The sequence below is a fragment of the Thalia democratica genome, chromosome 9 (assembly GCF_965202585.1).
Source record: "Thalia democratica chromosome 9, ktThaDemo2.hap1.1, whole genome shotgun sequence".
NCBI classification, from domain to species: Eukaryota; Metazoa; Chordata; class Thaliacea; order Salpida; family Salpidae; genus Thalia; species Thalia democratica.
Window position 1 is genome coordinate 23,755,894 of NC_139173.1, and position 144,179 is coordinate 23,900,072.

The 144,179-nt window shown below is 27.1% G+C and overlaps 4 protein-coding genes across 4 annotated transcripts in view; 3 read left to right on the forward strand and 1 right to left on the reverse strand.

Annotated features, from left to right (window-relative positions):
* The first annotated feature begins 3,091 nt into the window (after positions 1-3,091).
* LOC145844941 (spermatocyte protein spe-26-like) lies at positions 3,092-4,291 on the forward strand. The gene has a single exon (XM_082952359.1). The coding sequence runs from the start codon at positions 3,092-3,094 to the stop codon at positions 4,289-4,291; it is 1,200 nt and encodes a 399-aa protein (XP_082808485.1).
* A 13,610-nt stretch (positions 4,292-17,901) lies between these two features.
* Positions 17,902-58,681, forward strand: LOC145843868 (uncharacterized). The gene is made up of 20 exons (XM_082951125.1): positions 17,902-18,043; positions 18,425-18,530; positions 20,818-20,941; positions 21,767-21,804; positions 21,874-21,945; positions 23,468-23,510; positions 24,053-24,149; positions 25,688-25,771; positions 26,288-26,343; positions 27,020-27,696; positions 33,854-34,111; positions 36,314-36,369; positions 36,842-36,896; positions 37,118-37,191; positions 46,371-46,579; positions 50,035-50,185; positions 50,343-50,436; positions 53,732-53,911; positions 54,814-54,946; positions 55,172-58,681. Exons 1-20 carry the CDS (start codon positions 18,033-18,035, stop codon positions 55,300-55,302), a joined length of 2,649 nt encoding a protein of 882 aa, XP_082807251.1. The 5' UTR covers positions 17,902-18,032; the 3' UTR covers positions 55,303-58,681.
* Positions 58,682-68,099: 9,418 nt separating this feature from the next.
* LOC145843990 (calmodulin-binding transcription activator 2-like) lies at positions 68,100-98,305 on the forward strand. Its single transcript, XM_082951293.1, has 27 exons — positions 68,100-68,321; positions 70,466-70,589; positions 70,649-70,735; positions 70,967-71,114; positions 71,546-71,586; positions 71,733-71,830; positions 73,728-74,011; positions 74,350-74,550; positions 74,882-75,024; positions 76,013-76,067; positions 76,309-76,391; positions 76,824-76,947; positions 77,590-77,721; positions 80,233-80,364; positions 81,215-81,318; positions 82,405-82,496; positions 87,032-87,107; positions 88,589-88,752; positions 90,004-90,068; positions 90,530-90,615; positions 90,974-91,040; positions 91,602-91,742; positions 92,422-92,600; positions 93,974-94,042; positions 95,519-95,685; positions 96,751-96,828; positions 97,812-98,305. Exons 1-27 carry the CDS (start codon positions 68,143-68,145, stop codon positions 97,831-97,833), a joined length of 3,141 nt encoding a protein of 1,046 aa, XP_082807419.1. The 5' UTR covers positions 68,100-68,142; the 3' UTR covers positions 97,834-98,305.
* A 44,793-nt stretch (positions 98,306-143,098) lies between these two features.
* Positions 143,099-144,179, reverse strand: part of LOC145844942 (uncharacterized) — a 13,184-nt gene continuing 12,103 nt past the window's right edge. Inside the window, exons 13-15 of the mRNA XM_082952360.1 lie at positions 144,094-144,179; positions 143,881-143,965; positions 143,099-143,496 (exon numbers count right to left, since the gene is read on the reverse strand). The exon at positions 144,094-144,179 is cut by the window's right edge and continues 3 nt beyond it. Of these exons, the coding sequence (XP_082808486.1) occupies positions 143,099-143,496; positions 143,881-143,965; positions 144,094-144,179 (569 nt within the window). The remainder of the gene's footprint in view (positions 143,497-143,880; positions 143,966-144,093) is intronic.

Here is a 144,179-nt window from a genome sequence, read left to right on the forward strand (position 1 = left end):
CCTTTTAATTGTAAAACTGATTAAGGATTTAAGAATATTTAAAAAAATCAAGTATAGTTTAATTTTTAAAGTAATTTGTTCATAATTTTTTTTTCAAGTGAAGATTTGAAAGGAAATGGTATTAATTTTTTCAGGTAATGCAAATATTATGATAAGTAACTTACTTTGTAAAATAGTTGCTAGTTCTTTTAGAAATCATAGTTGAACTAAACTAACAGTTTACCAATTAAATGCTAGATTTTGATAATTTAGATATTATTATAATGTACTATAAAAGTTTTGTATTAAATTAGAATTCTTATTTATTTATATTTAATGTTTTTTTTTTGTTTCTTAAATGAAATACTTTAGACATTCTTATTTATAAAAAGTTTAAAAATACTTATAAAAAATTAAAATTCTTGCCTAAACTTTAGTAACAAATACAAATGTTGAAATGAAATTTTTTTTAAGTATAATAAAGTTTTGAACAAAATGTTGAAATGTCATTATACAAATAACATGGTGAGTATTTAATAAACTAAAAGAGCTTGAGAATCTGATTTAATACAACCCATATGAATTTAAAAACTAAATGAACCCCCTTTTTTTTTAATAAGTTTACATAAAGCTAATGATTTTTAAGATCGATTTCCTGAAGTTAAATATTCAAAAACAAAAAAGGAAATTTTTTTTAATAAACTCAATTAATAAGTTGTTTTGTCAAGAACTACACCTATCTTAAATTAAATTCTTGTGAAACTGTAATAATTTTTGAAATGTGAATATTGAAATAACAACATATAAAAGTCTGATGACACTTCAATACAGTCAGTTGTGGCCTGTAGAGAATTAAGGTTGTCACAAACTCAGAATACTCAAGTGAGGACAACCTGATTTTGTTTTTAAACTTTAGTATAAATTATAATTCATGTTAGTTTGTTATTTTTCTACTAAGGATCACTCAGACCAGTATGGTAAATTAAATTAAGTTTTAACTTGTTAGAGAATTTTTTTAAGTAGTGCATATTTTACTCAGCTCATACTTTTTATATTTGATAGTTTAGAATAGCAACACCTTAGCTTTTGTTGTATGTTTTCCTGCATGAGTAATTTTTTTTAAAGCAATTAAGCAACACTATTAAAGTGCAGTTTACTGTTTTGTTTTATGTTTGACAAGTTCTTAATTTGTTTTACCTCAGCACAACTGAAAAAGCCAAAATGTTCCTCCTGAATATTATAATAAAACAAACATATGGGAATGCAAAAGTTTATAGATTAGTTCAGCATTTAAGTATTTTAAGTGTTAAAATTAATTTTAAAATATTTTATTTTGAAATGCTTAGTTTGGTAAGTTTATAAATCTTCTTGACTACTTACAAAATTAGTTTTTCGGAAAAAAAATACTATAATAAATGTTTTGCAATGGCAACGTATTTTGTAAAAATTAAATTAACTTAATTTCAATCACAATTTAGAATTTTTTTTGTTTTTAGGTACTTTAAATTTTTCCTTTGATAGATTTAAAACCAACCCTGTTTTTTTTTGTAATTTTTTAAATAGTTGTCCTAAGATAAGTCCATTGACTAAAAGTACTTCAATAGTCTTCTTCAAAATTTGAGTTCCCACATGATTTTAACGTAGAATATTTCAATTTTAATCATATCAAGAATATATAAAAACAACATATATTTCATCCAACCAACTAGTTACACAATTATGTATAGTAAATTAATTTATAAATTATATCTAACAGCAGTTTAAAAAACAATAATGAGCACAAATTTTGTCAAAAACAAGGAAAGTATGTCTTTAAAAAGTTATCTGAAAACTGAAAAGTTTATGAATTCGTGTAAACAGTCAGTAATAAAAGAAGCTTGCCAAAAGTATAAGGATACTGACTTACCAGGTTCGATTTTATTTGAATTTTTACTTTTTTTTAATTAAAAAAGTATGTAAAAACAACGTATGCATTTTTCTTATTTGTAGTTTTAAATTAGGGCTTCTAATTTTCCTGGTCTTGTATAAGTTTCATATGCTCAATAAATATTTAAGCGATCTAAACTAGTTTGTTATTGTTAAAAATTAATAAAATTCGACAATTATTTTTATTTTAAATTTAAGTAATATATTTAAGTTTGTTATGATATGATTTTTAGTTAAAATATATATATTTTTACTAAATACATATGATGCCGTTCTGTTTTGCTAATTAAAATGCAAACATTTCTTATAGAAATAGTTTAATGTTACTTTTAAGATAAATGTAGTATTATGTGTAAGAAATATTCAAACAGTTTAGTTTTTTTTTCTTAATAGTTTATACTTTTCGAAGTAGTATTATGATTTTTTAAAATTAAGTATGCATGTTTTAGAGTTTTAAGAAAATTACCTTTTAGATTTTATCGACAAAGCACTACAGTTTGTAGTTTATATTTATTTATACAGAGTAGTTCATTAATTATTTATCAGTAATTTAAAATTGATATTGCAGATATAAGTACTAGGAGTGGCAAAAAGCTTAGTTTTACAAGTAAAATTGATGATAAAAAATTTTAAAGCATGTACAATTTATTAATTTTAAACGTATTTTTAAGACAAAAAATACTGTTTACATATGTTTCGAACTGTAATGTTTTTCCTTTAAGTCTTTTTCACATTTGAAACATTATTGAAAACAAAACTTATGTTTGTACTTTCTTATTGAAAACTTCAAATTACATTTAACCAGGATTTTGATTATAAAAACTTTATGTGTATTTTTTACATAGTTTACTTATGACTAAATAAGCAAGATAGATTTGTAGAAAACAATATTTCTTATTTTTGAATAATGAAAAATAAAATCACAGCATCAGGAATTGAGCAACTAGATGAAACCCAGTTAATAACGACATTGAAAGCCAACAACATTTTGTTGCTTGACAACCTAGACAACAAATATTTTAACCAAATCAAAAACAAAGTCAATCTTCAAAATGTTGTAACGTTTTACCAAATATCCAGTTATTTCAATTTTACCGACCTCGCTAAACCGACTAGACGCTACATTGAACGTTGCTTTACATTAGTTTATGAAAATTGTAACTTTTTAGAGCTTGATTTTACTCTAATGGCAAAAGTTATTTCCAGTTCTGAATTGCGTATTGATTCTGAGCTGGAAGTAATAAATGCAGTTGAGGCATGGGTAAGCTACGAATTCAGAGAAAGAAACAAATTTGGAAGTAGACTTTTATCGAAAGTTCGCCTTCATTTGTTATCAGAAAGCGCTTTGGAAAGTCTTTTAAACGGAAAGTTGTCTATCAAAAAAAACTTTGGTTGCTTTTCAATGCTAACAAAAGCTTTACGTGACAAGAAAAGCACCCGCCAAAACAAGCTAGGTAATTCAAGTCTAAGTCGATACTGCAGTCAAAGTGCGTTTGGTGTGGTACTGAGCGGTGGCTTTCTAGGTGACGATTGGTTTTCTTACCATACCGCCATGTTTGATGGCGAAAGCTTAAAGCTCACAAAAGACCTTGCTCCGATGAAAGTTTGCAGAGCTTTGCACGACTTAGTCTATTGCAGAGGATCTATTTTCGTGTTTGGCGGGTGTTGCGAAGCAAAATATATCAAAAACATTGAAAAGTATTCCTTAGCGAATAACACTTGGGAAAATGTAGGCCGCATGTATAAAGATATAACAAAATTTTGTGCGTGCGCTTTCATGGATCAAATTTACATTATTGGGGGCGAGATTGAGTACAATTTTTACGAGTACATTTATGATGAAGATTATTATACAGACTTGTGTATGGAATTCGATACGAAAGATTACAAATGGATCAAACGTGCAAGGATGAACAAGATAAGATTAAATGCAGCTTCTACAGTTTTTGAAGGTAAAGTTGTTGTTTCCGGTGGAATTACTAGGGAAAGAAAAAATACTGTTGAGGCTTACGACCACGTTGATGATTCATGGACGCCAATGCCAAGCATGATTGAAGGAAGAAGTGGTCATAGTTCAGTGGCTATGAGGAATAAATTATTTGTCATTGGATGTGGAGAAGAAAACATAAAAGCATCATGTGAAGTTTTTGATTCTGACGGTAAAAAGTTTGTTGCTTTAAAAAAACCGCCAAGTTCACTTACGAGCAGGTTAAAAGTCATCGTTAGCACGTTCTTGATTGGAAGCAAGCTTGTGACGCTTCACAATGACGACCTGACGGCAGTTTTTTACGACGTTGAAAAAAATGAATGGTGTGAAGAGAAATTTGAACGGAGTAAAAATGAATATTATTATGGTTGCGCTATTGCTCCTCAGTTGAAATTTTAAGTAGATGCGACTGTATCTTATTTTAGAGTTGCCAAAAAAACTGGAATTTAGAACAAACATTGCTATAAAACCTTGAATTTTTAAAAACTTTTACATTTTAAGTAGCAAAATTTAGATTTTAAACAAAATATCTATCGTATTTATAAAATAATTTTTGACATCATCAATGTTTTTTATTAACAGATATATTTTCAATGACGTTATACAACACAGTCTTTTACATTAAACTTAGTTTTCAACTAATTATATATGCTAAAACATGTAATTTTAAAAGCCTGGAAGAAATCTTGAAGATCCTGAGAAAATTTTCTAAAACTATTTGGCAACCCTGTTGTTTATGAACTTATTTTCTATAAAGCTTCCTTAGTAATTTTTTTTAAAGAGTTTAAAAAAATGGTACTTACGTTTAGTTACTCATATTTTCAAAATAACTAAACTCATGCAGTATTTTTTACAAGCCTAACTAAACAGCTATAATTTCTAAAGTTTTTCTAGCTTCGCATAACAACAACTTAATAAACAAAAAAAGAATTTAGATTGTAAGATTAAAAGATTTTTTATTTTTTACAACGTTTTTTCAAAAAAACTACTCTTTATGCATAGAGATTTGATCATAATACTTTTGTAGTTCATCCTTAGAATAGTCAAACTTTAATTAATAATACTTTTTTTTTTGAGTTTTGTTGCAGAAGTTGCTGTAATCTTCGCCATGTACTATATTTAATCTATATTATCAGGGAATATCCTTTGAAACGTCAAAATTTGTCTCTAAAGATGGTAAAATTTTGATTGTTTGATTAGAACATTGATAAAAAACTTACAAAAATGAACTTTTGAGTATAATCGCTATAACCTTTAATTAGTTTTATGGCATTTTGGTACAAAAATTAAAATATCAGCTACGACTAAAGTTTATTTAAAACGAATTTTGAAAAATTCTTGATCGGTATAAGTTTTTTAGAATACTTATGTATAACTTTCGTTGGTATTTTTTGTTAACTTTAGTCTTTTTGGCAAACAAAATATATTTAGCTAAGCTTGAATGGTATACCATGCGTTGTTTTAAAACAAAAAATGTCTTAGACGTTTTTAATGGCGAAATTGTTTAAGCTTTAAGTGTTACTTATTCTTAAAATAAATATAATTCTATGAATTTAAAAACTCCTTCTAAATTTGAAAATGTTAAGTAATTAAAATTTACAAAACTGTTTTATATGAAATAGTTTTTACATACTTGTTATATTTCATCAATAAAAGAAGTTCTTAAGGGATTAGTAAAGTATAGTATTAATACAACAATCGAAACAAAACTTATCTTTTATTTACATAAACTACAAAAGCACGAAGATACATTATAATTGCATCACGCTTTACTAAAAATACAGTTAAACACACATGAAAACATTAGTTTTTAAGTCTAACGTGTTTGAAGCACATTATTTTATCACACCAATTATTGCTGAATGCTCTGGCGAATGCTCATAACTTTCAAAGTGTTGTTTTTTATATTAAAAGCAAAAAAAAACTTCCTTTTTTTACGTATTAATTGAAAAGAAATTAACTCCTTCGAATTAACAAAAAATGTTGTTTAGGGAAACAAAAATGGTTTGATAAAGCTTATCATTGATTTTATTGTTACAAAAAATTACATATTTATTCACACGCTTTAAAATTATAAAATTAAATGTTTATTTCTTTACACTATTTGAATTTATTTTTTCAAACTAGTGAATAAAGCCTGGTTGAAAACATTTCTAATCCTTACAATCCTTTTTAACTCTAAACTTTACACATAAGTCAAAAGCGCGGATCAAAAAGTAAGAAATAAAACATATTATATCAAAAATTACATAATATACAACATTTAAGATAAAATAAATCATAAAAACTAAAAGTAAATTTCGAAATATTCTATAGTTCTTAATCAGCGGGCCGAAGTCTTTTTTTAAGTGTGAGTGAGTACTTTCACAGTTTTGAATATTATGGGTTTAATGGTTTCTCAAAGTCAGCCAAAGTTCTCCATGCCGTCCAGTAATTCCGCGTATAACTCGCAGATTTTTTTGTCCGATTTCTTCTTTCTGTTCACGTCTTGTTCTTTGAATCTTTCCACGTAGCTTCTATAAGTCCATAATTCGCTCACCTTCACAAACTTAAGACGTCGGGCGCGAAAAACCTGCAATTAGTTTCACACTTGCTGACTCAGCAAAGTTTTAGTTTTTTTATCAGTACCCTTACCCACCTTACTGGAACATATGACAAATAAGTCAAAAAAAAATTAGTAGCTTAAATAAAAGATGAAACAATTTTTATTGATATGCAAGCCTGCAAATCTAATTCAATTTAAAACATAACCAGTATAAGCACCTTTTAAACCAGGGTTCGCAACTATCAAAGATGTTTGAAAAACACTTTTCGGACCAAGTTTATATATTATTTTAATAAGATAGGTATTATTACCTATAACAACAAAAAAAAAGTTTAACCAAAATTACAATAATTTAATTTTTTAAATTGAGAATAAGCCATTAGCTTTAGTTTTCCATTCCTGTTAAAAGATAAGGTATATTTTGTTAATAGCAATAAATATGTAACGAAATATTTAAACAAAATTTTTTTTATTACTTTACAACAGTTTGTCATTTAAAATAAATTGAAAATTCATTAATGAGTTTTTAAATAATTTAATTGTTATTACCATACTCTCAAACTACCTAAACCATTCTCATAGTACTTTAACTTAAATCAGGCTAAATGCTGTAAAAAGCTGGCTTTTTTAAAAGTGGCAACGTGTAAATGAAAAAATGTTTTTTATTGAAATATAAAGAAAAGTTTTTGTTCTACAATTTTTAATTAAAAGTTTCATTAGGTAAAAATTTCTGTTAATTTTTTTAAAACATTGATATAGCAAAAACTTAAAACTTTATAGTTGCTTAAATTTTTGAATCTTTAAAAAGTTATCAGTAAAAGTAAGCTGTTTTTTTTTTTTTTTTTTGTTAAGTGAAAAATGCTTTTAAAATTAATAAGAAGCTTTAATAAACAATTATTTATTTTTTACTAATTCAATATAAAAATATTTTTTTTTAAACTCTGATAGCTCAAGAAAGCTTAGCTTAAAATTTATTTAATAAATTTTGGATGACTCAGGCTTGTTTGCTTTAATTCTTTTGTAAAACTCAAGATAGTCTTGTTATTTTTCCTAAACCTAAGGCTAGCTTAGTTTTTTTAATAAATTATATTTACTTATCATCTTAATCTAAGTTCGTAAATAGTATGTTATATAGCGTTATTAGTTAAACTTAGCATATAAGCTTTACATAAATTTTAAAAGTTTAGTTAATTTTATTACTTTTCCTTTTTTGAATAATGTACACAATTGATTAAAGTCTTTCAAGCTAATTCCAGACTGCAAACAACAAGTAAGACAGAAAAAAAACATTAAAAGCAGTTTACAATTGTACAAAGTAGTATTTGTTAATAAATGTAAGAAAACAGAATTGCACGTAGAATGTATATTTGCGAAAGGTAAACTGTATTTACATTTTAGGTTAAGAACCCAATTTTTCTTTAGCTTACAACCTATTTTTTAACTTTTTTACCAAGTTAGAAGAAACTGTTAAATAATTCAAAAAAAAAAACATAAAATGTACAGAAATCCTTTTTTATCTTGCTTAAAACCGTTGTTAAAAAAGTTGTTTTTGAGGTGACATAAGCTTCTTTTAAACATTTTAATTATTTTAGTACTTTAAACAAGCTCACTAAAACTTAATCAACGATAACATTTAAAACAGTTTTATAACAAACTGTTTGTAAACTTAAATTAAATTTTAGTTTAAAACTTTTATAAAAGCATTCAATTTAAAGCATTTTTAAGTTAGGTAACTTTTTAATGTTTTTATAACTAGCATATTATTTGAAAGATAAGATAATTTTTTTTTAAGGAAAATAAAGTTTACTTAAACTTTTTTAGTGATTTTAGGGTAGAACTTTACAAGTTTATTTAAATATTTTTTTCTTTAATTCTCGCAAGATAAATTAGCAGTGAAATGTTTAAAAGAAATATTTTAAATATATAAATATATTGTACAGATAAAAAAGATATGCGAAATTGCCATTTTATAAAAAATATAATGAAGAAGCTCTTACCGAGCATTTTGAAGCTATATGTTTAGTTTTATACAGCCAATTTTTTTTTTTTTTTTTTTAATGGTAGAAAAACATCAGAAGAAACCCACTCTCCCCTCTACAACGATAAACGTTTTCTGAAGGTCATGCAAGTGAGTTTCAGCTCATCACGTGTTATTCCACCTGCCTTATCTTTTAAATTTACTAAGAAAAAAAAATTACTTTTTAATTAAAAATAAAACTAAATCTGTCTAAAAACAAAAAAAACAAAAATGTTTAACTAACCAAAAATAAAAAACTAATCCTAACCCTTTATTCAAAAAAAAACAAAACCCTTGGTGACACGCCATTTGGCAAACACTCACAAGGCTAAAATCTCAACATCAAAAACCACAAAGTGTGGGAAAACGATGAAGCTCAAATCCCCAAGTAAGTATCCACTGGCGCTACAACAAAGAGTCTTTCTTTTTAACAAAAAAATATTGCTAAAAGCCATTTTGTAAACACCATTATAAAATTTCAAATATTATAAAATGTGGTTTATTTACTAAGCTTGTAGCTTAAAGAGGCTTACCCTTCATAAATGATACATATTTCACTCAGTTTCCAATTCTGATTAAGTATTTCTAAAGCCTAAGTTCGTAACTAACTTTAGTGTAGATATAAAGCTAAAGTTGTAATGATTTACCTATGTAAATAAAATAATTTTATTTCCCACTCAAACTTTTGTGAAAAAGCTAAACAACTTTTATTGTAGTAGAATGATGTCTTTTTGGGCTTAGATTTTGAATTATAGGTCAATGTTTTGACTTTTTTATTTTTGTACAAACTTAAGTTGTTGATAAATTGCAAATAACTGCTTAGCCTTAGTTAATAAAATATCTTGATATACCTATTAAAACTCACTGAAGAATAGTATTACAAATTTCAATTAAGTTAAAACAAGTACTTAAGTAGTAATCAGTATGAAAAGTTTTATCCTTATAAATGTTCTAAGATTTACATGACACTTAAGCAAGTTTTGTATTTAGTATTCAAATTTAGGTAGAACACTTTTATATCAATTTCTAATAAATTATTTGTTTAAACCTAATTAAAATTTGTAATTAATCTCTTAAATGTGCTTAATTAATCATTATAAAAGTTTTGATAATCTAAGCATTAATTCTTATTTTATTAACAAATAAAGTTTGCACACTTTTAAGTTAGTCAGAATATTGACCTATAGTAACTTATGTTTGAAAACTTAACCTAGAAAGACTTAGTCCAAAAAACAGCAATAAGTAAATATATGTTTAGAAAAAAAAATTAATTGTAAGTATACCTACCAATTACAGTAACTTAAGCAGTATCTATAAAACCTCTAGATCTTTGACCCTGTTATCTTCTTGTTAATATTTATATAACTTTTAAAAATTAATCAATCCTTATTATAGTTATATATACAGTTAATATCTCTAAATTGATATTCAAAACATCTTTATAACATTTTGACTGAAGAATACTTATGCAGTTGCCTGTTTAAATCTAAATATTTTTAAATTCATTTAATTGCTGACTAGTCTTTCTATTTTATACTGCAAAGAGTTAAAGATGATTTTAGGATTCTATTTTTAAATCGGTTTCTCTTTGGGCTTCATGATTTTTAGTGCAATTTTTAGTAATTTAAAATGTTTGTAAACTCCAAAATGCATAAAAAAGAATCAAAGTAAAATATTAATTTTATGTTTTTACATTAAAAAACATGTATGCAAAGTTTTAGTTACATAAAGATTTATAATTTTCAAATTCAATAGGTAATAATTTATATTTAGCTTATACTTTGTAGCCTAGGTAAATAAAGCCAAGAGAACTATTATTTGAAAACAAATAATAATTAAAAATTGAAAAACTTAGAAAAAAATAATTTTGAATAAAAGTGGTTTGTACAATACTGTACTCGACGTGATCTTTCCAAATCTATAAAAAGATTATTAAATAAGTTTTGATCTCCTAAAGTAGTGGTAAGAGAAACCTTTTTTGCTAACAATCAAACATTGCTTGATATTCAGCCTAGTAAATTAATACCGTGGTCCTTTAAGAGTTTGATGTTGATGCTGAATTTATTCAGTTCATTTACAATGGTTTAAAAAATAATTCAACTTAACACTATAACTAAGACACGGTTTGGCTATTTCAAAAACTTATAGATTATATTTTGTTATCTTTTCAGATATCAGAGATGAACATAGTATTTTATAAAATATAGTTATATGATTTAAGGGCGTAGGGGGCTGCAACAATATTTTTACTAAAACTAACATTGGCTCATATATGAATGTTTTTATAAACTACAAGCCAGTTTTTATAGAATATGGACATTTTATTAACTTTTGAAGTATAGATGTCTCAGTAAAAAGTTTACAATACAAACATATGGACTGCAATTTTTTTGTTGTCCTTTTTCTTGGAAATTTAAAAGTTAACCAAACAATTTTTTTTCCTAATTTTATGAGCTAGAGGCCTCAAACTTTCAGAAAACATTCCTTTTATAGTTAAAAAGACTTTTAAATGTTGGGTTTAAAGAAAATTAAAAAAAAAGTCTTATATATAAAAAAAGGTGTTTTTTGTAAATTTATTTTTATTAATTAAGAAATTCCTGAATTAATATTATTTGAGTATTAGTTATGGACTTACTGTGAAAATTTAAAGAAAATTGGTTTAAAAATGAAAAATAAAATAGATTTTTAAAGAAATATTGTTTTTGCAACTTTTTATCAATTTAAAATTCTTCATTAAATATATTTTAATATTCTTATTGACTTATTGGTGAAAATTTAAAGAAGATTGACTTAAAAATACAGGAGAAAATAGGTTTTTAGTGAAAAATTTTTTTTTTGCTATTTTGTGCCTTTTATCTGGAACCTGTTGAGGTCACTGACTTTGATTGGTTATATCTTGAAGATTGTTTTGAATTTTATTAAGTGGTAAAAAGTATCTGGTAATTGAGATTAAACTTAACAAAGTAAGATCAACTTGTAAAATTAAAGCCACATCCCCCATGCCCTTAAATTTTTGATTTGATTAATCCAAAAACTTGGTCCCTGAGTGGTAGTTAGAATGTTGTCATCATTATTCCAAAGAAGAGTGAGACTGATGATATTCTTTGGATGAACTTCACCAAGTTCTGAAGCAAATTAGTCCATTTTAAATTACTTTTTTCAAGTTATTACTTTATTAAAGTGATCTTTCAAGGTTCTCTTTTGTCAAAGCCATTTTTTTAATAATCAAATGTTTATTTATTTGTTTTAGAAATCAATTTTTTAAAACTTTACACAAAACCTGTCAAAATAATTTTTCCGTAACCAGCTGGTAAAATAGTACATTTTCAAAATAAATATTTGAACTTTGTCATATATTTAATGTATGTAAAATTTTGGTCAGTTTCTTTATCTAATTTTTGTTTTATTATATTGATTTAAACACAACTTGTTTTTTAAAAACCATGTATACTTTTAAACTAGAGGTAAAAACTTCTTCTGTTTCTAAATCAAATTACTCCAAAATTAAATTATTTTAGGTATTAATAACTATATAAATTTTTAAGACACTGAATAAAGTTCTACATAAAAACTTAGAAAGATAAAAATTAATGTTAAGTGCAAAAATTAGTTTGAAAATGTGCTGCATTACTTGTTGCTAATGAATAATGTTTAAGACAAGTTTTGTATGTAGTTTAATAAGCTTATTTTTGTAACGAAAAAGGGTATAAATGTTACTTAAAAACCAACTGTGATAAAATAAAAACCATTAGAAATATATATATATATATAAATCTTTAAGTTGCCTTAAACTATCACTAGTGATTTTTTAACCACAATGTTTGCTACAGTACCATAATTTTATTCTACCTGTAAAAAATGTTACAAAACAAATGATACTGTATAGCATTTAAAAGAAAGTGTCTATTTATTTATACTGTTAAGTTCTTCCTGTTTTAAACTAGTAAACTTTTTTTCATTTTAGTAATATATCAAAATCAAAAATTCTTTAATTTATATGATTTAAAGTAATTTAAACTAGGAAAATATTAATTATTTTTTCAATGTTTGTTCTTATTAGTATAAGCCAACAAAAACATTGTAAGATACTATATGTACTTGTGACTATTTTAGTTGAATTTTATAAATTAAAAAAGCTTGGTAAATTTGAGTATAATGTGTTGCCAAAATTGTTTTACTATTTCTTATAAAAGGTAAGGGTGGTGACCTCAAAAGTTTTGAAGCAACTTAAAAGTATCAAACATACAACTGTCTATCAAATTAAATTTTTCATTGTAAAAGTTTTAAAAGTTACATATAAAGTTGAAAAAAGCTGCCTGAATAAATAAAAAAATATTTATTCAGTTATTTAAAGTTGACAAGACAATACAAGTTAGGACAATTCAAGTTCTGACAACTCAAATTAAAAAAATGTATAACAGGCTTTATCACAAAAAGTAACAATAGTTTTTAAAAAAATAGAAAAAAGGGGTTGTAGATCAATTAACAAGATTATTATAGTAAAAGTAATTGGAAAAAAATATTTATTAAAATATAGTTTTATAAATTACTAGAAGCTACTGTACCTTTAAACTTATTTTAGCCATATATCAAAAAATATTTTAAATTTTTCAAAAAAAAAAAGACTGAGTATTAAATAGAATTAAATTAGCATTTTTTTATTTTTTTCAGTTTTATTTTACCCTTAAAACATTTAAAAAAAATTCAAATTTTCCAAAATCAAATTGTTGTGCACCCTGTATTAAGAATTAGTAATGTTCACTTGATGTTGATTCATCTCAAATCATTCCTGGTAATAAATAGATCTAAATTTCTGTTTGCAGCAGTTAGTTGTAGTAATTGTGCATCAAAATAGTTATCTTTTCTCTTTGTATTGAAGAGTTGGTAAACACTTGGTCAAAAATAAGGAAATGCATTAAAAACTAAACACTTTTTCATAAAACTGTAGTTTATAGCAATGAACTCTGATGTGAAAATTATTTTCTACACAACTTATTTTATTAAAGTTTATACACAGTGTCACTAGTACGAGTTTTCAATTTTTGATTGTTGGGAATGTAAAAAAAAACATCAAAATCTTAAGGCTTCGTTTATCTATTAAAGTAGTTTTACTTTCACTATTTGAAGATAACATTGTTTAAAATCTTGTTTTGTATGTTGATATACTTCGTATTTTGTAGTAACAAGATTTTTAAAATAATAGTTTTGTGTTGTTAGTTTCAGCTTATTTGTTTTAACTGTTATTTTTACAGTTAGAATAAAAATGTTCTTAAATATAAAAATTATTATTTGTTAGTTTTTTTAACCGCTTTTCAACTTTGTTTTATAAATCTATCCTTTATGTTATGAAAAAAAAACCTTCTTGTATTAATAGTTTCTGGTGTTAATTTGTTAATCGTAAATTGTTTTTTTAGTCATGCTAAAAACTTTCTTTTTAGTTTTGAGGTCAACTATTCAATTTAATTTGGTAATTTTTTCTATGTAGAGAAAGTAAAGCCTTATAAGTACCTTATAAGGTGATTACCCAACAAGTTTAAAATGTGCAATACATACTATGATAAATTTAGCTCACTTGTGTTCTGTTTACAAACTTGATCAAATAAGTTTCTAACATAATTTTTCTTTGTACTTATTGTAAAATATTGTTAAAATTATTTTAACTAAAATAATATTGTATGATCTGAAAATTTATAAAAATGAAAAAAGTGAATAAAAATGTTAACTATAGTTACTAATTAATATAATTATAATATAACGTTAGTTCTTAAATGTCTTACATACTTTTTTTACTACTTTGTAGTCTTATGATAATTTGTATTTTAAATAATCTAATTAAGAACCAGTTCATTAAAATAAGTTTAGTTTATATTATTATACATCTTAATTTTAATTGCTTTTAATACGCAGTAATTTTGTTAAAACATGGTTTTAAGAAATAAAAAACTGACTAAGTTCTATATTAGTATTAGTAAAATAAATGTTTTATTTCTTGTACTAAAAGGTTTAAAAAATAATTAGTTTAAAAACTACAATTACAAATACAAATCAATTTTTTTATAATTTTTTTTTCATCGGCTAAGGTTTTTTGACATTTATTAAATATAAAAGTAAAAATATTTTAAAGGTTTTATATTTTAAAAGTATATTTATTACTCTAAAGTCACAGGGTTATAAAATTTTAAAGTTCTTGGTGTTTTGAGAATAACTTTACAAGTTTTAAGGTAAATCCAACTACATAATAATTTTTGTGAAGTGTCTATTGTTGCAACTTAATTTACTAAAAAAAGTTTTGTACACAATTAGTTTGAACATAAGTGTTATAAATCTGCTATGTTTTTATAAAAATCAAAATAGTTAACAATTAAGTTTTATTACGAAAAACATGTAATTTAAGTTTTAACTTTTATTTCCGAAAGGAAAATGTTTAAGCATTAAAAACTAAATTCTAGTAGTCAGATATTCTTTTGAAGTACTGTCATTATTCATACACTACATAAAAATATAATTGTTTATATTGACTGCAATTTTTTTATTGAAAATCCTTAAGTTTTTATCATGTTTATAAAGATTTAAAAAATTTACAATAAATCATTTAATTCTTTAGTTCAAATATTTATTTAAAAGCTTATTTTTTCTTATTAGAATGAAAACCTAATTATTTTATTGCCAAAAATTTTCACTACTTCTTTCTATTAGCTCTAATATTTTATCCGCATATAATATGTATGAATCTACGGATTATTGCAAACTGAATTAGTGTTAAGCTTTGAATTTTTATAAGATGTCTTACATTTATTTCGCTAGGTAGCAGTAGTTAGTTCCAATTCAATTTTCAACCAGGATTTCCAACTAAGAATGTAACTTTAGGCAATTCTATTAATGATTTTAGTTTTTGTTTATGTAGAAAATAAATGAATTGTTTTGTAGTTAATTTATTAGAAGTTTAGAAAAAGAGTTTGGATGTTATTGTTGTGATAGCTGTTTTTATTATGTTTGATATTTAAATAAATTTTAATAACTTGGTTGATTAGCTGTAAAAACTTAAAACAACTTTAAGGTTTCTAAATTGTTTTATGTAAAAAATTTAAAAAAATTAACAACTTTCTTCTCAAGTTTATAAGTTGTGTTTATGTTTATACTGTTTTAAGTTGAGTTTTTTTAACCTAATAAGTTCTGTTTACTTTTTAAAGAATTAGTTCAAATCTTAAAAAAGTCTTCAGTTATTGATTTATATTTAATTCAATCAAAAACATATTAGTTTTAAGCAACTATACAAATAAAAAGTCCTCATGCAAGTTTTTTGACAAATTATTTTCACTTTGAAAGTTGATTGGTTTAAAGGTTTTGTTACAAGTATATGAATGGACTAATAAATGTTTTTGTAAAAGCAAGGATAAAGTTTTGGTTGATAATATTACTAATTCAAAGTGTCAATGTATTTATATAAAATTGTTGTTTTAGTTCATGATAAGTAATTTAACATGTTTTTGCCATGTTAATATGCTTAATTCTGTTTAAGTGAGCTAAGTTTGCTATTGATTGTTATTTATATTTCAACTGAGAACTTTCAAAAATGTTTTTGCTGATTTTGTTAGCCCTTTACATCTAGTTGGATATTAGCATAATTCAATTATTATTGTTAAGTAAAACTTAATTTTAGCTAACTTAAAATACTTTACTTTAAAATTGTTTTCATAAAAGTTCATGATTGCTGTTACATTTTCATTGTTTTAAATATGTAATGCAACTTTCCAATTACTCAAACTTTGTGTTTTTTGTTTATTACATTCAATGTAGTTTACCCTTTAAACTATTTTATTAAACTTTACTCATAATTAGTTTTTTATAGTGTGTTTAGAAAGAAGAAAAATATTTAAAATTTGTCAAGTTGCTAATTATCTTTTTAAAAAGTTTAACCATTAGACTAGCATTTTGGTAAATCAGATTATCATTATTGCTTAATAATTATGAAGCTAAATCTGTAAAACTTAAATACAAAAGAATTAAATTGAGCAAAAAAAAAAAAGAATTGTTTTATTTTTATTTGATCAAAATATAGTTGTGTAACATAGTTTTTGAATAAATATACTTTATTATTGTTATAACAAGTTGCTATAAAACAGTAATTAGTTTGTAGCATTTATGTTGTATGTTGAATAGTTTTATAGTTACTGTAGAAACAAAGCATGATGGGTGATATTAATCTTGTGTTTAAAAAAATTTGTATATTTCCCTACAGCCGATTTTTTTTTTTCTTTTCAACTTATTTGAACAATTGTTTCAAGTTTTTGTACTTTAATTATATTTTTCAAAGTTAGTCATGTTGTAAATTAAAACTACATAAGTTGCTGCAAGCAATAGCTAGTGATTTTTACCTTGAGTTTTTAAATCAATTTTTAAAACTCGTGTGTTCAAATGGTTGTGTTGTAATACAAAGGTGACAACTAAAAGTGCTAATTAACACAACAGGTAAACAAATATCTATGTAAATCATAAACTTGGTTGATTTGTAATTGACTACTAAACTAAGTTTTTAGCTGCTTAGCAACTAACATCATCAGTCTACATATTTTATTGTAGGCTAACAACTAGTTTGATAAAGAGATATTAGGAAAAATTAACTTAACTTGAATGACTCTACAGTTTTTAATTTAAACTCACTTATGTTAGTTTTTAATGCACCAGACTATTTAAATAGTGGCAACCATGAGTATAGAGTAAGTCTTGAGTTATTAGTGTATAGAGAAGTATTACAATGGTTTACAATTTTGTAAAAAAATTATGAAATTTTAAAATATGTTTTACTAGCTTATAATCTTAAGCTTTACTTTGCTTACTTCATCAATAAATTCATACCAAGGTTATGAATGTCAACTTCTGTTCAACTTACTATCTTAATATTTTGCCATGTTTATTTTAACATTTGTCTATAATTTTATATGTTTAGGATTTTTACTAATTGTATATTTAAGTGTTTGCTTTGTTGAACTTTCATAATTAAGGAGGTAAACTTTTGTAAATAAGATTTTATTTTTTATTTTGAAGTATGTACTATCTTGTCAGTAATCAAAAGTGATTTTTGAACTTAACATCATTATAAAGTGATACAGTTATTAAACCAAATGTTAAAATTATGACCAAGTTGTAAACTAGTTGTTTTTCAATTTTAGTGAATAATAAAATGTTGATATTTTTATTGCTTAAATAAATAAAATAAAAGACATCTGTTTAAAAAATGTGTTTCATGTGCTAAGTGAAATATTATTTTTAATGATCATGTGCCTATTAAAAACATTAATTGTAAAATCATTTTCTTAATGTATCATACAAGTTTTGAACAGTACATTCTTAGACTGTGTGTTTAAGACAGTTTTCAAATCTACACAAACTTGTACAGCTAAAAAGTTTTGTAAAGCAACTTGCTAACAGTCAAATTTCCACAGCTTTCTCATGCCCATGTATAAGTTTATTTTTTTGTAAAGCTAACTTCTCGTCATCAACCATATATACAGTTTATTTTTCTATTCAATCATCGGGCGGCCTCCTCTACAAAACCTTTGAACTTGTTTGTCTCTAGCATGGAACCAAAGTAAATTTTGTTATATTTATAAGTTTTGTAAACAAAAAAGATAATGATCAAGTGCTTTTGAATGAAAGTGTTTAAAGTTCAAATAATTTTTTTTTGTGGATTGCTATTTACAAATTAAGGTTTTTTATCACTGTTCAGTTTTATAGTGTTAATTAGTATGAGCTACTTATAACATTCAATTGTTTCATTTATTATTATTACTTATAAAAGTATGATGTGCATTGTACAAATATATTTGGTTCTAAGTTTACAACCTGACAACAAAAAGTAGTAAAAAAGAATCACACATTAAGTTTCTAAAACATTTTCACACACAAAAGTTGTCACACACGAGCATTTCAAAAACCAGTAGGCATCTTATTCACAATTTAATTTACACAGATTTTCATGTAACAAAGAATCGAAAAAACGGCGCGCTCAACAAGAACGATACAACCAGACCAAGCCTGAAGAAGTGGAAGAAGTTGTGTTTGAAAACTTTGGAGAGGTGAAAAAATATTACTGTTATTTTATAGTGTTTTACTTACTATTATTTAAAGTTGTGTTTGAACGGGTGCACGACTATTCAAATTCGGACAATTCAAATTCGGACAATTCAAATTCCGACAATTCAAATTTTTAATAAAAGATTAAAACGACTAAAAATAAAAAAGTAATGTGTATTTGACTTAAATAAAAAATGCAAATGTAAATCATATTAATATCTACAAGCCATTTTTTTCTTTTTGCAAAACATTAAAAAAAATTTAAGATATGGCTTATATAAAGTAAAAAACATAGTTATTTTTAGTAATTTTAAAATATCTTGAAAAGTATTTTAGATTTTGAAAAAAAGAAAAAAATGGCTTTAGATATTATTAAGATCTACATATGTATTTTTTATTTTTTTCAAATTTATATTACTTATTGAGATATAGCCCTTTTAATATTTTTTTAAGAATTTGAATTGTCGGAATTTGAGTTGTCCAAATTTGAATAGTCATGTAACCGTTTGAACACTTCAGAGTTGTGTAGTGGCGTGGCAAGTTTGTTAAAAATATATAATTTTTATTGGTTTTTTGAAAATCTTATTAAATAAAGAGTGTCTCAATGAGCCTGGTAGTCTTGAATATAATTTCTAACATTTTTATGCTTGTATATAGTTTCTTGTATTGCTCTAGTTAATTTTATGAGATGGCCTTCATGTAAGTAAAGAGAAAAATTAAATAACTTTTCAAAAAAAAGTAAGGTGGTAAGTTTGAAGGCAGTAAATATAAATATAAGATGGGGTTTTCCAAACTTTTTTTCAAGAGGCCCCCTAAACATAAGTTTAAAAGCTATGACCCCCTCCAACAAGATTACTCTTAAAACTACCATTAAAAACACCTCAGACCTTTTTTTGCTCTTCATCATCAACCCCAGAATATCTAGTGTAAGTTTCAAATTATGACCTCAGGGCTCCCCTGAATTTCTCTCATGGCCACTTGGCCCACTTTGGGAATCCCTGATGTAAGACGAGTCTGTGATCCGCTTGAGGTGTATAGTTTGATTGAAAAGTTCAATATAAACTAAATTTTTATTGATCAAATCGAGTTATTAAAGTTAACTAAATAGTTTTCTTTCCATTAACAACCCAGTTGAAGTGTGTTGATTCGTGAACACACAGAAACATATGTTGGTACAATAAAGGAAGATTACTGTACAATTTGTTTTTATTTTAGTTATTAAAGTTATTGAGTTCATTTGAGAGTCTGATATTTTTTTTTCTTAAAAATGCAGCATCTTATGTTAGGATTGAAAACCAAGTTTAAATACTAGACAACGTTTATAAAATTTGAGAAAAAGTTCTTAAATTAAAAAAGTTTTAAATAAAAATATTTTTATTAGTTTAAGTTGTCAACATACTTTGGAAGGTCTGAAGAATAAAAAAAAGTTAGAAAAAAGTTTTAAGTTGCTAGATCTATTTTTGAAGCAGGTCAATCTATTAGTAAATAAAACATACAGAGTGTTAAACCTTTTGTAAATTCATTAAAAACATTTAAAATGTATTTAAAAAATGTATTTGTTTTTGTGAACTTGAGTGTAATGGTTTTAGTTTAAAGCATTTTTCAAGTATAATTTGTTATTAAATGAAGTAATGCGCTTTAACCATATTTTATAACATCAAGACTTGAAAACTTGCTAAACTAAAAAAAAATCCTTAGGTTTGTGAGTAACACATTATCTTTAAAATGATAAATTACATTTGTTACCACAGTTATAAAAAAAGTTTTTCTCAAATATTTGCTGCAAAATAAAAGAAATAGTTAATAAAAACATGTGTGTTTGTTAACTTCTTATCTAGAAAAAAAAACATCTTTTATTTGTAATCACATCATTTAAAATTGTTGTTTACAAATAGATTTACTAAAGCAAGTGCAGCTTAAAAATAGTCTTACTGTGATATTTTATTTGCGGTTGTCATTGCAAAGCTATCTCAAATCCAAAAATAAAGCTGCAGCAAAAAAAAAATCATGATAACAGACAAGTCAGGTTGATTTTCTTAAAATCACGGCGTTTGCCATGCCCAACAAAGTGTTCAAAAATAATCATTATTTGTATATTTGACATATTTGTTAATGAAATATTTATTTTCAGCTTTAACGAACTACAACAAGTGCTTCACACTTAAAAATACTTATATTTATTCAAAAATTATTTTTTCACCATAGTTATTATATAAACATGTTAAAAAATACATTCAAAATAACAGTTGTCTTTACTTTACCAAGTTTGTAACCAAAATTTTTTTTCAGCGCGTGACGGACAAGGACGACGACTTATCGCAGCGACTCAACGACCTCCTCGGTCCGCCAAAGATCGCCGAAAACTACATCATGAGAAACGAAGAGAGCAGGTTCCTCGGCGCCGATCTATCGAGTTTGTTGTTGAATGAATTTTGTTGAATTAAGACAAGTTTGCTTATCGCACATTTTCAAGCATTCAAAAACAAGGTTTTGTTATGACTTGAGAGCCCGTGTTGGGCGAAACACTGAATTTGAAATTGAATAAGCAAAGTTTCTGAAAAGACATGTTCATGGCTACAAAACTGTAATTCTGTACAGTGAAATTAATAATTTCAAAGTAGCACTAATCAGGTTTTTTTTATTGTGACGTTTACACGTTAATTAGATATTTTTCATAAGCAGTTTCAAGCTAAAAATTTTTTTAGTTGCGGGTCAATGTTTTTGCTTGTCGGTTCGTAGGTTTCGATAAGTTTCGATTTATACGGTTTTGCTTGTTTCTTGCAAGAGAAATTTGACTTGTAGTTGGTTATAATAATTTTCGTACTGTAAGATTAATAATATTTTTATTAAGTTAGTTTAAAGAGGAAAGTAAAAAAAAATCTACTTTTTGTCAAAAATTTACTAAAGTTATGTAGTGCCTGTTTTGCGTTCTTACTTAGCAATGAAATATTCAAAGATAGATTGTATCTAAAATGAAATGTTATACAACTCATATAAAAAAATAGCGTTTGAACTTAAAAAGTCGAAATCTGATAAACTACCTTCAAACATATTTTTTGCCAAGGATTTAAAGTAGGGAATTTAAAATTTAAAGTATCACCAAAAGTAAATCTATTTCAAGTTTGAAATTTGTTTCTCACTTTGTCAACATTTACAGAAAAACTTGATATAATAAAGTTTTACTATTTATCTTGCTAAAATTGCTTTTGTTTTATATTTAATCATTGTTTTTTTTCAGCGAAAATTCCTCCCCGGTCCATGGCTGAAATAATGAAAGTAAGAGTTTACCATCATTTCAATTTATCTCACCTGTTTTACAAAATTTTTAACAAATTTTTTTTCCAGCCGATCTTCTCCGTTCTGTCTTACCGGAATCGCGCTCCCCTCTTCCACAGGCACCCCGCACCCGACCACGCTGTTAGTTTCTTGTTGCAAATTGTGTTTGTTAAAAAAAAACTAAATGCTGGTTGTGAAAAATGTAAAAAAGTAAAAAATGAAGTTAAATGCTTTAAAAAGTGTCATAAAATCATTGAATAAATATTTTTTTAAATGTATAGTAATTTAAATAAAATGTAAACGGTTTAATTTTTTTCAACGTTTCTTAACAATTTTCATGTGTATGTTAGTTTAAATAAAAACTAACTGTAGAAAGTTTTGATAATAAAAAAAAGTTCAAAACTTGAAAAACCGTCGAGAACAATTTAATGTTTTTTTACAAATCAATGTCATGAAATCATGTCGCTAAAAGAAAATTAAAACAAAATATATTCCTGCAACCTTTTTGCATTGGTACAATGTATTTAGACAGGGTTGCCACTTTACCTGGAAAAACCTGAATTTTTGACAATTTAGGCAAAAAAACCTGGAATTTTAACAATTTTCACATAATCATTAGTAAAATTTCGATTGGACTAAAAAAATCTATTAAAAAATATAAAAAATTTGTCATCATCAAAAAATTTGTTTATTAAAATACACATTTAAAATAGCTTTACAGTATCTTTTCAATGTTTTTGTACTGCTTAAAACAGTTTCTTACCTCAAACTTAACTATAAACTATAAACAGACCCAAAAATGTGTACTTTTAAAAACCTGAAAGATATTTAGAAAACCTGGAGAAAATTTATGAAAAAATGAGTGGCAACCCTGACTTAGATTAAGAAAAAAAAGTTCAGTTTTATTCTGCACCACAAAAAAGTGTAACTAAACTTCAAAACTCATTAAACGCAATAAACATCGGTGGATGTTAGCTGGTGTGTGAACGGTTCGCATTGATTTTTGCTTTCCGACCAAATCGATCACGCAGTCGGGTCACTTTATATTCAGAAGAAGCTATATATTTTTTTTCACCGAAATCAAAACATGCCCGGAGCGCGTGCTTGATGCATGGCGAGTCGGCAGATTGCTTAAACTTTCTTGTAAACACCAAGATGCTACACACAGCAAGCAGAAACAACACAGAAACACAGCAAGCAGAGCGTTTTTTGCACAAATCCCACGCGCTTTTCTGCAGACTCTCACCCACGCTCACCAGTTGTTTGAAGCGATTCAAGCTTACACGTCGCGAGTTTATTTTTGTCACGTTGGTTTTGCAAAAATCTATTTATAAAAGTTTGAATTTACAAGTTTACAAGGCCTGATAAAACAATTACAAAGTTTTTGTGTGTTCTATACAAAAATAAAACAAGCTTTGCTCATTAATTTAATGTTGACAAGAAGCATATTTGAATAAGCTTGAGTACGTTTTATTTAGGCTTAAACCTATTATTTCTGATCAGAAAGTTTATTGTGCGCACAAAACATATTTTGTCCATATTTAACCAAACCAACTCATGTGTAAAAAATCTATAACTTGGCATTTAATTTTCGTGAATGTAATTTAAAACAGTTTTTGCTGATGTAATTCAAAATATTTTATAACTTTATTTTTATTTTCAGGCTCCAAGTTCTCCATACCAGCCAAAGATCTACAGTTCTCAAGGTATTTTTTCTAAAATTATTAAGTCTTAATCATTTTGTTGCTAAAGTTAGAAAGCAAAGTTTTTATTTACTCTGTCTTGTATTTCCAGTAAAGTTGTCAACTATGTTTTATTTTAAACTTATATTGTATGGAGACTTATTTGAAATAGTATATGCCACTATACTTGTTTTTCAGCGCTGAAAATTTTAAAAGTTGTCTTTATTTTGTAATCTGTGCTTCTAAAGTGCATGAAAATTTTATCAGTTACGTAAACAGTTCAAAAAAAATTAATTAGGTATTGCATTTTTATCCAAGTTATGGAAGTTTATTTAACAAAAAAAAAAACGAAAATAAAACATACATGGATTAAAAAAAAAATTCATACCGAGTTGTTAAATTATGCTCAACTAAATCTAAATGTCTTTTGTGTAAACGCGATTCAAACTAATTACCAGTCCAACTATAAACTGTCATTTTTCATCTGAACGGTATTTTTTGTTTATTCGTTGTGCAACCTGTAAATAATAACAAAAACTTTTCAATTTATTTACGCGTACATGCAGAAAACCCAAAATTCCGACACAAGCCAAAGCATCCTGTCAAACCCGAACGTCCAAAGTCTCCTCCCGCAAACAACCTCGACGACTCGAACAACTTCAGGTTCGAAATTTTTATGTTATTTCGCCTTTGGAAAACTAAGTTTTATTAGTTTAAATTTTTCTATTAAGAATTTTTTTCTAACAAAAAATAAAAGGATAATTTTCAATTTCTTGCTGAAAATTTTGTACACATAATTCAATTAGTTAACTATGAAGAAGCAGTACAAAAGATTAGTTTACGGCTTGCAACGCTAATTGCTTTAATTTCCAAATTGAACAAAATTCGAAACAAACGCACAAAAGCTGACGTTGAAAACTTTACCTTTGCAACTTCGGTGATGAGAAACGTCGTTCGTTACGTATGATAGCGCGTTGTGACGTCACAATCTGCTCAATTATTCGCTCTGCGTCTTGTTTTTATCGATGTTTGGTAATAACAGCAAATTGTCTCGTGCGCACAAAGTTTATCTTCGATTAATTGGGATCAGATTTTATTTTTGAATTGACGATTTTTCAAAATCTAGTATTGTTTTTATATAAATCTTATTTTTTCCCAGTAAAAACTATTTCAATCAACTTAGAAATTTGAATTTTTTTTTTTAATTCTAATTTTTTGTTAAATTTGATTTTATGTTGTTTAATAAAATTTGAAAATAATTATAAAATTGCATCGAAACTTATGTAACGTAATATTTGCTGAAAGGCATAAATACAAACTATCTAATCTACTTTTGACCATCAAAAACTTTTGAGAACATTTTAAAGTTGACTATTAAGATTTTATTGTATTTTATTAGCTCAATAGTTTAACTATGACCTCATTACAACTTATTATTTTTTTATTTTTTAGTATTTTAACTATATTTCCTAGTTGAACTTTAATTTTCCTTTAAGTGTTTTAAAACATTTCCATTATTATTTTTCGTAAACATCTTTACAATTGATTATCTAAAAAAGTACAAAACGTAAATTTAAAAAATCTAAACAATTACCACTTTGGTATTTTGCGTTTGATAACGAAAGAGAAATTAGGGAAACTTTTCAAGAAAATGTTTTTCAATTTAAAAGTGATAGATAACGCTGATGATTTATTTTTAAAAAGGTACAACGCCATTGAAAAAATTTCGTGCTTTTTAAAAATAGCACAGAAGAAACGCTTGGTGACATTTTTGGAAAAATCGAGCTTTTTTTTTTTGCAATTTTTTTAGATGTAATTCATGCACAATGCTCATAATCTGTCTGTTTTCGTCGAAGTCATTTTCGTTTGTTTCTCATTGATTTAACTTAATCCGGCCCGCGTCGTTTGTCTTTTTTGTTCCTTTCATTTCAACTTTGTTAATCGATTGAAAATACTATATAGTAAAATCCATCGTGTTTTGTGTAAAGTTTTATAATCGTGAAAGTGTTTGATTTGCATTGTTGATTAAATTGAGTTGTTTTTCAACTGGGGCTTGAGAACTAGCTTTTAAAAGTTTATTGCAATTTTTTGTAAAAAAACATGTTTTATATCAACCTAAACTTTCTAGAACTCTCATATTATTTTTAATCTAAACAACTGTTGAAACGCTTGTATTTTTTAGCAATTAATAAAAACAACAGCGACAGCGACAACGACCAGCGTTGGGACCAGGGAATGCAGCGGTGGATGGAAAGTTCGGACAAGTTGGAAGGCGCCTCACACACGTTATTATTTATTAATAATATTTCAGTTGAAATTTACCAATAAAGTTTAAAGCTGAGAAGCAGTTTTTTTTTGATAAATTTCTCTAATCTGGTCCATGGTAATTTTCATTTATAAAAATAAAGTTCAGTTATCTAATGTTCGGCCTCAATATTTCTATAAATGTTTTTCCTGGAAATTTCAAATGTCAAAAAATCAACCTTAGAAGCGCCTCGGGCAATTTTCTTTCGTTCGAGAGTTGTGATTAGAAACACAAAATAAACGCTGGTTTTGTTTTAAATATAGCTTCGGTAATATTTCTTTTGTTTTATTTTGACAGTAACAATTGATTCTAACTACTTTTAAAACATATTTGAAATTTGAGTAATTTTTTCTATAAAACAAATAATTCTCTTTTTTAAAATTAACTTTTTTAACTGGTTTTCAAAGAAATATAATTTAGAGCAAAATAGTTATAAATATATAATAGTTGAAATTGAATATTTATAAAATCTTTATATTAAACTTGATTTCTTTAGGTCACCAAATGAAAAACCTTATTCTGCACAATCATCTAACCGCCCAGAAAACACAGGTTTGCAACATGGTTTACTTTTTGTGTATAAAAATTAATATTACCAGCAAATCAATTCTTCTAACTTAAACATTTTGAAGTTTTTAGGAAAAAAATGTATTAGTCGAATATTTGTTTCGCTTCAGTGACATTATTTAACTATAAGTTAGACTTACACTAAAACTGCTCTTTTTCAAACTTTAGTTTTAACTTAAAGTTTAAAAATTGTTCTCCAGAGTTTAAAGTTTAATTTGAATTAGTTCTAATGTTGCACTTTAGTCTTTTGTTGATAAACAACAGACCGCGTCTAAAACACTAAAAGCAGTCTTTTAATGTTGTTTTTTATTAGTAAAGTAAACAAAACGTGCAGTTCGTAACTTTTGTTTTGTTTTTCATGGAAGCTCATAATTTCACAACACTACCAAAATAGAATTTAGCTCAGCGTTCGAAATGCTTTTAAATTCTTTTCGTAGCTCAACGTTTGCTTGTTTATAATTAGCAAAACCACATCTGTACACACAACCATGTACTTGAGGTGAAGCGGTGCTAAATTTTTTTAAACTGAAAAATCATATATTTAAGTACAAGTTTGCAAATTCGTGACTGGCTGCCGCTGCGGACGTGACTTGAATATTTTCAAATAATTTGAACTGAGAATTTTTTTTTTTTAAATGTATAAAAATGTAAAATCCAACAGAAAACCCAGGAAAATACACCGCCGACCCCAACAACAACCCGCAAAAACCCGTCGTCGCCGCCAACCCCTCCTACGACTCCTCGTCCACCGACTCCGACGCCCCCGCCTCCCCTCCACCGCGCCCCGCCAGCCCCCGAGTCCGTCACCAGCGCCCGCCCAAGTTCACCAAAAAGTCCAAGCCGCAAAGGTCGTCGCCGAGCCGCAAGGACTACAAGGAGAAGTGGCAGCGCGAGTCGGAGGCCGTCCCGATTTCCGAGTCGGTCGAGGGCGCGGCGCTGGACGTGGAATCTGTGGAGAACTACCAGCAGGGCCTCCAGCTCAAGTTCAACATCCCCGGAGTCAAGAAGAAGAAGCAGCCGAAGATAGTGGACGCGATCAAGAAGCGCAAGGTGGCCGGCGACGCGCACAAGCCGGCGAAGAAGCCGAAGACGGTAATGCGACACCCGGTGAACGTCATCCTGAACCAGCAGCAGTTCCTGCCGCTCATCGTGACGGTGGCGGTGAGGACGGACTGCGACGGGCTGATGCTGGAGAAGAACAACCGGCAGCGGCACCACTACGCCAAGGGCAAGAAGAAGCTGAAGGTGGCGCAGAAGTACCGCTCGATCGTCGCGAGCAGGGCCAAGCAGGAGGGCCAGCAAGCCACCGACATCATCAAGCGCGCCAGCGTGGTAGAGGTGAGAGTTTGTTTTAAGTATTGTTAATGTTAATATTTATGTTTTGGATAAGTACTGCAGTGCTAAACAATTTGGTTGGGATTGTTGTGCGAAAGTGTTTTGTTGTTTTTATTGTAAGTTTAGGTACAAATCAAAGCCTAAGATCTGTTTTATTGTTCTAATTGCCGTAAGAGGGGGAGGTAAAATACTTTTTTCTTATTCCATTTTTTTTTTGTATTTATTACTAAGCTGAAAATTGCATTTTAATGTTTGTTAGTATTTAAAAAAGGCATTGAGAAACAAGCTATCAAAATTTAAGGGTTTTATAAGTTAAAACGGTTGTTAAAAATTGCAAATGGAAGGCGCAAACTATAAAAGCAGAATCATATTTTCACTAAAAATGTATTTCCTCCTACAATTTTTAAGCAGTGTTTTAAATAATCCCTCAAAAATTTTCTCAATCTAATCTTTTAAATCTTTAGCTCAAAAGCTAGTAGCAATTTTATATACTATAACAACTGACTTAAGCTTCATACTTTCAGGTTTTATTTTAGAGGGCATGTTAGTTATAGTGAATATAAATGGAATTTCCAATGGCCTTAATTTAGTTCTGAGTATAAAAAAGCAGTCAATTTGAAATATTTTATGAGGTTGCACAGTTATCTCTCTAGTTTGAGTGTGGGCTCAAGTTGAAGCCGTTAATCTTATCTCATTTGCCGAGCTGTTTTGTTTATTTTACTTATTAAACACAAATAGACCTTGATAAAGCTACATGAGTCCAACTTTATGTGTTTGTTAATTGCTCTTGTTCTTCGTTTATATGCGTTATAATGACAAATAAGTTTTTAAATTTATTTAAAAGCAACAGATTATTTAGGTAGCATATAAAGAAGCTAACTTAAACACAATAAAAAGTTTTATTATTGAAATTGATAATTTTCTAACTGTAAAGTTACTTTTACGAGGTTTGGTACTTCAGTCTTTCTTAGCTTAAATATGTTTAAAAAAAATGTACTTAAATTTAAAGCTTGCTAATCATCTTCACTATTTACACGAATAAATTATGCAGCTTGTGCAAAGAGTTGTCTTAAGAAAAAAAACGGTTTGTAAAATATTAGTTAGTATATTATGCACAATTTACAACACATGAAATTGAAAGTGGATTATGACTAACATATAAATTAATGCTTTTAAAAGCACACAGCTTAGTGACAGTAACTAGTTTGGTTTAGAAAAAATAAAACAGTGTTTGATATATTCCATATACAACGAACATTAAGTTTTTATGATTAAAGTAAAAATGATTTCACCACCAAATGTTTATTTTAGTTTCTTGTAATTTTATAAATTTTTTGTAAAAATACTTCCTGTCCAATCGTTCATTTTGATAAGTAAAGCAAGTTTAAAGCAAAAGTTTTATTTTTATTTGCTAAATTTTATGAAGAGCTAAAATAAAAGAATGTAAAAATAGCTTATTTATATCATTTTGGTTTACAAAAAATACCGATTTGTATAAACTTTCATTAGATATTAATATATTTATGTTAAACTTTATAAATCAACCTTATAGATTTTTTACTAGATATTTTATGCTAAGTTGTATTAGTTGGAGTATAAATAAAATCAAGTTTTTCATAAATTTTTTATGCTAATAATTATGACAAAGTTGCATTATGACTGTTCAGACATAATGTAAAAGTAAATAAAATTTGAGTAAAGTTTTTATCAACATTTTTACCTTATAAAAACAGTCAATTACTAAAAGTGATACTTGTTTAACCAGCACAACAATTTAAATAGCTATCATTGCACTTTGTTTTTGGCTCCACATTTGTACTTGTAGTTTAAATCAATCAATCTTCTAAAAGTGAACGATTAAGTACAATGAAAAGGATTAAATTCATTTGCTCTACTGGTTGAAAGCATTGTGTTGTAGACTAGCTGTTTGCTTTATATTTTCTTCATAACTGAACAATGCACTTACCTAAAAACAATTAACATTGGTTTTACATAACATTTTACTGCAATTTTTTTTTAATGAAACTATAATCGAATAAATGTTTTATTGATGTTAAGATCAGCACATACTTAGTGAGTTTTATGATAAAAACTAGTTTATATTTGTTTATAAGGCTAAAGTCGAAATGATAAAAAGTAAAATTAAGATAAAAAATAATAATAAAGTTAAGTCAAAAGTTTAACAATTAAAAAGTTAGTTTTAGTTTATTATAAATCATCACGTTTTTGAGTTCATACTTTTTAAAAGCTGTTTCGCAATTTTTCTAGAAAAGCCACACATATGAGTGTTGCGAAAGCTTCCGTTGATTTCATAACCTAGTTGTTAAAAAAAAAAGTTTGTGTTTATTTTTCATCATAAACACTGCTTATAAAGCACTTTTAAAATGAGGGCACTGATTACAGCTTAAAACATATTCCAATCTAAATGTGCAGTTTTGATTTGTAGATTGTTGGCAGTCATTTATTACCAAGCGCGCATCACTAAAATCGCACAAACTCTGAAAATTTTCCTCTCATTTATCCAATCGAATTTCCAACACGCGAGATGAGATTTGTCTCAGAAAATTCCTGGTTAATGTTTTACCTTTTTGCTTCATACACTCACTCACTTGCGGTTTCGCTTCCATCCTTCGCTCTTTTTCGTTGTGCGGTTCGCGAGCAGTTGCTTGCCTGCTCTCCTCATAAAAACATTCTCCACAGCGCACTGAGATATACACTTGTGTTTTGTAAACTAACACCGACATTTTTTTTCACCCGTGATTCCAAATAGTAGCGCGGTTGGAGCTGAAAATTGATTTTTGGTTTTGAAGGGTTGCTCGTTTGAGCGTGGGTTGAAGAAAAACAAAACAGCTCGTGATTAAAAGTAAATTGTTGAAACTTGATATTGTTTTTTTTTTGTTTCAATCAAAGTGCCTGTCGTTTGCAAAAATATCATTTAATTTGAAATGAATCCAAAAATACCTTGAGCGGCTGTCCTTTCCAAATATTCTTTCATCAATTGTCAACTGTTCAGGTTAAAGTTTGCTTGCTCAACACAGACGTTTAAAAAAAAAACAATAAAAACTGCAACTTGGGTTTACAAGTTGTTGGTGATTTCGTTCACGTTTAAGTGACGCGCAAGCTGCTTCAAAATGATAATGGCTTTTGTACGCCATGCTTCTCGATATGTTTCCTGATTTACCAACTCAATTGTTTCAATCAACTCAAATTTCTTATCGGTTTTATCTTTTGTCGAAAATCGTGCTGTTTGCTTTTACACTTAACTCTTTGTTTGAAATGTTTAAAAAAACTAGTTTTCATAACACAACACATAAAAATAGATGTTAACAGCCACAGTGTATGACTAATACACGCACTTAAGCTATTTAAACATTTTGAACTTTTAAATAATTGTTTAAAGTTTTTTTATTAATGAATCAAGTATTTGTTTCATAATCTTCAAATTAACATAAAATTGTTTAAACCTTATCTGAATTATAATTTTTATTATTTTCATGCAAATGATGTATAAAACATGTTTTAATATAAATATTTAAATTAAAAAGTGCAGGAAAACTTTATTTGGTAAAAATACATTAATTAATTAAATTTTTTTCACTTTAATAAATTATGCGGTTTTAATTTTGCTTTGTCATCTAAAACTTCGTATGATCTTAATAAGCACACAGCGAGCACTTTGAAAAAAAAATCAAAAAAACAAACCAACTTTCGGTCTGGCAAAATATCTTTACATTTTTAAGTATTTTCTCAGCATTCTATGAAGCATATTTGAAATAATCCAAACTGCTGAAGGTTTGTTGAACTTGAATAAGTTTATATATATTTCCATGCACAACAGCATACACACACAGAGAATTTACATACTCGAGCTTCTTGTTTGAACAAGTTGTTTGCTTAATTCAAGCTCATGCCTGTTATTTCGCCTTGTTAGTGTCGTGTGTGTGCTCATCGGTTTTATGTGGCTGTGTTTGATTATTTTTTCGAAAACAACGTTTTGAACACTGTGTTGTTTTTCGTGTGTGAGGTTTTGAAACTTTACAGTAACCAAGCAATTAATTAAATATGTTTGTTGTCTAAATAAATAAAATAAATAACTAATGCTAAAAATACTTTGATTTGATTTAATTAATGAAAATGCGAAGTAAGTTTTTTTTAAATTGTTTATAAATTTATGTTAATTTTATACATACATATTTATATAAATGTATGTATATATTAAGATCTCAATCACTTAAAATTTTATAAATAAGTTCAAGTTTTGCTTATGTTTTAAATTAAACTTAGTTTTTATAGTTAGTATACTTATATTGCATATATATTAAACACTATATATATATGTATATATATACTTTTTGAAAACTTTCTATTTGTTGATTACGATGTGAGAAGTTTAATTAAACCAACTTTATGCATTCAAAAAATAAAACATTAAATAATCTTTTTTTGTCATAAAAAACTTATAAGGTTTTTATTTATTTTTAAGGGCTTTTAAAAAGTTAAAAACATTTATGCAAAGTAATTTTTCTTGGTGGTTATTAACGTTTCTTGCAAACCTTTAGTAACATTTACCAAGTAAGTGATTAGTCACAGGCTGACATCATAACTTACAAAAAATATTAAACTTTTAATGCTCAGCTACGTGCGAATTTGGTACGGCCGGCACCTTGTAATTTTCACTAATTAATATTCACCGTAATTGCTGCAGAACTAGTTCTTCGAAACAAGTCACAGTTTGAAACCCGAAACTAATTTGTCATCTGTTCGCTGATGGCTTTCACTTCAACATATTTTGTTTTCATATTTTTGAACTTCATTGCTTTCAAGTTTTTGGTGTTTTTAGCAACTTGTTTATGTTTTTAGATTGAATTTTACAATAAAGCTTTATGAAAACTTTGTTTTGATAAAAATAAATCTGTTGTGTTAAAAATGATTTTTTTCTTTTACCACAATTATCTAAATAGTGGTAAAAAAACTAATAGTAATTATCTTCTTTTATAAGCTAAGCAAAACGTACAGCCTAAAAATTAATAATTAATAATTGAGTTTAAAATGACACGTAAAAAGTAAGATAAAACTTAAACTATGAATTGGTTTTATGGTTTTAAATTTAATCATCCCATGAAACTAATTAGCAAGAAAAGGTTTAAAAGGAGCTCATAGTCGATTAAGCTCATTTGTACTTGAGTTTTCCACAACATTTTTAAAACATTTACGAAAGACTTTTAAAGTATTTTTGTTGTTGAAATTCGAGCGTGGACAATGCAAACTTCGACCACATTTAGAATTGAGCTCTTCACTTTTTGCAATCAATATTTTACTGTTTAAACAAAAAATTATATCACACTGATAACTCTGCTTTAGACGTGTCGGTGGTTTTTGATGAAAAAAAAAGTTTCGTTTCCCATGAAAGAAAACTCGATACTGAGTAAACTCTTCAGTGCGTTGTATATTTCTTTGATTTATGCTTTAAATTCTACATCCTATCTCATTAAAACATATCCTTTTAATATTCTGCTCTTCCCAATTGCATATTTCACTAAATTTATTCTGTTTAAGATTTGAGAGTTCGTCCAGTGTTTAATCTACAAAAGTATTGTTGAAAAAAATAGATACCAGTTTCAAACCACTCAACACGAATTGATATTTGCTAAGATGACAATTGCAGTCGACTGTTGTTGTTGCTTGTGCAAACACTCGCTACTCGATTGCTGTTGTTTTTGAACTTGACTGTTTGTTTCGTTTGCGATCAGTGTTTTTTCTGTAATTGCTAGAAACATTTTTTAAACTGTTTTATAGTGTGTAAATGTGTTTATTGGTAGATTGGTAGGAGACACGTGCGACGGTTCTATCCTTCTTTTTAAAATCTGGTCTTCAGAAATACCAAGTCATTAAAAACTGTTCGTAGTTGTTAATTAAATATAATTAATATGATATTGACGCAACTGTTTTTCTACTTAAATAGTCAATTGACTTACGACGTTTTCTTGTAAAATATGAGCAGCTCTACAAGAGCCTGTAAAATATAAGTGTTCATTAAAAAGCATGCAAAGTTATTTATGTACTTGATATATTTATACCAATAATTTTATTTACAACAAAACATTTTTATTTATTTTTATTTGTTCGATGTATTTCGTATCAATAACAAATAATTCCGCAGGTCTGCCCGGCGAGCACTTCCAGCACGAAACAGAACTCGCTTCAGGACGACAAGCGGCCAGCGTACCAACCGAGCCAAGTTTCGACCAATCATAAGCGGCCGCAGTCGCCCCGCTCCCCCTTCCAGCCAATCAGGGAGCGGCACGGCGGCAAGGAGGGCAAGAAGAGGCCCGGCCAAAAAGACAATCATTGCCCGGAGGCAGAAAGGGAATCCCCCGTTCCCCCGCGGCCCAAGAAGAAAAAGTACCAAACCAACGAGGTCAGTTTTTTTTTTTGAAAGTTATCATTAAATAATTTATGATACTTTTGATTTTTGAACTAAACGGTAAATTTCGTGCTGAACTCATGAAAAAAACTGACATTCGTTTGTTTGGAAATTATAAGATTATTTTTATGAGTTTCAATGAAAGCATCGAGCCAATAACTTATGTTTTCAGACCAGTCGACAGGTTTTATGAGCTCGCGTTGTTTTAATTTTTTTTTCGAGCTGAACTCATGACAAAACTAAATTTGTTTGTTTTAAAATTATTATACAGTTTTTATTAACTCATGACAAAAATTAATGATAGATAAGTGTTTCCTTGAATTCAACTTAAAGCAAATTTTAAATAAGATGAAACTCACGACTTTGAATTAAGTTATTTAATTTTGAAGACCAGTCTTTATTCAAAGCAACGTTTGTTTAATATTAGCTGTTATTATATGAAACTAAAAATACGCTTATTAAAAATCAATTTCAATATATTTCAATGAATAAAAGTTTCAATTAGTTTATAACTAAATAAAGATTTCAAAGTTTTAACATCCAAAACTTAACAATTGATTAATTAATTAATATATTTAATATTATCAGTTAGAAACTATAAATAGGCTCATTTAAAACACCACTTAGTTCAAATGGAATAATATAACTGTGCATGTTAAGTTATTGTGCAAACTTTAGCCTCCTTATGCTGCGTCTGGCAATTTTTACCTCGTTATTATGAAACGATTATGGAATTTTAATTATCTTCCAAATAGCTCACAGCTATGACCAGTGTAAACAGAAATTCTCTGTAAGCTATCTTCTTAACAAATTCGGTTGTGTTTTTTTAGGTTTACTTAACAGTTTTCATATGCCTTTTTTTGAATAACTTGATAATTTTCTTGATTTAGTAACTTAATTAGATCTACTTACATACTTATGTTTACAAAAAAGCATTAGTAAGTAAAATACTAAATGTCTGATTTTTATTTAATTTTCGTGCATCTAACTATAAGTTATAGTAAAGTATATTATACTTAATAGTCTTCAAATTAAATTAAGCTATTTTAAGTATATTGATAAGATTAACTAATTTTTTTATGAGTAGTAATTGAATAACTAAACAATAGCGCACAAATTAAATTTTGAGTTCAATAATTTTCAATAAAAAGTACAACACTTAGTTTCGACTAGTCAATTTAAAAATATTTCCTCTAACTCGCGTCAATTGCCGAACAGGTGAATTTAAATGAATCGTGTGCATTTTAATTGGCCTTCAAAATAATTAGCTAACGCTTTCTTGTTATTTTCATTTTTACCAAACGGGTTTCACTCATAAACTGCTCGAAACTAATTGCGCATTACCATTGAATTAAATTTGAAGTAAAAAATGCTCATTGATGGCAGCTGCCGCATACACAGAACGAGTGCAGCAATAATCAACATGATACTTAAGACTGGTATTTTTTCGATAAACGTTCGTTTAATTGTTTTTAAACAACACAACTTGAAAAGTGTTGGTGTTTTTTTATTTTTCTCGATGTTTTTTTATTTGCAGAGCAAGGCAAATATTTACTTTTTTATTAATAGCCATCTTCTATAAATATCAAGTTTTAGTTAAGCCAATTGAATTAAATTTTGTATTGAAAAAATAATTGTAAAAGAAATATAGATTTTTATGCTAAATGTAAAACATATAATTTTTTAAATTTTAATATACAATTTGTAACAATTAATTTTTAAACAAGTCAAAGTTTGCTGCAGATTAATATTACCAGATTAAAAAGTTATAAAATATTGTAACGCATTGTTATTGTTTTACACATAAGGAAGTATTTATAAAAAGCCTCTCTTGTTAATAAGCTTTTGTTTCAATGCGCTGCTTTTTATGTAACGTTTTGTTGCTGCTCACACAAATGCAGGTTTGATAACAAAGCAGCCGTCATGAGTTGCCTTTTAGTTTTGATTTTGATTGATTTAAGTGTAAAAAAACAGCTAATTGAATGCAGTTTTTTTAATGACTTTAAAAGGGTTTTATATGAAAAAAAGATTACATAAATTTCCATATAAAAGGTACACGTGAACTTAATTATAAATTTAAAATTAAACATGTTACGATTTAGTTAATTAGTATAAATAAGTTTTATTATTATTGTCATCTATAAAAATGTATTTAGTTGCTTACTATAAAAAGCTGACAATTTTTTTCTTTTCCAGGAAGAAAATGTTTTAGTGAGCAACACAAATTCTTTCAAGAAGAAAAACAGACTGCAGTAAGTTTCCATAATTGCTAAAATCTAATTATATTTTGTTTATTCCGTGCAAAAATACTTTAAATTCTCAAAATGTTTAAACATAAAACTGATGTTAAGTCATTTTTAACGTCATAATCCGCTACTAATTGCTCGCTGAAGGTTTGAGTGATACCTGCTAATTGGTTAAGTTAATTCTTCGATTTGTCATTTTATTTTTTAGATTTATTCTTGCATGTTAAAAACTTTAAAAAAAATAAAAGTTGGTAGTCAAATAAGTGGTAATAAATTATGTTAAAAGCAATTTAAACAAAGGTTAGTAAAAATTAAAATTTACATTTTAACCGTTTGAGAAAAGTTACCAAGAGAAAAAGATTCATTAATCGAAACAGTCATTAAACGATTAATTAAATTAATATTTTAATTTTAAGACAATAATATTCTCATCATCACAGGAACTTTGCTTCTTTACAAAAATATCTTATTTTCGCAGGAACGGCTTCGAGGAGGCGGCAGACGAGAGCGTCAGCGGTTGGCAGCAGCAAAAGGTTAGAATCAATGAGATTACCCAACACACACTTCTGTGTGTGTTTAAAGAACTTTTTATAGTCGATCATTAATTATTTAAGCGACGCTTCGAAACTGGTGAACATTTGATGCGGAAGCGCGCGCGCGTGTAATTTAAGAGTTTTCAAGTTTAATTTGCTTTGTTTGTTAATATTTCATCTCAGCCTTTTTGTTCGCCTCTAACCGAAAATTCCTTCCACAGCCGCAGATCTCCTTCCAGTCCGGTCAGTTCAGGAACGACGCTAGGAGCGATTACAACGTTGAAGACGTTATAAGGTTTTTTTTTGATCATTTATTTTTTAATTATAAATAAATTCAGATTTTTGTGCTTTTTTTAGATGCAAACCTTTAAACGTATGAATTTTTAATAACGTAAAATCGTTTCTCACCATTAAATAATTTCCTGCATAATATAGTATATTGTCACTGGTAGTTTTTTCTGTACAACTGTCATAAAATGACTAGATATTTTCTAAAGATATAGATGTTTGATTAGATGTCTCAAGTTTTCTCTTCTGTGCTCAGAAAAGTTCTTGTTTGAATTTTCGAAATGTAGTATATCTTTTATCTGGGAACGAATTATACAAAAAATTGTATTTACTTATATTAGTCTAGTTTATATATTGTGATTGTTAATATTATATATTAGTATATTCTTGAAGATACTTATTTGATAGCCATTAGTAACAACCATTTAATTATTTTCGATACCAGTTAAAACACCAAAAGGTTGCATCAAAGTATTGATTAAATATTTTTTGTATCAATACTGCTTTATAGATTTCTGTATGCATGTTAATAATTAGTAAAACTTATTGTTTTAATAGTTTTTTCTAAATCTTTCTGGCTGCCACAAAAAATTTAAGAACAGTAAAAATATAGTAAAACTAGGATACCTTTTTTTAGATTTAAATTTGGCATGTAAGTTATAACTATGAAAAAAAAATCTTGTGTAAGTTTTTAATACTTACCTGTATTACTCTTTTAAAAATTATTCTAGTAAACTTAAACTCACCCAACAACAAAATTATCACACAGAATGACACTATCAGGGTTGCCACTTTACCTGGAAAAACCTGGAATTTGACAATGTAGGCAAAAAAAAAAAACTGGAATAACCTGGAGTTTTTAACAATTTCAACATCTTAAGTAGTAAAATTCTGATTTGTCACAAAAAATCCATCATACAGATAAACAATTTTTTCATCATCAACTTTTTTTTTATTAAAACCACTTTTAAAGTAGCTTTACAGTATATTTTAAATATTTTTATACTGTTTAACACAGTGTCTTACCTTAAACTTAACTTTAGACTAAAAAATATGTACTTTTAAAAACCTGGATGAAAAAACGAGTGGCAACCCTGTGAAACCAGAGGAGGTTGGCATGCCAACTTCCAAGGGTTTGTTTAGGAGGGTAGGAGGGTCAATGGTGGACTCATGGCTAAGAGGTCTTTGGCTCTGAATGCGAGCACTCTTAGCCCGAGTTTGAATCCTAGTGTCTGGAAGACACTCTGGGTTTGGACTGACCCGTGACATAGTTTAATTTTACTTTAATAAAAATTATTTAATAATATAAAATACAAAATAGTTGAAATAAATTTATATACTAAAAACTTAATAGTAAACCAATTTGTACCAAAATATAAAAAACTTAAAATGAACAAGGTAGTTAAAATTAGACAAAAAATTACAATAAAAACTCAGGTATGAAAAAAATCAATAAAATTTTATAAATTGTTATAAAATTTTATACAATGTTAACAAAATTCAAGAAAATACTTAAATTTGTCTAAAAACAATTTAAGTATCTTACTTATAAAAAAAAGTCAATAAAATTAGTCACTAGCACTCAGGAAAAGTTGATTCTGTTGGAAGACAATAAACTTCACTTCAATTCTTTCCTCAGAACTCAGACCACTCACTCTAACAATGTCCCAAGCTTACAATACTCTTTTACTTGACTGAACTATTGTTATAGCAACAATTTCAAATTTAGCTTTCCGAACAACAAAGTGTTTCCGATTAAAAAATAGAAAATTGGAATAAAATAACGTATCGTTACATTACTTTTCCTCTCTTTTTTTTTTTTTTTTTTTTTTTTTTAACATGCACCTATCTAATGAAGTATTGTTCTCAAAACAGTAAAACATATAAAAACACGCTAGTAAAGATGTGCAGTAACATCCCGCTTTCCTTCCTCACTCTCTTTAAGGAAAGAAAAGAATACATAGGTAACAAAAAACAAAATATGTATAAATAACGTCATACTAAGATTATCGACAAAATAAATAAACCAAAATAACAATCATGGCGACAAAACCCATAAAATCAAATACAGTTACACATAACATTACGGTCATGTAAAATGTCAAACTTCTGAACATAAATCAATAAATTCCATAGAACAGCAATTAATAAAGTTTTCATTTTTTTTGTTGTGTTTTAGGGAATTTTTTCAATGTTTACAGTTGTTGTTAAATTTGCTTGGTTACTGTAAGTTACACAAGCAAGATTTCATTATTTATTTAAACTTCCCAACACAACAAAAGCAAACAAAAAATTAGTTTTTTTATAAAATAAAATTTTAGAATAAATCTCTATTTTTGATATTTTTTTTGTGTGTTAATAAAATAATCATAAAGCCAAAATTTAAGATTTTGTTTCAAAAATTGTCATAAATTTAACAAGCAATAATTGTATTTAATAGTTCAACTTAGATACAAAAAAGTAAGAATAAAAAAAAAAAAAGTAAAAAAAAAAAAAAAATCTTATTATCTTGTTATAAGTTAGCTTATATTTAGATAAACAAATCAACTCAAAAACAAAGCACATTTAAAACACAGAAATTTTTTATCCCAAATTACAAATAACTTGTTTAAAATTTTTTAAAATAATTATAAGGATAAAATAGCTCAAAAAGAAATATTAATAATTTTGGATATTAAATAAAAAAAATAATTGTTACAGTCCAAACCCAAAATAATCCACCATACCATTGACCATGTCCTACTCCTCTGAACTATGGGTCTCTGCATAATTAACTGGCCCATGTGGTCTTAAATTATAACTATTAATACCTTCCAATTCATCAGTAAGATTTAACGGACCAACATAAGCTTTAGTATTTCCAATTGATACTTTCACAACTTGAGAATTTTTTATTATGTACAAAGAATGTTCTGTTGATTTATTTCTTACCACTTCGTATGGTCCTTCATACAACTTATCTAATTTCTTTCTGTTATTCTTTTTCAACCAAACATATCTACAATTAAAAAGGCCTGGCTGATAAAAAGGTGCATCATTTTTAGTTTTTCTGAACTTGCGGCTGATATCTGCCATGGAATTTACAAAGACCGCACATTCAATAGGAGATGGTCTGGTGATTTGATGAATTTCATCAACTTCATCAAAAAGAAGTCGGCCACTTAAATTTAAAGAGCATCCAAATGCATACTGGGCCGGGGTGTAAGGGGAACCTTCAATAAGTGAGTTGTTAATGGTGCAAGTAATTAATGGGAGGTGAAGAGCCCAATTTGTTTTGTCTTCAAGTGAACGAAAAGCCACATTGATTGTTCTATTCTGTCTTTCAACATAACCATTTGTCTGAGGCGTTCTTGAAGAGGTAAACCTTTGCTCAATTCCCAATTGTTTACACGCCTCTTGCAATAAAAAATTTTTAAATTCTTTACCGTTATCTGAAAGAACAACCTGAGGTACTCCATAATGCCCTACCCAGTTTTGTATAAAGGCATCCCTAACAGTTATTGCTGTTTTATCTGGTATGGGAGCTGTTACCAATAACCCAGTTGCTCTATCTTTTATCATTAGAACATATTGATAGTCAACTGACTTATCCAATGGGCCTATAAGGTCTAAATGTAAAAATTGGAAACGTTGCGTGTTATTGGGAAAAAAACCTATGTTTGGCCTGTTATGTCTAGAAACTTTTGTCTGCTGACACGTGGCGCAGTTATTAACCCAGTGACTGATGTCATTCCTTAACTTAGGCCACCAGAAAGTTCTAGCTATGGCTTCAATGGACTTCTCAATACCCAAGTGAAGCCTGTTATGGGCTGCGTTGTACGCAGTCAGACGCAACGACTCAGGCAATATGACACGTTTAATTCCATCTTCTATAAAGAAAGCCATGTTTTCGTTTGTTGTGAACTGGACTTCTTTCTTTAAGAGGCGTGCTTGGTCAATAAGGCCTGGCTCCCTCCTTTGGAAAATTGCAATTGCCTCCCTATCCAAAGTTTTAGGGCTAACAGATTCTACATCTGAGCTTGAAATATCTAAATCATAAACTTCTGGAGTTATTAATTGCTCACTATTATCAAAATCATCTATGTCCAGCTCACTGTCACTAGAATCAGATTCCGAACTACACAAGTAATCCGGATCCTCTTGGTGTGCTCTAACATGCATGGCTGTAATCTGAGGCGGCCTGCTTAGAGCATCTGCAACTGTGTTGTTGGATCCGGCTATGTGTGCTACTTCTGGATCAAACTCTTTTATCAGCATGATGTACCGTTGTTCCATAGGTGACTGATCTTTTAGAGTATTGTTAATGGCCCCAACCAATGCCTTGTTATCCGTCCTTATCAACAACCTCCTGCCAAGAATTCTATATTGAAAGTGTTTCAAGCTTAAATAAAGGGCACGAAGTTCCTTATAAAAAGTTGACCTAACAGTCTTAAGTGGTGGCAATTTCTTTGAAAAAAATGCCAAAGGACGCATCTCCCCATTCTTGCCTTCCTGCTCGAGGACTGCGCCAACATGGGTATCAGATGCATCTGAAAATAGCATAAGTGGTTTGTTATGATCTTCATAAGACAAGGTAGTCGTATGTGCTAAAATAGCCTTTGTGTTTTCAAAGGCTTGAATATGCCTATCTTTAAGGTTTATTTTAGCACGATTAGTAGATTTTGGACCTCCAGATAACTCATTGAGAGGTGCAGTTATTTCGGCAATCTTTGGAACAAAACGATGATAGTAATTCGCAAGACCTAAAAAACGTTTTAGGTCTCTTCGTGTGGTGGGAATAGGGTATTCCCGAATAGCCTCAACCTTTGAGTCTAAGACATTAAGTCCTTCAATGCTAACAGAATGACCTAAAAAATCTAGTTTTGTTTTAGCAAGATTGCATTTTTTTGTATTTAGATATAATCCATTGTCAGACAATATCTTAAAAACTGTCTTCAGATGAGAGATATGATCTTCCTCAGTTTTGGAAAAAATCAATATGTCATCCAGATAAATAAATGTAAAAGTTTGACAAGAAATAAAAATACTTTCCATCATCTGCTGAAATCTGGTAGGGGCATTTTTCAAGCCAAACGTGCAACGTTTTGGAATGAAAACTCCTTTATGCGTGATTATTGCAGCATACTTTTGAGAACTTATTTCTATTGGCAAGCTGTAATAAGCTTCTTTTAGGTCCAGGGTAGAGAAAACAAATGTACCTCCTGGAATGATTTCAGACAGTTCGTCTATACGAGGTAGCGGATAAGATAAAGGACGTGTATGTGAATTTAGAATAGTGTAGTCAATGCAGACACGATAAGTCTTATCTTTCTTGGGTACACAAGTAACTGGAGAAGCACATGTATCCCCACTACCCCGGACTACAGCACCTCTCTCTAATAGATCAAAGAAATGATCTTTAATTACTTCTCTTGTACCACCGCATCTCCTGGCCTTGGTCATTTTAGGACAATAATTATCGACTATTATCTCTAGGGAATGATTGTGCTTTGGTGGTACAGTATAGTCAGGTTTCTTAGTAATTTCTGGAAATTTAGCAAGTAAGGCCTTACATCTTTCTTCTAAAGAATTTTTGCCTGAGTTTATCAGTTCGACACTGTTGATTGATGCAACTACAGGGCTGGGAAAGTCTGAAGCCACAAGGAGTTTTGTCGTCCGGCCTGAAATTGCGGAGCGTAATTGTGACTTGGCTGGCAGTATTTCTAATTCATTCGCTTTTAGAAAATCAAGTCCAATGATACCATAACCCCTTGACTCTGGAGTTATCCAAAAGATATGTGTGAAATTACCTAGTTCACTAACATTAACTTCTATATCTGCACTCCCAACTGGGTGAATTACTGAGTCGCCTATTCCTTGGATACTCTTGCTATTAGGGAGAAAATATTTGTTAATACCATTAGTTAATGACTTCGGTAAAAGTGATATCTCACTTCCAGAATCAATTAAAAATATAACATTTGTATTCAAATCTGCAACAAACTGAAGATTTTGGGGCAAATTATTAGGGTCAACAAAAGAGTTTTTGACCAATTTGAAAGTCCAGCGCAATGGACGCTCGGGAGACTGTTTAACAGTCTCTGTAAGAGGACTTTTAATCCCGCCATCTGATCCTCTCACTGCGACGAAGACGGGAAGTCGTTTTTTGATGGACGTTGAGCTCTAATACCTGCCATTTCACACGTCCCCGGGGCAGCGCATTCATAGGCGTTATTCCCAAACTTTCTATGTCTGTGACAGAGAGTACTTGAAGTCTCGTTGTTGCCTGTATTGTTGTGATTCCTATTATTTTGTCTGCCTTGATACCCATTGACAACAGGGGTATTGTTTTGGTGTGTCCGACCCTGGAAATTATCTCTAGGGTGGCCAATGACTCTAGTATCAGGAATAAAATTACAATCTTGATGGCCAAAATAGTTGTTTGCATTATTTTGGTAGCCAGAGTTTCGGTCTATATGTCTATAGCTATTCATGTGATAGTTAGATTTACTCTTTCTTTGACTTGGTCTATTAACATTGTAATTAATATTCCTTGAAGCCTCTATACTACGTTGGTGATTGGCATCACAAATATCCCTGCAACGACGCTTAAAATTTTCTATATCTAAGCTTAAGACTTCTCTCATTTTACCTTTTAAGTGTTCAGGAGCTAGGTGAATGTATAAAAACTTTCTTAAAGTGTTAGAGTCCTTCATTTCTGCCTCCCACTTCGTGACTTCTAGTTCCAAAGCTTGGCCGTTTAGATTGTTGAAATCAGGTCTAGGCAGAAGAACTCTACCAAGCTGACCATCCCTATTTGACAAGTAATCAATAAGACTCTTGTAACAACGTCTCCCATACTCGACAGTAGTGTAGAAATTTCTTATATCTTTATGTGGCCAGACTGAAGTCAAAATTTGGTAGCGCAATTGAGAGTCAAAAATTTCAAGACTTCGGCACATATCTTCAAAATAGCTTATTTCATCTCTAGGGTTAGCGGTAATATCTATCTTAATAATAGATTTAAGTTCAGAGATCCTATTGCTTAAATTGAATCCCCTATAACCACCCCCTGGCAAGTTAAAGTCAACAATGTTATTGAAATTTGAGTCAGGCTTGGAAGTTGTCCTCATTGAGTTATTATCAATATGATTATATTCACCCCTGGCATTCACTAACCCATTGATTATTTTAGTTCTACTAGGACAGGTCTGCTGTAGAGGATCTCTGCAACTGGCTTGCATGTCAAGCTCAAGGTCATGTGCTTCTTTGTTTATTGACAACAAAGTTTTTTTTCTTTTTTGTAACTTTAACTCTTTGAGACGTTTAGCTTGACGCTCAATTTCTAACTCAACCATCTGTAATTCTTGCTCAGTTGTTGCAGATGCTAAGTTGTCTGAGTTTATGGCTTGACTAATGTCTCGTACCTCACTGGACACTTGGTAGGGTAAACAGACCTTAGTACCTAAGTGGGTAGAATTAGTTGTGTTGTGATACCCACCTATATTATGCATGCTTGAATTAACCTTGATGTCAGGCTGAAACTGGCCCACTATGGCTTGTTGACTGTAATTTTGATTGTGATTTATTTTAGTATTAATATTAATGGTATATGGTATATAATCATTATGGGTATCATGCATGAAGCTAGCCATGGTATGATCTGTGTGAAAATGTTGAGGGTCTTTACAACTTGTGTTAGGGTTGGGTAGGTTGTCTTTTAGTGTCAGATGTGACTTACTTTCCCCTACTATTGTTTGTACATTGTTAATATCATTTTTAGTAAATAACAAATTGTTCTGAGTTGTGATGGCCAAATCTGAATTTGGTGAAAAACATGGATCAATTTGACTGGTATGGTAAGACCCACTTAAACTTATGTTAGGTTGATGTGTATGACTGACCGAAAGGTCGTTATTCTTGTTCTCGAGGACGCCAATGAAACCAGAGGAGGTTGGCATGCCAACTTCCAAGGGTTTGTTTAGGAGGGTAGGAGGGTCAATGGTGGACTCATGGCTAAGAGGTCTTTGGCTCTGAATGCGAGCACTCTTAGCCCGAGTTTGAATCCTAGTGTCTGGAAGACACTCTGGGTTTGGACTGACCCGTGACATAGTTTAATTTTACTTTAATAAAAATTATTTAATAATATAAAATACAAAATAGTTGAAATAAATTTATATACTAAAAACTTAATAGTAAACCAATTTGTAACAAAATATAAAAAACTTAAAATGAACAAGGTAGTTAAAATTAGACAAAAAATTACAATAAAAACTCAGGTATGAAAAAAATCAATAAAATTTTATAAATTGTTATAAAATTTTATACAATGTTAACAAAATTCAAGAAAATACTTAAATTTGTCTAAAAACAATTTAAGTATCTTACTTATAAAAAAAAGTCAATAAAATTAGTCACTAGCACTCAGGAAAAGTTGATTCTGTTGGAAGACAATAAACTTCACTTCAATTCTTTCCTCAGAACTCAGACCACTCACTCTAACAATGTCCCAAGCTTACAATACTCTTTTACTTGACTGAACTATTGTTATAGCAACAATTTCAAATTTAGCTTTCCGAACAACAAAGTGTTTCCGATTAAAAAATAGAAAATTGGAATAAAATAACGTATCGTTACACCTGCACTATCTGCAAAAAAAAATATTAAACACATTTCAAAGTCCCTTTGTGCATCAACAAAGACAAAAGGACATTGTGTTGAAAGTGAAAAGCAGTTTTTCTAAATCTTTCTTTAAAAAAATATTCTAATAAACTTTTATTTACTTTACAACAAAATTGTCGCGTAAAAGGATGTTCTTCAACAAAAAATATAAAAAATTGACACTTAAATAGTCTCCTTCTGTTACACCCACAAAGACAAGGACAGCATGCTAATTAGAAATAAATATTTGTGTTTTTTAAAACTATTTTTCTTGTTTGAAAAAACTGAAAATAAAATTAAACACATTTTAAATTTCCTTTCTACATCAGTAAAGACCAAAGGACATTATGTTAGTTAAAACATGGTTTACCTGGAATTTGACAATTTAGGCAAAAAAAAAAACGTGGAAAACCTGGAATTTGAGAAATTTTGAAAAGCGAAGGACATTGTGCTAAAAGTGAAAAGTACTTTTTCTAAACTAACTTCCTCCAACTAACCCCCGACTCGACGTAAATATTTGTATTTCTAACACTATCTTTCTCGCAGAACTTACGACTCGACGCGGTTCATCAAGGACGCGAGGGACGCGAAGCACCGTGCCGACGGCCTGCAGAAGGTGCTGACGGAGCTGGGCAAGCAGAAGCACCCGGACCACGGCAGGATTTTGCGGGTGGAGGTGGAGAGGGTGTGGAGTTACTTCAACGCGTCGCTCAAGTACTCCATCGGCGGCTACAAGATGGACATCGGGGAGGAAGGTGGGTGTTTGTTACGGTATATTATCAAAATCCACCCAATTTTTATTTTAAATATTTTGTTATTTATTTTATATATTTTTAATTTATTTTTTACTATCACTGTTACCCCTAACCCTTACCCTCGACAGGTAAGCGGTTCTCGAATTTCAATGGGTGGATTTTGAACGTGTCCCATTTTTGTAGATGTTGTATTTGACTGTTTTATTATCAAGTTATATTGATTTAGTAATTCAATATTCGATAAGTTTCCTGTTTAAAAGAAAAAGTGACGATCAAATAGTTTTTCTTTTTGTATTTTTTGTTAATTTATTTGTTTTCGAGAAACGTACTGAAGTAACAGGAAGTTATATATTTACTATAACGGATACAAATATAAAATTTTTATTTTCAATGAAATGAAAAGTGACAGTTTGATGTTTTGAGGCGAGAACGTTATGCAACTCGTTTTGTTTACCCGTGCATATGCAACAACTTCAAGTACATCAAAACTTGTTTACTTTTACAAGTTATACTTATACAACCCTGGGTTTCCAAAATAAGTTAATTTCAAATAGTTTTGTTCAATTTTCTTTTCAGTTAAAAATAAACTTAAGTTTTATGTTGAATTGAGATTTTTTAAGAACGTTGCCTAAATGTTTAAGATATCACAGATATTATTCCAGATAAAGCCAAATTAATACATTTCTCCAAAAGCACCTTAAAAACTTGTTTTTCAAGTAGTATTATAAACTTTATACACTTTTACCACTAATTCAACTGGGTTCAGTTTGAATGTGTAGAATAAATAAACACCAAGTTTTAGTTATGAAAGTAAGTATTGTTTTAAGTCAAATGTCTTTGATTTTTTTCATTAAATATTCATTATTATTTGAACTTTTTTTTGCCTCGCGGCAACTATTAGCAGTTTTGCATATAGTTTTTATTTGTTGTGTATTCAAAATTTATGCAGATTATTTTGTTTTAATTGAGGTTTACAACTTTAAAGCAAACTTAATAGATTAAATTAGTTTAAGTTTACACAAGTAAACTTACTTATTAAAACAACTCAAAATTAAGCAACTCAATTTGAGCGCATGCACTAACAGCACTTAATTACATAATCTGTTTATTGTTTGCTTCTTGAAAAAATGTACATATTTGGTAATGAGTTCTGGTAATTAGCAAAAAATAACAATTACTCTTCGAACTCGCCCAGTCTTACGACAAAATGTTAATCGTTTTGATGTTTTAAATCTTGTTTGCGTGTTGAACAGTTTATGCGGGTTCGAACAAATCGTTAATAAAAGGAGTTAGCGCTGAATTGCGATAAGAATTATTCTCTCTCGCTTTCATACACTTTCCTGTCTTGGCTGAGTGCTTTTCGTTGAGCATTTTTCTCATATTTCTGTTGGCGCATCGCAGCGATTTGATGATCAAACGAGCGTTGATTTTTCGTCGATTGTTTTTGCAGATGTCGTATTAAAAAATAAAAAAAAAACTTGCAATCCGCTTAATGCGTTTTAAAGCTTTTAATCTGTACTTTCGTCAAGTTCAACGGTTTCACCTTGCAAATCGTCATTTATCAAATTTATGACCTTTGTTTATCGGAATACGTAATTTTTGATTTATCGCCCAAAGTTTTATATATTTTTAAAAGTTTACAGACTTGTTTATGGGAAACAGCGTGAAACCAAAACAAACCAAAATTCCTTAAATAGATAAGTTTCGTTGAGTTAGAAACTTTAAAAGATTAATTAATCATTAAAACAAAGCAAAACTAGTTATTTAACTTTTTTCGTTTAAAGTAAGTATGTAAGTGCTTTTAGTTCAAGCGAGTTAAAAACAAGCAATTAAAATTTCCCAACTTGTTTATGGTTTCGGTTAAAACAAACCACTTTATTTTTTCTCACTCATCAGATTATTTATTTTATTTCCATCTTTTACTTGTGATTTTTGTTTACAAAAAAAAAATGGTAATCAATCCGCTAATCAGCGCTTCACTCTCTTGACACGAGATCAAAAACATTAGAGAGCACAAAAGCATTAAGCCTTCAAAAAATGAAACCTCTCAGCTCTTGCGGTTAAAATCAGTTCGTGTAACACAAAAAGCATTAAAAGTGAAACAGAAAAGTTTACCAAACGAGAGAGTGAGAGAGTGGCAATAAGTTGGTGGCAGCGGATTAGCGTTGAGATAAAAAGAAGAAACAAAAAGCGCGAAGTTTCTTGCGTGGAAAGCTGGAGATGGTGTATTTATAAGGTGCCTCGTTGCGAGCATACTCGAGCAGATTGGTCGAGAAGCGAGTGGGCAACGTCGGTGCCATCTGCCTTTGAAATCTCCACTGCAAGACTTCCAATTCCATTTGCAAGACGAACATGAGAGTCGCCCCTTTGTGATTGGACGCTTTGACTTTCTCCCAACCGAGAAGAGCGTCACGCGCGCGTTGAGAAGGAATTAAAAAATTACCTCGCCGTTTCAGTCAAGTTCTTTCATTTTAATCTTTCTACAGTCAATGGTTCAGTTGCTTTTGCTTTTTCTCGCTTCACCCTGATTTGTTTTGACCTTTGAGCTCGGTGGTGTTGTTTTTGTTTACTATTGGATACTTTCGTCTTGCGATCTGTAGACTTTCGCTCGGGTTTAATTACACACGCCGTTCGTAGTTAAAGTTCGTATTTGCGCTCAAATTACCGATAACACGATAAAGTGAACCATTTTAATTGTATTGCAACTTCAATTGTTTTTTATGCCACCAATCCGGCGATGACTAATCCGAGTTGAAGCTCCAATTTTTCCTGCTAATCTGCAACAACAAAAGTTGTTTACTCTTCAAAAGGTGACTGTTTGAACTTTCAAGTTTTTCACAGCAGTTCGGGCCAGACGCGTAATTCAATAATGCAAATGATATTATATTGTTAAACCTTGTGCACTGTTTTTTTATTAAGATGATATAGTGCAACTTAGCATGAAAACTTATAATATTATGATATTATTCTGCCCTTTTTGATATTTCTGACAATTTCAAGTGTTTTTGCCGACAAGCACACTTGACATTTGTACATGAATTGTTTACTTATACTTGATGTACTTTCACTTTATACATTGTCGTGTTTTATAATGTTATAAAAAATTTCCTTAATTTAAATTGCTTATTATGATAAATATGTATATGTTGTTGTTGTAAAACTAATGTTTTAATAGTATATAAACCTAAAATTTAGTCTGTTGTACAAGCTATATCTTATATATTAATATAATAATAATCTTAATATTACATCAGCTAAAACTTTTCTAGCATTTTTTTTGTGTATTGATAATATCAACGTATGTATGCTTAAGACTATCAAGTAAATGAGTAATAAACAGTGCAAATAACGCACAGTTAATTTTTAATTATTAACTGCACTTAAAATTTGCATTGATTTTAAGTTCACTAGTTCAATACATTCATATAAAGTTATTTTCGACTTTATTTCAACAGGCTACGAAAAATACGAAAGCAAAAACACCCTTTCGATCTACAAGTCCACTATTGATATTTTAAATTTCGTCAAAGACTCCATCAAAAAAATTCAAAAAAAATCAATGATTTCAAGTTTAAAAAATCAGCTCAATCGATTATACGTATTTTGGTGAGTTTCTTTTCTCAATTTTTTATTTTTAGCTCTATTTGCGCTAAAACATAAGACTGAAACTATTTTTTCTCACAAAATTTTTATCACCTAATTAGCACTTGTTTTGCTTTGAAAACGCTGTCTCTTTCTGAAAATTCAAAACTTTTTTATTCAGTTTGAAAGCGGTGTCGGTGCTCAGCATGCACGTTTACAAGATTCAGAAGGACTACGGCAGGCACTTGATTGGAAAGATCAAGAACGTTATGAGCGTTAGTTTTTGCATACTTGGAATTACACACACTTTGTATAGAGGTGTTTTAATTATTAGGTGTTGAAATGTTAACTATAATTACAACTAGCTAACCAGTTCTTGTAGTTTTGCACTTCTCTAAAACTTAAGCAACTGTAATTTTTAATTGGTAGTAGTTATTTTATAACTTACATTTCTATTTAAAACTAGTTATGTCTTGGTTGCTTTTCTTATGTAAAGTATTATTCTTAAAATCTCATAAGTTGGTGATTGAACAGCTATGAAGAAAATAAAACTGAAGTTATAATTTAATTTAAAAAGATAGGTAGATCATTGCAAAATTTTATAAATTGTTTAATTTTCATAGATTTGTTTATGAGAAATAGCGTGAAATCAAAACAAATCTAAATTCTTCAAACTGACAAATTTTGTTTTGGTAGAAATTATAAAAATTAAGTTAATGACCTTTTTTACAAGCTTATTAACTATTTATCATTTTTTACCAGCCAAACATGTGTTTTTAGTTGAAACAGGTTAAAAATTATCAATTTTGATTTTGTTTTGGTTAAAAGTTTTTTTTTTTTCTTATTTTAAACCATTTGTTTACTTTTAGCTAAAATAACATTCTGCTTTCCATCTTTTACACGTAAAGTTAAGAAAAATAAAAAAAAAGTGATAAAGATTTACTTGTAGCTTATAACTAAAGAAACTGTTAAAAAGGTTTTTTTAACATGAAAATTTACTTTGGTTTTGTGTCAAGTCAACGTTTTAAAACCTTTAGGCTTCAAAAAGACAACTTAACAGAAATAAGTAATCATACATAATTTATTGATAATTCTTAATAGAGCCAGGCTAGCAGCAGCACAAATGTGCAAGTCGAGTTCACTGCATGTTAAACACGTTCACTAAATCTTTTAAAGCTGCTTCGTCATTTCATACCTTGCTTGCTCGCATTACGTCTGCGTAGTATTTTAAGATCTTTTGTAACTTCGCTTTATATTAAAATCATATTTGCTTTGTAGGTATTATGTGTGTGATAAAAAATTGAATTTTTGTCTAACTTCCGGTCTTTGTTATATCAGAATGAAAAATGCTTAAAAAGCTTTGGGCTTTATTGTTATTTATAATTAGAATAAGTACTTTAAAAACATTTGTAACAGCTTTCGCTTTAACTCTATTAAAATCATATCTGCGCAAAAAAATGTAAGTGTGAGATGAAAAATAGAATTTTTATCTAATTTCCGGCCTTTCTTATATCACAATGAAAAAAGCTCAGTTGAGTAATCGAAAAGCTTTGGATTAGTTGTTACTTATATTTAGAATAACCTATTTGTGTTTTAAATGTATTTAAAAATCTGTTTTAATTTAACTTCATTTGTGTGGTCTTGTCTGCAGAAAACATATGCTTTGTATAAAGCAGGTTTTGTATACTTGAACAAAACTTTTTTGTGGAAAAATAAAAGTAGTTTAAGTTTTGTTTTTTTATTGTATATGATAACAAAGTGTGTATACGTATAAAAGTTGTCCAAAGTTTGTATTAGTTTTCAATAAAACTTATATTAATTCAAGTATATAACTGATTGAGTTTAATCAATTTTTAATTTATAACTTTTAATTTAATATATAACTTACAACAGTAGTTGAACCTAAGAATATTCAATGTTCACACTAAGTTATTACGCAAAACTTTTTAAAGAGACTTACTTGTACTATTATATAACATGCTATTTACAACACTTTGAATTATTTTAAAAGTTATATGCAAATTATGTAAACATTTTGTTATTGATTAACTTGTATATATATATAAAATACACATTAACTGAAATAGCTCCATTGTTAACAATATGTTCTATGCTCACTTTTAATGTGCACTTTGAAAAATAATGGTTTAGAAGGTTGAAAAATTTACATGTTATTATTTTAATTTTATAATAGCATATAATTTATTTGACACCATATTAACTTTGATTAAAGCCTAATAGTTGAGTTGTGAATAAATATAAATTCATAGCAATTGAAATAGCTCCATTTACATGATGTTTTCCCTGCTCACCAATGTGCTTTGCATTTTTCAAAACAGTTTCTTCTCATTTAGAAAATTTACAAAAGTTTCTTTCAGATGTACGTTGAACTTAAAAATTAAGATTTTATCAAGCTCATATATTGATCCATAAAAATAAGTATTAACAAGCCGCTCACTTTCATTTATTTTTTTATAACTTATAACTATTATTAACTTAGTTTTAAGTTTGATCATTATTTTAAAATTATTAGTTTTTACCGACATAAATAAGCTTGAATCTAAACTTTCTTGGAAAAACGATGCAATTAAAGCGTTATGCAACCGTTTTGCCACGAAGTAAAACTTAAATCTTTTTCGCATTTTCCATCATCCTTATCTTTTTACTTAGATGTTCCCACTTTAATGAAATAAAAAGAGTTTCTTTTAAGTTTTACTTATTGCAACTCTTTTTGTTAAGACTGATGTATTTTAAAGTTCTTTAAGTCTATAAGTTAGTTTATACTGTTAAAAAATTATTTTAGTATAAATTACGTAATGAATATTTAGTCATCAAAATTGGACATTGTCAAACAATACAAAACATCTTGTTTATGTCATATTTAATTTAATGTATATAAAAAACAAACTTGAAAGCTTGATCAATCAAAACACTTAATTATGACATAAAATGTTTTGTTTTGTCTAACAATGTCCAACTTTGATGAAAAAATATTACATTACGTACCTAATACAAAATATAATAAGACTTTTACTGTTTTTATCACTTTTTCTGAATAAAAATACAAAAAGTCTGTTAGTTAACAAAAATAACATTTTTAAGAGAATGACAACTTCAGTCTTCACTAACATAAAGTTTAGATTAACTACGCACTTTTTCTTAATTTTACTAAAACACTAACAAAACTAGACTTCTGCTTAAACGTCAGTATTCTAGATAGAATAGCCTGCCGCACAAAATAATAATAAATCATATAAGATAATTAAGTAAAGGACTGGTTCATAGACACCAGCATGGCGTAAAGCCAAAAATAGTCAAAAAAAAAAACTACAAGTTGTAAGGTTATTGACAGGTTTCAGTCTGCCTCACAAACATAAAGTCGAAATTAAGCTAACATATTACGTGGCATGGATATTACTAAAATTTCAATCTAACTCAACTTTAACCTCAGTATTTAAATCTAAAGGGCAAAGACAGCAACGTAGTTGCCGAAGTGTACTGACTAAACAAACATGAGTACAAAAAAACTAGCAACTGCGGACACAAATAAAACCATTTTTTGTTTTACAGAACTCGAAGAGCAACGCGGGCCATATGACGTCACAGTTGGGCGATGAGAAAGTGGCGGACAGCCCCGCCATGCCCATGCTGCCCCAGTCCTCCCCGATGCTCAACCAGCCTGGCCCCAGTCCGGCGGCGGGTAGCACGTGCTCCAGCAACACCAGCGAACACGTGTCCAGCTCCACTCAGGTATTTGAATTTGTAAAATAAGTAATCATCAGAATATTTTGCTTGCTTAAGTGTAAAAGTTTTGGTCTAAGTATTTTGCTTGCTCAAAATTTTTGTTTTTTTTGTATTTGTTCATAAAACAGTTTCAGATATTTTTTGTTGTAGATGTTTTTTTTTTGAAGTAGTCAAACCTGGTTAATAAAAATTTACTTTTAGAGGTTTAGTTGCGTAACAAAACACCTGTTTTTGCGTGACAGTCGGGTCAACGCTAACATTCTGAGTTAATCTGTTTTTTTAAAACACATACTTCTTTCGTTAAATCACCTAATTTCTTCGCGGTGACAATTTTTTCACTCTGAATGTTTTCGTACGTGTGTGTGTACAAAGTTGAATGTTCTTCACGCTCGAGCGAACATGCGCACTCGCTTGTTTGTTTTGTCTCAGGCTTTGCACTTGATATGTTACACATCTAATTACTTTCTTCCTTCTTTATAGTGTGTGGTTTTAATAAAAAACACAAACTTCAGTGTATCTACTTTTACGGAGAAAAGTTGCCATAGTTTGATTTTTTGTCAATCTATAGGTTTCAAATACTATGTTTTTCTATTTTTAAATCTCCATGCATCTAGTATTGATAAGTTAGAGGCAAAAAAATATAAAATTTAGTACTGCAAGACTTAAAAACAATCATTTATAACGGTTATACTTTTGAAAAAAATTTAAATTCACTTCAATTATTAAAATATGGAGTACTTGAATGCTTTATTTTATGCATTTGAGCCAGAAAATTTCTGACACATAATAAAATTATTTTTTCATATTGATAACTTGAGCAATGTAATAACTGTGGAGATAAAAAGTTTAATAAATAAAAATATATTTAGTTGTTTAGTAACACTAAATACTAACTTATTACTTGACAGATAAAGACGGGGTCGCTGCTGGTCCCCGATAAGTTGGACAGGTACCTGGTCGAATACGAGGACGTCAACAAGCACCTGCCGAACGCGATCAACATGTGGCAGGAAGCTACTGAACTGCAGTTTTCAGACCAAGGTTACTTTTGTTTAATTTCTCTATGTGAACAAGTTGTTGAGTATTAAAAACATTTGAGTTTATAGAACTCTATGCCAATGGGTTTAAACGTTTTCCCAGTGTATGAATTAATCAAAACGTTTGTACCTGTTGGCAACAACAAATGCTTAACTAAACGAAGTAACACTAAAACTAAACCCTCTTGCTGCCTGAAATTATTTTCAATACAAATGTTATTATCAACAGAGTTCTTCCACAACTTCAGCAAGATTGCCAACAAGGAGTTAAGCCTGTTCAGCTCGGTGAAGGACATGTACGTCCACATGCTCAAGTTCGCCGACCAGCACCAGCCCAAGCCGACCGTTGCGGGTCGGTAATTATCCGTAATTTTCTTCCCCGTTTACATCTCTTTAATTCCCTGCTTTCATCTCTTTTTTTGTTTACTTCCCGCGTTTTAGATTGGTTTAAATATTAATACTGTGTGTGTAATTCACAGTGTTTTCATTTAAAGAGTGTAAATAAAAATGGGGTTGTTTTTGAGATAGATAGAGAGCACGAACCACACTGTGAATATAGAATATTAAAAAACGCATGCTGATATTCGAGTTGTAAGATTCCCTTCACAAGACGTCAAAAACACAGTAGATGAATGTCAAACTAGTTGATATGCTCAAAAATTACAATGTGCAAAGCGTCTCGTGCTAATAACTCGTTTCTCATTACTCATCGGGCAGTGTCAAATTAAATAACTTGAATTTTACATCCACATTTTCATTAGAACTAACCCTTAGCAGGAGAATAAATAGGCGCATTGCCCATTTTTTATTGTGTGTATTTACTACTAAAACAACGAGCAAAACGGCTGGAACAGAACTATTCGGGGTATATTGCTTTCAAAAGACGTCTCTGAGGTTTGCTCTCTACTGTTACATGGTCGAAAAGTTTGTCTACTTGATATTAAAAAACCAAAACTGCCAAACACATAACCAACATGTTTTATTGATTCGCAACGGTGCAAAGTAACAGATTAAAACAAGTAGTAAACTCACATGTATGACAAACACAACTATTTTTAATTGTTTCCAATTTCCATTTAAGTAACAACTCTGTCACGTTTGCGAGGCACGTACAGTTTTAAAAAAAAACACGAATTTCAATTTCTCTTTGCCACACTGAAATATGTAACATCTTGTGAGCTGAAAAAAGCTGTTTGTTGTGTAAAAAATTGCAGTATGTTCGAACACTTTCAGAGGTGTTACAATGAAATATAATTACTTTTTATTACAAAAAAATGCGGTAAAAATTTTTGCACAAAAGCACAAAACTCCATTGCGAATTTATGACGAGAAGAATTTTTTCCAAGGGATTAAAGTAAAAATTGCTTGAAAATAAAACAGCTAGTTGTCATTTGAGCATTTACAAAAACACATATACTGACAGCGAACAGACAATTGTGAAATTTTACATATGAATATATATATATAAATGTAATTCAGGTGATACTTTGATTTTATTCAGACCAATTGATTGTCACATCTTTGCAACGGCGGAATGAAGTGATTTATTATATTAAGTATGTTTCGGTTTTTTTATTTTGAATAATTTCCAATGTTTCGTATGAATTTTTATAAAACCCTAAAAAAAAGTGGTGCTGGTTAATTGAAAAGATAAAAACAAAATTTTTCTGTTTGTCGTTATGTTGGAACTTTTTTTTAAATCAATTAATCCTTTTCTACTTATTTTACTACTTATATACATACTTTCGTGGTTAAGCTTTACTTTCAACAATTGGTGTTCGTTGCGTTTAACTTCTTCTGCATATATTAGTTTTTCCGCCACAGAGACTTTATTTTTCATGAAAAAAAATGTTTTATTTAATCTTCTTCCTCTTGTTTGCTGTCGGTTTGAAGAAACTTACGTTTACAATATCTACAATGTTTATTTTTCCAGTGCACTTTTTTTTGACCGTCGTTTTTTTCCTTTCCTTTGTTTTTCTCTACTTTCCATGCCGTTTCAAAAAAAAATCTAAAATCGCCTTGGAAGGTGCAACAGCTGATGGCGATTCAAAAAAAAAAGTCCAGAGTTTATTTTTACATTTTCCACCCCGCCATTTGTAAGTTGTGTCTCTCTTTGAACCCTCTTTGTGAATTCCTTATATACGCGTTCGATGTAAAGTTCAATCCAGTAACGACGTTTCAATTATTATGCTCATCTGCCTTCGCGTCACGCTAAACAGAAAGACAAATCTTCACCACCGCAACAGAGCGCGACGTTTCAAACGTTGAATTTGACGCCAGGTCTGTTGCTTCGCAGAGCCTTCCGCCAACGAAGGCATCTTCTCCATTCGGGGGAATGACCGTTGGCAGATGATTCTGGTCGTCTGTGAAATTGCGCAGCGGTACTCGGAACAGTTTTTACAGCCGTCTTCTTCACACACTCGTCGTCTGTATCAGTAGGTCAATTGTCCACGGTGCCTTCGTACTTTTTCTCTGCAAATTTCTTTGACTGAAAACTGTTTTAATGTGCGTCGTTTATTAACCATGTGTGTGGAAAAAGTGTGTTTTCCGGTTGATCATTCAGTGGTAGAACATTATATTGTAGCTGCTTTAACAAAGTGTAAACGCGGGCATCACCTCGCAGTTGTTTGTAACGTCAATTTCCCAGCCATATACAGTTAGAAAATATGCTATACACCAACTCAATATTTAGTACCCCGGAAAATTACCAAAAACAACCCAGTGAAGAAAATATTAGCTGGCAGCACCTCCGCAGTTGCTGTTCCGTCCAAAAACAAACAGCTTTTTTTTCTGGAGTTGAAAAAAAAACAGCTTTTCGTCTTGCTACTCTCTCTCCGGTGACCAAGTGACTTTAAGATTGCTTCTCTCTTTCGATCGTCGGCCGTCAACGTTAGCACCCTGAAAATATTTGGCCAAAAATCAGTGAATTGAGAGAGAGGGGCTCCAAAAAGGTGTACTGATTTCCACTGAAAAATTTCCTCTCATTGCTGTTGGAGTTATTTATTGCGACTCATATGTATTGTGTGTTACGACGGGGGTGGGTTTCCTGCGGTTTTCTAGCACAAAAATTAAAAGTGTTTTCGGCTCGCGCCACGCCGACTCTGCTGGGAACTTCCCGCGAACGAGAACGCACGGGAGTCGGGTCTTCAGATGCAAGTTTTTTACTTTTCTCCTGTTGTGTGCGTGTCGGTGAACTCACTTACGTATTAAAACTTTTTACTTTTTTTCTGGCCTACGCTGTGTAATGTTGTAATCTATCTATCTATACATATATACAAATTGGGTTTATTTGAGACTGCTTTATATTTATTTATTTATTCTACAAAAGTCTTCTTCTCTTTCTTCTTGTTTTTCTCACAACTCCTCGCGTGTCTTCGACCCACTACCTGACTCCGTGCCTACAAAGTGTCGTCCTTTTTTCGCAATACGAAAAAAAACGGCAAAAAAAAACAGTTTGTTTTTCGAAATGCATTAGAAAAAAAAAGTGTCGAGTTGCAAGTACGGCGTCCGACCGAACCGTTTGAAAAACGTTGGTTTTTGACGCGATTTTCCCGATTTTCCTCTCCTGTTTTCTTTGGTAGCTAGGTATATGTGATAGTTGAATGTTCAAATTTCGTCTTTCATTTAAATTTTTATGTTTGTATTGCGCTTTTCATCTTCGCACTCTCTTCTCTCGGATGTAAGTTGTTATCTTAATTGATATTTTCCTAGAGCTTACAGCAAATAAACTTATGATAAAATCCAAACTTGTGTTTTTTTTGTGAAATATAAGTATACTTTTGTGATATATTTATTTGTTTAATCCACTTATATAGATGTTAAGTTTGAAATTCTTTTGAAATATCCTGTTACATTTATTCAAGATTTTTCAGATAAAATTTTTAGTTGAAAAAAATATTAGAATTACAAGTGTTTGTCCACTAAAAATGTAATCCTCATATTTTAGAAATAAAGTATTCTTATGAGACAAACTTAACCATCAATCAGTTTTAAGTAAATTTCTAAGTATAACCGCACTACAATTTAAACCTCAATTTTATTAAAACATTTGTAAGTTTTTTATATAGATTTAAAGAACCTTTTCAAAAATTGTAAGCGGATTATCACTAAACAAAAACTTTTCAAGCATATTTTTTAATGATTTTTGTGGTTAATTAGCACTTTAAAAATAATAAAAAATGGCATTTATAAATATGATGATGTAAATAATATGTATTTAATTTATAAATCATAAATTTGTATGCTAAATACTGTTCACATAGTCGTAAAAAACTTGTAAGGAGAAAAAAAAGTTGCAACTTAAAGTTAGACAAAATGCAAATTGCTAATTTAATGATTTATAGCTAATTTAAAGTTATTATTTATATTAATATTTTTAAAACACAAAAAAAACTTAATTGAATAAAAACCTCCTCAGTTATTAATAGGGTAACATTTAATTTACAGGGTTCGTGCGCGTCAGGCTAAGTCAGGCTAAATCAGGCTAAATCAGTTTTTTTGAAAAAAGTTGAAAAACGTCAGGCTAAATCAGTTTTTGTGTTTAAAAAATTGAGAATCTCAGTTTTTGTCAGTTCAAATGCATGAAATTTTTTTAATTAAGATCAAATTGAGATGTGAATTTATTTCTAAATAAAGATTTAGTTATTAAAGACAAAATCAGTCAGTATTTGTAAAAATAAGTGCTTAAAACCTTTTGTTGAATCTCTAAAATAATTTTAAGAATCTTCATTATTTTGTTTTTAGTAGATTATATACGTCATAACTATAAAAATTCATAAAAAAGTACAGTTTAAACATTACAGTTTAGTTCAACAACTTGACTGTTTGTTTGAATTTGTTTACATGAGCTTTGTTTTTCAGAGCTTAGTTGGTTAAACTGTTTTAATTTCTAATATAAAGGCTCTATACCAAATACATTATAGTTTGTTCACATATTTTATTTTCTGTTTATTCAAAGTTATTAGAGATATTCACAAGACTAAAAAATTACTTATGTAATATCATGATTATTTTAGTTAGTTATTTTAAAAATTAAGATGCTTTAATAATAACATAAAGTTTTTGAGAGATGTGTTTAATTACATTTTGTTTTTCTTTTACAGACTTATTCACATATCTGTTTTAATAAAAGCTTCTGGTCCATTCATGTAACTTATAATTGACAAATTCAAGTACTAATTGACACGAACCTTGTATATGGGTGATAAGTTGTGGATGTAACTAACCCCAAAATTTAATAAAGGTATGAATTCATTGAAGCAGAAATTCTAATGACCAGTTAAAAATATTCAAGTTGCTGGGTAAGGGATTGATAGATGTTGAAAAATAATTCATTTAAATTTTTATTTTCTTTAAAAGTAGTTTTGTGAATACTTTTATTGCGTTAATTTGCTAATTAAGACCCCCCGATACCCAAAATGCCTTCTGAAGGTGATTTTTTCTACTTTGAAAAAATGTCAGGCTAAATAGGTCTCTGTCAGGCTAAATGAAAAGGAATTTCGCGCACGAACCCTGAATTTAGTATGCTTGTCTTTTTATATAAATCTTGAATTGAAAAACTAAAAATTCAAGATATAAAAACACATTTATTAAAACAAAATATTCAAATCGCAACAACTATTTTATAATAATTTTAAAAACCTCTAGCTTGTAATTTTGCTGATATTGACCAGCAAGAGAAACTAAAATAAATTTTAAAGAACATAAAAATAATTAAGTTTAAGCGGTATTTACAAATATTATCTTTCATTTACTAATGTAGTTCTGTTCTTTGCTCATTTTTTTATCTTGACTAAAATATCTTCATTTAAACTGTTATAAGAAGATTTCCACATTTAGGTGCATTGTTCACCTTAAATGATAGCTTTTTAACTTTTCACTTATTTTGAATTGAAACCAAAATTTTATAAGAATAATACTATTATTGTATGTTTACTGTATTACTTTTTAATCTAAAGAATATAACAACTGAAAAAGTTTTTGTTAATCTTACTGTGAACAGTAAGTTTCCGTGCACACTTTGAAAAAGTTCAGTATTATGAACTTCCCTCTCAGAATTACAATGAGGCATTTAGTTTCATGCACGAGATTTAGCATCTGTCGCTGTTTTGTGAAAGCTAGTTTATCCTAAAACAAGATTTCAGCAGAAACTTGAGCGTTTTTTAATCGACTTACAATATTTTATGATTTTTTTTTCTCTAATGTTTGCTAACGTTTGATTTTCTGTAAGACATTAGTTTAGTATGAAAGACGTTTGGATGAAAATTTGAATACTTCAAACTCCAGTGCTGGTGTCAAATATAAAAAGTATTTATTCGATATTTTTCTGCAAACTCTATGTGACCTAACGGATTAATTTTTATATAAGTTTTTGATTTTAACTAACAATATTGCTTCAGAATAAAGTTTAGATTCTTATTAATAATAATGATCACTAGTAATCTTTTAAGCTTGTAAGACTGCACCCTTATCAAATGAATAAAACCTTCTTTTTTTCAATGATCGTGCGGTGTTGTTGAGTAAAATACTTATTTTACTAAAACATTAACCTTTGTAAAGTATGAAATTATTTTTAAATAAGTATATATTCCGTGTTTAAATGTCTTTAAAATAATTTTTTTATAGTTTTTTGTACGTTCTATACCAACAAATAATTTTAAAGCAAAACTTCATTGCCTTACCAATAATACTTTAATAAAACTATGTAAAAAAACTTATAGTTTGCAAAAAACAATCGATAGTTTACTGTAACATGTTTTGTTTAAAAGAATTACAGCATTTTATCATTAGTCTTGTGAAATTTTTAAACAAATGTTATGAGAATTACCTTATTGGACCAAATAGTAATTTTTTTAAAATCATATTAGTTTTATTTTGACTTTTAATCGTAAAATTTACTATTTAAAACAAAAAAAAAATCATTAATTTTGAATGAACTGATTTAAATAAATAAGTTTAGTTAAGTTTACACTAAACAGAAACACAAATGCAAGTTTAAACATTTCTACCACTTAATTTTAGTAATACAATATCCTGGCGCTTGAGTACGCAGCTATTTAGCCAAAAACGTTGTGTTCAAAATGCACTATTAAAAAAGTTTTAATTAAAGTAGTAATAAATATATTTATATTTTAAACTTCTAATATTAGATTTATATAAAGCTAAAAACAATGGAATCAGAAGAAAAGTTACGAATTTAGAAATTGTACATCAAATCAAATATCTTAAGGTTTATCTTTTAAGCTTAATAACGAACAGTGTAGTTTAAATTTGTATACCCCATGTTTAAAACATAAGAGTAAGAATATTTAAGAAACTAGTACTAAAAATGAACAATACAGATGATAATTAAATACCCTATGATTGAAATATAAATGTAAAAAGCTATATTAAAATTTTGATATTTATTGAAACTAATGATCAATGCAATTGAACTTATTAAAAACTAAATGCTCTTGAAAACGATTCGCTTAGATTAGTTTGTCGTTTTTGTTGTTTAAAAATACTTTTCAAAGTATTTTAAAGGTTAACTGTACCTTTTCATAGTTATTTTTACCAGTAGCTACTTGCATTACTGCTGAATACAGCTCTCCTTCTAAAATAAATGACTTTTTATTGGTAGCTTGTATAACTTAGTTATTTATACCAACATCCATTTCCTCATCTTTATCTGATTTAATACTATTTTCTTTATTAACTGTTTGCTATTCTTCAAAAGAAAAATGATTAGCTTTTTTTAATATTTCTTTTTGGAAAATTTGACGGCTTTCATAATAGATGCCTACAAAATCATCAATATCTTAATTTGTGGCATTAAAGTTGAAGACCTTAGACATCTATAAAAGTTTATTTTTGTCAAAACTCTCTGTGGCAGTACTATTTAATCTTTTTCTCAAGTCCGCTTTTGGGAAGGTAATTATTTAATAGTTTTATCTAAAAGTTTCTCCCATGCATCTATAGCCTAGACAGCTGCATCTAGCAGATTTACAGGTTTGTAACAACGAAAAACAACATATCCTTTACGAAGTTTAGAGCCTTCTCTTTATATGTCAATTGGCTGCTCATATAATGACAGAATATCACTGACTAAACGTTATTGTTTCGACAGCTGTAGTAACTTCTAAATAGTAGCATGGCTGTTTTCAGCTTGTTGTATATAAGAAAAAAAAAATTAAATTCACTCAAAACATAACCCAACTACTCAAGGCTTCTAACAACTTAAAAAAGAACGATTTGTTTTTACGGCGAAAGCTTTTATGGTGAATGTTTAGTTTGAGGGTGTTTTAGAGTGTTAGTCATCTGAAAATCTTAATGACTTTTAGTGTGTGTTGATAAGATTTAATTTAGGTTTGAAAAACAAGAATTTGTTGAGTACGCAACGCTGTGCTTATAGTGCATACTAAAGCAGAAAAATACTTTACTTGATTTTTTTAGTTGTAAGTTTTTTTCTGTCCTAAAACTTTCATATTTTTTTTGTTATTTTACAATAAAAGCAGTAAAAAAGTAGTTTATATTATGTACATTACTTAAAATTTTTTTATAGTTACTTTATTCTGGCATAAAAAATCTTATTTTGAAGTTATTTTAATGTTAATAAGCATGAAACAAGTTATAAAAGTTATACTTCATAAACGTTTTAGAAAAGAATATAATTATATTTTAGATGCTAAAATCCAAACATGTTGTTAAATTTTAAAATGCTTTTAGTTCTTAAATGTTAATCTAGACTTTTTTTTTACAAAGAAATTATTAGTTTTCTATAAATTTTGTGCAAAAATAAAAGTTTGTTTGAGTAAATAGTCTGCAGGTTTTTTATAGTCAAAGTTTAATCAATAAAGCTATAATATTTTAAACGTTTTTTTTTTATTAAACAATTAAATTGTTGTTTTTGTGTTTAAAAAGTTGACCTTTGCTACTAAAACCAAGAAGCACTTGCTTAAATATTTTTATGAAAATTTTTTATAAGTATATTGAAAGCAACATGATAAAGTGTTTTAAAACTTTAAAATAAATAATTCAAAATTATTAGCGTGTTTAAAACTAAACCTAAACTATTTGATTCGTACAAAATATTTGTAAATAGCCAACAGTGGCTTATTATTTATACGAGGTTTTTTTTTTACTTCTCAATTATTTTATTTTTGTCTTAACTTTAATTCAAATCATTTTTTACTAATATAAAAGATGATCATTAGTTAAAAAGCGTCTGAAATTTTAGAAAGTTTTTTTGTTATTGTCGTATTTATCAATAGTAATGTTTATCATTTTCTTATATTTATTCGCAAGATTAAGTGTGACAAAATTTAAGCTTTGAAATTAAAAAACAATTTAACTGAATAAAATTTAATTAAATTATATGTATTCCTTTTTGCCCAGGCAAAACTATTGTTAGCTAACACTAATTAGTCTACATAAGTATAAACAGATAAAAGTTTTTAAAGTTTTAAACAACTTATTATAAACTATAACAATTATATTTTTGTTAAAAGTAGTTGATTAATTTTTGCTAAAACCACAAAAACTACTCTTTCGAAATTTAACTAGCGAGCGAAACTACGTAGAAATCTAATTTATATCATTTTCTTAAAACTGGTAGACATTGTAAAAGTTATACACTTAATTTTTATAGTTAGTCATTTAAGCGTACTTTTTAGTAGAAATCTTGAACTTTTGGTCAAAAAGTCAGGTAAATGTAAAGTTGTATAAACTTTTTGCTTTCTTAAAACCTTTAGTAATGTTTTGTTCAAATACTAAAGCTAAACTAAGGATTAGAACTCTTAATAAGCTTTAAAACAGTTTTATGAACTTCCTTTTTTTTATTACTGAAAAAATAGTTGAAACTTGAATAAGGTTTTGCATTTTAAGGTTAGTTATTTAAAAAAAAATACACTAAAGTATATAAAAATAATAATTAAGAAATGTATTATTTTGTTAATTTACATTTGACCTTTTAGTAATTTCTTTGTACTTATAATGTGGGTGAACAAATACCCATATTTTCAATAAAATTTAGGGCTCAAAGTTTAATTTTTTAATTTTAGCTAAGTATGTATCTTAAAGTAGTTTTCTTTTAAAATTTTTATATGAAAGTAAAATCTTGTGTTTTTTTTAATTTAATTCAATACTTAATAGGCATTTTTTTATTTTTAATCTTAATAGCTTTCACTTTTTGCTTAAATATATTAAACACAGTTATTTGTTTTTTTTAATTGTAAGTGAGAGTAATTATACGACTAATAAAGAGTCACCATTCACCAAGTTACGTAAAGAAAGCAGCTTAATATTAAATGTAAATGTTTTCACAAAAACTTTAGTTAAAAATGATATAATTTCCTTTATTTATAAGCTGTGTTAATCAAAAGCAAAAATGTTATTAGTTTTAGTGCTGTTTCCTTATTTTTCTAACTGCATACTTTACACTTTTTAAAAAAGTTTAAAAAATTTTAAGCATAAGAAAATTGCTCATAACAATTAATAAGGAGTGTGTAGTTAAGTGGTTCAAAGGTTTTCAACTCACTAAGTCTTTTGACCACCTTTTAAATGTCGATTTTACTCATACTAAATAAACTAAAAACCATTATTATTACTTCTATTCTAACCAGGGATGTTCTAAAACTAACATCTCTATCTTAGTATCGTATTATGTTACTTATTTTAACATTTATTTATTTTATTACATTTTAGAAGTTTTTTTTAAGATCTTTTTTTAACATAAAGCCTTATACGAAACTATACAATAATAGTAAAAACTAAATCTAAATTGCAATAAAACTAACTATTATTAATATTGTATAGCTTTAAACACCTTAAAACGCAATTAAATTATAAGTATAAAGCATTTCGACGTACATTAATTCAAATTCATTCATTGATTAATGCTTATTGATATACTCATTTTTAATTTGGTAATAGTTTTGTTATATTTCATATATCGTTTGTATCTAGTATTATATACTAATCTACGAAATTTATGACTTGTTTTTAGTAAGTACTCATATTCACCTACTTTATCTTTTTTTTTTTCTTGCAGTACTTATTAATTTTTTATCAAACTCCGTAGAACTGTGTAAATTTGTTTAACACAGAGAAACATATGTCAGTCTGATAAAAAAAAGTACTGTGCAAACTGTTGTTAGTATATTTTCACCCAAACTTGCTTTGCTAGTATCTTTCCCAAATTACTAGCTTGCAATTTTAAATATTTATCTTTATATTACCAGTTCACATATAAAATAAGTAGGAAAAAGTTTCAGCACTGTGTTTTACTAAGTGGTCTTACCGAATGATGATACTTTTAAAAACTAGGATTTGCTTTATTTTTTGATAAAACTACTACAATGTAGGATTGTAAGTCGTTTTGTGTGAAAAACCCATTAGTTTATTGGATTTTTATCACTTTATATGAAAAAACTGAATAATACTCATTAAAGTCGTATTATCTGCAAAATATTAGTGATCATTTCCTGTAGATATCTGTTCTATTTATAAATATAAGCCTAAGTTTTGCAACCTTGTACGATATTTTACTACGGAGTCCGTAATTTTAAGTGGATTTATATAGGTTAGTTAACTTTTCCATTAGTGATTTAAGTAACATAAGTATTTTTAGTAACTTAGAAAAACTGTGCTAAGTTTTTTTCATTTAATGAGAACAATGTACACGATATAATATTAATTAGTATTTAGCACTTAAAAAAATAATCTATTAACAAAATTTGGTGTTTTAATATTTAAAACGTTTCTAGACGTATAAAGGTGCTTCTAGGTACAAAGAATACGGATATTTTAATTTAGATAGGTTTGAAATGTTATGCAACTGGCTAAAAAAATCATCAAACTATTTAGAATAAGACTTAATTGCTAATGTGAAACTTTTCAAAAAAAAAACTAGTTGGTATAATTTAACATAACATATTAGTTTATTAAGACGACTAAAAGTCTATATATTCTAAAGATTATAACTACGAAATAAATACAAAACTACTAAATATGGTCAATGGATTTTATGTAGATTTAAAGCATTCGGTCAAGATTTATTAGTTTAATTGCAGGATGACTGAATCAACTTATATCAAAATACTTTATGATAAAAACAATTTATTTTGAATTATTGTATTTAAATTAACTGTTTTTTTTTATCATACTTGGAGAAAAATGACTTATGGCATAGTTTCATTTTAAGGTTTAGATACATTTTAAACAATGTAAAAAAATCTATTTGTTAGTGTTTTATAATACAAAATACAGAAAATTCGATGTTCAAACTAAAATTTAAGCTACTAACTTCAAAGTTGTAAGTGACTTCGTCAGTGTTCCAAAAAAAGTATTTAAAATTATCTGCTTATGTTTTGCTTTAGCTTAAATTTAAACAAATCATTTTACAATCTTTTCAAAATTTGTGTTTTAAATTTAAAAATTGTTTTTAAAAAAAATTAGCATTACTTTAATTAAAAAGTCCTTTTGGTTGTAGTATAAAGTATATTAGAGCATTTTAAGAATTAATAAAAAGTAGTAAAAGCTTAAAAAAGTATTACGAAATTTACTAAGTCAATAAATAATATGATGTGGTTTTTTGATATGAAACTTATTTATATATAAATGAAAAAGTGTTACAAAAACCTTTTAATCAAATATCTATACTTAAATAAATGATATAAAAAAAATTCAAATTAAAAAAAAAACCGGTATACTCTTACTCACATTTCTGACTTGCAAACAATTCCCATCCCACTAATTTAAATCCCACTCGAAACTTTTTATTTATTAATTTTCCTTATTATTATCTGTTTTTTCTATTACTGTAATTCCTAAGTCCTACGCCTACTTATAACCTAAACCTTACTTTTGGTCGGTAACTTTTTTTACTAATTTTTTCTCTTTTTTATCATTTAAATTAAATTTTTTTTATATACTTAGACTTATATTTAACTGTGAATTTTTTTGGTTGGAAGTCATATCGGTGGGAATTTATTCGGATGGGAATTGTATGGGTTGGAACTGAGTGTGTCTCAAAAAACCAGCAGTTTTCAAGTTTGACCCTGGCAGCAACGCAAAGTTCAAATGCATAAACTAAAACTCCATTTTCGTCTCCCGGCTCATTGTTTGTTTTGATATACCAGACCAACAGATAATACTATGCTAAACAGAAAAGGAAGAGCTATGAACAACAACAAACTAACAATTTAAATTTTCTCACCTTTCATGGAGACTAAAATAGAAAATAAAAGGCTTGAAGTGTCTTTGGGTCTTGTGAACAAGATACCAAGCACTTCGTTCATTCAGAAAAGAAGCTTTTCTTGGTTGACCAATGAGCAAATAGCATCCATATTGATTTCTACTGACAAACACTCTGAGTGGTTTACAAAAACAAGAGTTTTAAGGTAGTTTGTTGTAAAATTTATAATTTTTTATTAATTTAAGAAAACTTACTGATAAACTTAAAACAAATAATTTTTAAAAAGAAAGACCTTGAAGTCAGATTATGTTTGTTAATTAATGATTATGTTTAATTAATAATTAATTAAAGAAAAAAATCAAACAAGTTGTTTTCTTTCTGTACTCATTGCACTTAATCCAGTATTTTCTTTATTTAACAATGTTTAGTAAATTAAGAAAAATATATGTGCATTTAAGTTTGTTTTTGTCAAACTGACAATAGTTTTTTTTTTAAACATCAGCCTCAAACAAACCCGTTGCAACTATAAATGTTTTCTGGGTGCTTTTAGTTGATTAAACTGCAGAATATATCTTGATAATCTTCTGATGGCAAGACAGTTTTGTTTAGCAAAGTTACTGCATGTATAGCTGTAAAAATCTGAATAAAAGTCAGTTTTATTTTAGGGTCAATCCAAACAGTATTTATTACAACACAAAATGTATTAGTTTTTATTTAAAAAATTTGCTTCATTATTTGAATATTTTTTTTGACAACATATTATATGTATTGCAATGAAAACTTGTATACACACTATTGATGACCAGAAATTCTGTTATGCTTTAGTTTTAGGTTGGTCTAAAAAATACAGTAAATAAATTTAGCACTTTCCTCTGGTATAAAGACTATCAGCATTTTGAATTACAATTTTTGTTTAAGAAATCACTATTTACACAGTTTTATCTTACTTTATATTTATAGGTTATATGCAAAATTTTTACCTAATACTTGAAAAATTTTAGTTTATGAAATTTTTTTGACCAATATAATATCAACAACTAAAATGAACAAAATAGCTTATACATAAAAAATACAACAAAATACCATAATCTATATACCAGCTGAATAGTTTTACTTTCAAGTTTTTTAGGATTTATTATAATGTAATATCAAGTTATTCTTAAGTTTATTTATCTCAGTCTCAATATTTTTGTAGCAACTTTAGTACATAGGTTGTCATAAGTTATAAGAATTTTGAATTTATAGATACCAAAAGCCCTTAAATGAGTTTTTGCTGAGTTTTTATACTTGGGTATTAAGACCAGTAGTAAGCTAAATGCATTCTTAAATAATTTTTTAATAAATGTTTGAAGATTTACTTTACATTTTAAAAACTAAGTACCTTACTATTTTTAAATAACTAGTTCTGAAAAATTTTAATGAGTAATATTAGATATTTAGGCATAAAGCTATAATTTTAAACTTTCACTAGACATTCTCATGTTAACGGTGAATAAAAAAAAGTCTTAGGCTTATTTAGCATTAGTCTTTTGAGAATTTTTTTGAAAGGGGCCATAGCTTTTTAATTTTATTCAAAGGGGACTATCTGTAAAAAAGTTTGAGAAACCCTGATCTAATGAAATCTTTTTCAAAAACTTTGATTAAAATTATGACTTGATTATTTATAACAAGTTTATATGTTACAAATATTAGTTTTGGATTAGCACAGAACTCAAAATTGCTTTATAACAGTTTAAAGTTGATTTTTAAAATATAAACTTAAAGGATAAGACATTTTTAACATTACAAAAAAAAACACTTTAAATCAAAATTAAACAATAAAAACTTTAAAAAACACAATAAAAAACAAACTTGTTGTTTGCAGAAATAATTTTTTTCTGGTAATTACAAATGTTTATTATGGAAACTTAATTGACAGTACTGAGTTCCTAATTTGTTAATAAAAATTATTATAAAATAATTTGTATAAGAAATTTTCCTAAAGCCAGCAATGCATGTTTTTTACTTCTAACAATTCTATCCTTGATTATCAAAATAATTATGTGTTAGTTTATAGATTCAGTGCCACTTACTTAACAAAATAATTCCGTTATAAAACATTGTTTTGATTTAATTAGTTTAATTAAAATTTAAGATCTCTAATTAATAGATAAAAACATTATTTTATAGCAGAATTTATTAAAATATATTAATATGTGTATTTATTCATTTGAGCCCAAGTTGATAGCGCTCACTAATTCTTGTACTTAAATATAAATGTGCTTATTATTAATCAGCTATTATTATTTTCAGTACTTAATAATTTAATGTTTACAAATATTCATACAAGAGTTTTTATTTAATCTACAGGCCAGAAAATGGGCAGTTGCTGCTTTTCAACAGAAAAGAAACGAAAAAGTACAGGCAGGACAAGTACACGTGGAAAACAAAAAGAAAATCAAAATTTCTCAGAGAGGACAGAATGAAATTAAAAGTAAGCTATCAAATTAAATTATTTTTAAACTCCTAGTGCAATTCGAACTGATTTCACAGATAAGTGGGGTTCCCTACATAACAGCCACCTACGTGCACTCTGACATTCTTCCCACTTTTCACAGGAGGTCATATTGGCTTATAGAAGTATGTTTGTTTAATGTTTTTAAAATGATTACAAATTTATTTTTGATAGCTTAACTAAAAAATTGCTACCTGAAATAATATGCCAACTTGAGTATACTTTTTTTACATAAAAAAAGTTAATTGTTATAAGAGTAAAAAAGCATGTTTATTATTTGCTAACATTACATCTTTCACTAAATAAAAAACATTTAGTTTAATGCTTGTACACAGTAAGATTTCAATAAATTTCAGAATCCCAATGTAGTTCTGGTGCATTATCTGAATTATCCCTACTTGGAAGATGGCAACCATGTGGTCAGGGACTTTTCCCTAAACAGACACTGCGACCAGTGGATATGTCACACCAGGGACGAAGTTTTTCAGCAGCTGCTTCCCATGTGTGAGTTTGTAAATTAGTTTGTATACTTGGTTCACGTTTTATGAGTATAAATGCTTATATTTTTGTGTTTTTATTGATATTTTCTATTTTAACAAGGTTAGTTACACAAATGACATTTTGAAAACTATGTTTAATGGTTTGAAAGTTATTTTACTTGTTTGAGATATGACAATGTAAGCCATTAACAACTATTTTGTTTTAAGTTGAATATGAAAAATGATTTTGTACACAAAACCTTTAAAAAAACATTTATTTTAGATTTATGCAAGTATAAGTTTTTGTAGCTTAAATCATCAATATATTTTAACTTGAAATGAGAATTTTAAAGTTCAAAAAAGTATTTTAATTAAATATTATAAATACTGTCATAATTTATAAGTGCAGTACTTACATGTTAAAAATAATGAACTAAAATTTGAATAACTTTTCAGTTTCTCAAATGCCTTGGCCGAGACAAAACAGTCTTTCTTTGGTGAGTTTTTTATTCATGTTTGAAAAATTTTTAGAAAATTTTTTTTTATAAATATTTGTTATGCGAAAAAAAAACATTTGTTTATCAAAAGTATAATTTTTATTGATTTAAACATGTACAGTTGTAACTTATGGCTATGTTTTAAGACTCAAAAAAGTAAAGAAATGATTGTGAATCACTTGCTGGATCAGCATTATTCTGAAAGTGCTTCAAAACTGAACAATAATTCACCAAAAAAACAAAGGTTAAATTTTATTTTTATAAACTAGCTGTATCTTTCAAGCATATCACATTCATACGAGTATTGTTTTTTTTGTTTCTATATTTCCATACAAATTTTTTAAGTAATTCAATTTTAGGTAATTCAATGTTTTGAAATAGATATAAATTTACAACACAACAAGCTAAGAGAAATAAAAAGCTGTTTTTTATAATTTTTTCTGTGCTATGATGAATTAATTTGTGTTATTTTCATGTTAAATGCCAAGGACAAATTTCGATCTAAAAATACAAAGCAATAAAGTTTCATACGCATTTAAAACTAAAATAAGAGATCTTTTTTTAGTTTTGATCAATATTTTTTTATTGAGCAAAATTAAATTACCACACAAAGTCTTGTAATTTTAATATACTACTTCCTAATTTTTTATATTAAGTTTTCTATTTTTTTATCATTTATATTATCTAGTACTTGGTATTGTGTGTCAAATTAGTTTTTGGGTAATTTGTAGCCAGTTATTTTTATCATGTTTTTACCTAAGAAACTAAAATATAATTCCATGCTTCCTGTATTAATTTAATTTTGTGAAACAAAAATTATTTACTTTGTTTATGTTTAATTTTGTTAAGTTCAGTTCTCCAAAAAAATATCTTTTCAAAAATTTAAAATATTACGACAAATTGTATTTTACTTCTCTCAGAAAAAAAAAAAATGTTATCATATTTGATGTTTGCATTGATATAAAAGCCAATTTAAAAAAAGAAAATTTGCACATTTAATATTTTTTCACCAACTAATTTTCGAGTTATAATTCAGCATTAAAATATACTCAATGAATTTAAAAATAGGAAGTAAAATAAAAAAGAACTAGTTGTCTAATACATATTTGACAATTAAGTTAGTTTAAAATAAAAACAGTTTAAAACGTTTTTAAACTAGCACAAAATAACTCTACAAAGATAACATAATGCTTTCGAACATATTTTTCGAATTCACAAAAACAGAATCATATTGGTTATAATGCGTATTCACCACACCTTATGCTATTGCCATATGGAATGTGCACAGATAGAATCAGTATTGAAAAATTCACAAAAAAAAACATATGTTAAGAATACTTAATGAGTCTTATTGAGTTTAAAGTGGAAAATGTGTGTTTAGTATATAGATATTTTAAGGCCTTAATAAATTTTTTTACTAGACTCTGTGTTTTTTAAAACACACGATTATAATGCCAAAATAACGAAATGTGCTGTTTCTGTGTGTTATAAGCAAAAGTTGAAAGTTTTGTATTTTAAGATTTGTTAATATATTATTTTTTTGTTGTTTATTTAATTTTGATGCCAATAAAAGAAACATGTTAGTGCTAAGAAATAAAATTTAAAATCATAATATAGAAATTTTTGAAAACAGTGCTGGTTTTAGAAATTCAAAGTTGAATAACATGATCAATTGTTGCTCTATTTGAGTTATTTTTTCAAATAATAAAAATAATATAATTGTTTTTATACCATTTTTATGTATATAATATTACTGAAAATAATCATTACTAAAACTATAACTGTAACAGGGTTGCAACTTTACTCAAGCTAGTTTGGATTTTTTACTTAATGTTAGACTTATCTTATTTTCTTAGTAATTGTGTTTATGTTATGTCCTCATCTTAATTTTTTTTTTTTAAGTTTTTGGCGTGTCTTAATTTTTTTCATCAGTTTTCCCACATCTAGGCCAAATCACTAGCTTCATGCAACTTGCTTTTTTTTCCCTCAAAGAGCGACAACCTTGTCATGATTTTTACGAGATCTTTAATAAATTGACTGATGTAAAACTTGAAAGTTCATATCTAAGTACATATTTCGTTTAAAAACAACTCACACAATTGATGTTTTACATTTTGAAACAATAATATTTTTGCCCACAGCACCATCCAACCGAAGACGTCGATCACCAGGAACCTGCTTCCCAACGAGCTGATGACGTCCGTTGTCAGGCAACAGGCGTCGCAACAGGTCGTCACGCTCCAGTTGGCAGACAGCCAGCAAATTTGCATAATCAACCCCCCACCTCCACAGACGGGTGGGGGCGGAGGCCATGTGTTGCTCAGCGCCCCCACCAACGCGTTGCCCGTCGCCCAGGAAACCAGCTGCCACCAGATTCCTGTCGTCCATGGCAACCAAGTGCTGGAACCCACGTTGATAGGAAGAGGTGGTTGTGTTTAGTATATAAAGTTAATATATGATATATTTAAAATATATAATTTTATGTGTTATTTGCTAAGGGTAAAGTTTATGCGTTACAATTAACTTATTTTGAACGTTTTATTTCAGTTATAAAATTACTTCTGTTTATCCTTTTTATATATTAAAAGACATGGTTGCTTGTTTGTGCAATGATTTGACAGAAGTGGTAATATGTTATATACATTAAGTTTTACATGTTAAACCATATTGATAATTATGTAAATAATATATCTATTTAAATGGAGATTATTTTATCAGTCAACCGTATTCATTTTGATAACATATATGTCCACAACTATCCAGATTCAACAATAAACAAAAGCGATTATGACGACATATCGAGCTACATCAACGTGAGCGAACCCCACAACATCGGCACGTTGTTAGTAGGTGGTGGTGAGGACAAGCTGCTCACTTCAACTGACGACATCTTCCACTCAACGGACTCCCTTCTCACCAGCTGCAACTTGCAGGACCAGCACAGCTTGACCACTACACGTGACGGTAGGAATTTGTTTTTATTTAAAATGATTAAGATATAATAATTATGTGGTTTAATTTGTTATCTATTGTTAGTTATGGAGTGTATAAGTCTTTGTTGAGGTTTTCTGTTTGTTGAGGTTGTATAATAGTTATATAAAAAAATATAAAAAGGCATTGAGGTCTCTAAGGTATTGGATTGAGAAGCTAAAGAGTTTACTTTTGAAATAGTGTATATGTATTGAGAATTTTTATCATCTTGTGTAAGATTATTCTTTTTTTACTAAAGAATGGTTTTTCTTAAGTTTTATCAAGGTTTACAAAGCTTTTTTAAAATATTTCAAATTTCAAACAGATTCGAAGCGCAGCTCACTCGACGAAGACCACATCGCGTTTTCGCCCAAGCAGTTTTTACGCTTGAGCGCCGACGACGTCGCCAATCACGAGCTGCCGGATCTTGGCGCGCCGCTGCTCAGCGACGATGCCTTGTTCAGCCAGGTGCGATTTTACCGCTTGTGTTAATTTACGATCGCGTGCTTAATTGACAAATACACTGAAATAAGTGGCTGAAAAGTTTACGAGAACAGTCTGAAGACGCTGTTTTTTTCAGATTATTTATCACAAGGATTACAATTAAACGTGATTAGTTATATATGCTGACAAGCTAGTGCGTATGTGTTAATACTATATACTCACAGTTTGTATTATGCTCAAGTTTGGTAAATATTTGTTTTGGCGAGGTTACTTGAAAATAGATTTTCTCGAAACTTCGCGTAAATCTGCGCTTTTTACTGTAAAATTTCTGTTCAAATAAATTTTTTCAAAACAGTAAAATAAACAAGCTTTTTTTCAAAAATTTTTAGATTTTTGTTAGTAATGTTTTCATAATTAAATTGGTATAAATTACTGTGTCTTATAAAAAGTGTATCCAAGTTTATAAACCAAGACTTTATACTTGATTAATTATTTTTAATACTAGTTAGATACTTGCAAGTTTTATCAAAACAAAATTTATTGCAAAACTTTGTTTTATCTTTATTTGATGTGATAGGTTTTATTTTAATCAATCTCAATTTTTTTTATGAACTGCAATTTTATTAATATTTTGACCTTATATGCAACTTGCCTTAATAGATATTGAATTTCAAGTTTAAAAACATCTTTATTTTAATTTCCGTAATATTAGGGTTTTATTAAAAAATGAAAATACAAGATATAGTAACTTTCATGAAAATTATCGTTATCAAAAACTGATTTTTCTGCACATCATGTTTTGTATTACCTTGATCAATATTACCGAGTTTCTCACAGTCTATGAAATTTAAAGAGTGTAGTATTACAAGAACTTGATATGTTATTTATTCTATTAACTTTATTAAAAAAAAAATGAGTAGGTTTATAAATAGCATGTAAAACCATTAACCTCATTTATTTATAAGTATAGCTTTTGTATTTATGAACAAGTAAATAAAAATAATTTAAACAGGTCAGCATCACTCGATCCAATGAAGAGACCGACCCTTGGGACTCCTTGGATCTCGGTTGGTATTTTATTATTTATTAAAAATAAATTTACATAAGTTGTTTTTTATTGTTTGTTTCGTAATAAGTTATTAGAATAACTTTTCTTTCACGGTGGTACTTTTCAATGTTAAACTTACCGAGTTAGTCTTTTTTTTTCTTGTGGAGGTCACGTGCTTTTAACTTTTATACGATTTTACTTTGTACTTATATAGATATTTAATGGGTTTTAAACAGTAATTTTTGTTCAATAAATTGCAGAATCGTGCTTACGGGACAGCTCGGGATTGAGTGATGAATCAGTCGACATCACGGATTATTCTCCAGATTGGGCGTACACTGAGGTGTTTAATAATATGTGTTAATCAGGAGTTTTAATTTTATTGTTTTATGTGTGTAACTTAATACAAAAATATATGACAACAAAATAAAAGTATAAAACACATTATGTGCAATTTAAATATACTCTAATATTATCAAGTGCTTTTACAATAAATAAGTTTCAAGACAATGAACTTATTTATTGTAAAAGTACTTGATATTATTAGAGCATATTTAAACTGCACATAATGTGTTTTACACGTTTATTTTGTTGTCATATATTTTATATAAAGTTACACACATTTTGCTTTGATTTTACTACGAATTTTTAATGTGCTACAACTATTAGTACCATACAGATTTTAAGTTTAACCAACTAAATAACTTTATACATTTTTTTCTATTTGAAGTTCCTTGAGTTTTGATGGTAAAACTGAACTTTTGATAATTTTCAGGGCGGAATAAAGATCTTGGTGATAGGAAATTGGTCACGCATGGGTGATTACAAGTGCGTTTTCGACCAATCAACAGTCGAGGCAGTCAAATTGCAAAACGGTGTTCTCAGGTGCTACTGTCCCAGTTAGTTTGTGTTTAAACACACTTATGTTGTTGATCTTTATGTTTTTTTTGTATGATTGAAAGGCAGTTTTATTAAGAATACTAAATGTAAGGTAACAAAGAAAACTTAGTTCCTCAAAATATTGTTTCTTTCTTTGTCTATTTATAGCACTTTATAACATTTTCGCTTGAAATTTTATTAAGTTTTTATACTATTAATCTAGATATATTTGTAATAGTGGTTTTATTAGTTTTGCTTCATATACACTTTTTTTTTTTTTTTTTATAGTGATGTATGTGCAAAAGTTACTAAATTTTCAAAATTAAAAAAAACATTGAAAAGTAGTTCCTCAAAAATTATTTTTAGACATTTTACCTTGTTTCTGTTGCAGCAGTTTAACAGCTATTCGTAAGAAATTAAAACATCTTTCATACAAAAACATTTTAAGTTTTTTCTTAATTTAATTTAAGATACAAAATGTCCGCTGCAACATTTTATTCACAGCTGATTTGCAATATTTTATTTATAAAAACAATAAAAATGATAAAGAAGTACACAAAGTAAAATAACCTCAGATTAAAACTTAAGTTTATACAGCAAAAATAATGCAGATTGGAATTATAAATATAATAAAGATAGTAACCTTAACATAATTTTCAAAGGTCACACGGTGGGCAACGTGGATTTGTATGTGACGTACAACGGGGTTATCATCAGCAGCAAGGTGAAGTTCGAATACAAGCAAATACCCCAACCGTACCAGCACATGTCCACGCAGTGGCTGCAGTTGCAAGGTGATAATTGAACTTTTAAAATACTGTTAAAGACTCTTATATAGTCATTAGTGCAAGGTAGTGTGTTGGTCGTGTATTAATTTTATGTGAAACTTTTAATTATTAGTACTGTTCACGACTTTAATAAAATCAATAGTGGCTGCAATAGCAAGGTGATTATTAGTTAGGGGTGTATTAATGTGTATTTGAAAGTTTAAAATATTATTTTATCGTTGTACATTTTTATATATTTCTTAACATTTCGACTTTTGTTGACAAAAACTTTTTGTGAAGTTTTAAAAATCCATACTGTTGATGACTGCAATAAAATCAAATGTGACTTCAAGTTCAATTTAAAGGAGGTTTTTTAAGTTTTAATGTTAATAGCAGAAATGATAGAATGAATAATTTACTAATGTTGAAAAAGTGTTTTTTGAAGTTTTAAAGTACTGATTCTATTACTGACTGTAATTTAATCAAATGTGACAATAATATTAAAGTATTTTTTAAGTTTCAGTGTTTATAACTAAAAATAAATTATTATACCTACAGATTTAATTTAAAACTTAAGATAATTTAGAGCGTATAGACTTATCAGTTTTATGGGTTTTAATGATCTGTTTACTTTTTTATTCTTTATGTTGCGATAAATTTATTATTAATAATATAGATTTTATTATCATTTTAATTTTTTTTACATTGAATAATTTTAAATATGAATTATGAAATTTTTTTCTATTGTTTCGTATTAATGTAAACAATTGGAAATAGTCGCCTGAGGCAAAGTTATTTGTGATGGTTTTTACGATTGTTTGTTTTCTTTTCCAAAACTCACGATTTTACCATAAAATAAAAACGTTATGTGCGCTTAAAACACAAAATATCAATTTTAAATTGAAAGGTTAAAGCTATTTTTTGCTCACATGTAAACGTTTTTAATAAACATAAAACAATATAAGTGCTATTTATAAACTATGTACGTAAAGTTTAAACTACAAGACATTTTTCGTAATGTTATTTTTAAGGTGATTTATAATTTGAAGGCAGCATTTCAAATTTCAAATGTATTGAGCCTGACATTTTAGCTCATTTAATGAAAAATCGATATCAAGTTACATTTTGTATCTGTGTTTTCGTTATAAGGTGTGTGGTGATTTGCTCGCGACTTACTTAAATGTTTTCAATGTGAATTGTGTCATAGATCAATTATTTTGTTTTATAGGCATATTTGTTATGATTTAAGTTTGGTCTTTTATGGAAATGAATTGTTTTTTTACCTTAATTAATCAATATGATAAATTACGAAAACACTGATAGATTTTAAAATAATTTATTTATTTAAAATTACATTTAAAGTTTTTAGAATATATATGTCTTATGTATACATTGATTTTAATAACTTAAAAACAAAGATTCTTATTTAATGGAACAGTTATAAAAATTCAATAATGTTTACTTAAGTTAAAATTAATATTTAATGGATGGCGGTCATAAATTAGAAATTGTTTTCGTCAAGCATTATTACAAAAAAAAAAAAACTACAGTATGTTTTATGTTAGAAAATTACATTAGTTTAATATACTTTTTGTTATAGAAAGAAAGTTAAAAGAAAATTATTAAGCTTTTTATTGTTACAAAAATATTTTGCTGTTTTATAGAACAAATTAGTTTCAAATTTTAGATTTTCTTAATTTGTCTTTTTGTTATGGTCTATTGTTTAAATTAGACGTCAAATTTAACTAGTATTTTCACACAAAATACATTTAAATATTTAAGTTTTATGTTATGAACTAATATTTCATACTTACTTATATAACATAGTATTATTGATTGGTTTATTTGTAATTTGTCTTGTTAAAAGTATTATGTTACTATTATGCGATAAAAATGTTATTTATTTTATCTAAATGCTTAACTTAGCTTAAATGTACTTCCATAACAAATTTTTAAAATGTCAAGTCTATTTATCACAATTTTTTGTATCTAACTTTGATAATGAGGCTTGGTTTTAATGAATTTAATCTTCTGATTTATCAATTCTTCACAAATAGATATTATTATAACTGAGTTTAATAAATAAGTTATCATGTTAGATCTTGAAGTAAACATTAAGTTTTTATGCAACTTCTTACTGAGAGTATTTTTATTTATTTTTGAAAAAAAAAAAACAAAACGAAATTGAGTAGTAATTTTATTAATTTATAACTTTATTAGATTTGCTTTATAGTCAATTTAAACTATTTAGATTTTATTGTAGTAAATAAAATAATCCTTATTTTATAATATTGACTGCTTTCTATAAGAAAGTTAGTTTCAGATGAAACTGTTTAAATTAAGTAATGAATTTTTAAACAATTGCTTAAAAAAGCAACTAACACCATAACAGCATTACTAAATGAAATGAATTTTTACAACTTAAATAATTTGTTAGCTTTAATTAGACAGAATATAAGTATGTTAATTACTCCATATCAAATAAAAAATTAAATATAACTTAAGTCTATTAAAAACAAAAACTTTTATTTATTTCAGACAACGAGTTCAAACTGTCGATACTGGAAAGACTGCAGAATGTTGAGAACAGGCTGAAGTCGTTCGGAGGAAGTTCCGATCAGAACAATTCGTCTGGAAGCTCAAATAAGCAGAACAACAACCAACAGTATTGTCAGTGAACAATTTATAATATTCATCAGTTAACGATTTATAAACATTAAAGACTATTTTATAAAATGTTTATTTAAAAAGATATATCATAACCTTAGGTGTTTATCAGTTTTGTCAATAAATAGTTTGTATTGTATGTATAAAATTCATAAGTTTATTGTTAAAAACCCTTTGAAAGTTTAATATTTTTTTCAAAAGGTGTATATTAACCTTAGGTGTTTATTTTTAACCAAAAACTTATTATAACACATTTTTTGATGTTTTAAAAGATAATTCCCTTAGTTTATCATTAGCTTTGCTTTATGTGTAACTCATGGTTTTATTACTTTCAACTTGATTAGCCAAAAATTTTGTCACTTCTATAAACATTACAATCTATAGATCCACTGCATATTAATTTAATAAAGTGTACACAACATCTTGCTACAAAAATAGATAGTCATAAACTAGTTAATGAATTAATATATCATTAATGTTGTCACTTGAGCAAATATTTCAAGATGTATTTACAATTTATATATAAACATGTGAATTTAATGGATTAATATCTTATTTCTTAGTTCTTCAAAGCTTTTTGACTTCAATATATACAGTTTAGAAACAATTTTATAATTTTTATGAAATTAAGGTTGCATCTTGAAAAATAATTTATCATCATCTTAACTGTGGCTTAAGTGTTAGTGATTAATTTGCTTTGAATAAATTCAAACCAGCACTATTTTTTTTAAATTTTCATTATACAAAGCACGTCTAGTTTTGAAAATACTTCAACTTTGCGAGTTTAAACATTTAAAAATATTTTCACAATCAAAACTGCTGAACCAATTTAACTTTTTTGATGTTTTCGCAGGTATTCTGGGAAATATCGAGTTGGAAAACAAGATATGTAGGTTGTGCGAGACCATAAACAACTTTGCTGCCAACAACAAATTTGATTCTCACAACAGCATATGGGTATTTAAACTTTAAACTTTGTATCAATTTTTTAACTCTATGCATGTGTTTTTTCATTATACAGAACTATTATCAAACTTGAAATTTTAACATTAGTCTGATATTGTACTTTATCAAAAACAAACAAGATTTTTTATTCAACGCAAATATATTTCAACAAGTTTTCATCAGTGTGATACAACTGAACAAAATAAAGAAAATTTGTTTTTTGTTTTAACTTTAAATTTTGATTTTAATTCTAAACACGTGTTTTTTGTTATACAGCTCAAAGTTTAATTTACTTGCGTAACATAAAGTTTCGTGTGTTATTTATTATAGACGATTAAAATCTTTGTTTGTAAATAAATTTATGTTGTTTGGAAAAAATTGGTGTACGACTGCTTATATTTTATTTGGCAATGCTATGCCTGTTAGTAAGCAGAAAACAAAGTAGAACCAAATCGAGTTTAAATATTTTAAAAGCTTTTTTTTTGAAAATCCAGCAAATCTGCGTGCACAACGGTTGTAATGTATATAAGCTTTTTATGGGATTACTTTCTGTTCAAGTGAAAAATTTGTGCAAGCCAGAAAATTGTGTGGTATTCATTTTACTTTTTGCACACTTAAAAATTTGTTTAGACTTTTATTTGAAAGCTGTTTGAATTTCAAAACGTTTCCTAAAATTTCATGGGAAAACCATTTTTAAAAATTAAATAAACATGGCCTAGTTTCATCCCAATACAAAGCGTGAAACTGTTTTATTGAAAATTTCCATCCAAACTCTTGTTTCAGAACTGAAATACAGAAAAGTTTTTCTGTGAAAATCTACATTTTTTTACATAAAACAGGGTTGCCACTTTACCTGGAAACCTGGAAAAACCTGAAATTTCAATTTTTTTATACTATTTAACACAGTTTCTTAAATAGAAATTAACTTAAAACTAAAAATAGACCCAAAAATGTGTACTTTCAAAAACCTGGAAGAAATTTGAAAAAACGAGTGGCAACCCTGATAAAAGCTTTTTACGCAGAACACCCCAAACACTCAAATATTAAGACGACACTAAAACTTTTTACAGTACTTTTACTTTATATCACTTTACACAGGACAACCTCTCTGCATCGAAGGAGATGTCACTGATCCACTGCGCCGCCGCGCTCGGATTTGTCAAGCTCATCCGGATCATGCACAACTTGTGGTTAGTGACCATTGTTACGTCACTATGTTGAGTTTTATTTGTATGAAGGTATTAGTTACTTGTAATGGGCTTAAAAATAGCGTTCTTTTGTTTTTATTTTTAATTTATTTTCTAGTTTTAAGTACACACTTTTACGTTACATACTATATCTATCTGATTTTGGATGGCTTATTTTTACTTTTTAGGCTATTCAACATACTGATAATATCAAAATTTAAACTTTAAAGTAAACAATTTACTTAAAAATAATAATAGTATGTCAGTTGTTTGACAACTTTTTATGAAATGAACCACAACATACGCTTAATATTTTTTCTATATAAGGTAAAGCGGGTTATGAATTTTTGGCTTTATAATTATTTATACTAAATATTGTAATTAATTGTCGTACAGTAATTAAATAAATAAATACATGTAATGTATAAGTAAAATATATATATGTATATTGTCACTGTTAAGTTACCTGTAGTAACAGTAAAATCAGATTAAATTTACATTTCGTAATGTTTCGCGAATTTTTTTGTTTAGTGCAATTGTTGGCTTTAATTAATTGGTCACTATTATGAAAATCAACATTTAAATAGTTTAATGAAAATTAAAGCAATTCTGTTAAACATTTAAAAAATAGATGATTATTATGCAAAGTTTTATCTACAGGTTCCATAGTGAGTTGAGTTATATAATTTTTATTTTTAAATTTTGTGATAATTTTATTATGTGGTTTTACTATTGTTTTGTAAATCAATAGTTTTTTTCAATTGTTTAACGTGTTAATATCTATTTTGAGCTGTATTAAAAGTGTTTTTTAAACAGATGATCAATTTAAAATCAAGCTAATAGTTCAACAAAGTTTGATTTTTTTTAATGGTTTATTTGCAATTGAAGTTTTATACTAAAAATAAGCTAGAATTTGTATAAAAGTATATCAGTGTTAAAATATTAACATTTAATATACTATGATGACCATAGATTTTTGGTTTTTAAATACTTAGACTGAACAAAGTTTTTTTAACATTACAAAATCTAGCCAGTTTATTTAACAAAAACTATCAACAAGTAGCACAACTACTAAAGAAATGACTAAAACTTTTTTATTTGTTTTTAAATTGTTTTAATGTTAAATTATTTTATAATGTATGTAGAGAAGTTAATCAATAACTATGATTTTAAATTTGATTTTTAGTAAGTAAGCAAAATTTTAAAACTTAATTCAATTATCTTAAACTGCTTTAGTTTGGCATTCAATATCAAGGCTAATGAAATTTATATATATTGATATAAATTCTGATAAAGAATGTTAAAAGCTAGAAGTAAAGTCTAGTGGTCAAATATTTTAAATGTATTTATACAATATACCGTAAAAGCTTTTATATTTACCTTTTAAATAACTAAGTGTACACGAATGTATTTCGTAAAATTTAAGCTAACGGTTTTAATGATCAATTTCGGCTATAAAAAATTCAAGGCTAAATATTTACTGTAGTTTTTGAAAGAAAGACAAATTTTTAAAATGCTTACAAGTGTACCTTTATTGCATTTAACTGCTTTTCTACTTTAACATATCGTCTAATAAGCCTGCTTTCAACTGAACACAAATTCTATATACGTTTTTATTTAAGTGGTTAATGGTAGAGAATAAAGGTTATTATGGATTAATTAATAATAATTGGCTGCGGATTATATTATTTCAGCTGCAATAGTAGCTCTGTACAATTGTCAATTCAAAAGTAATAGTGAAATTCAATAAATGCTCGTAAAAAAAGCAGATAAAATTATCACATTACAAATTTAGGCACGAAAATTTTTTGAAGAACGACTATTTTAGTTTTTGTTCTACGTATTTAATGTGACTAAAAACTCTTTTTTTTTATTTACTCCAGTTGCTTTTGAATTGAAGTAAACAATTTACACAAAAATACTATTTATATATGTTTGTAATACGTAGCAATTTTTTTATGTACTTTAGATTTACACAAAAACACCGCTTTAAACTCAAAACAAAACTGCACACAGAAGCGTTCAATTAACAGATGCCATCATACAATGAAGTTTATCCGCGCTAATAAATCAAATTAAAACGTAAAGTTTATGGCACGTTTGCACCAACCTCCATGTGTTTCATTTAATTATGAGCCGCCGTCGTCTCTCGCTCAAGACGATGTTGATTGTCATCGTGTGTTGCTTGTATGTGGCATACAAAGTGTGATGTATATACATGTAAAGTGTGAAGACAACTGTTTTTATTTTGATTTGTAGCAATGCGTTAGTTTAAAACATCATTGCCGGCTGTATAAAAAAAGAAAAAAAAAACTATGTGTTTTAAACTTAAAAAGTCATGTAAGTTAAAGCGATTTTTGACTGTATTTTAAGTAAGTATAAACTGTTTAAAATTTAACTATTATGATTAGAAATTCTTTTAAAACTATGTCACGTTATGTTGTATACCTACAAAAATTTAGTTTGTTCTTCTTTTAACTTTGACAAAAAAAAAACTAAGAGTTCGACTTTTTTTTGACTGATTTTAAAGTATGTAAAACTGTTTTTAAACTTTAAACTTTTTTTAAATCTCAAAGCACCGTAGTTTTTTTTTTTTGAGTCAACTTTTAAAAGTATGTAAAGTTATGCTTTTTACAGAAGTTTTGTTTATTTTTCTTTTAACTGTGACGGCCGTATGAAAATAAACTTATGTGTATTAAAAGCTTTTTCTTGTTGTTTGTTTTTTCAAGTTATCAGTCAGATCACAAGCTTTTAAAAACGCTTGTCAGTTTTTTCAAGTTTTTATTTTTGCCAAAATAAGCCCATAAAAGGCTTGTTTGTTTTCATAAGTAATTTTTCCGTGTTTTTTCAAAATGCACTCAGTTTTTTTTTTCATTAAGCAAGTAAAAATAACGCAAGTCTTGAAATTTTCGTAACAAAATATAGGTATTTATGATTTCTGAATTAAAACAAACATGTTAGGTAGTCGTGTTTGCATTTTTTTTTATAAAATCTTGATTTGGAAGTGTTTATAAATTAATTAATTGAAATAATAGTTTAAAATTTTGTTTTTGTATTAAGTGTGAAGTACAAGTAGGTACAAAAAATTAAAGCTTAAAATGACTTTGGCATGAATGATTATGAATTTTTTATTATTTTAAATAATTAAGAAGCTTCGATTCAAAGTCCAAGAAAAACCATTTTAAATATTTTTGAACTTAATAAAGATTGAAAAACATAAACAGTCAAATTGTTATAAGCTTTTATTAACTATAAAAGGTATTTAATCTTTTTTAATAAATTTAAAGGTAAAGTATTTTATTTTAATTAAAATTTTAATTTTATAATTTCTTAAAACATTACAAAATTGTGTCACTTTGAATATTTTAGTTTTTAAGTACAATTAAAAACTAGCACCTTGAAAAAAGATTTATTGTTTCAAAGATTAATATCCAATTTAAATTTTCTGTACATTTATCTAATATAGAAAAATGTTGTTAGCTGTTATAATATTGTTTCTATATAATTTCATACAGCACCGAAAAATGTTATAAGCTCATGCTGCTATGTGATATGCAAATTGAAATTTCTTCCTTGTATTATAATCATAATAATAAAGTCAAGCTTAAATATTAAATTTAACAGAAACAAAAAGCCTTCCAAGTTTTCTTAATCAACCTAAATTTGAGAATAAGAATTAAAAAAGTTTTCGTCGTGAACTTAGTAAGAACAAACAAGAGAACAAAATTTTTAACACATATATTGTTCTCACTGGCAGTACTTGTGTAATGAAATATGAATTATTGATGATAGGTCTGATCGATCTGTACTTGTATGTGTGTGTGTGAAGTTACGGTGTTAAAAATAAATCCAACAGAAAATTGTTAAATCTGACCGGCTCGCAGTTTTTTCAAGCTGTGTGGGGATAAAAACGTTTTAAACTCGTTTTAGTGGTTGCTTAGATCCTTTTTTTTTGTAGATGTACGTATATGTTCCTTAAGCTTAGTTTAATTTAATAATTCAAGATTAAATTTGTTTTGAATGCTAGTTCGCTTTTTCAATTGTCTGTTTCAGGAATAAAAGCATTTTATTTACAGCACTTAAAATTATTATTTAATCTTATCGACTAAAATAAAAATTATGCGAATTAAAGTTGAACTGTCGAATTATTTTTCCATCTCAGATTTTCGATCAACTTAATTTTAATTTATATTTAAAATTTTACAAAAGCTATGACGCGCGATTTTGTTATTACGTTTTTGGTTCAAACATAAATGCGCTGAACGTATTAAATTTAAATTATGTTCTACGTGTTTTGAGCTACTAACTGTTCGTTTTTTATTACTTCATCTGTTTTGAAGTTGACATGAATAATTTATGGAAAATTATTTTTAGTATTATTGTTCAGAACTTTTGTTCATCGCGTTTATTCTTTTATTGCTTCTAAATTATTTTACAGTACTTATTATGGACAGTATAAGTTTATTAAAACTGATGTTTTTGTTTATGTATTTGTTTATATTTCAAAATTTGCTGAATATAAATAAATATTATTTTAGGTTGGGAGGAAAAAATGAGTTTTTGGAAAAACAATGCAATCCGTTCAACAGAGACACTTTCCAACAAACTCCATTGGTCAGTATTATTTCTTATAGAGTATTAAATGAATTTTTATATGATATTTTTTAAGTATAAACTGTTACACATAAACAATTAAGATATAAAAAAAGCAATCATCTTCAACAAAAGTTTTGATCTTTGATAACAACACTACTGTGATAAACTTAATTTTCAAAACTAAACTCTAAGATGTTTAGTTAAAAGTTTTAAAAATTACGTTTAACTGTTTTAAAACTACTTATAAAATAATTTGAATTTAAATACTATTTACTAACATGAAAGTTAATAATCTTTTTATTTTTATTTTCTTCTAACACTATCTGCTAGGGTACTTTTATAAAAATATAAAAGTAAATTACGGAATATATTCATTGATTAATCATAGAAAACAATTACAGTGTTGTAGTAAATGAATCATTTACATATTTATACAAGTTTTAAATATTTTTTCTGAGCAAGCATTAAACTTTGTTATTACATATATTTTCCTGAAATAAAAAATATTTTATATATTTTTAGATAAAAACAGGTTTAAGTTTTATTTTTCTTCAAACCAAATAAACTGCCCCGATTTTAAGTATTTTGACCTTTTATAAAAAGTTTTCTTAAAATAAAACATTTAAAATCAGGGCATACAGTTTTACCTTTAATTTTTAATTACATTTTCAAATATTCAGACCTTTTACTTAAGGCGTAACCCAAAGGGAACTAGCTTATATTTCTATTTTTAAAAATTATAAAATAAAACCTTTTACCTGCTTAACTAAAAAACAAATTTAAAATCATTAAGAAGCTAAAAAAACATAATTTTAAATTGAACTAGTTGGCTCTAATTACTTAGGGATTTTAAATTTTCTATCAGAAAATATCTAAAAATCAATAGATTGAGTCTAGTCACATCTTTAAAATTATAAGATATTTAGAATAAATAAGTGTTCTCATAGTTATTTTGATTTAAAAGATACTTAAACTGCTAAAGTTGATGTAATTTTAATTTTACGTAAGTAATTTTTAGCAAAATCACAGAGAAATTAAAATTTTTAAAATAAGATATACATGTTGTAGATATTATTTTGATCACATTATTATTAAAAAAATACCGGGCCGTAATGTTTCTTAGATTATAACGTCCAGCCATTTATCATTAAAAAGTTTTATTTTTGATAAGTTTACTAATATATAATTCATAATTTAGATTTTCGCAAAATATATTGAAGACCTTTTGTTCGCAATTTTATTTGTTTTGTGTTTGAAAACGTTTTACTATTTTATCATTACAAATTTTAATTTTTGTAAACTAAATTGAAAATTAATCAGACATAATCTGAATCGTATAAAACTACAATATGATTCTAATCGTACAAACTTCGATATGATAAGAATATTTAAACAAGTAGTACATCTAATAATATATAGTGTATTTTATATATATATATATTGTATATATACTATTTATGCGTTCAACATTCAAAATGTTAATTTAAAAAAATTTTAAGATGTGGGCATGCGGGAGCGGGAACGCAGAGTGCGCCCAGTTCCTCAACGAGTGGGAGAAAATTGGCGCTGACGTCATCAACATTGCGTCATCGGGTACTGACGTCATAGGAAGGAGCGCGGTGGGAATCGCCAACTCGAGGGGATACCAGTTCATCACTGAGAGGTTGTCATGAAAATTTTTATTTTTTTTTTATTAGCTTGCAAATTTTTTGGGCACTACTTATTGATTTTTAGATTATGTGTATCTTTAATAACTTATTAATGTTTGTTTTACTGCTTGAAAAATAGTTATGCAACTTTTTTTTTTTTTTTTCAAAGAAATTTTGACCTCTAATGATTTAAGTTAAATGAGATTACCAGTGCAACGATTGCACATGTTTTGCTCAACAAAAAGTATTTTTATAATTAAATTCAATTTTCAAAGTTCTATTCGGTACCAGTTCATCGCTGAGAGGTGTGAATTCCTTATTTTTTGAAAAGATGTCTAACAAAATATTTCAAACGTTTAAAGATTTTTCTTGTTCTAATAACATAGTTTTAGGTTCAAGATTATTAATTTGATAAACTTCAACCATTTTTTAGCTGTTATTGTTTCAAGTCTAACGTGATTAATGTTTCTACATGTTTCTTTTATATATCATTTCTTTTATAAGTAAGTTCAAATTTTAAAAATTATTTTTCAGTACTGTAGATTTATAATGGTTTTTGAGCTGAAAGCCTTCCAGACTTGTTATGAAAAACTTATGACTTTTCCCCTCCCAAACCGAAACCGCGAAACACGCAAGGCTTCTTGCGATCGCATCAAAGCAAAAGTCGCTGAATTATTCAGCGCAGACTCTCTTACAAAATACAAAGGAATAACAAGCACAAAAAAGGGCTGTTATGTTTTTTCACCTTTTCATCACCACGAGAAGAAAACTTTGTGCATGTTAAAGCGAGACTAATCGGTCAGAAGAAATACGGGCGAGGAAAATTCAATGAGTTGTTCTGAAGCAACGCGCTGACAAGGATGAAAATACTCGGCGGAGAAAAAGTGCATTAATATTTATGATTCGCCGATGCTCACATGCAGAGATTATCGATCCGTCTTTGCTTTCTGCACATTGTGTTCTGTTACCTGTGTTGTGATCGAAAAATTGAAAAAGTTGTTTGAGAACCGTTTCGAGTCATTTTAAATAAAGTTCAGTAAATTATTCCTAATTCATATAACTTTTCGTATATGCTGACCAAAACAAGACTGAGCTTTTATTGTCCTTAACAGAGTACATTATAAGAACGCGTTAATAACCTTGATTTTGATATTTTTTTCTTTTTGTCAAACAGACACGAAGTTGTCAGGATTTACAAAAAATAAATATATTTTAAATATGAATACCAGCTTACATTTTATCTGTAATTGCTTTATTTTTTACAGGTTGAGCCTCCTATCTATGAACGGCAGAGGAAATGCAGTGGTCAGCGATGACAGTTTATCTATTGGTCAGTTTAAATGTGACCAAATTAAAATTTATATTATAACCAATTAAACCAAAAACTTAAGAATTTTAGATTATTTAATTGTTAATGTATGTTAGCAGCTGTTGTGCTATTTTTACTATTGTACAATGAACAGACGGTAGAGTAATTTTAAATATAAATTTCTAGCTTTGTAGTGTTTTGTCATTTGTTTACGCATACAAAAAACTTAAGCTCCATAAAATAAAATGCTTTTGTGTTATTTTAATTTTATTATTATTTTTTATTTTTTCTTTTCTTAGAGCTTTTTTGAGACTCCGTAGATCTGCTCTTAAATTTATTTAAGAGCAGTGAAACGCCGTTAGTCGGAATAAAGTTTTGACACAAAAACATCTGTTTTATATATTCCGATAAGCTTAGCTTATCAGGAACTCCAGGATTTAACGACTTTCAACGTTACATCTTATGTTTATTTTTTTATACAGAAACTTCCAGCGAGGATTCGGGAGAATTTTCCATGTCAACCGACAATGACGTATCTCTGAACGACTGTGAAAATCAGGCTATGGAGGTATGAAAATTGGTTGATTATTAAAAAAACACTTCAAATGTTCTTTACAAAAAGAAATAAATTTGGTCTTTTCAGCTTATAAAGCATGCATAAATTTTATTTTTTGTAATGTGTGGTTTACGTGATTTTTTTCCTAACAAAATATGTATAGGTATTATAAAAAGGTGTTTGATAAATTTTATTTAACTTACTAGCATTATTTTTAACAATTGAAAAGTGGAAAACGATAAAATTCGAGACAAAAAACTGTAGAATAAATTAACTGAAATTTCAGAAATTTTTAGTTAACAAGAAAGCATATGATTATGATTATAACTTTATATACACATAAGTTTATATAATATTTATAATACTTCAGGGAGTCAGTTCTGGGGAAAAAGTTAATGACGAAAACGAGTTTGTGGTCGAAGAACAAACCGTGAAGAGTTAGTTTGTCATTAATTTAAATAAACAAACATTAAAAATATTATAATTTATTTTTTTTTAAATCGTCTGATTTTATTTTTACCCCAGTTTTTTTTTTACAAAAGGCAATCGCTCACAGCATTGGTAATTCCTCAAATAGAAATTGATTTACTTTATAAAATACGAACTTAGCCACTGAAAATAAATCAGTTCACTTTTACAGCGGTCAATACGTGAACGCGATGTATAAAGCGCTCAGTTAAGCTTATTTTTAAAAAATATTATGTGTATTTTTGGTATTGATCTACAATAGAAAATTGCGTAAAATGTTTATTTCATAAACGTGACATGTAACGTTTTTATATATAAACTTCGTTTTACGTTGAGGTTTTACCGTGACGACACTAATACTGTATTCAAAATAAAAAAAGAACTTTTAATTTAATTGAATATTTTTTAATGTAAGAATTAAATTAGTACAATTGTACATAAATCATGAATAAAATGTTATAAAAAACTATAATCTAACTAAAACTGTAAAAATGTTTTTTAATGTTTCAAGTTAATTTAATAAACTTCAGATGATGGTGACCACTTGTACAATCTAGCCTGTCAGGTATTAGAAGTTTGTAACAACAACACACATTTTTCCCAACAACAACCTGTTACTAAAACATACCCGCTGAACTGTTTGGGTGATGCGGCTACAATTAACTTTAAAGGTAATTTTTTACTAAGTTTGATTGAGAACCTTAAAGTTCTGTAATCATTTATTAAACAAGTTTTTAAAACGTTTTAGTACAAATAGTTTTGATTTGTTTGTGTGTCTTGTTTAAATTTTGAAATATACATACTATTATTTACTGAATTTATAAGTGCTATTGTTTTGCAAATAAAAAAATTGTTCAGACTAAAATACAGTATCTTTATTTTTATTACCTATTTGAATAAAGTTTTTTAAAAACAAATGTTGACCAACTGTATTTTTAATATATTTTAAAAATACTTTTTAAATGCACAACAAATAGTCATACAATTTCAATTATTAGACTTTTTTTTTTGTAATATTACTTTGTAAAAATTAAAATAAATAATATTTTTTTATATTTTTTATAAACAAATTTTATAATTAGGTTTTTCTTTATTTGAGCGTAGTAGATAACCGCGGTTAGCTATATAACTTGCAACGAAAAGTAATAAAAAAAGTACTTGACAAACGAAGTCTGAAAAATAAGTTATAACAAAACAAAAATTATCATTTAGTTTGAAAAATAAATCTTCTTTTTTCTTTGAAGTGTACAAATCTTATTACTTTTTTAAGCAGTGGCTTTTTGCTAGCTTGAAACAATACCAGATTCAATAATAAGCAATAAAAAAAATTAAATCAAAAAATAAATTCAGGCGATTTGGAGAATTTACTGCCGGAAACCAACTCCATCTCGTGGCAGAATTTCCTCCAATTAGAAGCCGAGCCTCAGCTGAACCAATTAGGCAACTTCTTCGATCTGAACTCCAGTTGCCTCCACAGTAATGAGAAATATCACCTCTACCAAGCTGCTCACTGCCTCGTCGACGATAATGTTTTTGAGTTTTATTAATTGAAAATATCAAAATTTCTTTTTTTTTAATCTACAACAAAAAAGTTTAAATTGAGCATATTTTTTTCATTTGTTTGTTTTATGGTTGGAAGAAAATTATTTTCAAAAAACTTTAGTTTCTTTAAATTGACAGCGTTCACTGTGGTAAATTAAATGAACAGTTGGCGGAGTTTGAGAATTGTTTTGAGAATTTATTTATGTATAAACAAAAAAGTTAAGAAATACAGACAAATTACTATCATCTAGCCAATAGTCACAAAAAGCGAAATTGTTTAAAGTATTTGAACTTTGTAATGCTATAACGAACTGTTTTAAGATAGATTATTTTTGTAAAAAGTATGAACAAAGTACATTGAATTGTTTTAAACAACAGCTAAATATTTAACGGAATGTATTGTTTATAAAATAAGAATTGCGTATAGTTATAAAGATAGCTGACTGTTTTCTTTCAAGATCTTTTGCATAAAGGTTGTCATTGGATGAAGCTGATATTTAACTTTTGTGTTTTGAATTGTCTGTAAGACTTTAGTTAAAGTTTAATGTATAATAGAATACTTAAAACTAGAAACTATCTACTTTTTTACAGTATCATTTATAACATGTTTGTAAATTAAAGCTCTAAAGAAAATTCAGAAAGTTTTAACTTTCATTTATATGATAACTTAATACTTTAAGAGACCTATTTTCAAAGCTCAGTAAGCTTTAGGAATTAAATTAGTTTTTATGTAAGTTTAACTTATGCAGTGCATTATATAAACGCTAAAAGCAAAATTCTATTTCATCAGTACTCAAAGTTTGTTAATTGTGTCTGTTTATTTTACTATGCACTCCATTACTCAGGGTTACCACTTTACTTGGAAACCTGAAATTTGACAATTTGGGCAAATAAAAAAACTTGGAATTTTGAACAAAATTCACTAAAATACATGGAGAAACCTGGAACTTTAAACAATTTTTACATGAAAGTAGAAAATTTTGTTTTGATACAAAAAATCTACCATATAGAATTTTTTTTTGTCATCATCTAAAATTTTTTTTATTAAAAAATACATTTGAAGTAGCTTTACAGTATCTTTTCCATGTTTTGATACTGTATAACGCAGTTTTTTACCTTAAACTTAACTTTAAACAAAAATAAACCCAAAAACTTGTACTTTCAAAAACCTGGAAGAAATTAAGAAAACCTGGAAGAGGTTTCTCAAAAACCAGTAGCAACCCTGATTACTTTATGTAAGATGAAAGTTATAATGTTTAATCGTAACTTAGCATCACAATTAGTTAAATGTATATCTTTATATCTTGTACTCCATTACAAATTATTGTCAGATAAAATTATAACATTAATAATTTTACAGAAATCTTGCTCTGAAGACGTTTATCGGGCCAACTTGATCATTAAATACTGCTACAGCAAATACAAAGAAGTTTGTTTGTTTAATTAATAAATCTTAAATTAATAAAATTTTCAAAACCAAAACATTTTTTACACATGGTAATATAGACGTTTTGGTGTATAACGTATCTCTAAAGCTGTCTTCTATAATAAAAACTTTCATTATGTGAAAAACTGAAAATATTTTAAAAGAATTTAGTTTTAAAATAAAAAATAGTTAAAAGCTGCTGAAGTAGGTACCTAGTTTTATAAAAGCTTTTTTAAAATCATTCTCTAATATCGATTTCTTTATTGTTCGCAACTAATTCTTTTTGTATCAAACAAAACAAAAATTTGAGAACAAAGAACTTTAAACAAAAGTATATCTAATTCAAGTTTTAAAATGCTTTATCATGGTTTGAAATGACTTTTAGTTAAACTTTTAAAATAAAAACGCTTATAACTTGAACTACAGTTGAATTTTAGCAATAAACAAATTATATCTTGGTTTTTCACTTTAGTAACTTATTTCGTTAAGTTTCAAAGTGATATTGATTAAAACACAAAACAAAAGTTTTGTTCTTGACTAAAAATAAAATTAAGTAAGCACCAACACCGTATGATCGATTTCTGTTGTTGAGAACGAAATATATAAGTTTTTAAGTTTAATCGACTGTTTTACGATTTCGACCGCTAATATTTTACGTTTAAGAATACAAGTAACTTTAAATTGAGTTTTAAACATTTTGACAAATTAAATGTTGGGTAAAATTATAAAAATTATATTTATCACTGTGTTCAGCACTATACGTAAATTGAAATCATTTCTTAAACACACTCCTTTAAAAATCCCAATCTAATATTTTTACATTTTAATTTCAGTGAAATTTTTTTTTACTAAAATATCAATTTCAAATGTTAACCACATATAATATGTTTGTGGCTTATTTCGACCAACTTGTTTCGATTACTTTTAAAGTCCTAAACTAAATTATTCAGTTCGAGTAATCAGTGGTAAATTAATTAAATACAAGCTATTGGTTTATTTCCTCCCAGCAGGTGGAACAAATGTATATGATATTTAAATATAAAATACTAATAACTAACTTAAGCATTGAAGTAACATAGATAAAATTTTGTTTGCAGTTCAACCGCTGATACAAAATATTTAATGATATTTAAAGATATTAACACAACTCAAAAAGTGCGTACCTAAGAGGTACGTACTCAAAAAGAAGATTGCTATACGTGGCTCATGTAAAATACTGATATTTAAAAAATGTTTATTATGAATACTTAACAGTTCGACAGTTAATGTGAAATAACGATGGTATAATTGATATTGATAATTAAGAATTAATAGTAACAACATTATAATGCTTAATTTTCTCAAATCGTCCTTTTGGTACGTCAACTGTTATTTTTGATTTTTTGCCTTTAATTATAAACAATACAAATACTCAACAGTTCACCTCATTATTGTTTGTGATGTTTTTTGTCAACAATTAATAAATAATATTACCCACAGTTCACCTCGGTGAAGAAGATGAATGAGGCAGCGGTGCTGATCCAGTCCAAGTTCAGGAGCTACACGGAGAAGAAGAGATTTCAGAGGAGCCGGCACGCAGCGATACTCATACAAGCCTCCTACAGGAACTACAAGTCCATACAGAGAAAATACCCCAAAAACTCAAAGTAATGTTTTTTTATGAATTTGCAAGCTGTCTGTAAAAAAATTTTTTTTGATAAGTGATAAGAATTTTTCTTAAAAATATAAAACTTGTTGAAAAAGCTAAGGAATTGCTTTTATGATTGATTTTTTATGAAATCTATATGAACTAACAATATTAACTACAAGCAATTCAGATATAAATACCCAAAAACTCAAAGTAAGATGTAAAAGCATTAGCGATAGCCAAACAATGCCCAAATTTTTATTCATGTTCAAAATGCTGAGGCTTTTATTTTCAACAGGGTTGCCATAAAATCTTTAAACCTGGAAAAACATGGAGTTTGATAAGCATTGTGAAAAAAAATTGTAATTTTGAACAGTTTTACATGTTAAAAAAATAATTTAGATTAGATACGAAAACCTATTATATACAATATTTTTTTTTCGTTTTATTAAGAATTTTATTTATGGTAAAACAATTTTTTTAAATATTTTTATACTATTTAGACAGTTTATTACCTAAACTATTTATACTAAAAATGGACAAAAAACTGTATTTTCAAAAACCTTGAAGAAGTTTAGAAAACCTGGAAAAACTTAAAAAAACTTATGGCAAAGATGACTTGGTGTTGATAAGTTTACTTTTTAGTTTATATACCCATTTTTTGATCAATGATTTATTTCTTTTGTTACAATTACTCGTTAATTTAGTTGTTTCAATTTATATTTACACAATAAAGTTGTTGTTTCAAAGACTTTTTGTTAGTTGCAGTTTCTTTCTCTATTCTATTCGAATAAGAATTTGTTATTAACTGATGATCTCTTTTTTTTGAGTGAAACATTGTTTTGAAAATCTTTAAATATTGGAAGTTAGTTTATTCTTTATCTATAAGTTGAGATCTTTAAATGTTATCTTTAAGGAAAAAAGTTTTACAAGTGTTTTACAAGTACAGTTTTAGTAGACAGTAAAACAAACTATTTAAGTAAAATAATCTACATATAAACTTTTTTTTTATACAAAAAAAGGTATTTACAGATAAAAATTTGAAAAAAAGTTTTTAATTATTTATTTTTAGCTTTAATTTCAGAAACGGACTGTTAAAGAAACAGCAAAACCAGGCCGCAAGGAAAATCCAAAGGTTTCTGAGAAAATGTCGATACCACAGGTAGTTATTTATAATTTATTTTATTGGAAATTCTAAATGCTTAAACCTGTTTTAGTTTGATAGAAAATGTATGTACCTGATTTTCTAAATGTGCGCATTCAGGGAAAAAAATACCAAGAACTTTATTTATTTTATGTATACAAAAACTTTTTTTTTTGTAATTTCAATTTAAAAATTAGCTTTGTCAAAAAATAACGCTTAAATCATAAGACATGAAATTTATTATTTTTTTTAAATATTGTGACTATTCTTCAAACTTTGTCTGCACTTTTTTGAAAATAACTGATACATTCTATTTCTCTGATAAAAATAATTTACATTGAACAGTTTTAAAAGCTGCTAAAAAGTATAGGCAGAATTGAATTAGAAATATATTTTTATTTAAATATATAAAACTTCAGTTATTAAGTATTAAAAGTGTATAATTTCGAAATTAGGTTTACCTTATTTACAATACTACTTTTAGATCTCGTTTAACAAAACTAATGTGCTTTTTAAATTCTTCAGACATCTTAATAAACAGTAAAATATGTTTTACCGTTGAAAGTTTTTTATACAAAAATTCCTCTAAAAGCTCTGAACAAGTGACCAACTGTGCTTTATCACACAAAACAATCCTTTCAGCTTTTTTTCAGCCTTGACTTTGTGGCAGCAATTAAAGATTTATTCGGTTATTAGTCACTGTCAACTGCCAGACTTGAACAAAGTCAAGTTGCTTTATTGCCACCTTTATTTAAATTTCTCATTCTACTTACAATTAATAGCTGTTGGCTTACTGAGCCAGAAATGAATTTAATTTTCAAAATGTATTATTACTTAAGTTAGAAAACTATGAATTAGAACTATTGTACTTAAAAGCTCTGAAAATCTTTTTAGGAGAAACAGTGTCAGCTAAATTAACAATCGTTGAATAAAATTTTGATAAAGTATTATTATAATTTAACATTTTAATAATTATTAAATAATTTTCATAATTATTCCAGGCACCAGTTGCAGAGCTGCTAAAACATCAAGAGAAATTATTTGTACTAATTGTTTTATTTGAAGCATTTTATTTTGCATGATTCGTATTTCATTGTCTTTTTCGCTCACTTAGCTGTTTAAAACAAGAAAAAAAAAATTTTTTTTTGAGTTGTTAAATAAAAACAGAATATTTACTTTAATTAAACTTTCATTTGTAGACTTTACCAGTAATATTAGTAAATAGATATGACAATAAGTTATATGACTTGAAATTTTATTTTAGGTATATGGCATGTAGATAATGTTTTATGTTTTTTTGAAGTAGATTTTTAAATTAGCTCTTAAATTTTTTTTATGAAATCACTGAAATCTTAATTTTATAATTTCAAGTTTTTTTACAACTTAATTTTTTTTACCTACCCTTTTCAGCTACTTTTTTTCAAGAGGTTGTTTTTTTTATTTTTATAAAAAAATTGAATTTAAATGAATATTTTTTTTACAAAAACGGTACGATTTTTTAAAACGAAGAAGTGTTTTATATTTTTCTACTAAAATATAAACAAAAGAACAACTTGTTTTGATGAAATTGATTTTTCGGAGATTAGTTTTTGTTACTCGTTTAATAAATGCAGTATGTTTATTCCTTTATTTGAGCTGTGTTTTTATTTTCTACTCGTAATGTTTTTGATAGTAATTTAAGTTTTTTAATTGATGAAATAAATAATAAATTTTATGGTCGTGAGCTGTTTTGTCGCAATAAATTAAACAAAAACATAATTACATAACTTGTATGAATAACGAAGCAAGGTTTCCTATAGGGGCGATTTTAAGTAAGTCTGGGGCAATAACTATGTGGGATCTTTACTAGTTTTGGTTTGTTATTTAGTAGATAAACCTTGACCAGTAAGGCGATAAAAAAGTAGATAGGTAATAAATTAACTCAATTGTTGTCAAGCTAATCAAAATCTGGGCACCCCAAGTCGAAAAATTAAAAAATTGTGCACCCCAATGTGCTGCTTATCAAGAGTGTTTAGTGTAAGTTTAAAAATTAGCCGATAAACTCTTGTGACCTTTTTTCCGCTGTTCATCAAGAATTCCAGTATACCTAGTGTAAATATTAGATTTTAGAATAACTTTTCATGGACCCCAAGATATACTTTGTGCACACTTTGATAACCACTGAACTTTGTGTTGTTGACTTTGTAATGAAGGGTAAAAAACAATGTGAAGGATAATTGACTGGAAATTTTTAACTTACACTAAACACTCTGCGGTTTGTAATGAAAGTCGCATTGTAACTAAAACTAGACCTGCGACCCGCGAAATATTTTGAAAATTAGCCCGCGACCACCAGATACCTGCCGACCTCTGAATAAAAAGTAGTGACTTTTTTTTTCAAAGGGGATGTTATGAAAGTTAATTTTTGAAACCACGCTACAAAGCAAAGGGATGTTTAAAAGTGAATGTTTTTTTTGTTAGTTTAAAATTATAAAAACAAATATTTTAAAATTAAAAATAAACTTATATAACAACTTTACCTTAAAATGCATACCAATGCTGTAATGTAGGGGTGGGCAACGTACGGCCCGCGGGCCTGATCCGGCCCGCAGAGTGAAAATGACCGGCCCCCGACCGTTTTTAAAAATTTAATGGGATCCCGTCCGCGAGCAAATTTATATGCCCGCAAAGGGTCAATATTACAAATTTTTTACAAAACTTTGTATCATATTTAAAAAAACAAAACTGTAAGAATTTGACTTTAACAATATGTTTAAAAATTACTTTATAAATTAATGTGTACTAATAAATACACCATTTTGTCCTAATATATTGTCTTGTTCTATCTTAGTTAAAATATTTTTTTGTAAAATTACCCAAAGCAAAGTGTTTTTTTTAAGTACGACATTTTACATACGTACCTTTATTAATTATAATGTCAATTCTATTTATAGACATTATTTAAAAATCTGACATGTCTCAATCTGCATCTTAAGTTGTCAGACTTGAGAAAGTTTTTTGAATATGAAGGATTTAAAAAAGTGATCATCTGTATCCATAAATTTATATTCCGGCCGGATCCGAAACTTTTATTTACATTAGAATCCGACCGGATCTGTATCTCGACTTAAAATTAGTTTCCCGTCGGATTCGGATCTAAAAAGTCTTTGTTCGGCTTGATCCGGATACTGGATCCGGTAAATCACTAACTCGAAATACTCCAGCCCGCAAAAGACTAAATTTTTCCGGATCCGGCCCGTTGATTGAAAAAATTTGCCCACCCCTACTGTAATATAAAGTCAAATTTTACATACATACAAATTATGTTTTTTACTAACAAGTTGGAAAGTTGTTCAAAAAGTTAAAACTTTGCTTTATAATTTCTATACTTTTTAAACAGTAGTTATTACGGTCATCATCAACAGAGCTGAGAATATTACTTTATATTTTTTAAATTGATAGAAATTTTATGCACAAAAAACATAAAGTAATATCATACTAGTCATTAGAAGACACGTAAAAAATGTTGAATGCAAAAGTAATGTTTTATCAAACTATAAGCCACTAAATAACATGAAAAATATTTTTTATGGTCCAAAACATTGATTAAAAATAAATAGATACTTAAAAAAATTTTTAAAGCTCAAAGATGATTAAAAATGAATGAAAGAATAACTGTTCAAACTAACTTTAATTAAAAACTTGTTGATTAAAAAAATATTCATGCAGTTATTTTATGATTAAAATGATTAATTCTGTGTAGATTTTTATTAACATACAAAAAAGACTATCATAAGGAAAGTCTTCTGCGGATTGGATTTGTTAGAAAAGAGTCTTATTAACATTAAAAAAAACAGCTAAATTTAGTTTGCTTTCCATCAGTAGTTTTCAATTACATTATTTCAAAAATAATTACTCACTCAGAGGTAATGATAGAAAATATTCATGCAAATATCATTTCAACAATGTTGGTTGGAAAAAATATTTTTTCTATCGTTCGGTAAAAATGTGGAACGAACTTCCAAATGAACTAGTATCGTGCAAAAATCTTGAACATTTTCGATTAAAATTTAAAAAAAATTGATTTAAATAAAATGTTTACCAGTAAAATTTATAAGTAATTAGTTTTGTTCATCTCTTTAACCATTAATTTGGTGTGTGGTATGTAGTTTATTGGTAGTTTAATCTTTAAGCTACACCTTCCCCTTATAGATCCTTTTCAATTTTGATTTTTTGGACGGTCTATTGTCAATGTGCTCGGGGATTTAGGTTTTGAAATTATTGGATACTCAGTTGATTCCTAAGCTAGATTTGTGAATTGTTCCTGCCACATGTTTGAAGTGATTTTTGACTGAATTTGCCGTGGTGAAACTTTGAAAATATGACGAATGGCGAATAGTTGTTTCAATATTCTGCAAGATGAAGAATTCTGTCTAAAGTTGAAAATAAATGTTGTTCTGAAAGTTCGTGTTTGATGAAAAGTGGTCTTCAAGATGGTTCCTAGAGTTTCGAGCTAGGTTCTGAATAGTTTTGACAGGATATGCTTGTTTCAGGGATTTGTTGCTTTGTAATGTACAATTGGAGATTAGTGACTTTGGAATTGTTGAATATTTTGGTTGTGAAAGTTTTAGTTTATTCAGTTTGTGCCTTGTATAAGTTTTATGTTTATGCTTATTTAATCACTGTAATTTGTTTTTTTCTTTTTATGTTAGTGTCTTTCAGTTTAAGTGGCTTGGGTTTTAATGCCTAGGTCCTTCGCTTGACAATAAACTTTAATAATAATAATAATAATTGTTCAATTTAGCGAGTAGTATATATTTATAGTTTCAGCATATTTGTGATCTTTAATTAATAATGTGTACAATTTATAAATTTAAATTCAAATTTCTGCAAAATTTCCAACTTGCCAGCAAAAATTGTTTTCCAATTTGCATAATTGTTCAAAAAGTTCACAGAAAATTAATTCAGACTCTTTATGCGCGAACAATCAGCATCCAGTTGTCAGGCAACAAGACGTAAGCTTCAGTGAAACCGAAAAATTTATTTTCAAAAAAAAACAAACGCCAACCTTACAGCTAGCGATAGACTAAGGTGCCACAGTCCACACACTCACAAAGAAACTTCAAACAAAATGTACAGCAGGCTCCAAGAACTGACGGAGATCGAGGACTTCGAGGTGGGAGACGCCCCGGTGTCCTTCTTCGACTTTGTCGGAGCCGACGAGCCGAAGAAGAGCGGCAGCGCGAAGACGGGAGACAAGCAGAAAGTGGAGCGGCCGGCGCAGAAGACCGAGAAGGACTTCAAGAGCCAATCACCGTCGAGGTTCTTCGACAGCCTGGCCGGGAGCGAGCAGCAGAAGTCGGGCAACGTGCAGGTGCTGTACAACCGGAGGAGCGAGGAGCAGCACAAGTTCAAGAAGGAAGGAGGATCTTCCTCGTCGACGCAGAGGAAGTCGCCGAACTCTTCGATCAGCTTCCAGCAGAGGAAGTTCTCGAAGGACGTGCAGTCCATGATGGACATATTTAAAAAATAAATTTCCAAGTGCTTGTTACCTTATATACTTGTTTTGAACTAACTACTTTAAAAAATCTAGTTTTATTTAGTAAGCTGCTTCGGATCACATCTGAAGCAGTTTAGAAGTTAAGTTCTAGAGATTCAAAGATCCCGTTGATAAATCAAATAACTAAGTTTACCGCAATATAAGAAATAAACATATAATTATTTTTTTTGCATTTTTCTTTAAATTCGATGTCGAAGATTATTTATGTGTTAACGTTTTTTTTTGCTGTCCGTAAAGAATTTTTATCCAAGGAGTCTGTTTAGGCTAACGTAGATTAGAAAAAGACATTAAAAAGCCAAATTTTTATTGTTTGATAAGTTTAATTTATTTTTTTTTATTTTCGAAAACTTATTTTAGTTTTTTATTTCTTCTTTCTGTTTATAAACGTCTATAGAAGGTTAAACAAAAAAAAAATACATGTTTTACACAAGTTTAAGCATTATTTTTTTCTTATTTACTAACTAGTTTGACACCTTAGAACTGTTCATATTGATGGGCAGCGCCTTTAATCAAACATTGTGTTTGTGACTATAATAATTGTTTTATCAACTTCAAAAACAGTAAAGAATTAAACTACTTATTTTAGGGTAAAAGATCAATTAGGGTAGTAAGAAACACTTGAACAAAACGTTTAAATAATTCAACTAAAGATTCGTTAAAAAATTTAATAATTAACAATATTTCAAAAAGATGTAATTGTTAATTCAAATTTGAAAAAAAAACTTGAAAAACACGTTTTTAAACAAGAGCTTTTTGTTTTTTATTAAAGACTTTTTTCAGAAACTCAAAATCATCAATTAGCCTCTTCAAAGAACTTAATGAAGCTGAAGCTTTCAGACTAATCGAAACTTCTTAAATTTTTTTTTTAGTAGACAAAAGTTTTTAATGGTTTCTGTTCAAGTTAAGCGTATAAGTTTAAAAACAAAACTTTTTATTGAAATTAATTAATAAATTAATTTATCATGCCTAAACTTTAATAATTAGAGTAACAATGATTAATTAAAAAAAAACATAATTTTAATCTACAGATAATAAAACTTTTGAAGAATTTTATTAGCAAATCAATAGTGTAAAATAGTATTGATTTTATATCATACATAGTAAACTATATGAGTTTTTTTTTTTTACGATTTGTAAAAGTCATCAAACTAAGTTAGTGTATTTTTAAGTGCTTAAAGTTAAATAACGAAACAACATTGTGAAACCTTGCATCAATTAAAATTAACTACACTACATATATATTTTTTTAATATTTTAGCTACGATTTTGTAACGCTACACCAGGGGTCGGCAGGTATTTGGTGGTTGCATACCAAACTTGGAAAAGAAAAATATTCACTGGCCGCATCAGTGGTCTTAGTTTTTGCTCTACGCTTAAACCTTAGCATTCATAGTGCAAGTTTCAAAAGTTTTTACTTCCACACTACATTTACATGCTCCCGGGCAACAGTTAGTTACTTTTATGGGCCGCTGTTTATGTATTACTAATGATAATTGATCTATGACACAATTCACATTGAAAATATTGATGTAAGCCACGCAAAAATCACCACACACCTTATAACGAAAACACACATACAAAATGTAACTTGATATCGATTTTTCATTAAATGAGCTAAAATGTCAGGCTCAATACATTTGAAATTTGAAATGCTGCCTTCAAATTATAAATCACCTTAAAATAACATTACGAAAAATGTCTTGTGGCTCAAACTTTACGTACATAGTGTATAAATAGCACTTATATTGTTTTATGTTTATTAAAAACGTTTACATGTGAGCAAAAAATAGCCTTAACCTTTCAATTTAGAATTGATGTTTTGTGTTTTCATTTTTTATAAGTTATGTTTTAATGCTCAAAAATTAGTGGGCAAAATTTATTTAAAGTAAAATTTGTTATTTTTCTTAATTAGCTTGTTTTTAAAGCAAACAAAAAAAAATATTTTATTTAAAAGAAGTTTTAAACTATTTATGGCAATATTTTGAGTTTATAAAAGATACTTTCTTAAAGAACTAACAACATTAAACAAAATCAAAGTAAGTAAATTTTGTTTCACAAAATTAAACCAATACAGGAAGCATAGAATTATTATTTTTTAGTTTCTTAGGTAATAACATGATAAAAATAACTGGCTATAAATTACCCAAAATTTATTTCAGATACAATACCAAGTACAGTAACCTCTCGCTTATTTACGCACATTGTGTCCACAGAAAAAACGCGTAAAGATATGAGAGATCGTAAAGATACGAGAGGAACCAAATATACTTAATATTATGGCTCTTATTTAATATTGCATCTAGTTAAATGCAGACTGGGGACTTTCTAACTTTTAACAATTGTTTACTTTATTTATAAATATGAAAACAAAAGATATAACTATACTTAAAAACAAAAGATTTAAATTTATATAAAATAATAATACTTGTATAAAAATTTTACTTATTTTTAAAATAAGTAATTTTATCTTTATTTATATGTGACTTATTGATACTTTACATTTATAATCTATTCTATTTAGCAATTTCAATTTATAGTTAAGCACTTTTATTAAATTAAGAAATGGTGTGTTGTATATATTTAAATTTGTTTCTATAGCCTTTTACAAAAATTTGCATTTGGTGCTGTAATGGATTTCTTCTTTTGAACAAAAATATATAAAATATATGTAAAAATTTTAATAATAATTATTTAAGTTACTACAATTTTCTTTTAATTTAATCTCTTATTGTTAATAAATTTCTGATAAACTGAAGTATAAATGTTTATCAACTAGTCAAGGAACATAAGTTTACAAAGTCTAAAGATATAAAGAGGTGAGTTAGCATTTAAAAACATATTTTAAAATAAAAATTTACAATAAACCTAATTTGTGCAATAAAAATAAAAATTTGTTTTTTGAATTTTTTAGAATTCTTAAATGCGTAACTCAACGAGAGTGCGTAACGTCACGAGTGCGTAAAGATGTGAGAGGTTACTGTACTAGATACTATAAATAATGAGAAAGTAGTTTTTACAAAAATACAAGACTTTGTGTGATAATTTAATTTTGCTGAATAAAAAAGAAAAAAAAAAGAGGAAAACTAAAAATAGGCTTTATCCTTAGTTTTTAATGCGTATAAGACTTTATTGTTTGTATTTTTAGATCGAAATTTGTCTTTAGCATTTTAAACAAAAAAACAAAAATTTATTCATTATAGCACAGGAAAAAGTATGTAAAACATCTTTCTATTTCTCTTTGCTTGATGTTTATAAATTTATGTTTATTTCAAAACATTGAATTACCAAAAAAGATTATACATTTGAATAAATTTTAGTTTGTATGTAAAAAAATTGTATGCAAATATTAAAAAAAAACAATTTTCATAAACTGTTTTATACTTTAAACGTACACTTTGTTTAGAAAAATAAAATTTAACCTTTGTTTTTTGGTGAATTATTGTTCAGTTTTGAAGCACTTACAGAATAATGCTGATCCAATAAGTTGTTCACAATCATTTCTTTACTTTTTTGAGTCTCTAAACATAGCCATAAGTTACAACTGTGCATGTTTAAATCAACAAACTCAAAACAAGACAAACTATACTTTTGATAAACAAGTGTTTTTTTTGCATGACAAACATTGATTAACGACTTAGCTTTTAAACTGTTTTTAAACTACAACTTGTAGTTTTTTTAGTTTATCAATTAAGTAAAAAGGTACGCAATGACCAAAAAAAAAAGAAATTAAAATCAGAAAATAAAATTTCATCTACCTCACCTATTCGCACCTCCGGTTTCTTCAGAAACTGTCTCTAACTCTTTATCTTAACATCAGCAGCCTTATCTACATTCGGACCGAATTCGCAGTGGAGCAATTTTGGTATTATCTCCCGAGAAGCGACTGGATGCATAGTGCTTTCAGACCCAGAACCTTCTTGTGGGATTTCATAGGTACTATATTAGTAAGTTTAAATAAATGCAAGCTATGAAGTTTTTATATAGGGGGTCGGCATCTTTTAAAAGTAGTGGGCCAATTTTCCTCAAAAAGGTTGCTCGCTGGCCGTAACTAACTAAAAATAAAATTAATCAACAAAAATAATGTTTAAACAGATAAAATTGTATAAAAACAAACAAAAAAAATATTATCTATTAAGTTTATAGCCTAACTGCAAGTTTGGTTTTTATTAGAAAAACTTACGTTTTTTATTGTATAAGAAAATTATTTTTCTGCTGAAAAGTAAGACAATCATTCTAAAATGAGAGGAAATTTCAAATAATTTGTCTTGAACTAAAGTTTAAAAACACAACAACTTATTTGTACTTTTTTCTTTAAGAATCTGTGAAATCTTTACTCTAAGTTTATAAAACGTTTTTGCTAACAAAATCTAAAAAAAAATTAACTAAAAATTATAAAAAGAGTCTTCCATCATTTAAGTTTTAACAGATTTTTATAAGAAAGCTAATTTTTAACATAGACTGAATATATGTTTGCGTTTATGATATTCATAAATGAAGAAAAAATATTTGTATAAATATAACTTAATGCACTCAATTAACTTTTTGTCAAAAACTACGTTATTAATAATATTAGTAATACAGTAACCTCTCGCTTATTTACGCACATTGTGTCCACAGAAAAAATGCGTAAAGATATGAGAGATCGTAAAGAAACGAGAGGTACCAAATATACTCACTGTAATGGCTGTTTTTTTAATATTGCTTCTAGTTAAAAGCAGACTGGGCATTTTCCCACTTTTAACTGTTTGTTTACTTTATTTATAAATGTGAAAACAACAGATAAAACTATACATATATTAAAAAAAGGATTTGAATTTCTCTAAAATAATAATACGAGTAGAAATAATTTTACTATTTTAATAATAAGTAGAAATTATCTTAATCTTTATTTATATGTGACATTTATATTCTTTTCTACTTAGCAAATTCAATTTATATTTAAGCATTTTTTTACAATTATAAAATGGTGTTTATTAATATATAGGGCAAGACTGCTGTATCATTTCTTTGTGTTTTAAACTCTCATTATTTCATTATACTTTCTTTATTAAACACAGTCATATTTATTTCAGAATTTTGATTTGATCTCTTATTGTTAACAAAATTTCTGATATACTGAGGTATAACTAAATGTTTATCATTTAGTCAAGGAACATAAATTTACAAAGTCTAAATATATAAAGAGGTGTGTTAGCATTTAAAATCATATTTTAATTTAAAAATATACATTAAACCTAATTTGTGCAATATTAAAAAAAATGAAATTTTAATTTTTTGAATTTTACAGAATTCTGAAATGCGTAACTAAACGAGAGTGCGTAACGTCACGACTGCGTAAAGATCGGAGAGGTTACTGTAGTAAAATAATAGTAAGCATATATTTTTTAATACTCATCAAGTTCACATATATATCAGTACAGAAAGTAATAATAACTAAAAATAAAACTTAAAAAATTTTAAAACGCCTCTAGTGATGAAATTAAAATATTTTAACTATAAAATTATTTTAATCTTTTTAATGCTTAGTAATAACAAGAAACAATTTCTAAAGTTAAACTTTGTGCTATCATGAATTTTCAATTATTTTGAAGAGTCAATAAATCAGATTCGGGCTCTAACAAACAACCTTAATAAATTAAAATTGATTAGAAAAAAAATCACTCTTAAAGCAGGCGGAAAAAGATCAAATAAATTAAATGTGAAGAAGTGATAAGATAAAAGTTTTTACTTAAACAATTTTTAAAGCTAAACACTTAAGTAAATAAGATAACTAAAACTTTACGTTGTTTGTTACATTATCTCTGTATTATAAGAGCAACTTTAGTAAACAAATACTTTCAAAAAATCACTTATATCTTCTATATGCTTTTAGTTGTTTCCGTTTTCTTAATTACTTAAGTACTTGATTTCAAAGCAATAAAAATTTAATAATCTCAACTATTTTTTAAACTTGTTTGTTATATCCCGAATCTGATTCATTGACTCTTCATAAGAATTGAAAATTCATGATAGCACAAAGTTATGTAGTAAAATTATTTTTCGTTTATTTATGATTTCAAAGTGACTATCTATATAAAACGTTTTAATTTTGACCACTAGAGGCGTTACAATTCTAACTAGGCAAAAAAAATAATAAAAGCAAAACTTGTTCATCAATCTGTTTACAAAAACTTTGTTGTTCGAAATTAAAATGTAAAAAAGCTGTTTTGAAATCTAAAAGTTTATGATAGTTATTCAAAGGGCATGATTCTCAGTAAACTTAAAACAATTTGTTTTTCGTTAGAGTATATTTAATAAGTTTTAAAAGTAATCGGTCGGATTTTAATTTTATATCGCATTATGCTTTTGACTACTTTATGCAAACATTTCCGTAATATATATAGTTTAGAAATTATCAATCAACATATTTGCTTATTATTTGTTCTTATATGTTTTATAGTATATAATACGATAAATGTTACCAATTAATTACATTAAGACAAACTTTTATATGTGTAATCAATAAACTTTAACATTGAAAACTAAAAAAAATTATGCTAAGTTTTTTAAATTTATTTTTATCGCTGAAAAATAGTCATAAAAATACAGAAAAATGATTAAAATTAAGTGTAGAAGCTTAAAACTTTTTTTTGTTACTAAATTGTAATAACAGTTATATGGCTATTTAAAATTTATATTTATACTATTAATTTTAAATAATATACAAGTTGAAGAGTTATCCTCCTGATCAGTAATTTGCAAATGCAATTCCTGCTAACTATATACCTTGATAGCTTACTTACTTAAAGTAGCTAACTCATGCTTGGTAGCTAACTCTTACTTAGTAGTTAACTACTACATATTAACTAAATTTTACTTGGTGACTAACTCCTACTTGGTAGCTAACTCTTTCATTGTATCTAACTCCTACTTGGTAGCTAAAACTTGGAATTTTTCAAAATACTTCGAAGTCTAATAAAAGGCCAACTATCCTGCCTAATACATTGCTTTTTTCTTTAAGTAGTACTAGGATCACAATATTGGTTAAACAACAAAGTTATCAATTCAAAACTTATTTTAATGAAATCATACTTTAAGTTTTTTTCGAACAAAAAAAGTTTTGATAGTTTAGAGAAATTCGTAAACTGCATGATAGTTTTTTTTGAATAAAAATGATATTTTGAATAAAATGAACAAATTTGCTTTTTTGGTTTTAAAACAGGTACGAGTTATAACACTCGATCAAAGTGTTTGTCATTCTGATTTTTTGTGTAAAAAAAGTTAATTTAGAAAATTAATTTTGGTTAGTTAATTTTAAAGTACTCTATAGTATTGTTTGAAACTTTGTTATTATAATGGTAATTAAAAGTTTTCTGTGCAGTTTAAGTAAATTGTGTACAATTATCTGACTTAAATTCTTGATACAGAAAATTTTAATGACTAAAAATAAAGTTTAATAAGTTTTATAACGCCTCTAGCGGCGAAAAACAAACTGAAAAATTATTACACGCACTTTAGTATTGTGCATTAACAAGAAGCATTTATATTAACTTTACTTTGTATTATCATGAATTTTCAATTCTTTTGAAGAGTCAATGAATCAGATTCGGGCTCTAACAAACAAATGTCAAAACAAAAATTAAGTAAAAACAATTTAATCTTAAAGCAAGTGCTTAAAAAGACGTAGTGTAAATAACTGATATTAAGAAAGCTTTTTATTGTTAATGCTTGTATTAAATAAGTAAACATGCTAAAAGTACTTAAGTAAAGAATGTAACTAAAATAAAGTTTAATTTAATAAATGAAAATTAATACAATAAATATTTGAACATTGAAGAATTTACTAGTGTGCTATGTTTTTTAACAGTAATTATAACTGAACTAATTTAACAGTAACCTAAAATCTAACATAAAAATAAACTTTAGAATTACACTAATAATATTAAATTTAAGATACCTTGTGTTTAACTTGATTTTACAGGATAAATTAAAAATAAACTTGTATGTAAATTGTCAAGCATTTTTATTGTTATTATACATACGTCGTTTCATTTCAAGTCTAGAAACTACTTTTATATACTTAATAAAGACTTTTTTAAACCTTTTGTAGTGTAAAATTGTTTCTTTTCTTTATGTAAAAATATCTAAATACTTTTTTCAAACAACAGCAAAATAAATATACTAGTTCAAAATCAAACCACCCACCAACCATTTTACAACAAATTCAAAAAATGATAGAGACCAGAACTTCAAAAAAATCTAAATAATGATTTAAAGTTAAACGGATTCAATTGTGAAATAAACCACACAGAAGAATGTAAAACCCAAAAAGAAACGGAAAAAGAATAGTTGACTGGTTCTAACCTCCATACTGTAATCTCTTGAAAACTTACAAAGGGAAACAGCTTCTTTAATATTCTCAAATATTTTCTTTAAATTAGCAAACTAAAAAAACACTTAAACAAGACCAATATAAAACTAAGCTATAGCTGTTTGCGAAATACTGAACAATTATAATAAACTATAAGAAGACATTGATAAAAACAGTAAAGAAAATAAAGGTTACCATGCAAGCGTAAAGAGAAACTATTATACCCCATAAGGGAGAAAACGTGACTATCTAGGCCAGGGGTCGGCAAACTGCGGCCCGCGGGCCAATTGCGGCCCGCGAAGGGTAAATCTGCGGCCCGCGAGCACGTTATTTTTTTGAATGGAATGCGGCCCGCGGAAAAAAATTTTGTGGCCCGCGAGCATGTAAATGTGGCCCTCTGAGCAAAATTATATTTTTAGTTAAATTTTTATCGGTAATTCGACCTAATTTGATTAGTTTGGTTTTAAGTCTCTGTATAACATTCTAAAATAGTTACAAGATATTACTGCTTTACTCTAAAAATGTGAAAAAGACAAATTAGCTTTTTAACAGAATATGTTTCTCAGTTTCATAATAACTCCTTTTTTACAACAATACGTAATTATCTGAAAAAAGAGTGTCAAGAGTGCTTGGATTTAAGTAGTTAGTTACATAATACCTATTTATTAAATAAACTAAATGCAAATATTTTATATTTTGTACGAAAGTAATGCACAGTAATTAACTAAAGTGTCATTTCTTTATAGCTTAGATATTCTTTTTCAATATTTTTTATGCCTAAGTTTCTTTAATAATTTTTTTATTTGTAAATGCTATATTTTAGCGTGAAAACATTAAAAATAACATAGAAATAAGAAATAAGTTTTATTTGATTTTTGTTTTGACATATTTTAATTTTTTAGAAGTTTTCTATGCACACCAACTTAAAAAAAATGCTCTTATGTTCAACCACTTTTTATTTAATACTTTAGGTAGTTTAAGTTTAGTTTATGCAAAATTTTCTAACTTTTTTGTTTCTACATGTAGTATCTAAGTTTGTACAGACACATTTGAAACAATATATATTACATAAATTAAAATGGTTTTAGTTAGGTATACATTTTCATTTTTTAAACATTGTTTTTGTCAAGCTAAATTAATTTTGATGCCTTGCATATTAATACACACAACTGCTGTTTTTTGAAGCTACCTATTTAATATAAACCAGATATAGGGATGGTAAATTAATTAAGTTTGTACATGTTAATCAAAATAGTTCAAGCTCAAGCAAGTAAACAACTAAACATTGCCACACACTCGGACTATCACTATTTGAAGACTTCAAATCTCAGGCCAACTAAGCCATTTTTTAAGTTTTTAGCTAGAATTGCTTTTTGTATACAAAAATGTCTGAAATGTTTTTGTTGACTCAGGCTGACTTATTTACTTGAACGGGTGGCAAATTAAACATATGATGTATGTTTTGCTCAATCCACAGTGTTAGTTTTATTTATAATATATGTAAAATTTTAAGTCTTGCAGCTGATATAATTCAAAATATCATTTATACTATTGTGTACATTTATGTATGAACAATCAGTGTTGCCAAAAAACTTGAATCCCGGAAAAGTTTTTATTTTGTAAATTTACGGTTATAAATTCTAGAAAAAAACTTGAATTTGAGAGTTTTTGAAAAAACCTGGAACTTCAAACAATTTTTACATGAAAATTAATGAAATTTCGATTTGACTCAAAAAAAATTACTAAATAAATGTTTTTTTATTAAAATTCTATTTTAACAATTTTTTTTAATATTGATAAATTTTTTAAGATTTTTTCTTAAATTTTAATTAAACTTTACACTTAAAATAAAAGAAGGAGTTGTAGTTCCAAAAACATTGTATTGGTGCATTGCACCTTTACTTGAAAAGTTTCACCAGTTGTTGTGCTTCGCGTTGGAACTAAACCAAGAAGTTCTACTAAAATGTCAAAGTTAGTAAAAACATCTCTAATAAAAATTCTCAGATGAGCAAAAATTTTTTTATCAGTGCTCTCATGTTAACAGAATATCTAAAATCCTGATTTGATTTATGCGTCTTTATAACCTTAATGCATTTCCTAAACACGATTTCATGTTGTCATTGAAGAAATAAACAAAAGTTTTTCATTACCGCCAACATAAATTCCTTATAAAAGTTTTCAATTATAAACAGTAACTCACTTTAAGTAATAAACTTTGCTACTTTATTACTTGCCTTTACATTTTTTTCTGATCATTCTGTAGTTACTGAAGATATTTACTGAATATAATGATGTGCTTTGTTGGAAATGACTTTGGTGATTTGTTTTTTTTATCGTTTCTCGCAATAACTCCTAACTAGCGTTTTTTTATTCTTGTAGCTCGTCTTATATTTTACAATTACTATTTTGAAATTCAATATTCTTATTGCAGATAAAGAATTGCTATCATGCTTAATAAAAAATAAGTTTTTCTATTTCGCTAATGACTCAATAAAATTTTATACTTTTTTAAAATTTGTTTAAGAAACTTAATGGTCCATTCCAGCTGACTTATATTTTTTTCGCATGTAATTTATTTATTGTTAATAACCTTCGTTGTTTCTTTATGTAGTGAACTTTGTATTAACTGGGTTGCTACACAAACAGGCTATTTTAAAAGCTTAAAAACTCAGGTGTCTGTGAAGCTTTTATTTCAAACACTTTAAAAAGATCTTCCAATTCTAAAAATAGTTATTATGACTGTAGTGTAGTTTACTAATTGTACTTTTTTCTTGTTTTCTTACACTTTGTGTACTTTCTGATAATGATGATATTTTAAATAGGTATTTAAGCTTGATTAACAACTATTTATTAGCTTTTTCAAATTTTAATAAACTCAAGCTGGTTTGATACAACTCAGACATTTTTGCTTTTTTACAGGCAACCATGTAAAAGTATAATCACTAATAAGATATTTTATTTAAGTATTTGAGAATTAATTATGTTAAATCATTTATTTTAGCTTTTTAAAATACTAACAGGTTTTAATTCTAATATGTTAGCTAATTACTAAATTTTTTATTAAGTGTAAATTATTAACTCGCAAAATTTTTTTTGAAGTAAATATTCTTAAAAATATGAAAAAAGTGTTGATGATATAACAAATGTATAAAACTAACCCATAAATTGTCTTTCAAGTGAGGTTTATATAGAGAGATATTTTGTAAGTAAAATTACAAAAGTATTAAGTTTAACTTATTAAGTGCTTATGGAAGTACATAGTTTATTAACAGTTAAGTATATTTGTCATTGTAAATTATAATCTAATAAATATTAACTTAAATAGGCATTCTATGTATAGCTAAAAGTCATTTAAAATAATAGGGTGAATAAAAGTAAAACTTTTCTCTAGTGTGACTAAAACTAACACCAAAAGATTATTCAAATGTCACTAAAACTAAAACTGCGGCCCGCGAAGACTTTTGAAACTTGTAATTTGGCCCGCGACCACCAACTGCCTGCCGACCCCTGATCTAGGCTAAAATTGAAGCAGAAATAAATAAAATGTATACATGTGTCTACGTACAATTCAGCTAAAAATAATAACAATAAACCAGATGAAATAATTTACCTCCAGTAGAAACAAGCAACATCTTGGTTTGGTTTTTATATATTCATGCATGAATAAGTTTGAATTATCATGAAAACATCAGAGTGCAGCTCAGTATTTTGTTAATTGTTAACAAGATCAGATTTTTTTACGGTCACAAATGAAATAAAAAATTAACACGTATACTATTTAGAGCTTATAAACAAATAAATTATAATAATTTAAATTATTTAACGATTAAAATGCTTTAATTGACTTTGCTATACACACTGTTTAAAACTTGTTTTATTCTCTAAGTACTATCATTACTTTTCAATTAAACTTGAAATAGAATTCAATTGGAAAGTTTATTAAAAAAACATATAAAAACAAGATATGTGTTAAACGTAATACTCAATTAATCAGTTTTTGAAAGCGTAAATTTTTTTGAGTTCTCGAAAAAGTTACGTGGTTAATCAGATTAATGTAAATCATTTAATGTATATTTAGTAATTTTCATCAATTGAAACTATCCTTACATCTACAGCATCAAAATGAATATTTATGTTAATACCTCTCAATTTTTAGGTTTTATAACTTTTAATTTTATAAGTTACAAACAGTTTAGTAAAATTGCCTAAATGTTTTTACTTGCAAATTTATATATTGATGCAGTATATTTCTTATAATTTTCTGCTGATTAAATAAGTACCAGTTATTTCAACTCGTTTAAAAATTAAAAAGTTACAATATTTTCAAAGGCTCTTATATCTTTCGGGAGATCTACATAAAAAAGAGTAAATAATAACAACTAAGTATACAGTTATAATAGTTAAAACTGTTAAACTAGAAAATTTTACATGCATGGATAACAATTTAGTAATTTTTACGAACATTATAACTGTGTAAAACCGTTATCACTAAGTTGTACTTTGTTAATATTAAGTAAAATTAAGTAAGTTAAAGGAACAAAAAACTTAAACATATTTTTACACCAAAACCTTAATTATAAAGTAGTAGTAGTTTTTACAAAAAGTATTAAGTTCCAATTACCTTTTATATACAGATGATTTAATATATAAAACACTAATGTTTAGATCTAAGTTATAAGAAATACGATAGTTTTTCTTTAACTTTTTTTGTAGTTTGATTTATACTTTCAAATTTTCGGTTCTGAAAAAAAAAATTAAAAATGTAAAAAATATTTTGTAAACTAATTGGTTCTTTTTCAATTCTGTAGAACTAAAGAATTAGTATACATTAAACGTCAGCTACTTTAAGTTATTTTTATATTTTAAAAAATAGCTAAAAGTTTGCCTTGGTTTTAATAGCTATGTCTTAAAATTTTCATGAAAATCCTAAAATCCTAAATGATTTTCATATATAGACTTTTATAATTTTGTATATTTTCTAACACAGTAACAATCAAGTGTTACAAAAAAATCTAAACGATTAAATGTTTTATATTTTTAAAACGAATATACATTAAATAAATGTCTTCTATACCTTTAAAAGACTATTCAGTAAGTTTACATATTTGAAAAACATACTTTAAGTATTTGTAAATTTTTAAAACAATTTTGCTTTAAAGTAAAATTTTCTAGAAGTTTTACTCACTAAATACTTTTAAAATTGAAGTTAAACTAGTTACCTTATTTATTTTACTGACAAAATTAAGTATCATGCTTTCAAAAAAAAAAAAAAACAGATTTTTGTAGAAATGTAAATATATAAATTTAATAAAGATAGTCAGAATAATTTTGTTAATATACTACTGTAACTAATAATTTTTAAACATTGAACATTTTGTATGCATTATTTTAAACTGTTTAATACGATTTAATAGTTTTTATTATTATTTTGTTCTAAGTTTTAACCACTGCTATACAAATTAAATTAAAAATTAAGGTAACAAAAAGTTAAAAAAAAAAGATTAATATTTAGAAATATTCATAAATTTTTAATAAATTCATTAGAATACATAAAAAGAAATTTTGTTAGAGTTTAAAGCCAAATCTAAGATCAAAAAAAAAAAAAAAAATTCATACAGTAATTATTTTAACAACAAAGTTTCTTCTTTAATACTTTTACTAATTTTTAATAGTATCTAGTTATTAATGTATAATAAATTAATTTCGTAAGCATGAAAATTAGTAAGCATAAGTTTCTACATGAAGGTTGTTTATTAGATCAAACTGTACAAAAGATGTTTTATAAGTACAATATTTTTTTATTTTAAATTTTTATAAGCATGCAGTAGCAGGTTATTTAAATGAACATTATTTGTTAGAAACAAATGCTAACAAAAAAATTTCAAAATTTAAAACAAACTAAAACTCAAAAGAAATTATTTAAAAAAGATTTAAAATGTTTTAATAATTATTTTTTTGATGTTATTGAAACTTAATAACTAAAGACTAAAAGCTTTAAAGTATAGATATTTACCTCAATTCTTAATACATGAGTTAAATATTTCATACAACTTTATTTTTATTTTATAAAAGTTTTATAAAAATAATACAGATACTGGTACAAAAAAAAAACTTATGTATCAAAAACTTTCTTACAATGTTTCATAATTGTTTATACTAGTAAAAACTACTAAGGCGTTTAAGAACTTATAATGTTTTTGGATTTGAAAAAAATTAAACTTTTAAAACAGCTTTACAAACTATTAACTTGAATTATTAAGAGAAATAGAAGTAAAATAACACATCATTATTTATATTTCAGTGTAGCGGTAAAAAACATAAAATAACGTGTTTTTAAATTTATTAATACTCAATGAAGAAAGTTTTATTGTTACTTTACTAAAATATTTATTATTTGTACACTAGTCATTACTCGATATACTCTTCACGTTTTTGAACTTGAGCGTTTATTTGTTTGCTTTATCTGTTAAGTTAAATTGAGAAAATAAACTTTTAGTTGATTATTAACATCTTTTGCTGCTTTCGCTATGTTTATTTTTATATGTGATTGTTGGTTTAAAGTAATTGTTTCTTAGTTCAAAAAAAAAAAAAACTAGCTTTATATGTAGTTTTAATTTAAATTTTAGTTGCATGTGTTTTTAAAGTTTGTTTATTTGGTTTAGCATCAGAAATAAAATTAGTTTTTTTAAGAGTAGTTTTTAATAATTTAATTTAAGAATATAGATACTTTTATTGATATTTTATTTACAAAATGTTTATCAAAAAATGTTTGGTTCAAGTTTAGTTTAAATTTTAAATAAAACTACACTTTTAGCTTAACTTTTTAACAACCATCAATAAACATAAAACAAACTTATAATTATTATAAGTTCAGAATTTATTTTTGTTTAAAAACTTTTAAGGATGTATCTAAATAAAATACTTTGATCAATGTTGAAAACCAAAAACTTGGTGAATAATGAAGTTTAAGCCTTATATCTAAAAGATTTATAGTTAAACTTTATTTATAATTCGTAAAACTATGCTGTGCATAAACTGTTATTTTTGATCATTTTATAAATTTTACTGTGATAATTTACTGAACAAGTACATTTTTTTTTAGAGAAATTATAAGATAATTTCTTAATAAAAAATCAATGAACTTTTCCATCATTATTTTATTTCGAGTATGACTTTAATAAACAGTTTTTAATTTTGTACAAAAACCAATTTAGGAAGTAAAAAAAATTAACTATAAAACTTCAACTAAATTTTAAAGTTAGTTCAGGATGTATTTTTTTATTTTCATCTTAATTGTAAAAGTCAAAAACATCTTACAAGTAAAAAACTAAACATTAAAAATAAAAGTTTATAAGTTGATTACAAAAAATAGTTGGCATCTAAAATTTTTGACTTACTAAATATGTAATTTTATGGTTTGTTTAAATTTATTTGAAAAAAAAAAAATAACAAAAGGTTTTTTATACTTTAAATACAAAAAGTCAGTTTGAAACAAAAGCCAGCGGTCCATAAAACACTTCGTACACTAAATTTAATGTTTGTATAGCTGTATTTGTTTACTTAAAACGTAAATGTCAAGCACACATTTCACAACTGTTTTAATTTTTCTATATATTTTCATTGCTTACTTCAAACAACCTAAGTAGTTTCTTATCGTATCTTGTCTATACTGTAGTAGCTCTTATAAGAATAAAATGAATATAGAATTTAGGTAGATTAAACCTGCCTATTTGTGTTCATTTCTTTGTACTAAAAAAAGTGTATGTTTGAAACTACATAAGTTTGTTTTGTATATCAAAAAAAATTTAATAAAAAATATTAAACAAAATGCTAAATTCTAGGTTCTTTATAACGACACATTAAAACAACTACAATTTTTGTTTAAGATTTTAATATGTCAGTATCATGTTCTGTTTGCCACGAAAGCATAAATTTCAGCGTTGAAGAAATATCCGTGTTAAACTGCGGGAACCTTTACCACAAAAGGTGTCTTCAGCAGTGGTTGAACACTAACTCAACTTGTCCTCAGTGCAGGACTAGAGTCGTCGCAGACAACATTGTGAAGAAAATTTATCCTTCTATGAATGAAGATGCAGGTTTTGCTTACAAAGGATCGTCTGATGAGACTAAATCGATCTTGGAAATTTACGAGGATTCCACAAAAAATTTGCAAAAAATGTTCACTAAAAGAATTGAGACTCTTGAAAACAACAACTCAAAATTGAGAGAAGATTTAAGGAAGTCTTCAAATGATTTACAAAAGTCTATAGATGAAAAATATTCGGTAGAAAACGAAAATTTAAAGTTAAAAGAGGATCTAGAGAAATCATTAAAGGAGAGAGATTTTGTTAAGCAACAAAATTTGCGTTTGAAGTTGGATATTGAACAAATGAAAAACCATGACGAGAAAGTGAAAGATTTAAAATCACAAAACAAGAGGTTGAAGAAGAAATTGTCTTCTGTGATGAAGTTGATTAAAGACGAAGATTCCACAAGTTCCAGCGAAGAACCAACTCCTAATAGAGAAGAAAAATTAAGTGAAGAAGGAACTTCATATGAGGCAGGTGTTCCAAGTACAGGTTAGTTTATCGTTTCTGCATAAAACATGGTTATGTGTTTTTAAAGTAAGTTTCAACATAGTTTAAGATTTACAAATTAAATAATGTTTTTAGCTTTAAAACATTGGTGAAACATGATAAGAACTAAAACTAAATTTTAATTATACTTTTTCTTGTAATATCAACTGTTTCAAGATAAAAAACTTTCGTTTATACTTAAAACATTTAAATGTTATACAGAATTAAGACAATTTTAAAATCTCTTAGTGTTTTAGTATTTTGTCCTAGTTTATTTAAAAGTACTTAAAAGAAATTAAGATTAAAAAAATATGCTTATACAATGTTTTAATTTGAGAGTTTAAAGATTATCTTCGTGTTTTATTTCATCAAATGAAATATTTTAAATACTAACTCTCAAAATTAAAACAATACAGGTAGTCCGTCAATAAGTAGCAAAAATCTTGGCAAAATGAAGAAAGTAGAAAAAGCAATTTTAGCTTCCTGTCGAGGTAATACTTTTTATCAGTTTTCCATTGAAGATAAAACGTGGAGTAAACTTGATATTGCTGTTGTTAATATAGTAAATATTTTTGAAATAAATAACACTTGTTATTTTGTTGGTTGCGAAGGATTTACTACAATTTCATCAGATAAACAATATTTTAAGTTTCCAATTAATGGAATAATTTTTAGGGCATGCAATTTTAAATGCCATATATTATTATTTGAACGTGATGGAAACGTTATTTTGTTTGATCAAGTTAACAAAAAATGGGGCAAGACGACTATAAGAACAAAACGAGTGGATTTTTCAGCTGTGGAGTTTCTTGAAAAAGTTTGGATTGTAGGTGGTTACGATTATAATAAAATACTGAAGACAACAGAAGTTTATGATCCAGTTGCAAAAACCATGACTCTTTCACAAGTTGAAATGGTTCAAGCAAGGTGGGGACACAAAGTTATTGTCTATAACAACAAAATGTTTGTGTTTGGCGGGGTTGGCGGGATTAATATGCAAAACGTACTAAACAGTGTCGAGATGTATTCACCGGAAACAGAGAAGTTTGTTATGATGGCTCCAATGAGAATTGCTCGGTACGAGTTCGGTTGCTGCAGAGTTGGAAACCTCGTGTATGTGATCGGTGGAGGAGATAGTCTAAATCAAAGTCTAAAATCTGTGGAAATCTACAACCTTGACACAGATACTTAGACTGAAGGAAAAAAGTTTCCTGTTGCAGCATTAATTGTGGATTCGTGTGCTGTTAACAATAAACTGAACAATATAAATTAGAACGCAAATAATTTCATCTAATCTAATGGCTAAAATATAAACACAATTTATTAGTTTGTTTTTATCTATAGTTCTATCATGCATGTCTGTACCTAAACTAATTTGAATAAGTTAAACACTTAAATTTATTATTTTAACAGATATTAGATAAATTATACAAGTAGCAAAAGTAATTAAAATGGAACTTCTATACTTTTGATCTTGAATAGATACATTATGGAAACTGGTCATGAATCAATAATAAAAGTGCTAAAAAGTTGAAAGTCACACGTATGTGAAATAAGAGGTAAATAGTTTTAAACTATACTATAAAGTAACCTGCCGGTATGGTACCCATTTTTCAGCCAAAAAACGCTGTGTTCTAAACATCCTTTTTTTATAATTTAAATATAAACCTTAAGGCAGAAATATAAAAATTTTGTATTTAAAAATTTGTTATACTGTGTTAGATTTAAATAAACATGAACAAAAGGAGCTAGAAAATAAGTTGTAAACTTACAATTTGTACGTCTTACGTTATTTATTTGATACTAACACATTACTTTTTACTTGTTTAATAAAATAAACCAACAGTCAAACTTAAATTTTCATACCCAATGATTAAAGAATAAAAATAAAAAATACTTAAATGTGTTACAAAAATTAGATAAACGAAAATAATGAACATAGCAATTAACATTTACATAATGAATGATTGAAACATAAACATAAAATGAAGTTTAGATCAACAAAACAAATGATCAGCGCAATGACATTTACAAACCAATTATATTATTTTAACCAAATGGGTTATTTTAAAGATGTTTATGTTTTATGTCTTAACTACGTGGTCTCCAGTAACTTACTAACTGACAGCTTTAGTTACAAGTAGCTACAATTATAAGTTACAAAACTATTTCCTAAGTTATGAATAAAACACACTTTGAATAAATGCAATTTACTTTATTTTCAATAATAATTCTTAGTTCTGAAGAAAGAAACTATTAAATCACGACACAAATAAAATCTATCAAAAGTATTAACAACCGTAAAGTTATATAAAATACTAACATCAACTCCGCGATGTAGACGTTTTCTCGAAACAAGTTAATGAAACGTCTTCAGTAAGTAACAACTAACTTTAACGCGTATTTGAAAGACAAGCGCCTATATATACGCATCGGAATGAAATTAACTCCCTTGAGTTGTGGTGGGAATTGGTATAATTGTTTTGAGAAAGCTTATCATTGATTTTATTGTCACAGATAATTCCGTATTTATTCACACGCTTTAAAATAGGAAAATGAAATATTGATATCATTACATGGGAATTGGTATAATTGTTTTGAGAAAGCTTATCATTCATTTTATTGTTACAGAAAATTCCGATGAGAAAGCTTATCGCAGTTTTTATTGTTTACGAAAATTTCGATGAGAAAGCTTATCGCAGTTTTTATTGTTTACGAAAATTTCGATATTAATTCACACGGTTTAAAATTATAAAATGAAATGTTAATATCATTACACTATTTCGTTTTTATCTTTTAAATTAGTGTTTAAAGCCTAATTTCAAATAATTTAAATCCTTAAAATCCTACTTAACTTTAAACATTTTTTTAAGTGTTTTAAGCGCGGGTCAAAAAAAAAAAAGAAAAAGAAACTGTGTTACTTATTATTTCAGAAATTACATAATTTACAAAAATTAAGATAAAACATAACATAAGGACAAAGTAAAAATGATAGTCATTTAGTTGTCTTTTTACTTCTTGGCATCGGGGTTCTTGGGCTTGTTGTCCTTGGGCTTTTTCTATTCCGGCATTCCTCTTCCGGTTTCTTCTTCAACGGTGGTTTTTTTAGCAGGAACGAACTGTTTTAATTCGCTTGTTCTTCTCTAAACTTCAAATTCAAAAATTCATCGAAGTCACTTGTTGACATAGAAAATGTTCATCTTTTCCTTGTTCATCATTGTAGTATTCATTTGATTGAATTCATTGTACAAAAATACGCGGTTCAAAAAAAATAAGTTGAGATATTCTTTCAAGAAAGTTTAGTAAAAACTACTATGTTATTATGCCACAAGGCAATAACGAAACTGTCAGTATTTACGTTTAAACCTATTATTTTATACAAAACAAAACATTTTAACCATTTAAAGGGGCATTAAAAGAAAATCAATATTTTAAAACACATGAAACATTTTAATTTTGTTTTTAACTTAGAAAAACATATATTCTTAATATTTAAATCGCAAACTTTAATAAACAAAACAGAAAACTTTTTCTTTAAAGTATTTTACAAAACAATAAGTAGTATTTCCATGCACAAACTTTTATAGGATTCAAGTATAAAGTATTTCTTTTTAAAGCGACACAAAACTTATGCATTATAGAAATTTATAAAGAGAAAAATTTAGCGAGTGCTTTTTGATCGTCAACAGTCAAAACTAAATGGGAGTTGAAAGTACTTTAAAGTCAAAACTTATAGGAAAAATTTATCACGAGTCGAACTTGAAAGCTTTAAACTTGAACTTGATTATTTTACGAGCAAAAAAATCTGATAACTTAATTTTGTTTTAAAATTAGAGTAAAATGTAGTTACTAAAATTTGAATATAAAAAAATAGGCATATTAAACGTTTCTATTTTATAATTGCTATTTGATAGCTTTTAATTAATAGTTCAATTACTAAACTGTAATTTACAATATAAAAAACTTTGTAACACATCATTAAAAGTAAAAAAGCTATAAAATTTTACAATTCAGAAATTTTATCAGAAAAAAATACAAAATAAACACACTTAATAGTTTCTTTCAGTATAATTTCTTAAAAACACTACCTGAGTTTAAAAAATATTAAAATAGATGTTCATGTTAATAAAAAATTACAATTTTTTACCATTATTAAAGTTTTTCGAAAATACCTATAATTTATTTTCAAAAGGGCTTTATAATAAATGTTAAAAGTTTTAGACCTGCTATTAGTAATTCTGACTCTTTTTTATTCTGTGTTATAATTTCTTTTTTGTCAAAGGAATTAAGTACTGCCAAATTGTTTTTCTCTTTAGCTAATATGTTGCTTGATACGCTAGTTTGTGATTTTGTTTTTGAAGAATTGTAATAGCCTGAGTCTTGTTTATAACTTTTAAGCTGCACTGTTGGCACCTGATATTTTGGCTTGCTATCATACTTATTATTGTAACTGATATTTTTCTGCTGTTGTTTCTGATGTTTTTCTTTGATAAGTTTAGCTTGTTTTGCTGTAAAAACAAAAACTTGCTTATAAGCTCTATTAGCTTTTCTTTTCCGCTGTTGAGGGTTACTTGAATAATAGTTTCCGCTTAATCTTTTTTGTTGAAACTTTTGGTTGTAGTTTGAATTCTTATCTACAGCATATTTAGACCCTTGAACTGTTTTACCATTAGGACCTGTCACGTTTGCGGCTTCTGACATGTTATTTTTACCTACAACAATATCAAATTGGACTTTTTCTCCTTGTGCAAGAGACCTTAAGAATTTGTTCGGGTTGTTTTTGATGATAGCTGTATAATGAACAAAAATATCGCTGTTCTGATCATCACGATGAATAAACCCGTAACCTTTGCGAACATTAAACCATGCTACTTGACCAGTTACTCCAACTGCTATAGTGTTTTTGGTTACTTGAGCTTTTTCTTCGGCTGTTTGTGACGCCTTAGTTATGTTAAATGTTTTTGTAGGTAAGTATTGATGACATGACAAACACTGTGCTATGTTAACATTATTACTACTATTCCCATTGTATGATTTTCTTAGTTTAAAACTATCTCTATCTTGGTTATGTTGACGATAATTGTAAATATGATTAATACCATTATCCCTTAAATGAAAATTTTGTTGATGATTAGGTCGAACTTGCTTATGGTAACTTATTTTAGACTTATAATGATTTTGCTCATACTGCTGTAGTCTATTGTAATTAACTTGCTTAGGTACTAATGCGTTTTCTTTATAAGCATTCCATATGGCTTGTCCTTTTCTTTTAAAAAGTTCTAAGCTTTCATCAAAATGTCCCCTAATCTTATCTTTGATCGAAAAGGGCATTAAGTATGCAAGAAAAAACTTAATTCTGTCCTGCTCTCGACATTTGGCCCAACTCACGGCTGTAGCAAATATTTTATTAAAAGTTGTACGCTCATTCCAAACTGGAACTTTATCTAAAATTTCAGCTAACTGATTGTCCCTATTAATAAAAAAGTTTTTTAAAGAACTGTAATTTCTTTCACCTCGTTCTGTCATTTTATAATAATCTGACAACTCTTCTCTCGGCCAAAACCCAGTTAAAAACTTATACTTTTCTGAATTACTAGAAATAATTTCATTTAATATTTCCTCCTCAAAGTATCTTAAAGTGTCACGAGGGTTTCTTACAAAGTCTAATCTTTTAAACTTTTTACTTAGTCTTTGTGCCTTAAATGTATCGCTAAAACTATCAAAACTAGTATCATTACTTTCGTAATTATCGTTAAAAGGTTCGCGTTTTTCTAGCATCGCACGTTCGTAATGTGGTGATCTAGACTGCTTTAATCTATTATTTAACTTTTTAATTTGCTTTTGCAAAATTCTTATTTCTTCTTCATTTGTTAGCTGCTTAACTTCGCTTGATTTTCTAAATTGTTGTTGAATGCTGTTTGACGAATAATATTCAGCATTATCTTTCATCATTTCTGCTTGATGAGAATTATTAAGATTGATATCGTCATTGTTGTTTGTGTGCATTTATTCTGTTGACTAATTAAAGATTTGTAACCAGAAGATTCAAGGTTCTTAAAAGACACTGCGTGGTCTCCACTTTAACCAAATGGGTTATTTTAAAGATGTTTATGTTTTATGTCTTAACTACGTGGTCTCCAGTAACTTACTAACTGACAGCTTTAGTTACAAGTAGCTACAATTATAAGTTACAAAACTATTTCCTAAGTTATGAATAAAACACACTTTGAATAAATGCAATTTACTTTGTTTTCAATAATAATTCTTAGTTCTGAAGAAAGAAACTATTAAATCACGACACAAATAAAATCTATCAAAAGTATTAACAACCGTAAAGTTATATAAAATACTAACATCAACTCCGCGATGTAGACGTTTTCTCGAAACAAGTTAATGAAACGTCTTCAGTAAGTAACAACTAACTTTAACGCGTATTTGAAAGACAAGCGCCTATATATACGCATCGGAATGAAATTAACTCCCTTGAGTTGTGGTGGGAATTGGTATAATTGTTTTGAGAAAGCTTATCATTGATTTTATTGTCACAGATAATTCCGTATTTATTCACACGCTTTAAAATAGGAAAATGAAATATTGATATCATTACATGGGAATGGTATAATTGTTTTGAGAAAGCTTATCATTCATTTTATTGTTACAGAAAATTCCGATGAGAAAGCTTATCGCAGTTTTTATTGTTTACGAAAATTTCGATGAGAAAGCTTATCGCAGTTTTTATTGTTTACGAAAATTTCGATATTAATTCACACGGTTTAAAATTATAAAATGAAATGTTAATATCATTACATTATAATTTGTGTATGTGGTTTCAACATATATATTTTGTTTATAGAATTGAATTTTTTGTTCGGAAATTTTACTTAAAAGTCATTTGTTAGCTGGAGTGGTTTTAAATATCTTTGAAGTAGGCTTAATGTAGGTAATTAAAGGCCGAAATTTCATAGGTACGCATTGCAGGTTGGGTACGCACTTTTACGCTGTTTTAAAAATGTGTACCTAGTTGGCAGGTTACTGTACTTTAGATCATTTGAAAAATAAAATAGGGTAAAGTTAAAAAAGTGGCGCAGCTAAATCGTTCACAGCTAAACATGTAAGAAATTGTCAGCTTATTTTTAGATATAGTCTACGCTCGTTTGATTTAGCATGGTTGTCTAAGATGCTGTTGTGTATGGCCATAATTTCATAGTTTGAAACTTACACTAGATATTCAGGAGTTGATGGTTAAAAAAAAAAAAAAAGATCTTAGGAGTATTTAAGGGTTGGTTTTTGAGAAATTTTTTGGAGGAGGCCATTGCTTTTTTCTTCAAATGTTACGCCTTATAAAAACAAACTAGGAAACCCTGACCTAAATAAATACTGAGCACATTCACATACATATTTTTTTTAAGTCGTAAAGTATGGTACATTTTACTAAAGTCAGTCTTATTTTAAGTAACAGAAAACCTAATTAGGATACAGCTATTAAAATAGAAAAAAGTCGGCGCTGGACAGCCAGCTGATTTGGTTTAAGCTATCAGTCATGCGTACTAAGTTCAAGTACCGATGTAGATACAATCTCCGTTTAATAGATTACCGATCCTAACAAGGTTTACAATCTAATGCACATCGGTCTAACAAGAGTGCTAGCCGCTCATCACGTTATTATATACTTAAGTGGTCGTCCCCATTAGGAACGACCACCGAAACTAGAACTCAGGATACAAGACCGGCAGTTGGGAACCAAACAGCTAAGCCATGCAGGTACCCGTCTGTTTATTCTAATTACGGTATATAAACCAATGAGTTTGAGTAAAGTATGTAAAAATTCATAAAAAAAATTAGAAATACTTTTCGTAATACTTTTTGAGTATTTTAGTTTAAAAAGCCTAGATTTTGATACCTGGGTTCATTGTATTGACAATCAAATTGCAATAATAACTTAAAAAATGTTATGGTCATGTTGAAAAGAAAATCTAAATTATACAGGAATATTATTAATTTCTGACTATAAATCTTCTCTTTTCAACTTTTGTTTATTTTGTTTTTATATCATCATGATCTGTTTTTACCATTTAATGAATAATAGTTAATTTAAATTAGATTATGGATTCTTTGTTAATGTTTTTAATTTGAAGTTGGATTTATTTTTACATAACCCTTATAAATTCTTATTAGATTTTAAACTAATAGAATTTTAAAAGTCATTCAATCCAAAGTTTTGTTTCATATTAAAAAAGATGTTATTACATAATTGTTTTTAATTTCATAAGTCTTAAAGCAAAAGTGTAAACATTCTAAACATTTTTTAAATTAAGCAGGATTTCATAAACTTTTGTTATTCAAATGGCCTCCTTTAAAGAAATTTAAAAAGCTATGGCCCCCTCCAACAAGACTACTCAATAAATTACCATTTTAAAAAAACTAAAACCATTTTTTTCTCTTTATCTGCAACTTAAGCTCAACAATATCTAGTGTAAGTTTCAAAATTTTAAAATCGTTTCCCCTCCTTTCGCCCCTTTACTAGCTATTGCCTAAATTGTTTCTCCTAACTCTAAACTTGCATGCAACAATCATAAAATATTAAAATTTTTGAAACTTATTCTATCTTTAGCTGTTTTGAAACAAAATATATTTATTTTTTAAATACTATTAATTATCATTAACTAGTTTATCTGACATATTAGAGCAGGGGTCGGTTACCATTTGTAACTCGCTAGTCAATTTTCTTATAAATAATTGCTCGCAGGCCGCATATTTTAGTAAAAATTCTTCAAGGGCCTCAGTTGTTTTTAAAATAGTTGAAGTAATCAGTAGAAAAAGTACTATTTTAGTACATAAAAGTATGATAAAATAAACAAAGGTAGAGCACTAATAAAGAGTATTCATTGTCTTAAGAGTCTAACTGTAAGTTTTTGTTGCAAAATCTTCTATTTTTATGGTTTTAAAATAGTATATTTTTTGTATAGTTTTTTTTTCTTCAAACCTCGCAGGCCACATGTTTAGACTTTGAGGGCTGCATTTTGCCTGCGGGCCGCAGTTTGCCGACCCCTGTACTAGAGTTTGACCACTAACAATTGTATTATATCTTCAGATAAGATACAACAAATAGAAAAGTCTGTTTATATGATTGTTAGCTCATTAGCAACACTTATTTTAAGTTGTACCCTTTGTGACTAATTACATTTATAATAAAGTAACCTCAAACTAGCCTAGTATGTAAATGTTTTTTGTGATGTTTTGTCTTGACAATGTACTTAATGTTTATATAGAATATATCAAGAAAAATTTACAAACTTTTTGGCTTTGCTTGACAGATCTGTTTATAAGTATTTTTGGTTTTTTATTTTGGAAACAAACAAAGTTTAGTTCTTAAAATCAGTTTTTCTTAATAACTTAAAACTTTTAAAAATATGATAGCTTAATAAAAAAAAACATATTGAACCTTACAAAGTTGATATCAGTTTAATTTTTTTTTAATTCCATAGGCATTTAAAGTTAATTTCAATGTTTGATTTTGTAAATTTTTTTAATCTTTAAAAAATCAACTTTGTGATTAATGAAATTTTTTTTATATAATAAATAGATTTAATACATTTCAAGTCAGTTTTATTAGATTTTTATATCGTGCTATGCTAAGCAGTGGCTTTGTATCGCCTTTTTTATAATTGATTTAGAAACATTTTAGAACGTTTGTTCCAAATGATTGTTTACTTTATTGCTATGAAAGTAGAGTAAATAAATTTTCAATAGATTATGTCAACTTCAAGAAGTAGATAACTTTCACTGAATTATTTAATTATTAATGATTTTCCTCAAAGTTTATCTTAATTTTAGGTTTGTTAAAGAGAAATTTAAAAAACCCGACGACTTGGAAAATACTCTATCTACTAAAGCTGAAGCTTACCTACAAAAGTGACAAAAACTTGTTTAAAAGCTTATATTTTCTCTAAGACTAACATGTATTTTGAGTAGTTATACTGAAGAAAAAAGTTTATTTTTGTCAAAAAACCGATAAAAAACAATTGAGCTTAGGTTAGACTAAAAATGAAAAGTAAATGTTTAATTAGAACTTACTTATTTTTTCATTATTATGTCTTCATAAAAATTTCTATTCTGATTTTTGACCATAAAAATTTATTTTCATTAAAAAGAAATATAATAGTGAAAATTAAAACATTATAAAATATAAAAGCTTTTATCTTTAGTTTTTATAAGCAATAGTTTGAATATTTATTATAAACTTTAAAGCTAATTAGAGTTCATGTAAAAATGTGTTAAACTACTTAAAACCTCATAACTTGGTATACAAACTATAAAAACCAAAGAATATACAAAAAAATGAGTAGTTTAGTTAACATAATGACGTTTCAACTCTTCATTAAACATTGATGGTAAAATATTATAAAAAATTACAGTAAAATAAATTTTGCATCATTTTGATCTCTGTTGTTAAAATTTCTATGTTTTTATATAAATTTTGTGTAGTTGGTTTAAGTATTTATCATATTTTGTTCTTACTATGTTCAAAAGAAGAAAATTTTCAATTTTTTCAAATAACAATATTTTACGACCATAGTTATTTATACTTATGTTGATGTATTTTAGAAAAGCAATTTAAACAGTGTTAGATTTTATTTGATAAACCTCAGCAGCGATAGCTTACTATAAATAAAATTTTTCAGAGACTTCTTTACACAGTAAAAATGCCCGTGATCCGGATTGATTTTCAGCTTAGGAGCCAATTTCCTATCGTAAAAATCGGAAAACTTCATTTTATTCATACACTCGTGTCCGTGGTGGACAGGAAACTGATACGTGTAAGATGAAGACAACACACCTCCGAATTCAGAGCAACCTTGAAATCTGACAAGGTCTTCCGTTATCGCAATTCCTTTCGTAGCAATTCTGCTCTTAAAATATTCAGGATATATCATTTCGAGTCCAGTTTGAATTTTTTTTCCATCCTTAGAACTCTTTCCCTTTAAAATAGTCTTTTAAATACCTCGAAGCGAATGCTCTTGTGGGTCTATATCTAATTTTTCATTTCATAATTTACAACTTTATTCATTTGAAACCCGATGAGCTTGTCTTTTTTAATTAAAAACTCATATGATTTAAGAGGTAATATAACACTTTATAAGAACTTTTGCTTTATTTTTATCCACTTGCATTGATTTGTGAACTAAAGCAGCCATCCATCTTGCACTGCTTTAATTGCTTCATCTAAATCTTTACTTTTTATTTCACGGAAAACAATTTGCTTGTCTTTTCCGTAAGAACGCTTTAGAATATTCTTGATGCTAGTTGTTTTACTTCAAACAGAATAATTAAAAGTATTTGTTTTTAAGTATATGTATTTTGAATTAAAATTGATTAAGTACTTTTTATGCTACTTTTTTAAGAGTAATTAATACCAAAAAAAATTTAACTTTTAAGGCGTTGTTTTTAGGTTTTATTGATATTTTTTATTTTATTTTAACAGTTAATTTTATTAGGTTCAGCTTTGTTTTTAAATCAAATAAATCTTAAACAAAATTAAAATAAATTTAATAAAACTTTACTAATTTTTTTGATTAAAAAAAAAATTAGTTTGGACGTTAAAATGTTCTTTAGGCTAAGTTGAAAATTATAAACAAAGTAAATATTCTATAGTTAATTTACTTTGATTTGTTTGTAGTCAACGAGATCGGTACAAAAAGCTACAAAGGTGTATTTAATGGATAACGTTTGTTTCACAAGGTTCAAAGTGTGTGCCGATTCGGTTTCGGTTGCCGGTCTTGCGTACCAAGCTCGAGTCCTGATGGAATTATCATCTCTCTTTAATAAGACGACCAATCTTTACAAGGTTTACAATCTAATACACATCGGGATATCATGTCCTGAGACTTTTAGAAACCTTAAAACTATCCTGAGTTTTCATAATAAAACAAAACCATCTTGAGTCAAACAAAGTAAAAATAAGGTATCCTGAGTTGTCCTAAACTGTTCTGAGATCAAAAAAAAATTATTTACTCAGTTTTAGTTAAACAAACTAATCAAACATTGATTTCAGTATCAACCTTAATTGTGGGCTTTGTCTTAGAATTTCAAGGAATGATACTTATTATAAGATACTAATACTAATAGTTAAATATAAATAATAAAAATGACCAAAATTAATATCTAATAAGCTTTATAAGGTTTTTAGTGGTAAAAATTAAACTGCTAAGTTATTTTCATCACTTTATTGTTTTATACTAATTGAAACATTTTTAATTGGCTAGCTTTGTAATATCATGAATTTTCAATTCTTTTGAAGAGTCAATGATTCAGATTCTGGCTCTAAGAAACAAAAGTCATAAAATAAATCAGAGTACTAAAAAGTTTTTACTCTTGAACCAGGCGGTTAGAAAATCTAATAAGTGAAATTAATGTTAATAAATAACAACATATGTTTTTACTTAAACAATAAAAACCTTTAAAACTAAATGTCCTTAAGATCGAAAGTAAACAATACAAGAAAAAAATACTAAAACTTGACAATTTTTTTTCTACAATATAAAAGTAAATTAAGAAAAAACTAGACAATTATATATTCATTCTATATTATTCAAGTTTTTAAAGCAATAAAAGTTGTTATATTACAAGTGTAATGCAAGTGCAAAAACTTTAAAATAACAAACCAAACTAACGAGAATCATTTTAAAATAAGGGAAAATGTGAGTAGTTTTTCTTGACTAAAAAATTGGAAATTTCAATAATTTTTTCATTCGTTGGTTTTAGAATACATTTTTTACAGAATTGTAGCTAAATTGTAGAGCTAAAATGAATTTATTTTGAGTTCGGTTGGTGCTAGAGCCGATAAAATAATTTTTTGTTGTTCTTTTAAAGATATTTAAACTAATTTGTTGTTTTAAAAGCTATAAAATACACCAATAACTAATCGAGAAAAAAACTTTTTGAATATATAAGTTATTAATTTTCCTAAGTTTATGTAATCTTTAGAAAAAAACAAAAAAATGTCCCGATTTATCATTTTGTTCTTTTTGTAAATAAAAAAGCAATTAAATTAGTTTAATTAAAGTTTTTCGTTAATTAAATAATGATATACATTTTTCAACTGACATTACATAAAAATATTTTACAGTTTTTTTCTAAATTTAGACCTTTCTTTATTTTATTGATTCAAGGTTTTTGCAAACTAGTAATTATCTATAGAAACAGGGTATCTATTAAATGATACATTAAAGAAAAACAATGAAAAGGTAAAGTGTAATTTGTACGTTTAAACTTTATGTTGTATTCGAATAATTATTACTTATTTAGAACAATTTAAAGTAATTACATTATTTAACGTATAAGAAATAGATAATAAACACCTCAATGGTTCAGAAGCTTTTCAAATAGAACTATTATTTGGATAACATAAATGACGACTTTGTTAATTAACTTTTAATACTTAAGTTTTAAATGTTTCTCCCATTTCGGTTTAAAGTTTTTTGCTTTTTTGCTTATTTGTGTCAAATAGTGATTTCGATTTCACAACGTTCAAAGCCATCTTTAGGTCACAACTTTTTAAAATAATAATAACAAAATTTGATAAATAGGTATTAAAGTAAAAAACTAAAAAACAGGTTGCTACTTATGTCTTGTTGAGGATGAATATCACCTTATAAGTCCCTACCAGGAACGTAGCTAGCTCAAAAAAGTTATGAATCTGCAAAAATTAAAATATCTAAAATGACGCGTGATAACGTCCTAGCGGGAACACAACAATAAAAAATACCTTTAATTAATATGCAGTTATGTTAATACTTCAAAAATGGAATGTTGAAGTATTAGTGATAACTAAATACAAGGCATTTTATTTTGCTCCACACCCCCTATGACTCGTTATGTGTTGCCACTTGTGTAAACCCAAACTTTCATTGAAAATAAGTGTAAGAAAATCACGATTTAACTCAAAAACATTTATATTGTTTTCAAAATCAAGCATTTAACGTAGTCAATAGTAACAACAACTTATGCAAATTTTTAAAACTTAAAATTGAATGATTTTGATTTTTGAAGAAAAAGCTACTGCTTCCATCATAATCAATTTTACAATGCAGCTTTTTGACAAATTATATCTGTAATGCGCTAAATGTACACAATTTAGGTGTACTTAATTCGTTTAATTTTTATGACACTTAAAGTGCTAAAGAGTACATATATGTCAAAATTTTCTCTCAGAAGTGCATAACTAAGTATAAATGAATATAAAAAAGCAGAGTCTTTTCAAGCTTAAATAAAAGCAAGTTTTTGCGCACATAAGTATACGTTTATGTAGATTTGCAGAAACGTACCAAGCTACGTGCCTGGTCCCTACAAATGCGCTGGATTGTTATTAACTATGTACTTAAAGCTTTTAACCCATTATCTAGGTTAAGTTAAGTTTTAGAACAAAAAACTTTATTTTAGTCACACTATTATAGATCAAATAGTTCTAAAGTGTGTTGATCATACAACATTAAATCTTATAAGTCATGATTTTTTTACTTTAATCACATTACAAATCAATGTTTGTATAAGTAGTAAGCTTATAAAATTGGACAATAGTTTTACTTGTTTATGTAAAAGAATCGTTAGTATATGTTTTCGTTTTGTATTGGTACTTAAAAATTTTCAATACTGTTTTAGGTTGTTCTAAAAATCAAAAAAATGTTGTGCTATAAAAAAATAAACGAAATAAAGAGTTAGTATTTTCATTAAAATTATAAATTTAGTAACGTTTTTGTTGAGTTTTTTCATCATTTAAAGCTTTGTACATTTATTATTGATTGTTAGGTTTTATAACATTCATTTTAAAATGTTATGTGCTATAAGAAAATACTACAAAAATAACTTAGTATAAGTTTTGGTTAAACTAATATAATATCATTTTTCTAATTTTTTTATCTAAAGTTACCTTTTTATTGTTTTGTAATGAAACTAACATTTCATTTTATATTTTTAAAGCGTGATGATAAATACGGAAAATAACGATTCTTTTGTAACAACAAAAACATTTGATAAGCTTTCGTAAAACAATATTCCCAAATCCCAAAACAACAAACAACATTGTTTATTTTTAGGAGTTAAATTCATTTAGTGCGTATATATTTGTGTTTGTCTTTTAAATACGCGATAGTTGTTTTACTTACTGTAAGACGTTTCAAAAGGCTAAGCTCAATTCTTAGTTTCGAGAATCAAGAAAACGTCTACATCGCGGAGTTGATGATAGTATTTTATAGAACTTTACGATTGTTAATACTTTTTATAGGTTTTATTTGTGTCGTGATTTAATAGTTTCTTTCTTGAGAATTATTAATTATTTTTTTAAATAAAGTAAATTGTATTTATTCGAAGTGTGTTTTATTCATAACTTAGGAATAAGTTTTGTAACTTTATCACTGTAAGCTAGTTTTATGTAAAGCAGTCAGTTTATAAGTTACTGGAGACCACGTAGTTAAGACAAAAACATAACCAGAATTAAAATATAACCTATTTGTTTAAAGTTGTTATATTACATCTACGTACATACTTAGTAAAGTAGTATTAATGCTTATGAACCTTTAAAATTACTTTTAGTAAATTTAAATTTTTATTTGTAGTTTTTCAATTGTACAAAAAAAAACAATAAATCTATAATAAATATGTATTAAACCATTGTTAAAAATAAGAGAATGCACAAAACTCTGAATTTTTTTGGGAATGTTCATCATGGTATTTTAAATTTTTACTTATATTAACAAAAGCAAATGAAATTTTAGAGCTGTTTTTTTAAACATTAAATTTACAGTTTTGATATGAATTTTGAACTGTGTTTACATGAGAAACTATAATTTTGTTAGTCAATTGTAAAATATTTTTTTTAAATATTAGTGTTGTTAGTTGAGTATCATAAAGTTTATACTTAATGTAACTTACAATATTATTTTACTTTTATTAAAACGTGATTGCTAATAAAATCCAAACAAAATAAAAACACGTTTTTTTATCTTTAAAATGCTAAAAGATTGTTTGAAGAAAAATTATAATTTAACATAGACTAATTATATATTAGTTTTTATGCTTATTTATAATCTAGTAATAAATAATTCAAAAATATTTTTACAAAACTAGTTTAAAACACTTAATTAACTTTATTTCAAAATTTGCGTAATTATTATCAGTAATAAAAATGTAAACAAAATATCTTTTTGTATATATAATCATCAAGCTTACATTAGTATCAGTACAGAAAGTAGTAACTACAAAATTCAAGCTTAATAAGTTTTATAACGCTCTAGTGTAAAACTTTAAGTATAAAATAATCGTAATCACTTTAATTTTATATAATAACAACAAAAAATTTACGCAGTTAAACTTTGTGCTACCATGAATTTTCAATTCTTTTGAAGAGTCATTGAACCAGATTCGGACTTTAGCAAAAAACTTTATAAACTTACTTAGAGTACTTAAGATTTTTTACTCTTAAAGCGGTCGCTAAAAGATCAAATAAGTTCATATGAAATAAATGATAATGTACAAGTTTTTACTGAAAATTTTTTTAAATTTTAAAGCTAAACATATTTTAAGCAGTTAAGTATATAAGATAACAAAAATAATACTAAAACTCGACGTTGTTTGTTACATTTTCTTTGTACTATAAGAGCAACTTAGGTAAAATGATATTTGTAAAAAATATTTTATTTGTACTATATTCTTTTAGTTGTTTCGTTACCTTAATTACTTAAGTGCTTTATTTTAAAGCAATAAAATTTATTAGTGTTAATGTTTTTTTGACATTTGTTTGTTAGAGCCCGAATCTGATTCATTGACTCTTCAAAAGAATTGAAAATTCATGATAACACAAAGTTATGAAATAAAAGTTATTTTCATTGATATACAACATTAAATGATAATATCGTTATAATACGGTTGAATTTTGATCACTAGAGGCGTTATAAGGCTAATTTGGTTTTCAAATTTATAAAAGTAAAACATCTTTATCTTTAAAATAAATAAAGTTTTTCACAAAAAAAAAAAGTGTTTTGTGACTTTGAACATTTAAATAAATATTTTTTACTACATTACATCTAATATTTGATGATTTCTTTAAAAGTTTAAAAGCTTAAATATTTTTTACAATTTTGTGAGAAAATTTAAAACATCGACTAAATATTTTAGGTAGAAATTTGTAACAAAACGAAATATCTTTTTATAATTTTTGAAATGTATAACATGTTTAAAAAACATTTTTTTCTTGTATTATATCATTAATAGATTAATTTAAAAACTGTATATATTGAATTTTAAAAGTTTAAAAAATTAATTTTTAACGACAGCTTAACAACTTTTATTAGTTTAAGTTAGTATGTTGAGCCTTAACAAAAAAATACCCTGAAAAAAACTCAATAAAAAATTTATGTTTTGACATTTTTAGCTTTATATAAATAATTAATTTGCTTGTAAACAATTTGTGTTTTTAAAATGGATATCTTATTAAATGAATGTTTAAAAGACATAAAAATAAAGGTTAAACACTAAAACTGTTGATGTCTAACAAGTATAATTGCTATTTTTATATTTGTTATATATATTACTGTAACAAATAACTAGTTAAAAATATAAACATATTAGTGGAGATGATACAAATTAAACTTAAAATAATTTACTAAAATAGCATCCTCTTACAGTATTACTATTATATCTATTTAAATTTTATTTCTGACATATGTTCAAATATAAATCGCACTTACAGCGGCGTTAAACATCGAGTATATGTCTAAAAGTTTTACACTTAAAGCAAATCTCTTTATAATTATTTACTTGACAGTTATAATTTGACAAAGCTGCTCATGAAACTTAATCACTTGAGGTGTATGATTTACTTTACTGGTTTGGTGAAAAATCTTAAAAGAAGGTTAATTATATTTATCTTGAAAAATTAAAGCTTTAATGTTTGTTTTCAGTAGTCAAGAAATTTTAAAACCTTTTTAAGAGATAAGCATAAAAGAAAAACGAATTAGATAAAACTAAAAATTTGTTTTTCACTAATTTTTTAATTTTTTTTTTATTTTTAGTAGTTCAATGTTTATATATATATGACATAAAACCTAGTTTTTTTGTACTTAAAGTTCACAAAAGCTAAATAATTTAAATTTGTTTGATAGTAATAAACTGATAAACACTTTCTTAATAAAATAAGTTAAAAAAAAGTGTTTTTGTCACGTTCTTAACCATAAGTATAGAAAATATCACTTGTTTAATTTAAAACAAGATATTGTTGATAAGTACTTAATCCAGTCATGGTCTTTAACTTTTTTTTTTAATTTTATTGCAGTTTTTAAGATATCATATATCTATATCACATCTGTAAAGTTTTTAAATAATATGATTTTAAGGTAAAATGTTTTTATATGTTTGTTTTTTTGCTACTTTGAATTAATTAAATTACAACTACTGTTAAAAAAACATAGCTACAGTAGTATTTTTCTAATTTTTAAACATTTATTAATTTGAATTTTATATTTTAGTTTTTTTCATTTAAGTACTTTAAGCATGTTTATTACAAAGTTTAAATACTAATAGATAAAAACGTTCATATCATAAATGATTTACATCATTGATTAGATTTTTTGATTAATTGTTTAAAGACAAAAATATCTTAATCTAATTATTTTTTGTCGTTTGTCTATTAGAGCCCGAATCTGATTCATTGACTCTTAAAAAGAATTGATAACTCATGATAGCATTAAGTTATTGAGTAATAATTTTTTTTGTTATTAGTAAATTTAAAAATGCTTTGTAATATTCTTAAAAACTTTATTAATAAAATAGTAATTAAAAGTTATCGGTTCAGTTTAAATTTTACGCAATTGTCTAATTTAACTTTATGATACAGACAATTTTAATTAGTTAAGTTAAAACTTAATAAATTTTATAACGCCTCTAGTGGTGAAAAGTTAACTACAAAATTTTTCAATGCATTTTAGTATTGTACGTTAACGAGAAGCATTCCAACTAGTTTAACTTTGTATTATCATGAATTTTCAATTCTTTTGAAGAGTCAATGAATCAGATTCGGGCTCTAACAAACAAATAACAAAAAAATAATTAGACAAAGCTGTTTTAATCTTTAAACAAGTGATTTAAAAATCATTGATGATATGATTTTAGCTATTAATATTCAAACTTTAAAAATAAACATGCTCAAAGTATTTAAGTAAAACATTTCAAATTTAAAATCTAAATTAATGAGTATTTGTACATTGAAAAAATTACTACTGTAGCTACGTTTTATTAACAGTAGTTTAATTTAACTAAATTAGAGTAACACAAAATCAAACAAAAAAAAAATTTTGAAAACTACATTAATATTTTCCGATAAATATTAATAAAACAATATCAATTATTTTTTCTATTGACTAACATATCAAAGTTGTACAAATGTTTTTTACTTAGTAAATTTCTTTTAAAAGTTTGACTTTACAATAATATGGTAAATATTTTTATGTTTACACGAGCTAGTCAGTTTTTGTAAAGTTTAAACTATAGTATTATCAAAATAAAATTACATAAAATTACTAATACAAAAAAGTTGTGCGACAATAATTTTAACGCCTTTATTAACAAAACATTTCATTCAATTTTCTTGCTTACAAAAGAATTCACATCCAAACTTAAAGCGAAAAGCGCGGGAAATGACGAGACAAGCGAGCGAGAATTGAAACGCGCGCAGTGTTGTTGAACTTTTTATGTGTTTATTCTGTCTTGAAATGAGCTTCTTGTAATAATGATTTCGTTTGTTGTGTGTTTATAGAATTCGACTTTTAATTTTCTTAATTAGATTTTGCAAACATTTCAAGCTTTTTTACACACTTTTACTATTTGAATACTAACATGAAAATTGTCTTTAGAGGTACTATAGTACTATCGTTAAACTTAAGTGATAATATATGTTTATAAAACGAATGTCTAAATACTTTCTAAAAATCTATAAATATCACAGGTTTGTAAAAAAACCATTATTCGACATACACTTAAACGTTGTTAAAAAAGTTTAAGTTTAGGTTAAACTGTCCATCAAATTAAACAAATAAAATAAACAATATTTTAGTTTTATCATTAGGTGTGATAATTTAAAGTAGTTTCATTCTATTTGATATTACAATTTTAACCTAGAATTATAAATCATAAAAGTAAATGTTATCTGTAGTAGTTTTTTTTCAGATGTAAGTTCGTACTTTTAAACAGATTTGAAGCAGGTGTACCAAAGTAAAGTATATATTTAAAAGACTGAAAACAGTTTTATAACTTATTTTTAATAATTACAGTATACTACCGCTTAAGTACGCACTTTTTTTGGTACGCATCACGCCTTAAGTACGCACTTATCCAGAAAGACAAAGTAAAGGATATTATACTAAACCTCAAGAAACTCCAGTTTTTTGCCTAAATTTTCAATCATCATGTTTTTCCAGATTATTTTATGTTTCCAGGTAGAATGGCCAACCTGCTGAGTTAGCCTGATACTTTCAGAACTTTTAAACTAGGGTGAGTAATCCTGAGTAGGCCAAGTGGCCTGAGATTGTGACAGTGGCCTATTATTAAATGTTAACAAACTAATTACTTATGTTGTGGTTGCAGAAAAGTAAAAAGAATAATAATATTTGAGCTGTAATGCTATAAAATAAATAAATATAGATGACAAAGTTAAAAAAAACCTGCATATACAAAATAGTTAAGTCATAATTTAACTTAAATGTACATACATTGATGTTTTAAAAATGTTTGGTAGACACAAAGTAGTTTAGTACTTTCCCTCTAACAAAACAAAATGTAGCTTAACATTTATTTTTAAATCATTGACTGACATTGACTTTCTATATTAAATGTATGTATTAATTATGTAGAAGCTTTTTATAGAAAAAATAAATCATTTTAAAATCTATTAAAAAAATTTGCAAATTAGAATTATGTTTTAAATGTTATTTGAAATAAATGACTTGTTTATTTGGCTTAATTATTTGGTGGCTAGTTGTAAGAAAGAAAACAAACAACTAAATTTCATATTATACTATATCGTCAAAAAGTACGCACTACCCGTGCTAAGTACGCACTTTTTGGTCGGGTTCAATTTGCGTACTTAAGCGGTAGTGTACTGTACTGTTAAACTTGCACATACTTTAATAAAACAAATAAGCTACTCAACAATACCACTAATGACATATTTATTGCCTAATTGAATTGTAGTTTTTTTTGAAGTCGATGGTCTTTGTGTAAATTAAATATCATCTAAAGGTTTACTTATTGTATTACATGGTTATAAAGTTTGTCTACAACTAAAAAAGAAGTATGTAGCAAAACACGTTTAGCTAAAATCACTAAACTTTTCTTAAGTGGAAAAAGTTATTCTACATACTTTTTTTTACCTATATTTATAGTAAACATGTTTATTCTGGTGAATACTGTTGTAAATTAAATCAGTTTACTTATTGTTCAACGACTGTAACGTATACAAAAAAAATTTTAATTTATTTTTGTTCAAGTACAAAACATAGTTTGCTAATTACTATCTTTTTAATTAAATAGATAGTTTTTTTGTATAAAACACAATGGTATTTTTTTATGATCCTTTTTTCACAGTTAATTCAATTGTTCGAACAGCTTTTATACCGAGTCTTGATTTACTTAAATATGTTTCATAGCTTAAATTTAACAACAAGAGCTGCTTTAAAAATAAATGTTAATTTTTATAATACATTTTCTTATCCACTTATTAAATCGTTATTTTTTTGCAAAAAACTACGTTTCAGCAATAGAACTGTTTACATTTTACACACATAAAAGAATATTTTTACCCAGAAAAATTACTCTTTTTACTCTAATTTAATACATTTCTATACATTCTTTAAACGTGTTTCAAACACTTTGTCAATTAAAAATAGTATTTCAAAAGTTTGCTGTTAATAAAACGCAAGAATATTTTTCTTATTCTTTTTTTTTGTTTCACTTAGTGGTAAATAACGTTATGCATGACAATATAAAAAATCTGATAATAGTAAACATGTAACAATTGTTTATTTACGCAATTAATGTGTGATATGTTGAGCTTTCTAACTACTAATTAAAACTGATAAAGTATATAAAGCTCTTTTTTTGGTTATTTATTTGGTTTTAAAACTGACTAAATGCTTTTAAACTGTATTGCTAACTTATGCCTAATTTAAAGATGATTTAAGAACTTCTTTAATTGAAAACAAATATAACTAAGTTTAAACACAATATTTGTAAAACTCTTTTTTATTCTTTTTCATCTTAATTGTTAATGAACTTTAATAGTATTTAAGTTATAAACAAAAAATTTCATTAGCTTACCTTAACTATTTCAATTGTGGTTTACGCTAATTAACACAAAACATTTTCTGTTTTAAAATAAACATCAATAAGTTATCACTTAAGACTTTATTTCTAATTAAAACTTATTTGTTATTACTAAATTAAAATTTAGCGAACTATAAGTGAACAATTTTAGTAAAACACATTTTAAAGATTTTATAGTTTACGTTATGAAAGACAATATTAAATGTGATCTAAGTTCACTTAACTTTAAGTTTTAGTATATGAATAAAGCTAAACTAACTACAGCTAGTACAACTTAGAATAGGTGCAAGTCAAAAAGAACTACGTTTCAAGTCTTATAGAAATAAACACTTTAAATATTAAACCTTCTAATAAAAAGGTTTACTACTTAAGTTACTTTATCAATGAAATTATCTCAATAAGATAACCCAACGTGGTGTCTAATATCTTAATATAGATGTTCTTAAGGGGTAAAAGGGAATAGTATAGCAGATTAATACAACAATAGAAACGAAACTTATTTTTTATTTACACAAACGAAACAAACACAAAGATACATTATAACTACATCACTCTATACTAAAACTACATTTAAACACAAATGTTAACAAAATAATAATAATTATATCAGAACTTAATCAAGAAAGCATCTTAAATTTAACGTGTTAGAAATGCATCATACTTAAGCACACCAATTACCAACCGATACTGCGAGTAAATGCAAGTAAAGTTCCGTTTTATAAGCACTGTAACAAATGTAACTCCTTTACGTAAACAATATTGTTTATTGTTTCAAGAAAGTTGTTTTGAGAGTTATATAAACTATTTTGAAAAAGCATGTTTTGAGAATAATTAAAATTGTTTTGGAAAAGCTTGTTTTGAGAAAACTTGTCAAATGCTTTTATTATTACAAAAATTCCAAATTTATTCAATCGCTTTATAATGTTAAAATTAAATGTTAATATCATTACAAAATCAAGCAATATTATCGAAACATGAATAACATTTTAATGAATAAATTATAAACATCATATATAAAACACTTTAGGTCTTAGAATAAGATAAAAATCATTTAACGTCAAACAATTTAAGTTTATACTTTGTACAATGAGTAAAAAAACTTTGTCTAAAGTATAACACGTTTTTTTTTTGTAAAAAGTGAATTTTGGACCATTTATTAATAGTTTTTAAAAGTAAGAAACAAAACACTAATTTTTTTTTTTACAGTTTTGTGTTTTTACAAAATTGTATTAGAAAGTTTACAACGTAACTTAGAAAGTAGCCATAGAATTCTTCTATTACAAAGTAGTTTTAGCTTAAAAATAAGCAATGTAAACATTTAATAAGCACATCATAAATCTACTCAAAAACTTTTAAAAACTGCATTTGTAAATCAAAAACGGTTTCACAAATCGCACCACTAGACCACTTTGACTTTGTTGCGCAGACAGTATTTCACAGCATCTTTTTTACTCATCACATTTCTTCTGCCTTCACGCTTTGGTACTCGTGATCATAACTCAGCTGTTCCTTTTCTTTCTTCTTCTTCTTCTTCCTTTTTCTTTTCAACCCGCACACGAAAAACCAACAGCACGAAGAAGTGATCACAGTTGAGTAAACAATTAATATGAAGAGCAAGTAGGAAGGGTAGCAACCATCGTTGTTTTTATCACCGGTTTCTCTGTCAGCTGTCCTGGTTGAAGCTGCCGTTTTAACTTTTTCTTCGTCATTTTCACGGCACTCAGCAACTTGATACAAGTTTTCAGTGTGAGGGGCGCAACTCAGCTGCACCTTCCTCATTTTCACCTTATTTTCGCGTTGGTTCAGAAAGCAATCTTCCCAATTATCAAATTCTATGTATGTTGAATTACCAGCTGTTTTTACAGTGTTTAAATTATAAGTAAAGTTAATATAATTTATTTATTATAAAATATGAGATTTTTTTTTTCAGAAGTTTCAAAAGTTTTTGTAAACGTAGAAAAATAAAAGTAACTGTAGATAGAAAATAAATATAAAAAGTAATTTAAATAAGTTTTACGATATTAATGATTTAATATTTAAAAATTTTTGTCAGTATGTTTTTACTATGTTTGAAAAACGTTTTTAGATATATTTTTAAGTTCTTTAATTTTATAAAACTTTTTTATGTCGACCTATATAAAAAGAAAATAGAAAAATAGTTTTTTTTATAAAAAGTTATACTAATAAAAAAGTTTTCGCACTTAATAAGAATAACTTATCTACTTATAAACAGTAACCTTTTCGACAATCACTTTCTAAACATTGAGTATACCGCAACTCGTACAAGTTATCAGTCGAATTTGCACATGAACTTGCTTCTATCTGATTTTTATATTAAAAAACTTTACTATTTTTTCTAAAGCCATTTTTAAACTTGAAAAAACTATTTGAAAAAACAGTTCTAGTATTATCACAGCTATTTTTATTTTGGGATAAAAAAAAATAATAACCTTGAAATCGTTTCTTTCACAAGTTTGACATGATTTTATCACCTTCCAAGTGCTATTTTGTCTACCACAGCATGTTTTTTGCGCTT

Coding starts and splice junctions, on each gene's coding strand:
- LOC145843990 (XM_082951293.1), top strand. CDS start 68,143: ATGGAGACTAAAATAGAAAATAAAAGGCTTGAAGTGTCTTTGGGTCTT. Junction 70,590..70,648: donor AGGACAGAATGAAATTAAAA/GTAAGCTATCAA, acceptor CTGATTTCACAG/ATAAGTGGGGTTCCCTACAT. Junction 76,068..76,308: donor TTGGGACTCCTTGGATCTCG/GTTGGTATTTTA, acceptor AATAAATTGCAG/AATCGTGCTTACGGGACAGC.
- LOC145844941 (XM_082952359.1), top strand. CDS start 3,092: ATGGCAAAAGTTATTTCCAGTTCTGAATTGCGTATTGATTCTGAGCTG.
- LOC145843868 (XM_082951125.1), top strand. Junction 27,697..33,853: donor AGCGCGCCAGCGTGGTAGAG/GTGAGAGTTTGT, acceptor ATAATTCCGCAG/GTCTGCCCGGCGAGCACTTC. Junction 50,186..50,342: donor AATCGATTATACGTATTTTG/GTGAGTTTCTTT, acceptor TTTTTTATTCAG/TTTGAAAGCGGTGTCGGTGC.